This window comes from Gopherus evgoodei, chromosome 12 (assembly GCF_007399415.2).
Source record: "Gopherus evgoodei ecotype Sinaloan lineage chromosome 12, rGopEvg1_v1.p, whole genome shotgun sequence".
NCBI classification, from domain to species: domain Eukaryota; kingdom Metazoa; phylum Chordata; order Testudines; family Testudinidae; genus Gopherus; species Gopherus evgoodei.
The window spans coordinates 17,779,700-17,923,878 of NC_044333.1; the positions used below are offsets into that span (position 1 = coordinate 17,779,700).

Here is a 144,179-nt window from a genome sequence, read left to right on the forward strand (position 1 = left end):
AACCTGCTGAATCACCTGTCACAATGTGGCTGTGTGAGACTTGGTTCTATATTAAAGACTCTCAATGAACGCAGCATTAGTCAGTTTGTAAGGAACTGTAAATGTCCATATTCTCCTGACTCTACCAGCTGCCTCTAGGATGTAGGAAAAATAATATATACTTTCAGTGATGGAGCCAACTTTTCCAAATCAAGATGTGAGTCTGTGGCTGCCAAATAACTGCTCGCACTAACAGTTACCTATTAACTGTGCATTTGCACCTGCTAAGCCAGGGGGTTGTACACAGATGGGTGTTGAATTTGCAGTGCAACGTAGTTACAGATATTAGAAAATTTGACCCCCAAAGGCTATTTAGCGCAGTAGCTCTATCACTAGTACTTATAATGAAATTAAATATCCACTCTAATTCTCAGTTCCATCCACTGCCCTTCATCTCTGTGTGCAATTCTCACTGTGAACCGATGATGACTCTGCAAGATATTTTGAGCTTTAGGACTTTTTATTGTGTAGCAAGCGATGGCTTAATCCTGTTAAGTGCTGGGATCTGATGAAAATGCTGATCTCCAGATAGCTGGTTTGGATCAGTCACCCAGTTTGAGGTTGTTCCCATGACATTTAGGATGAGTGGCACACCTCCTTGCACCTGTTCCTTTAGCTGCTCAGTGGATAACTGTAAAACATCTACTCTCTGATGGGCTTTCGGATGTAAAGCAATGAGTTCAGCAAAGCTGGGTTTAGTATTGCAAAGTTTAAATGTTCAAAAATAATGAGTTGGGCCTCCAGAATCATGAGATTAATTTCCAACTAACTTTTGGGGGCATTTTCATTTCTCTTTTGGTGTTGTAGTTTTTCAGGGGCCGCATTTTCAAGTGTTCTCCTCAACCAAGAGGACTAGAAACTTACTTTAAAAATGGAAGCTTAGACTCTCCCTAATTACATGCCTCTGGAGCATTCAAAAAATACCATATCATGAAACTTGGGCTCAAACTGGGAAAATTGCCAACAGTGCGGGCTCTCCACTTTGCTGCCCCATGGCATTTCAGAGGCTGTTGCTTGTTAAGTTGTGCTTCACACTGAAAGCACCTTCCCTGGTGTTCTGTCATTTGTATTTGCTTCTGAATAGCTTCTGGTTGAGATTAAGGCATAAGGTTTGACCTACAAAGCCCTACCATGTTTAGGACCTACCTGCCAGAGAAAGAGGGTCTCTCCATTTAGTGTCACTGCCATGCAGAGGTGCTAGAGCAAACTGCCCCTATGTTAACAGGGACAGGACTGGTGGCAGGTTGTTGCCTGTGCATGGTCCTTGGCTCTGAGGCTCACTCCTTTGTTTGAGCAGAGCTTGGCTTTGTTATTGAGCAGTGCTCATCTGTTTCCCGGCCATTTGTTGAGGTGCTGGGTGGACTGATGGGGGTAGTCAGAGAGGTGTGGGGTTATTATTATTTTGGGTGAAGGTTAGTTTAGTCTGGGTTGCTCAGTTCTGGTGAGGTTCACGCAATCAAAAATGGGCCAAGGCAATGAGAGGTTTGTGTCACCTCACTGTGTATTTGTTTAATGCCTCCTCTACTTTACACTCCAGTCCATATGCTGATACAGCAGAGGTTTTATTTCCAGCTGCTTGTTGCCTAACACAGTTCCAGGATGCTGCTGAGATTTACCCTTAGATCATATGGGCAGTTTCCAGTCAGTGCACATCAGGACATAAAATGAAGGGAGAGCGCTTTCCCAGGCTCTATTTGATACAATTGACTGCTCTCAGTCAATGAACTGTGAATCATTTCTTATGAAGAATACTAATGACAATTTGCATTTCTGCACCACTTTTCAGGCAGATGGCCCAAAATATTTTCCTAAGCAGGCAAGGTGAGATGTGATCGTGGAGGTTGTACACATGGATTGGGTAGGGGGTGGCTTTTTGGGACTGAGTTACTATTTGTTGTGTTACTTGCTTTGCAGAATTGCAAGCTACCATGATAGTAAATACAGTAGGCATCCATTTGCCCAGCACGGAATATGCAAAGAAATCAAACTGATATTTTAATAGAGTAAAAATATGTTGCTAACAATCAGCTTTTAAAGGTCTTCCTTGGAATTTAGGATGAACACGACACATTTTGCCCAATTACTGTACATTAGTGTTCCCAGTTAAGCATCACGTTCACCATGCTGAATTCCTCCCAGCAATGTTATCAATCCATGGGACGTCATTATGACGTGGCTTGTACATAGATCCAGTTAAGTAAGACAGGGCTCTGTCTTACCTTTCAGATGATGCAGAGGGAAATAAAAGGGGTAGGCAGCCACAAAACCCTGTGTCAACAGCATTGTGTGAGTTTTTGGATGCCAGGCCAAATAATCTCATAATAATTGAGAGGCTGCTGGGAGAGACACCTGGTCAACACACCATATCTCCAGGGGATTACACCTAGCCATGCAAGCTGATGTCCTCACAGAGCGCTAGTCAGCAGACGGGGGCTGTACATGTTGCTTCTGCTCAGAGAAGCAGCAAATGATATTCCACAGTGCTCATCCCTAGCTTGCCCTTTGGAAGTCCACCCTGGACCATCAAGGTTCTTAACGCACAGGGCATGCCTGCCAGTATAGTCTCTGCTTTGCTGCGCTGTCCAAGATTGCTAATGGCATGGCAGGTTTTGGTGCTTGTTGTTGAAAGCACTTAGGTGAAGCTTTGTGCTCTGATTATGTGATATTGTTAACATGTTGGATCAGGCATTATGTATTTTGCCCACTCATTTAAAACAGTCCTTTGTGTTCTTTATTTCTATGCAGGATGAATGAGTGGAATCAAGAAGGTTGCACCCAGAAGCAGAGCATGAAAAACAGTACAAGGAAAGAGGTCTTTGGTGAGATAATTTCCCTGTTTTGGCAGATGATGAGAAAATTAAGGCACAGGTTCTCAGGCTCCTATGGAACTGCAGCAGAGTTTTATTGATGCTTTCTCTAATAAAAAGTAGAGATGTTCAAATAATCATCAAATAATTTATATCAGGAGCTTCATGATATTTTTCAAATACATTTGACAAATAATTTGTTTGTACCCTTTGCCCGGCATACAGACAGACATAGATACTATGAGTCTTATTTACTATTGTCCTGCACCTCTTGTAGTTGTTCCCAGCAGTGCAAAGTGGGTCTATAAGGCTACCATTCTGACCTGATAGCATTTTATACCCACTTTATGCTGGTGTAAATGACGTGCAATGTGCAGGGAAATGGAAAATCATACAACCCCTAGTGTTAATGTATATATACACACATACATCTAAGATAAATCCTATGTGTGGCCCCCAAAATGTATGGCTCCAGGACAGCAGTCTGTGAGTCTGCAAGCTTGGCCGCATGAGTCTAGTTGCTAGAGATGGCTGACTCAGTGCTGCTCTAGCAACAATCAGTTTTAATACCTGAAGTAGTTGTAATTCACTTGGCCTTGTGTCTGATCTGGATTTTGCAAACTGTAGAATGATTGAAACATTTTGTAATTGTATCGTTTGGTTTTGCCTTCACATTTCAGCAAGCACTTTGCTGTGACATCCAAGCAGCCAAGCAGCACTAAGGAAAAGTTCTCCCTAGCCTGCGAGCATGTGTATGTTTGGAGAGGGCATTATCAAGTTGGCATCAATGAGGGCTGGAAGGAAATGAATTCTAGATGTGTGGCTTGGTGACTGCAGCAATATGTTGGAGAGTAGCTGCGCTTGAAATCCAAAGCCAGCTTCAGGGTCTGATAAAGACCTGAGGCTGAAGGCTGGAGATCCTGGATTGAGGAGGCTCTAGATGTGAAATCAACGAGCTTTAATTAAATAAAAGTAGACAGTTCCAGTTACTGTTCCTGGTGATATACAAAATGCCACCACTCTAACTGCATCACTTGTCACAAAATGTTATTTTATATTATATGTATCTTTTCTGGGGGGATTCTCCCATGAAATTATATATAAAGTGACAAAGACAAACAGGTCAAATCATGTTCTCACATGTGTGGGGTTATAAGTCACCTAAAATGCTTTGAAGTCCTTAACATTAGTCAGCATTTTGGTAAATTGTCATCTCCTCCCCCGCGAAAATAAGGACCAAGGCCCCAACCCTTTGTGTGTGCAAACATGCATTTGCACAGCTAACAAATGCAGAGATACAGCATTGGGTCCTCCATGTGAAAATGTGTGTGCTTGATGCACCCCGATGTTGTGTGTATGGAAATAACGTCTCTGCTGTTAAGAAAAGTGGCTGTAAGTGGTAAGCTCTGAGTGCAGCGTTTGAAGGCATGGAGGGGAGTTACAGATGCACAACTCAAACCAAGACCAGTAATGTATATATTTGGTGCTTTAAAAAGGGCCAATTGTACAAGGCTGAAAACAATTAGGAGCCAAATCAGCTGGGAGCAAGAATTTAATCAGAAAAATGTGAATGACAATTGGAATTGCTTATGAACACTTAACTAGAAGCCCAAAAGAAGCCACAATCCTACAATTGAGGAAGAAGGTTGTACTGGGTAAAATACTGGCCTGGTTTAGAGGAAAAGTGAAAGCAGCTATAAAATATACATATAGCAAATGGAAGAGAGGGGAAGTTGATAGTAATTGGGTGTAACCAGTAGCTAGTGGAGTCCATGGAGATTGACCATTGCTGTGAGAAGAGTATCACCATTTGTAACCCTGGTCCTTGTTATGTAGGGAAGGTCAGGAAATAAGTGCTGGTAAGAGACTCGACCACATGTGTCATACTCTTCTTACACAGTGTCAGGAGACAGCTAAATCTTGGCAAAAATGGAGTGAATTAAACCGTCCGCGTCCCTCAGTGTGGGGCTCAAATTGTGAAAGTTGGCAATAGTGGAGGCTTCTCACTTTGCTGCCCCATGGCATTTCAAGGCTGTTCATTTGTTAAGTTGTGCTTTGCACACAAAGCACCTTTCCCGGTGTTCTGTCATCTTTATTTGCTTCTGAATAGCTTCTGGTTGAGTTTAAGGCATATGTTTTGACCAACAAAGCCCTCAGTCTGGAGGCAAAGAACTGGAGATGATGGCTACAGTTGTTCCAAATTTTCCTGCAAGCAGGATGAGTGAAAAGAAATCAGAGACGTTGAAATCCGCTACCATGCCACACGGAGCAGACCCAGAGTCAATTGAGAGCTACAAAACATTCCAATGAGAGTATGAAGTAGACTGCAAACTGCTAGTCAAAGCCATTTACAAACTTCAAGAATACAGTGATCCGACCAAGAATGTCCCGTAAGAAAGGTGCTCTGGTTTTTTTTAACAAGAAACCAGCTACCAAGTAAGACCCTGGAGCATTTATGTTATAAATCTGAATAATAAAGTGAAGTCATTTGAATTTAAACAGTTAACAGATGGATTAATGAAAGACTGAATTATTTGTGGTATAATTGATTGGTAACAATGTCAAAGCAAGGTTATTGCAAAAAATACTAACTTTTGTTTTTCGGTTAGAAAGCAGCTTTATATTTTAATTCATTCTATTGTGATGTGAATTATATGAGCCCTATCTTTGCTTTTCTTCCATATCAGCACTGTGTTGACTTCATAGGCTCACAGTTTTTCGTATAACCTATCTATCAAGCATTATAGTGCGTTAAAGCAATCAGGTCTGTCTCTAACACATCAGATGTTGTCATCAGGTTTTACAAGTGAAGGTGATATTTTTCTCAAAACCTCCTGAAACAATTCATCTTAATTAGCACCAGGGTAAGCTTCTGCATGAGATTAGAATACATTTAATTATTGAGAAATGTCATGGTAAGTGCATTCTCCTAGTATTTTTACGCAGAGTGGCAAAAACAGTTCTCTCTGTTGGTTTGAAAGCTTTGTGTGTTCAACTCATTTTGAAACTGTTATAACATGATGAAAGATTAATATCTCTTTCTGGGATTTTCCACAAATGAACGCAGGGCCAGAGGGTAGAATCTGACCCATAATACATAGGTTGACAATTTTAATTGCTATGGAGTCAAATACACACATTCTAACTTGAATCATGTAACCCCTAATGCCTTCACAGGGTTCCAGAGAGATTATTATGAGTTATTCTGTTTCTTCTCCTTCGCTGTAATGCGCCATGTTTTCCTGGGGTCTCCTTGGGCAGATCGAGCTGTCTGTGGTCCCTTAGAACCTGATCCAAAAAGCCAACTGAAATCAAAGGAAAAACTCCTGTCCTTAAAGAATGCAAATTCTTGTTACTAAATCACTTCCAAAACTGCAGTCTCAAAACAAACATATAAACAGATCGCTGGCTAAAGTTTAGTGTGGCATCAGCTCTTGTGGTGATCAGAGTAGACAAATCAGTGCTTTCAAATCTTTCAAGGAAAAAGGAAATATTGGCGAAATACATCCCTGATGTACCTTCATTGAAATCATTAGAACGAGGTGGAGTTGCTCCTGTGATGATTTGGCCCAATATGTCCAATAGTGTTGTGTTACTGACTGTCCATCCTGCTGGCCCTTCCCCAGGAGTGGCAGCAGAACTGACCAGGAGTGCCCTGCAGGAAGGATTATACCTCCAGGACGCAGAACCCCTCCTAGCGGCCATCCTGGGATGCTGCGGCTCCGCCCTTCCTTAATTCAAGGCTCCATCTTTCTGGGCCCTAGTGCCTCCTCCAACTCCAAAAGAGCAGGTTCTGATCCTGGGAATGTTGCTCCCTGTTGATTTATTCCTAAACCCACCTTTCCTCTCCTGGTGGGAAAGGAATTGATGAATAGAAGACCCTGAATAAAATGACTTGGCATTTGTTTTCTGACGTGGTAAACAACAGACAGTCCTAACCATGCTCAAGGCCCTCTTATTCATCAATAGCCTTAAACTAGCTGTGCCCTGTCATTATGAAACACTGCGGATATTTTATTTCATCACTTGCAAAGTTGAATGTGACAAGAGAAATGCTTGGAGAGTGACTAGCAATAACATGTGTCTTGTCCATTTGAATAGGGCATTTATAGATTATTTGTTGTCATCAGTTTTTCTCCCTGGCAGCTCACTCTATAAAAATCTCAGCACCACTTCAGACAACAACATCATGCTCAATGGACGTCATCATGAGATTTGCTCGTGGACCAGCTTAATCCCTTCACCCCTGAATTGTTTGCTACCACATGCTGTGCGGTATGTGGCTTTCCACATTGGAAAGGCTAAAGAAGCCCCACAGTGCTGATTGTCTGAAGACCAGGGTCCAGTTCAGCACTGCAGTGTATTTGAATATTCTCCTCTGCACCCTGGCTGTGCCCAGAAGGGAGTCAGTAAATACTTACAATGCACTTATCTTTTCATGTGATTCCTGAATTGGGCGATGCTGCGGCTAGTTCAAATGCAGCATGTCTGATTATGCAGAGCAGCTTTTCATTGGTGTTGCTGAAAGCATTGTACTTGAAGTTCCTGCTAAAGTGAAAACCCCCACTAGATTTTTCCATGTGTATCATAGCATAAGGCTATGACTACCCTGCAAATGGGGGTGTTTGCAACTCACAGAGACATGCTAGCTGTAATCTAGTTAGCTTGCTAAAAACAGCAGTGTGAGCCTCAGCACAGGCTAGCAACGTGAATACACACAAGGGAGGGTGGTGCGGTGGGCTGTGCCACATTCTCACTTCTATATTTAGTGAGCTCGCTGGATTAAAGTTAGCACGGGTAAATCTCTACAAGCTGCAAACCAGAGCTCCAGTGTAAATATAGGCGCAGGGTGAAATAGAATTAAAATCCTTTAGGGAGAATGAAGACAGAGTCACTTCCCCATTTTAAGTTACTGTTTCTCTGCAATGCTTTGAAAATGTGGTTGGGGTGTCGTCAGATCAAGGTGTGGAGCATCTCAAACAAGGAGAAGTGGGAATGTTAAGCTACAAGTTGTCTATAGTTGATAAAAATGTAACATTTATATTGCATTTTACAATATATCTTCAAAGCGCTGGACAACACCTCTGCAGGGGATATAAGTAAATATTATTATCCCCATTTTCAAGGTGGGGAAACTGAGGCAGTGAAGTGATTTGCCCACTTGAGCTGTGAATCAGTGGTAGGGCCACAATTAGACCTGAGGATCCTGTACTTCTAAATTCAACCTACTTTACGGGTGCCATTAAAAACGTGGGAAGCAAAGCACTATACTTATTGTCAGTGCAGCAGAAATGAAATCAGTTGTGAATTCTTTTTTCTATATTTACAACATCCCAGAGATAGTGTTCTGGGATCAGCAGCAGGAGCATCATCCAGCTAAGGAGGTTAATTTGTGAAAACAGTAATTTTAGGAGGCAAATTCTACATAGCAAGAAGGTGGTGTAGAAGAAAGCAGGTACAGGCTGAACCTCTGTTTCTACGAGGTGTAAACCTCCATATGTTTGGAATAAAGAAACCAAGACATACGATGTGAAAACGTACGGCTTACTTTCAGACAAAAGACAGTTGGTTTCACTGCACTGGCTTCTAATGGCAGTGTCTTCACAGAATACCTCAGAAGTGATGGATGGAGGCATACATATAATGACCTGTCCAAGTCAGAAATTGAGACAGTCTCAAAGGAAGGTGCCGATCTATCGAGTGAGACATGTGAGCATGTTCAGGAGCTGTGCCAGTTCAGTTTTACATATATATCTTCCTGACAACCAGGGGGAGAGACTAGATTGCACATTTTCTGAGGATTAATAGTTTCGGGTATTTCTTTAATTTATTACTTTCAGGAATAATGTAGACTTTGTTTCCTTTTTAGCAGGGCACCCGCACAACCTTTAAAGTGCACAAATAAAATTAAGTCCACATAGCTTCTGTGTTCGTGCAGCAGCTGTTTACATGACAACATATTTTTTCTACATACATTTAATCAGTTTCTCCTGTGAAACTGTCTCAATCCATCAACATATTTGTAAATTGGTTCAGTTTCCAGTGCTGGAATTCGCCTCTGCTGGCACAACAAAGAGACAGGAAAGACTTATACCTGGGGGATGGGGGGCAACAAAAACCTGTTTTCCATTCCAGGTTGAACAGCTCCAAGTTCTAAGGCATTTGCCAGAATGATTGTGTGGAGCTGGTGATCTCACTTAGCAGATGTCATAGCGAGGTTTCATTTCAACAGATAGATTTCTCCATGGAAGCACATGTATTCAAAACTGTAGGCAAAATAAGGAGGCAGTGTATTCCAGTGAATAGGGCATTTGACTGGGGACTTGGGAGAGCTGGTTCAATTTCTGGCTCTGCCACTGACTTGGTGTGTGGCCTCAGACAAGTCACTTTGCCTTTCTGTGCCTTAGTTTCCTCCTCTGTAAAATGGGGATAATGACACTTCCGTCTGCTGTAAAACCCTTTGAAATCTAAGGATGAAAAGTGATAAAACTGAATGATCAAGAGCCAGTTCTTTGGGAACATATCAGTGCCTGAAACATTAGTGCTTCACTGCACCCGGCCCCTTGTGGGTGTGCAAGTGTGGGAGGGAGATGGCTCAGGGTATCTATTCCACTCCAGCCTTAGACTATGTAAGTAGTCCCAATGCCTGCACTATGCTCTGTTGAAGGGATGGGAGGAACACAAATTGCTGGGGCGATGGCTAACAGCACTAGAAGAAATTCACACCAGGTCCTCCTAGAGGGCAACTTGTGGCCTCCCCCTTGGCTCCCCTGGAGCCACTGTGCTTGCTTGAAATTGGGTTGTGTTTGTACAGTGCCTAGCACAATGTGGCCCTCTAGGCACTGCTGCAACACAAATATTTAATGATACACAGTTAATAGTGCCCTGGATAGCATTATTTCTTCTGAGGTCACTGTACTGTCTCATTTGTTGATACAATATTCATGGTTCTCCAATATATTAAGGATAGTTTCTCTCTGCAGATAATCATAATATAGAACTGCATCGGGTCTTGATAGTATTTATATATTTGAGGGAAAACATGCATGAATGGGAGAGTAAACCTCTTGGCGTACGCTGTGAAGCCAAAAGATGTGGTGGAGAATGTGGAAAAAGAGACCGTGGTGGCCCAGGCAAGCAAGTTGCATGAATATTTTCAAGCAAAATTGGACCGTTCGTGAAAATGCCCTATGTTATTGGTACTCCTGTGTTGTTCCAGCTCCACATGTTTGCTAGCACATACAATGGAGGTCACCCAGAAATGTAATTGTGCTGTGGCAAATTCATTGCAGGATTTGCCCCCTTTCACAGAGCCAGGCGCACTAGAGCCTAGCCGTCACAGGCAATGATACTGCTCTTACGTTGTTTTCCTGAATGTCTCACGTTTCTCTTTCCAAAACAAGGTATCTGTGGCCAGTGTAAGAGAAATCCTGCTTGTTTATCTCTGAATTTCCTTGTGTCCATGAGGTTATAATACAGGACCCCAATTCTGGGTTTTGAATGTCCCTGGCTCTGGGGCAACACAACAACTAGTGGACCAACTAGTGTTGCTGTGTGACTTCTATGCTAGTAATTCTATTGTTTGTGCCCTGACATCCATTTCCCTCATCTTGGCCGCTGAAGGCTTGGATTGTGCCAGTTGTTTCATTACCTGGGAATGGCACAATCAAGATGTTGTGAGTGCCCTAGCGTTAAGAGGTCTAGAAGTGACAATGTCAGCTTGAACAGACTAGTTTGAGGCAGTTCTCCTGAAACCTAACCAGTTTCTTTGTTGCCAAATAGAGTAGACTTCACAGATCATTACACCTTGAGCAGTTTTCTGGTTTGGTCAAGAAAAGGGACGGAATCCCTTTGCTGTCCTCTGACAGTTGAGCTTGGCTGTGTACTGAGCAAACCTTGCAAATGTACCCAGGCAACGTGGGCTGGTAGCTTAAAATGTTCTTTGTACTGAATATGGCTGTCAGGGCAGCGGTTTTCCCCTTAGATAAAGACTGATAGGCAAGCATGAGTACATGGTTGCCAGCACTTGTAGAATGCTGTCATGACTGGCAATTTTTCAAGATGGTGATATGCCCAGCCTGGTGATAGCTCACTTTTCTCTTTCCAAACCAGCCAGTGTAAGAAAAATCCTGCTTGTTGTGTGGCAGAAGACTGCTGGTCTGTTTCTCTTATCTGCTGTGGTTAAGAGAGGCCACGAGGCCCACTCTTGTTTCTAGCCCGTTCAGGAAGGAAGTTGGCATGAATGTCTACGTGGGGCATCTCCCTGTCCTGTAGATGTCCCCGATCTCCTCTCTCCACCTATTGTTTGTCTTCCCTGAGTTCCTCTCTTACTGCCCCTAGGCAATTTTCCCTCTTCCCTTGACGTAGCCTCCCCTGGGGTTTGTCTCTTCCCTGTCTCCATTGGTGAATTCCCTTGGTGTCTACTCTTTTACCTTCCCCTCACTTCTGTGGACAAGGAGCTTGCTAAGGCTGGTGCTGTTACCTCTTCCTATCTCCTGTCAGAAATCAAGGGTGGGCAAAATACAGCCCGCAGGCCGGATTCAGCCCTTCTAACATTTCTGTCCAGCCCGCCAGGCTCTTTGGCTGCTTCCTCATGATCTCTGTGCTGCTCAAAGTCCCGCGGCGCAGCAGGGCGCTCAGGCAGGCTGCCTGTCTGTTGTGGGCTGACGCTGCTCCCAGAAGCAGCCGGCTGCTGCTGGCATGTCTCTGTGCACCCCTGGCGGGGGGGAGGCGACTCCACGCGCTGCCCCCACCACTGTCCTCACAGCTCCTATTGGCTGGAAACCGGCCAATGGGAGCTGCGGGGGTGGTGCTTGCGGGTGCAGAGAGCACAGGGAGACCTGCTGCTCCCTCCCCCCAAGGGGCGCACAGAGACGTGCCATGGTGCCAGCAGCTGGCCACTTCTGGTAGTGGCGGGGGGGCTATTGCAGGCAGGCAGCCTGCCTGAACCCCGCTGTGCCGCTGGCCAGGAGCCGCCTGTGGTAGTGCACCAAACTCCCTCCGAGACCCTGCACCCCAATCTGCTGCCCAAGCCTTGAGCCCCCTCCTGCACCAAACTCCTTCCCAGACCCCACACCCCTCCATTAATATAATAGAAATGTGTGGTCCATGATGACTTACCAAAATTCGTGGAGTGGCCACCCTGCGAAAATTATTGCCCACCCCTCTGTCAGATGCTACAGCTGCTTCCCTTTTTTTGTCTCTGCTCCTGGTGAGAGGCAATTGGCACTAGTGGCTCTAATCAGGTAGGAGGAAGAAAATCAATGAAACTTCTGGCCACTCCCAGAACAGAGGGAAGAAAATCAGGACTGTCATGGCCCAAATGAGGCTGTTGGCAAGTATGTCAGAGACAGGGGCGACTCTAGCTACTCTGCTGCCCCAAGCATGGCAGGCAGGCTGCCTTCGGCGGCTTGCCTGCGGGAGGTCCCTGGTCCTGTTGATTCGGCGGCACACCTGCAGGAGGTCCGTCGAAGCCGCAGGACCAGCAGATCCTCCGCAGGCATGCCACCGAAGGCAACCTGCCTGCCGCCCTCGTGGCAACCAGCAGAGCGCCCTCTGTGGCTTGCCGCCCCAGGCATGCGCTTGGCGTGCTGGTGCCTGGAACTGCCCCTGGTCAGAGAACAAAAAGTAAGAGCATCAGCAGTCTTTTGTCTGTCTCTAACAAAATAAGTGGAAGACCTGTGGATACTGAGTATATACATTATTATTTTCAGAAGTGAAGGCATGCAAAGGTACCTGTGTTCATGCATTGAAATTCTCTGTGCAGATGTCTAGTCTAACAGGTTATTTATACATACAATTGCTATGATTGTTGTGGTATTCTAGTAACTGCACGTGCAATTTAGTTGTGCAAGTGTGTGCACATTTGCCACCTAAACTTCTAAAAATCAACAGGCCTATATTCTATACTGAATGAAATATGCCATGCACTATTTGTTAGTTATGAAATGTTACATCTGCTGTATAAATAAAAAGATCAGACTTCCAGGCTGCTGTTTTAGGGCACAGGCCAGCTGAGTAAAAAATAGACTTTTATGTGGGTGCTGGGGCGGGCGGCTCACTGCCTACGCAGCATTGTTTAGCTTTGCAGAAGTGTTTGCATTGCAAAAGAATCAGCAATGTTTAGGTGTGTAACAGGGTACGATGTTCACGTTTGTCAGAGCTGCTTGCAGAATATTTTGAAAGATTATTAGAAGTCCAACCCCCCAACAGCAATGAACATCAGAGCTTTATGTAAAGTCAAACCTGTGCGGTGACTAATACCTGCAAATTTCATGGGGACTGGTTCTTATTTACACTATGGCCCCTTCACGTGGTGCGACAGTGTCAAGGAGCCTTAAAGTGTCATGCAGTTCAGACCCCCTGCGCGGCCTCTTTACACTACCAGACTGGGATATGGGGCCCATAGTGTAAGTGAGAATTGGGCCACTGTCTTCAGTTTCACTGAGGGTCCCTCCTTAATTCAATGCTGAACTTGATCCTACTCAGTTCAATGGACAGATCTCATGATCCTGTGGTCAGATAAAGTCAGATTACAAATTTCATCTCCACACTCAGACAGTGCTTCAGGTCTTACAGGCGTCACTCAGACAAAGCTCACATTGCCATCCACTGGTGTTTTGCTTGTGCAAGTTCTGCAGAACTGGGCCCCACACACACGCACATCCCAGCACTAGACATTAATCCACTGTAGAAAGCCAGGGTTAATTCCAGAACTCAGAACATGTAGCCGTTTAGTGGGTACAGAGGAATAATTATTTTCCATATTAATATGTTTATAGCTGTCAGTTCATTGCTAACAGCTGACAATCTACACTTTTTGTTGACAATCTTAGAGTTTTGATAAAGTACATCACCTAAAATAATTACACCTTATTTGACACACATACCACATCAGCAAGTCAAAGCTTTTGCTGTCTGTGTGTAGGATATGATTTTATGGACATATTTATGGAGTTTGATTTATATACATAAAAGCACCTATCACCGACTCCAGGCTCTTTCCCAGCTATTAAAACTACAAGCTAGACAAAAAATTAACAATGTCAGTAGCACATAACAACCCAAGTCAGATGACTCAACCAGCTGACAAAAGATATATTCCGCCTCCCCTGCCCATCTTCAGAGATTCCAACACCATTGTCCCCAGAATTTCAGTTCCTTCCAAAAGTTCCACATCTAGATGGACTTGGCAGGGAGGCTTTGGAGCTCAACACATCTGATCTATATCATGGCCAGGGGTGGGATGCATTCCAACAGCACAGTGCTCTAGGAGAAACAACCTGCCAGTATCACCCCACCCTTTACACAGAGGAGTCTGCAGTTCCTCTGCTGATCAGAATTACAGGGGAAGAGGGGTCAGGCTCTCAAGATAGCAACTCTCAAGTCACTTTAGCTCACATGTGATGGGGTTAATATGGATATGAGAGGCCAATTAGCCCAGTTGGCTGCACCTGGAGAGTGGGCCATCCCTAATTAAAGATGAGGCCCAGCTGGAAGAGGATCTGGGTGGTTGCTACAAATGCAGATAGTCTGGAGAAGAAGGGGGTTGCTGGGAGAAATTCTGTAGTCACTCAATAGGATGAGAGAGAGCGTACATGCACATGCAGATTAGGAGGGATCAGGGAGGAAGCCCTGGGGCTGGGCTCTTCTCCTGAGTTAGGGGATTTCAGGAGGGTGCCCTGGCCCTGCAAGAAGGGTGAACTTGGAGATGCAATGGGAGAGGTCTGTCAGCAAGCTTGGTAGAGAGAAGTCTGGGGGATGTCATCAAGGAGTCAGGTAGAGTATACCTTGACTGCATGTCCAACAGTCCCTGGACTGGAGCCCAGAGGAGAGGGTGGGCCAGGGTTTGCCTACTAGCAACTGGTGGTGTGAAGCCCCAGGAAGGGGATTTGGACTACTGGAAACCCTGAGAAAATGGGGTAGGACCACTGAGCTCGGAATTGAGAGCAGCAGGACTGGAAATTTGTTTTCGTTAGACTTTCTGTTATCCTGGGAAATGTGGGACTGTTTGTAGCTTTGCAGAAGTGTTTGCATTGCAAAAGAATCAGTAGCGTTTAGGTGTGTAACTGGTAACCTGCCCTTGCCTGAGGGCTGAGTCATGAGAAGAGGTGGACCACAGCTGCAGTCAATCAACCTCGGCATGGGTGCTAGATGTGGACAGCTGGCTATATCATTCTCAGCCACTGAGAGGGGGTACTCCAACAGTAAGTCCATCCTTCACCATAATTTTATCTAATCGTTGTGTGATGTCTATCACTGTGTGTTAATATTAAAGACTAAAATTATAGGTAACCAAATCAGTTATTGCTGCTTCTGGCCTGTATGCTCTTTTTTTGCAGTGCAGAGGGAGGCTAACTCTTGGAACAATTTTGATGCTGGAAAACTCCATGTAAATGTTATTTCTACTTGAAATCAGTGGGAATACTGCCAGATAAGACTCTTTGACCAGACTTCAGACTGCAGGAAAAAACTGGCATCAGAGGTCCTGGATAAGTTATTGAAAGCCCTCCTGCACAAAGCTACAAGCAACTATTGTTTGCACAAAAAACTTTCTTCTTATGGCTGCTATACCATAGTTAGACAGTAGATGGTGATAGTACTACGAGAACTACTGAGTCTTTTCCCACGGCACCCAGAAACACACAGTCATTTCCTAGACAGCCAGCTGACTTATTAAATTTGGTGCAATCCCTTCAGTTATTTTACTGAGCAAATACTAAAATAGCGAGTCTGTTAAATACTGTAAAGATTGAAAATAATATTGATTAGCAAAGGGAGAGAGGCAAAAATACTTCAAAAGCAATGGCATCTCACTTAAATGCAAAGAATGACCACACTAGCAGGAGAAACAGTGCTCTGGTTACTGCAAATTAATAAGCAGTTTGGAAAAAAGGACAAAACACTGAGATCTATCAATATCACACAATGTCATTTTATACAAACAAGTGCACTCTCTAACTAAAAAGTATTACTGAGATTCACTTTAAGGCTTAGGATCAGATAGTAGTAATTAAAAGTATTCTAACTCCCCTTTACCTGTTTAATATTCATTTGGATTAAAGAAGTAGTTTCCACAGCATTTAGTGGAGAAGTTCCTCTGTTCAGTTGTCTAACATGTAGGTGATTCTAATAGTTTTACACAATGTCCTAGAGAACCTGGCATTTATTTCAGTGCCATAAACATGTCGCAGGCAGGGCAGGAGGTATTTTGTATGATGGTGTTGCTGCAGATCTTGGGAGAGGGGTGATGCATGAGCTTTAAGGGCAACACTTCATTTCCAACAAAGTTCCTTATTTAGTATTGGAAGAAGACAACTTCCAGTGATTCTTTGTCAATCTCTTTGGATGCCTAGATACACAATGGGCACAGATGCCAAGGGGTGCAGATAATGAGCTTTTTCTAGACCATCAACACACATGGCCAAATTCTTCTAACAGTTTCAACGGAATTACATGGTGAATGATTCAGGTCCAAATTCTTATACGTGACAATATCTATTTTGGATAGAAACAGGCTAGATTCTGTTCTCTGGTAACACTCTAGATAAGTCCATTGCAGCTCATTATCTATACCGAAGGTGGCCAATCTGTGGCTCCGGAGCTGCATGCGGCTCTTCAGAAGTTAATACGTGGCTCCTTGTATAGACACCAATTCCGGGGCTGGAGCTACAGGTGCCAACTTTCCACTGCTCAACCCCAGGCCCTGCCCCAACTCCACCCCTTACCCCAAGGCCCCTGCCCCCTCCCCTGAGCATGCTGCACCCTTGATCCTCCATCCAAGAGCCTCCTGTACACTGCGAAACAGCTGATTGTGGCAGGTAGGAGGCCCAGGGAGGTGCCAGCCGGCAGGAGGTGCTGGGAGTGGCAGGGTGATAGGGGTGGGGCTGATGGGGTCTGCCAGCTTATTACTGTGGCTCTTTGGCAATGTACACTTGTAAATTCTGTTTCCTTCTCAGGCTCAGGTTGGCCACCCCAATCTATCCCAAAACAGTTACTATGTGTTTACACCAGTGTCCCTGAGAGCAGAACGTAGTCCTATAGCATTACTCTTTTTGGTATCTTTTTGCTTTACATTTTTTCTTAGGGTTCACCTCTGATGCCCTTTATTTAATATCAACATTTTAACACATTCTTTTGGATGACTTTGGTCTTTGTGACTGTAAAATACGCATGTTAGCATGTGTTACAGTAACTGGGTAAGCCAGGCCTTAGACCCCTTTTGTCTCGGGTGCACTCCTCCCTCATCTGATAGGTCTGGCTTCCTGCACCTCACTTTGGGTGGAGCTACATGGTCCAACCACACCTAGACTGGATGTATGAGCTGTATCATCCTGTTTATCAACCTTGATAACCTGATGGGCCTAACTGAGTTTGGCAACTGTAAGCCTTCTCCTCTGGGACCTTGTGATAGAGGCTGATTAGTGACCTCAAACTGTTTCTTCCAAACAAAGCACTACAGGCGAGTCTCATTTTACGTGGGGGTTCCGTTCCGCAGTTAGCGTGTAAAGCGAAAACCGTGTATAGTCAAAATTACATTGAGTTGAATGGTGGGTGGAATCATCTGCACTACATGCACATTATTAAAATTGTTGGTTTTTGTTGTGTTTTTTTTTGCCAACCGCATAAAGCTGAAATCATGCATGTTAAATGCGCGTTAAGATGTGACAGACCTGTATTTATTCTTTCACCCAAAGGCACAAAGCACATAGAGCAAAGGGTTAAAACAGAGTTCTACATGCCTAACCTCACCCTAATCTTTCCTTGCAAGCTTTGGTATGTTTCATCTAGCCCAGTTACCTCCCTTTGACTGAGGGATGCATACTGTCCTGCTTGCAGCATGCACGCTCTCTCTCTCTCTCTCTCTCTCTCTGTCTCCTTGTATGCTTGTCAGCTCTCATTGACCTTCCCTGGGCAGCCCCCTTAGTTCACCAACCCTTTTTCTAGGCCCAGGTCCTATAATGGTTTAGCATCCTCCTTGAACCTAGGCTTGGCCTTAGTCAGAGCAAACCATTCATAGCCTGACTGCAGCCAGATATGGAGTATTCTCTAATAAATAGTTTCCTCGTTTTCTCAAAGCCTCTTATCTGTACCATTGTTCTGCCTTTCCTGTGGTTCCTTTAACAACCCTTTTGAGCAGGAAAATACTGCGCAGATAATTTGGAGGACATATATTTATAAAATACACTACACATAACTCCTCATTCTCCACATCATGTTACTGAAATATTTATTCCAGAAATAAAGGATTTTAACTGGCCATCTCGTAATTTAACTTTCTGACCCGGGCAACTATTTCGCCAGTAGCCACAAACTACTCATATATCAAAAGTAGTTCACAAATTAGAATGTGTAATGCATGTACATGTATGTTTGTAGAGCCAGGGTGCAAGATTTTCAAAAGAACGTATCAACCTCTCATGGATCAGTAACTGGTTAAACTATAGGAAATAAAGTTTAGGAATAAATATTCAGCTCTCACAATGGAGAGAGAGAAACAGTATGGTCCCCCAAGGATCTTTAGTGGGACCACTGCTGTTCAACATATTCATTAATGATCTGGAAAAGGGGGTGAACAGTGAAGTAACAAATTTTCAGATGATACAAATTTACACAAGATAGTTATGTCCAAAGCTGATTGGAAAGAGTTTCAAAGGGATCTCGCTAAACTGCGTGACTGGGCAACAAAATGGCAGATGAAATTGAGGGTTGATAAATGCAAAGTAATGCACATTGGAAAAAATAATCCCCACTGTACATTCAATATGATGGGGTGTAAATTAGCTGTTCCCACTCAAGAAAGAAATCGTGGAGTCATTGTGGATAGTTCTCTGAAAACATCTGCTCAATGTGCAGCACCAGACAAAAGAGTTAACAATGTTAGAAACCACTAGGAAAGGGATAGATAATAAAACAGAAAATATGCTGCCACTACATAAATCCATGGTATGCCTATATCTTAAATATTGCATGCTGTTCTGGTCACCTGATCTCAAAAAAAGATATATTAGAATTGGGAAAGATGCAGAGAAGAACAACAAAAATGATTAGGGGTATGAAATAGCTTCCACGTAAGGAGAGATGAAAAAGACTGGGACTGTTCATCTTAGAAATGAGATTACTAAGGGGATCGAGGAAATAAAGAAGGATTTTAACTGGTCTATAAAACTGTGAATGGTGTGGAGAAAGTGAATAGGGAACTGTTATTTATCCCTTCACATAATACAAGAACTAGGCATCAGATTTAAAACAAATAAAAGGGTCAACTTGTGGAACTCATTGCCAGTGGATGTTGTGAAGGCCAAAAGTATAAGTGGGTTCAAAAAAGAATTGGATAAATTCATGGAATATAGGTCCATTAATAGCTATTAGCCAAGATGGTCAAGGACAACAACCCCATGTCCAGAGTATCCCTAAACCTCAAAGTGCAAGAAGCTGGGACTGGATAATGGGATGGGTCACTTGAAATTGTCCTATTCTGTTCGTTCCCTCTAAAGTATATGGGACTGGCCCGTCAGAAGACAGGATACTGGGCTAAATTGATCATTGGTCTGACTCAGTACGGATGTTATGTGCTTAAAGGCCCCAATTCAGGAAAGTGCTTATCAGCAACATATTTCACCCAGAGGGGCTATACTGAAAACTGTGAGGGAATATTTATCTTTTATAAGATTTGCTGTCCTCTACAGATTTGATGAATATTTATTTTTTGGACATCTTGATAGCAAAAGTGACCTTTCATTTGTACTTTCTCCATCTGTGTCTGTGTTTACTTTTAGTGTTAAGGTTTTCTCCTGTCCATCTTAGACTAACATGTAATATTTAAATATATGCAAATTGCCCAATTTTGCTGATGTCTAAGGAACATTTTTAAGGTCACCTTTTTTGATCTATTTTACAGATATAATAAATTTATGCACCATTTTTTGATCATTGCTTGTTTTTATCTATATCTGTCTTCACTGATTGTATTTGAATGGGTTTATTTTCTATTTTAAATAAAAGATTTATGCCTTAGCTGTCAGAGTTTGCCTTTATGTGAAAATTTAATCTTGTTTCTAGAAGTCTAGATTAATTTATTAGATTAAACTGTCCCTTGTGGTTCTCAGATGGCAGAAGTATACTTTTCTCTGTGGGTACAATCCATAAACACAATACACTCTATTTTAAAATAAAGGACTTTATTAGTCTGCACAATAAAACACAGGATGGACGATGAAAATACACTGGTGTTTTTAATCTATGACAGTGAGTAATGGAAATTCCCTGACAAGTAAACATGACATGAAAAGTCAGGCAGCAGTAGCCTGGAAAATGTTTCATGACGAATTCTGTGTTTTCATAGCACATCCCTCATATTTAGATTTAATAAATATGGTTCTGTACCAGTAGGCCACATTCTGATATTTGATAAACTTGAATTTGCAGGGATGTAATACAAACCAAAATCTGGCCCAATGTTTCCAATAAGTCAGAATTTTGTTTATTGGGTTTTTTTTGTTTTTTATTTTTGGGGGGCGGGAGGGTCTGGTATTTCATGTGCTCCAGGGTGATATTTCTCCAATATCACCTAACATCAATTTTACCCAGTACTGAAATATCAAGGTTTCTCTTCTGATTTAAATAAGGAAGAAAAAAAATGCCCATCCACAGGTCTAGTTGCCCTGACAATTATTCACAGTCCACACAGGAATAGCAGGTTTGTGTCGTGAAATTCTCCAAGCTAAACTTTACTTAGTCTCAAGCATTTTCACACGTCCGCAACAAGTTAGTAAAACACCCCCAACCCTTGATAATTACCAAAGCTGAGTGTGGTTTTCGAGTGATACAGCGGCAGCCCGTCTGCCACTGGGGAACACAAGATGCATCCAGAGGGAGAGGTCAGTCCTGAAATGAGTCCCACCTATCTCAAGCTTTCCCCTCTTATTTATACATTAGTAATTAAAGAAACCTTGTTAAGTAAGCAGTTTTAATGCTCAAGCAAGAGGTTCCTTCTGATTATTGATTAACCAGGTGTGGGTCTTTCCAGAACTTGCAGCCTTGAGACCTCAATAGACATTCCTGGGGCATATCCTACTCTTTGAAAACGCATGTATCAGCAATTTCAACCCAATTCTTATCAGGAAGAACGTGGAGTCAAGCGACCCTTTTGGTGGCGCCCCAAATCCCTCTCCCCTCCTGCCTTGGTCAAGCTGAGATTTGCTTTTAACAGCTTGCTGACTAGGCTGTCTTTAACAGTAAGCCATAGTGGTTTCAGGCACTTTACTGGTTTGCCAAAGTCTTCCTGTACAGTTGTCACGAAATTCTCCAAGCTCCTGTATCTCAGTAAACAGAGGTTGGGACACTGAAAGCCTAGTATTTGCCACACCGTCTCCAGAATCTCTCTCGTCCATCACAGATTCAGACACTTCACTCCATACCTAATTGTTTTTATCCCATTAGGTCCCAACTGGTGTGGGAACAACTCTAGGATAGAGTCCTACATGAAGGAGTGGACTATGTCAAGCCACAATGGAGCCTCTGCATTATACTGTGTTGCATCTGTACTTTTACAAAAAGCCTCATCTTAAGAATCATGCCTGACCATTCAGGCCTCATTTGCTAATACATCAGTTTCAACCAGCCTGACATTCTGCAAATGCTTCCACCTTTCTTAATTGCTTAAAGACATCATAGCCTCTTATGAGGAGCCATATCTTTTTATCACACTTTTTTGAATGTTGACGTGAGTGCCTTCCTAATCTGAGTCTTAGTGCAGGTGCAAGTGCTGTCTTGAACAGGGATGCTTTTCCAAATGGGGCCAAACTATCACCTTGATCTGCTACCCCCAGGGGTTTGCATTTTAGGTTCATAAAAACTGCCACTCTGATTAAAAGCAATGAACCATCTTGTCCAGTACCCTGTTTCTGATACTTTCCATTTCCATATGTGTCACAGGAAGGTACCAGAAACCCCACTGGGGAATCTAGTCTTTAAAGCGCCTTTTTTCCTGTGTTCCGGGGCTTCAGCAGTACCCATGCTCAACAGCTGAGTTGGCAGGAAATATGATGCCAAATTCCACCTTTTAAAAACACGCTTGAGGTGAACGAGTTATTTGTTCCAGCAGCCACACAGAACTCTAAAGAGCTACCTGAAGGCCGCCTCATGTACACACACCCCCACTTCTGAATCTGTTTGACATTCATCGATACTCATGAACACTAAATTTAATTCCTGAGATCCCACAGACCTCACTGAAGCTGAGTATTACAGTCCCGTTGATTATTTAATTGCTGAACAGCAACAAAGTCTTAACTCATAGCAAGCTGCATTGGTGTCTTATTTGTGTAGCCCAGTTCTTTGCAATCATGTGCTAAAGTTAGTTCTGTTTCTTCATGCATTATAACTTTAAAAAAGAAGAGGAAGGACAGAGCTCTTGATAGAACGTTTCTCTGATAGATTTTATATGATGGCTACATTACAATTAAGGGTATAATTTGCAGCAAAAACATGCCTGCGCTATACAAGAAAACCAACATTAAATTGAATGAGTTGCTAACAGTCAAGGTTGCACCCATTCATGCTAATGACCTTCAATTAGTGAAGCACACATCTAGAGATACAGCTATTCTATGAGATACACACTATTGTGTTAGGAAACATTTGTATCCTAGTAACAAATATTACTTTGAGATGACCCTCTACTCAGTCAGGCTCATTAGGCAAAACAAAAAAAAGTGATGCTGCTTCCTTGTGTATGTTTTAAGGGCTTCTGGAATTTATTTTAATCCACAGATTCAGGACTAGTGTTAAATACCTTCTTATCACTGCTTCATGTACATATGCTACTGCATCTCTACAGAGGTACCAGCGAGCAATACTTTCTAAGCAAAATCACTTGAGGCTACATTTCCAGAAATGCTCAGGTCTGACAGCTAGGATCAAATTTTCAGAAAAGCTCAGCTCTCATTTAGGAACTTAAATGATACAGGGAAATGCTCAAAGAGGTCTTCAGCACCGAGCAGCTCCCCATTTTCAAGCCCTGTGTTTCCAACGGGAACTTCTGGTTGCCAAAATGTAGTTGTCTTTTAGGAGCCTAAATGGGACCAGAACTTTTCTGAAAATCTGGCCCACAGTTGTAGATGTTTAAAATGGGTAGTAAGAACATAAGATTGACTGTCTAGCTAGCCCAGTATCCGGTCTTCTTACAGTGTCCAGTGCCAGATGCTTCAGAGGGAATGAACAGAACAAAGTGATTTTTTTTAAGTGCTCCATCCCCCATTGTCCCGTCCCAGCTTTTGGTAGTTTGAGGTTTTGGGACACCCAGAGCATGGGGTTGCATCCCTGACCATCTTGCCTAATAGTCCTTCATGGACTTATCCTCCAAGCAATTATCTAAGGCTTTTTGGAACCCTTCATACTTTTGGCCTTCACAACATCCTATGACATCGAGATCTTGCGTGACCTACAAAATAAAAAGGCGTCATATAAAAAATGGAAACTAGGTCAGATTACAAAGGATGAATATAGGCAAATAACACAGGAATGCAGAGGCAAGATTAGAAAGACAAAGGCACAAAATGAGCTCAAACTAGCTATGGGAATAAAGGGAAACAAGAAGACTTTTTATCAATACATTAGAAGCAAGAGGAAGACCAAGGACAGGGTAGGCCCACTGCTCAGTGAGGAGGGGGAAACAATAATGGGAGACTTGGAAATGGCAGAGATGCTTAATGACTTTGTTTCGGTCTTCACTGAGAAGTCTGAAGGAATGTCCAATATAGTGAATGCTTACGGGAAGAGGGTAGGTTTAGAAGATAAAATAAAAAAAGAGCAAGTAAAAAATCACTTAGAAAAGTTAGATGCCTGCAAGTCACCAGGGCCTGATGAAATGCATCCTAGAATACTCAAGGAGTTAATAGAGGAGGTATCTGAGCCTCTAGCTATTATCTTTGGGAAATCATGGGAGACGGGGGAGATTCCAGAAGACTGGAAAAGGGCAAATATAGTGCCCATCTATAAAAAGGGAAATAAAAACAACCCAGGAAACTACAGACCAGTTAGTTTAACTTCTGTGCCAGGGAAGATAATGGAGCAAGTAATTAAAGAAATCATCTGCAAACACTTGGCAGGTGGTAAGGTGATAGGGAATAGCCAGCATGGATTTGTAAGGAACAAATCGTGTCAAACTAATCTGATAGCATTCTTTGATAGGATAACGAGCCTTGTGGATAAAGGAGAAGCGGTGGATGTGATATACCTAGACTTTAGTAAGGCATTTGATATGGTCTCGCATGATATTCTTATAGATAAACTAGGAAAGTACAATTTAGATGGGGCTACTATAAGGTGGGTGCATAACTGGCTGGATAACGGTACTCAGTTATTAATGGCTCCCAATCCTGCTGGAAAGGTATAACAAGTGGGGTTCCACAGGGGTCTGTTTTGGGACCGGCTCTGTTCAATATCTTCATCAACGATTTAGATGTTGGCATAGAAAGTACGCTTATTAAGTTTGCGGACGATACCAAACTGGGAGGGATTGCAACTGCTTTGGAGGACAGGGTCAAAATTCAAAATGATGAACAAATTGGAGAAATGGTCTGAGGTAAACAGGATGAAGTTCAATAAAGATAAATGCAAAGTGCTCTACTTAGGAAGGAACAATCAGTTTCACACATACAGAATGGGAAGAGACTGTCTAGGAAGGAGTATGGCAGAAAGAGATCTAGGGGTCATAGTGGACCACAAGCTTTATATGAGTCAACAGTGTGATACTGTTGCAAAAAAAGCAAACGTGATTCTGGGATGCATTAATAGGTGTGTTGTAAACAAGCCACGAGAAGTCATTCTTCCGCTTTACTCTGCGCTGGTTAGGCCTCAACTAGAGTATTGTGTCCAGTTCTGGGCACCGCATTTCAAGAAAGATGTGGAGAAATTGGAGAGGGTCCAGAGAAGAGCAACAAGAACGATTAAAGGTCTTGAGAACATGACCTATGAAGGAAGGCTGAAGGAATTGGGTTTGTTTAGTTTGGAAAAGAGAAGACTGAGAGGGGACATGATAGCAGTTTTCAGGTATCTAAAAGGGTGTCATCAGGAGGAGGGAGAAAACTTGTTCACCTTAGCCTCCAATGATAGAACAAGAAGCAATGGGCTTAAACTACAGCAAGGGAGATTTAGGTTGGACATTAGGAAAAAGTTCCTAACTGTCAGGGTAGTTAAACACTGGAATAGATTGCCTAGGGAAGTTGTGGAATCTCCATCTCTGGAGATATTTAAGAGTAGGTTAGATAAATGTCTATTAGGGATGGTCTAGACAGTATTTGGTCCTGCCATGAGGGCAGGGGACTGGACTCAATGACCTCTCGAGGTTCCTTCCAGTCCTAGAGTCTATGAGTCTATGACAGTGAGCTAGACAGGTTAACTATGCATTGTGTGAAGAAGTACTGCCTAATGTTTGTTTTAAACCTGATACCTATTAATTTCATCGGATGCCCCCTAGTTTTTGTTATGTGGTAGGGTAAATAACACTTTCCCATTCACTTTCACTATACCATTAATGATTTTATAATCCTTTTCTCATATCATCCCTTCGTCGTCGTCTTTTCTATGAACAGTCCCAGCCTTTTAATCTCTCCTCATACAGAAGCTGTTCCATACCCCAGTCATTTGTGTTATCTTTCTCTGTACCTTTTCCAATTCTAAGATCTTTTATGAGATGGGGTGACCAGAACTGCATGCACTATTCAAGATCTAGGTACACCATGGATTTATATAGTGGCAATAATATACATATATTATCTATCCTTTCCCCAGTAGTTCCTAACATTGATAGCTTTTTTGACTGCCACTGTATATTGCACAGATGTTTTTAGAAAACTATCCATGATGCCTCCATGATCTTTCTTGAATGGTAACAGCTAACTTAGATCCTATCATTTTGTATATAGAGTTGGGATTACATTTTACAATCTCCTTTATGTTGCACTTAACATTGAATTTCACCTGCCATTTTGCTGCAGAATCTCCCAATTTAGTGAGAGCCCTTTGTAACTCTTTTTTCAGTCAGCTTCGGACTTAACTATTTTGAGTAATTTTGTATTGTCTGCAAATGTTGTCACTTAGCTGTTCACCTTTTTCCAGATCTTTAATGAATATGTTGAACAGCACCGGTCCCAGTACAGATCCCTGGGATACTACACTATTTGCTTTGCTCCATTGTGAAAATTGAACATTTATTCCTACCCTTTATTTCCTGTCTTTTAACCAGTTACTGATTTATGAGAGGACCTTCTCTATTATCCCATGACTGCTTACTTTGCTTAAGAGCCTTTGGTGCGGGATCTTGTCAAAGTCCAAGAATACTTTATTAACAGAATCACCTGTCCTTGTTAACATCCTCAAAGAATTCTAATAGATTGATGAGGCATGATTTCCATTTAGAAAGGCTATGTTGACTCTTTACCCAACATACTGTGTTTATCTATGTGTATGATGATTCTGTTATTTACTATAGTTTCAACCACTGTGACTGGTATTGAAGTTAGTCTTTCCAGCCTGTTATTGCCGGGATCCCCCCGTTGCCTTTTTAAACAGCATTATGTTATATACCCGTCAGTCACCTGGTATAGAGGCTGATTTAAGTCGTAGGTTACATAATAAAGGTAATAGTTCTACAATTTCATATTTTAGTTCCTTCAGAACACTTGGGTGAATACCATCTTAGTCTGGTGTGACTTACTACTGTTTAGTTTATCAGTTTGTTCCAAAACCTCCTCTAATGGCACTTCAATTTCAGACAGTTCCTCTGATTTGTCACCTCAAGAGAATGGTTCAGGTGTGGGGATCTCCCTCATGTCTGCAGTAAAGACCAATGCAAATAATCCATTTAGCCTCTCTGCAATGGCCTCATCTTTTTTGAGTGGTCCTTGATTGTCCAGTGGCCTCACTGACTATTTGGCAGGCTTCCTGCTTACAATTTTTGTTGCTGTTAGTTTTCATATCTTTCGCTAATTACTCTTCAAATTCTTTTTTGGCCTGCCTGCATTACACTTTGACACTTGACGTTGCCAGAGCTTATGTTCCTTTCTATTTTCCTCACTAGGATTTGACTTCCAATTTTTAAAGGATAACTTTTTGCCTCTAACTGCCTCTTTTACTCTATTTAGCCATGGTGGCATTTTTTGGTGGTCTTACTGTTTTTTTATTAAATATTATTTAGGGTATATATTTAGTTTGAGCCTCTATTATGGTGTTTTTAAATATCTCCATGCAGTTTGCAGACATTTCACCCATTTGACTGTTCCTTTTAATATGCATTTTATTAGCTTCCTCATTTTTGTGTAGTTCCCCTTTTTGATATTAAATGCTACTGTGGTTGGTTTCTTTGCATTTCCCCCCCCTACAAGGGTGTTAAACTTATTTACATTATGATTGCTATTGCCAAACGGTTCAGTTATATTCACCTCTTGGATTAGATCCTGTGCTCCACTTAGGACTAAATCAAGAATTGTCACTCCTTTTCCAGGTTTCAAGACAAATTGCTCCAAGAAGCAGTCATTTATGGTGTCTAGAAATTTTCTCTCTGCATCCTTTGCTGAGGTGACATTTACCCAGTCAACATGGGGATAGTTGAAATTCCCCATTATTATTATTGTATTTTCGGCCCTTATAGCCTCTCTAATCTTCCTGAGCATTTCATAATCACTCTCACCATCTTAATCAAGTGGTCAGCAGTAGGAATATTCTCTTGTTCAAGCATGGAATTTCTGCCCATAGACATTCTATGCTACTGTTGGAGTCATTTAATAATTTTATTTTGAGTCTGCTTTCTTTCACATACAGTGCCACTCCCCTGACCAGTGCAACCTATTCTGTCATTCTTACATATTTACATCCTGGTGTTCCACTGATTATCCTCATTCCACCAAGTTTACATGATGCCTACTATATCTAACTTCATTTAATGCCTGGCACCCTAGTTCACCCGTCTTTGTATTTAGACTTCTACAATTTGTATATAATCACTTGTCCATTTTGTCAATGTTCAGTTGCTTGCCTTCATGTGTTATATTTAAATAGGAGGTTCCTGCATTTGACTGTTCCTCACTAGCTCCTATTGTACTTTATCAGCTTCTTTCCTATCCTCTTCACTAGGATATAGTGATGTCATTCCATATCTTTATGAAAATATGCTTATATGAATGACATAACTGAGATACTTTATGCCAGATGGCTCATGTGAGATATCATTGGAAAGGTTATGATTTACTGAATGTGATTATCCAATTTTTATGTCTGTATCATTTCTGTATCTGAAGTTAGGAATATTGACTATGTATCTGTATTTCAACTATGCTACTTTGGATGATGCCCACTGCTAACACTTCAGGTCCAACAATGGAGAAGGCAGACAGGACGGATGGCCCATCAGGAGGACAACAGACTGTGAAAAGTTTGGCCTCAATACTGTCATTGACTCGTGGATGCTGTGATCCTACAGAGTCAGGTGGTCTTGTCACCTGATACAAAAACATTACCTGGGATGACTTGTAACTTTTCCACTGTGAGGGAAAGGGGGTCAAGTTTGGGAAACAAAGCATTCCCGCCTTATGTAAATCCTATTTAAGGATGGGGAGGAAGGCAAATAGGACTTCCTCTCTATGGCCTGTCTGCCCAAGAAGAAAGACTGAAGCCAAGGGAGGAGTCCAGGCTGAGATGGGGGTCCAGTCTGAAAAGGAATATAATGGGAACTCTGAACCACAGAAGCTTTGCAACCTGCCTGCAACAATGTCCAGGATGAGAAATATTAATTGTAACCAATTTCTTTAGTGTATTAAGCTTAGTTTGCATGCTCTGTTTTATTTTCTTAGTAATCTGCCTTGTTCTGTCTGCTACCTCTTTAACTACTTAAAATATACCTGTTACAGTTAATACATTTATTTCTGGTTTACAATATAATCAGTTTGTGATTTCTAACTGGGAGGTGGGGGCGAGATGTTGTGCATACCCTCCTCCATGTTGAGGGAAGAGGCAAATTCCATATAATGTTTGGTTTGTACTCCAAGCGGGGGGTGGACATCTGGGTGCTGTGGCAAGCCCATTAAGCTGAGCCTTCCCAGAGTGGATCTCTGTCTCTCTGTGCAGCTGGGTGTGGCCCTGCCTGTGTGCTTGGTTGGAAAAGGCTAGGAGCCCAGCAAGACCAGCTAAAAGGAGGCCCAAGGTGGCAGAACAGGTAGAATCAGTGATCCAAGGGGTCCGACCTGTCACACAGAGTTTCCCCCTTAAATTAATTCATCCCAGAGGGATGTCTCTGCCTGAATTGTATGCCCATCTGTTCCTGTTGGCTTTCCCCCAGACTTTAGTTTAAAATGCTTTACTTCAAACACATGCTTAATTCCCATTAATTTGAATGGGATTGTTCATGTGCTCAACTTAGTGTTTGTTTATTATTAGTAGTATTATCATAGCACTTAGGGACTTCAGTGGTGGACCAGGTCCCCATGGTGCTAGGCACTATACAAACATGGAACAAAAAGATGGTCCCTGCCTCAAGGAGCTTAAAAACAGCTATAGACTAGGGAGGAATACAAGGAAACAATCAGACAATATTGGTCAGTACGATGGGCTGTGATATCAGCACACCAGCAGCCTAGTAATTGTGAATTTTTTTTGTTGGCCTTTGCTGAAGCAAAGTTACATAGCTCAGCTTTGCCTTTTAAGTTTTTGAGATAACGTATCTGGATAGGGATCGAAAGGTTCCATCAATTTCCACTTGTTCACTAATTGATGGGAAAACTGTGTATTTTGACATAATCTGCTGCTAAACTGTGAAGGGCCACCAACTTAGTTGTAGCTGGAAATACTACTCTCTGTTGTAGTAATTGGGCCTACAAATTTACCTTAATTGTGAGCTCAAACTGTGAAAAGTGAGTGAAAGTTCATAAAAATGTCACAATAACCTAAAACCGTAACTATTGATAGGAAAAGATGCTAAAGGGTAACAGACTGAATTACTCCAAACAAAAAAGCCCACTAATGTAACTCCAGGATCATGTCTGGTAAACAAGAAAAGTGCTAATGGACTGGAAATTAATGAACCAAACTTGATGTGTCAGAAATTAGGCCTAACTGTTGAACAAAATAATGAGTGGATGGGCTATTCCAACCATCACTATCTTCTGGGGCTTCCTATGGAAAATATGGATGGACAGAGGCAAAGCAAAGGGGAAACCTGGCTGACCGAAAGACAAGAGAAAGGGAAGGAGCAAGCTTCACTATCATGGCTGCCTAGGACCCTGACCTTTATTCATCCTAATCCTGAGGGATGTCATGACCAAACTGCGGCAGAGAGAGAGACCTAGACGACACCACCAGCTCCAGCTAAACCCTGAATGCCACCTGGGATGTTAGACTTTTGTCTACCCTCTGACTCCTCAGTGTGTCCTTTTCCTTCCCTATCTAATTTCTTTTTTTTCCTCTCTCCCTTTTCCTTCTCTCTAATATAAGTCTGGCTCAGATTGCATATTTTGTAAAACTGCTGTAAACCTGTGACCAGAAAGATGATTTAAAAGGGGTTCAGCTATGGCCGCTGCCATCGGCAGCGCAGTGGAGCTAAGGCAGCTTCCTGCCCACCCTCGCTCTATGCCACTCCTGGAAGCGAATGGCACGTATGTACGTACATACGTGTGTGTGCGTGCACATTGCCCCCACCCCAAACGCTGACTCCGCAACTCCCATTGGCCAGGAACTGTGGCCAATGGGAGCTGCAGGGGCGGTGCCTGTGGGCAGTGCCATGCGGAGGCACCCCCCCCCCGGCCCTTCTGCCTAGCAGTTGCTGCCAAAGGGGTGTTCAGGTAGATTTTGGGAGCTGTCCGAGGTAAGCACCACACCCCTCACCCTCTCCTGCTCCCCAACCCCCTGCCCCAGCCCAGAGCCTGCATCCCACACCCCTCAGCCCCTCCTACACCTCATCCCAAAGACCACACCCAACCCCCATCCCAGAACCTTAGGCAGGTGTGGGGAGGTCGGGACTTGGACCCATTCTGAGCACCACCAAAAATTATACAAACCTGCCACCCCTGAAAGGCAGCTAAATGCAATGCCCTAAACAGCCCAATACTGGTACAAATTTGCAAGGTGACTGATAAAATCATATGTTGTGCTTCTGTTTTTTCCAACTTAGTTGCAAATGAGAGTCAACACTGAAGCAAGAAACCCTTTGCCTTTCTTTGTGTGTGTGTGTGTGTGTGTGTGTGTGTGTTTGCGTTTGTGTTTGCGTTTGCGTTTGTTTTTCTATGAAACAGGATGAGACTTTAACAGTCACAACACCCCCGTCCATCTCAACCAGCTTCTTTTTTTCTCTAAAGGACAATTACTACCCTCTTTAACACCATCTAACAAACTGTCAAAGTCCCTGCCCCCTCCCCTACAAGTCTCTCTTCAACTGAAGGGAAAAGGAACAAGACATTAAAATGAAAGCCTTACTTAAAGCATTTGAAAAGTAAAATTTTAACCTTTTATTAAAGATACAGAAGAAGAAGGAAAAGTGGTTAATAGTGTTTAATGGTGTTTGCCACGGTAATAAGCAAGCTGAGATCTCTGTATCCTAAATCTTGTTTAAGGCTGTTTAATGTAGGACAGTGACAGGATCATGTTAACACCTCTGACTCTTTGGGCCTCTTATTACATTCTAAATTAATACAACACCTCCAGGCTGGTTATGTGGGTGACACTGAAGGACATTCATGGGTCCCAATTATCCCTAAATTTAGCTCATAGATTAATGGCCTTTCCAGAAGTAAAACAGATTTAGGTCCTTTATCATTGTAGAATAAAGGGCCTCTCTGTATCAGAGCAAGTCTAAAAGGAGAGAAAGATCAGGTCTGCACAATCGATCCATCGCACTTCACTGATGCTAGAAGACAAGATGCGTTGCACGATAGCAAAGTTGTTCAGCACCTTCCAGCAGCAGAGCTTGACATAGGGAGAACTTCTCACTGAAATCATACTGTCAGTAATCGTCAGTTAAATAAGCTTCCAGGTAACACCATGGGCTTTGTACGAAAAAAAAAACATATTCTTAGGCTAAAACAATATCAGTCTTTCCAGCACATTATAGAAGTCTGTCGTATTTACCTGCTTTTGAATTGACTGGTCTGCTGCCAACCCAGCTCTCCTTTCTATCAATCGGAGAGAGTTTTTTTTGTTGTGTTTTGAAATGGAATTCTCTGCTTTAAATCCTTCCTGAAAGCCAAATCCTGAGTGTGTTGTCAGTAAATGGGAGATGAAGATGCTCAGAACCTCTTGGGATTTGGCTACCGGTCCTCATTCAGGAACTCTGACTCCTGATAATCCCACTCATTTCCATTCATTCAGGTGTGACAATTGGGAGTGTGCTACAAAGAATGAACTTCCTATCTACCAGTGCCACAGTAGGGCTCCTTTTTATGTGTATCAAGCATTTACATATCATCAGTGACCTAGAGCACAAAGAGCAAATCAGCATCTCTAAAGTAAAATAATCAATCGTATGGTAAGGAACTGAATGGACGCAGTCAGGAAACACTGCTATTAAAATTTAACTTTTATCTATCTATCTATCTATCGTGTGTGTGTGTTTGTGTGTGTAGGAGGCAAATTGGCTGTATGTATTGTATTGAGATTTCATGTGGCACCACAATGAAAATGAATTGTAATGTAGAAACTAATCAATGAGCCTTCTTGGGTTGTTTTTTTAAAATGGAATTAAAAATAAGGTTCTAACTGATGCATTTGGTGTCCTCCCATTTACAAAATAACTGATTAGTGAGACCTGCCCAATCAACTAGGGATTCTATATTCAGAATCAGTTGTACCTCTTAAGAATGCAATGCTCTGCCTGCCTTCTTGATTGGCCCACCACAGTCGTGAGCAGACAAATTGCCCACTAGTGATTCCGCTCACACAATGCTGGGCAAATGACCAATTGCTCTTATCATTTTGCAACTAACAGGTACTATTGATTCTTTTTCTCTTTTTATTTACGTTACCTCATTTTTCTTCTGTTCTTTGCTCTCCTGTTACTTTGTTAGCTACAGATTTGCCTTTCCTTGTCCTTTACGAGGGCAATGAACTTTAACAGAAAATTGTAACTGAGTTTAGTGCTTATAAGGCCTTATTAAGTGGAGGACAACAATAGCACTGTCTTGAACCAAGTATAATATAGGTTTGCATTGTTCAAGCTTCCTGACATCTCTGCCAGTGTCACTTCAGTATTGCTTGGCAAAATTCCTGTTGTTCTAGTCAATAGGCTCTTTTTATAGACTGCCAATAGTACCAAAATAATAATACATAGCATTCAGCATGGATGAAGCATATTTACAGAGCTTTACAGATGTAATTATACCACCCTAAAACATAATTCAAACGTGAAGTATTTTTGCAAGTATCACCTGTGATCCAAGCTATAATTTGAACCCACACATGACAGTGTCAGATATTATGGCAATGGTGGTTAATATCTTGGCTATAAAAGCAGCAAAGAATCCTGTGGCACCTTATGGACTAACAGACGTTTTGGAGCATGAGTGTTCGTGGGTGAAAACCCACTTCATCAGATGACATGCATCTGACGAAGTGGGTTTTCACCCACGAAAGCTCATGCTCCAAAACGTCTGTTAGTCTATAAGGTGCCACAGGATTCTTCGCTGCTTTTACAGATCCAGACTAACACGGCTACCCCTCTGATATCTTGGCTATAGCAATTCCTAATATCACTTTTCCACATAACGAATTGCTGCTGTTGGCCAAGGTATGTCACTAGACCGCAAATAGGAGAAACAGCGGTCTTCACAGTCAGAGTATGTCTGCACTGCCGTTGAAGGTGTGACTTCAGCTAAAAACAGTATGTATTTAAATAATCATCTTTAGCATGTCGGTAAAGATAGCAGTGAAGACATAGCAGGGTGAGCTATTCAAGCCCACTCAGACTCCTGGATATATCTTTGCCTTCCTAGCTCACGCGGGGGTCTCTGTCACTGCATCTTCACTGCTATTTTCAGCTATGCTAGCTACATCAAAGCTAGCATGGGTATGCCTGTGAGCTGCAGTCACAGCTCTGATTGCAGTGCAGACATACCAACAGATAGGAAGGACAGACACCGTAGCTTATGCAATCAGGGATGTGCAGGTAGGTGTTCATAAGCCAATCTCTCTTAAGATGTGGCCCATGCTACAGAAGATTTGAGAACCCCTTGACTAATAGAATATTTGAAAATCAAGAATGGTCATTCCCAAATCCTGCAAGCGGCTTTTAATCACTACAGATCTCAAACAATTAAAAACATTAAAATCTTAAAATTGTAGGTACAGGTAAACAGAAGTCTCTGCATATTCAAGTGCTGCATAAATATTTAACATATCAGTGTAAAACCTTCCTTTAATAATAAATTTTCCCAGGGGTGAGTTGTTACTATGCAGAGGATCAGAGCTCAAACATTGAGTTGGCTTTTCCTTACTCCATGGGCCGGTAGCAGCTGGGTGGGGGAGGAGGAAAAATTTGTGTCTCAACCTTTGGCTTGGTTTGCAGAAAGACACACAATTCCAGAGGGATCTTGGTAGCTTTCCTTTGGATGATGGAGTGTGCTAGGAGATTTGAATGACATCTGGAAGACCTATAGTCTTAGTACTGTCAGGCTTCCTGGTGAGGATAAAGGAAAATGTCTTTTCGAGAAAGCATGATGTTAAATTGTTGGAAGCTCTTTTGAACAAACCTTTTCTCCAGCAAAGGTATGGGACTAAAACTTGCATGAGTTTTTGGCTCCCCTCTCTGTAATTCTTCTTGACCCCATACCCACACCAGTGTTTAGATATTGCTGCTCCTGGCTGCTCTCCTTGACCTTGCTTAGACCTTGTTATCTCTGAGTGGAGTCTCCTTTCACATGGCTACAAAGGGGCTGAGATCTATTTACTCTTTCTTTGGATTCTGTACAGTGATCTCTTTTCCAGCTCCACAGGCAACTGTGTATAGGTAGCATTGGCATTATTTCTGGTTCTATCAACTGGCTCAGATCCAGATGCACTTTAAGAGTTTTTGAGACTGGTATTGGTTTTCCTGGAAAAGTATATTATAAGAAGACTTCTTGATTGCTAATACAGCTGTGTTTTCTATAGATTTACATTGTAATTGGAACCGCTTGTTATTAATATAGCGCAGATTTCTCATAGAATTCTGTTGAGATTAACCAACTCCGAAACAACCAACCCATTCACAGCACAAGATGTTTGTGAGTTTGCAGAAAGAAAAAGCATGCAATGTTAAAAACATACTGACACAAGAAAGGAAATACATTTCTTCATTAACTGTATATCTTCCAACATGTAGGCATAGGAGGTGAGTGAAAATACGGCTTTCTTATATTCCTCAAGTAGACCTGGGTTTTGGTGGGCATATATTTTTCCCTCTCTCTAATTTCCTTCATTCTTGGTGTGGGTGAATGGGTATGTGCACACATACATTAGTCCATTTATGCTTTTTTTTCTGGTAATTTTGGTGTGTGATTTACTTCTAGAGTGGAGTAATTCTGAAAAGTCTTCTTTGTATTTGTTTCTGGGAGGAGTATAATTTGTCATTGATTATTGATAAACCACCTATTTAGAAGTTCTCTTAATTTTTAGTATGTCTGTTCTGAAGGTCACTTCGGGGTTTTTTTTTTGTTTTGTTTTTTTTGAAGACTTGCAATTGTACATGTTTCATTAATTTTCAGTATTGTTTCTGGCTTTGTAATGTTTCTCTATTAAAAAGTCAAATAACAATGAAGAATAAAGTAATCTATATTATATGATGCCTGCATTCTCCAGAAAGCTACATCCTGGTTTAATATATTGTCATAGATCATGTCAGGTTATTACTTATGCATCTTTTCACATAGCAAAAAACAGTACAGAATTTGATGTATGATATGGGGCAATAAATGAACAAAATGTCTTTTTTAAGCATTGATTCCTTGCTACCTATGATAATTTGCATTGTATGTTCAGCCTTTATATAACACCTTTAAAATATAGGTTAATAACACATACACCAGTGGAATTATAAAAGGGCCAACAACAGTTACAATCAGTTTGTCTAAAGACTGAGCATTAGTCTTTGCACCAAAATTAACATGCTGTGGGTCAAAAGTGGTTCCTGCGTCTGCTGTATTTCCCAGGAAGGTGGTTCTCTGTATAGCACACTGGCTGGGGTACATAGAAGATATGAGACTATTCATATAATACTATTCAAGTGATAGATGCCTGTGCTTTTGGTGATGAAAGTCCCAGATTCAGTCCTCATTGACAGATGAGCCATATTTAGGGTTGTTACATCTGTACTATCTTGCTTGAATGTTGGATTGGCTGCTGAAATTGAAGTGAGGTTCCTTGACTCTGTAGTATTAGAACCAGGCCATCTCCAAAGGATTTGGTCTAAGGTAAAGACTTTTCTATTGTGTTATTACAAAATCTCATGCTTTGCTATTATCATTTAAAAATTCTCTCTCTATATATCTATATATAGATGTATATAAATAATATTTAAAATTCCTATCTAATTTTTAATATAGGGCAATTTTTAAGCCCCTAACTTTCAGGATTGTTGAACAGCCTCCTGTGGAATATTTTAGCTACATTGTCAATTAAGCCAGCTAGTTTAGGGGACTTGAATTCATCAGCTCACAAAGGGCAGGGCAGACTCAGAAAATGGTGTGCTGCAGAGTTATGGTCCTTCCTTTGGTTTAGTCATTAATCTAGCGCACACATAGGATCAGACCAAATTACATGCAGAAAAGTAGCTACTATACTAGGGACTAGTTTTGTTAACATTCCCTTGATTTGACAGCTGGAGTACATGAATGTCATTCCTGACCTTTTCAATGTTACAGCTTCTTCACTCTCCTATTCAGACTCCTGCAGCTGTGGTATGGAAGTGAACTTTAATAATCTTTCCCAACACATTACAAACAGTTATTGTTTAAAGTAGTATAAAATTTAAGAACCTTTCATTTCACTGCTGTTTAAACTATTAAGTAAATGTTAGCAATTAAAAATGGTGAGTATTTTCTGACTGCTTTGGTAGAATAACCTGATATTAGGTCTCCAGATTTCATTGTGATTTTATGACAATGGAAGAGAGCATACTGGCCAGACACCATAATTACTGCTGGAAGTTACTTTCCAAGTTCTCCTGTTAGTAACTTTTATTTAATATTATGGGGTCAAATCCTGTGGTGATGTGAGGACTTCTACGGAAATTAATATAAGTAAGTCTATAAAAGCTGAATTCCGAATACATATATTTGAAAATGATTGGACCAGATCTTTAGCTGCTGTAAATTGGTATTGCTTCGTTGAAGTCAATGGAATGGTGTCAATTTACACCATCTGAGGATCTGGCCCTCTTCTAAAAGTAAATATGGTAAAGGAACTCACCCCTGTATGGGGATACATGATTTAGGGTCTGTTCAAGGTGACTGCACTGTCCTTGTGCGATGGAGAGGAAGTGGCCCCTCCTCTCAGATGGAGGGGAAGTGACAGCTGGAAGAGAAGAGGAGGACAGTTGAGGGATAGATGCAGGCAGGGGGGAGTTTAAGAGAGACACAGATAATCTGGGATTAAATGGAGAGAAATGTGGCAAGGGGAGGGGTGCAGCCAGAGGGATTGAGTGGAGAGGCTGATATTGGGCAGGACAGACTGACATGCAGCAGAGGGGCCCGTCAACTTAAAGCTGACTGGTCAAGTCAGTCCGTGTCTGATGGATGTTACTAAGCATCTGCACCTAGATGTTCATGCGCATTGGGTTCAATCATCTCCTGTCATTGATACGTGTTGTCCTGGAGACCCAGAACATGAGTCCAAGATCCCATGGGTCTGATCTAATGTGCAAACCTGCAAACAAGCATCACTGGAATCAAGTCCATCTCTACAGAAAGTTGAGAGGTGCTTTGAGGTTCAAAGACTGACTTGGGCACTAGACAGAACCCAGTGAGAGATCTGGGAAAAGGGGAACCTAGAACTAAAAATAAATAAAAAATCATGATAATACATACAGAGATTCAGATTTTTTTTTAATTTAGAGGGTTATATTTAGTGAAATACACTTAGTGATAACTTATAGTCAGTGTGTGTATTCAAAACTTTATTATATATTCATATATTTAATATTATTGTAGGTAGGTGGAATCCAGTTTCATTTGTTCCAGTTTAAATAACATCCCAGTTCTTTTGGGTGGGTTTTTGTTTTTTTGTTTTTTTTTGGACAACCAGTTGTATTATCTATTATTAAACAACCTTTTATCACAGTGTAACACCCCTTCCCCTCTGCTTTTGCCTACCAAGTACACTACACCACCACTGTGAAATACCATTGCTAAATCTTGGTCAGTGGTTTTGGGACAGGGTGACCCTCAGATGTTTTTCAAATTATAAAACAATAACCCTACTCTGAAGTCAGTTTACAATAAATTTAATAAATCAGACATTTAGAATAGCATTTAGCATAATATGCTCAAAAACATCGGTTCTGATCTGAGTTCAGAAAACACCTAATTTTATTAGAGGAAAATATAATGTATCCACTGTACTATCATGGCAAATTATTAGAATTTAAAATAATTACTCTGTATTATTTGTCATGTGTATCATTTAAATAGTGAAAATAAAGAGCTGTCTAAAGGGAGGTACTGGAGCCTTTCCAAGGAAGTTTCAGTATGGTATAGTTGTTTTGAGCCTTCTGGACTGGAGATAAAAGTGCAGTGAAGATGACTCACCCTAGCAAATGGTTTGTAAGAAAACTATGTAACTGACTTCCTTAGCTTCAGAGCATGCACAGAAACTGTAAATCCAAAAGGTGTCAATTTACAGTTCAAATGCAGCTTCTCACTGCTTTGCTGGAACCAGTGACACCTGTGACAGGTAGGGCTGTTTCTGGAAATGCAGATTGCCTCCTAATACAAGCTTGGAAAAAGGGGGAAATCATTTATAATTATTTGCATTGCAACAGCAGGTAGGAGCTGCGGTCATGGACAGGGACCCCATTGTGCTAGGTGCTGTACAATTGCGGAGCAAAGAGACCTTGCCCCAAACTGTTTCAGTCCAGCTGGGTTTGTCCTCAAACTATGAATGGGCTACTTTTATGCAACCAGTGTCTAGTTAACAGAGTATAGAAGAATCTTAGTGCTAATTTTGACTGATAACTGGAAGATTGGTTGTGAATGCTGAATTTGGGGAACTAGAGACTAGGTAGAGCTGGTGAAAATTTCTGAATGTTTCCCTTTGTAGATGAAAATCTTCAATGAAATTTGATTGAAAAAAGTGGATGACATTTTTGTGAAAATGTTCAGATATGATGATCTCTTGTTTACTGACCAGCTCAAAGAATGGCTGAACAAATATGAATATGAAACCAATGATGATGATCACAAAATACACTCTACTTGTGTAACCAATTGCTGATTAGTTGTACTTACTTTCTAATGTGCTAGTAAATGTACTATATATTTTCTAAAAACAACTCACTCAGCCTCTGCTGGTAAATCAGCTGCTGAGATTGTCAGTTTTGATGTGAACTGAATATTAGGAAAGAGCAGGTTAGAAAAGATCTAAAGATGGATGAGAGGCAATGTATTTTAGAAGAGAGGATAAATAATTTAGAGCATTTTTGCTCCTGGAATACTATTCACTAAAAGCATTATCTACAATGAGGGCTATAATCTGTTTTATACCAGGTCCATCACCATAGCATAAAGGCCGTTCTGACGGGACAACAGTGGAAATGTCAAGTATTTCTCTCCTACAGTGTTCTTCAGTGTGAAGTCTTCAGGTGAAGTTTTTTCTGTGTGGACTTTGTCCAGTCTGCTCTTCTTGTAAATATGGCCATTGTTGTATGTTTATATGTAAGAAAAGAAAATACATAGGCCAGGTTGTGGCTTTTAAGTAACAGCACTGAACAGGCAGGTGTTGTGGAGCCATGCTGCTCAAGGAGGAGGACAAGAGATTGTGTCCCTGCAAGATCACACCCTGGCCACAAGTGAGGGTCATAAGCCAACAAGAAGGTGGAAAGGTGAGAGGAAGGACAAAGATGACAATGATTGGAATGGGTTACCTAGGGAGGTGGTGGAAACTCCTTTCTTAGAAGTTTTTAAGGTCAGGTTTGATGAAGCCCCGGCTGGGACAATTTCGTTGGGGATTGGTCCTGCTTTGAGCAGGGGGTTGGACTAGATGACCTCCTGAGGTCCCTTCCAACCCTGGTATTCTATGATTGGATCGTGTGATTACTCAGCAAGGCATGGGTATATTAAAATTAGTTTAATTTTCTCTCACTTGTGGGAGATATGGCAGAAGTTTTAAGGAGGTATTTTAATATAGAGAAGTAAGTGGCCAGGAGAACTTGTTTGGGGAGGGCATATCATGAGCTGGGGAATGCACAGAAGAATGTAGGTGGAAACAGGAGATGGCTGCTAATGGGCAGTATGGATAGCATCACTGGTGCAGAGGAGGGAATAGTGGGGTGAACATGAAAGGAGACAGAAATGGAGATACCACATGCTAGTATTTTTGTTACTTGAGTGAATGACTTACAAAACTAACCAACAAAGCAGGGGACCTAGATTGTGAATTGCATCTATTACAATCAGCATTATCATTCAAAATTTGCATTCAATTAACATTTAAGCATTTGGGCTCAATATTTGCTTTTCACAAAACTAGCGCACTTGAATGTTTGTCAGAAAGGTTGAGAACATGATCAAATGGAAATGTGACTAGATAGTCAGGGGAAACTTTTTTGCCACTGTTTATTGGCCCTGCATTATCTGTTTAGGAAATATGTGAGTGAGCTAATGTGCAGCTAGATTTAAATCACTGCAGCCAATAACTCTCTTTTGAATTGCTGTGTGGAAAGAACAGTAAGACCAAGCTTGTGAAATGGAGATCCAAATTATCACTGATGTATCTCCACTGATACCAGGAATAATTTATGTAGCCCAGTGGCTATCTCAGACTTGACTGTAGTAATTACAGAAGAGCTCAACAATAACAACCCCCCTGCCCCTCCTCTCATTACTCACCAACCTGATCCAGATGGGAATTCTGGTAAAGTTCAGTTTAAATTAGCTGCTTTTTAATATATTCTTATCATTTGGAAGGCTCATTTCAAAGATATCACATAGCTAACAGGGTGGGAGCCCTTCTGAGAGTTAAGTATCAGAGGGGTAGCCGTGTTAATCTGGATCTGTAAAAGCAGCAAAGAATCCTGTGGCACCTTATAGACTAACAGACGTTTTGGAGCATGAGCTTTCGTGGGTGAATACCCACTTCTTCAGATGCATGTATTCACCCATGAAAGCTCATGCTCCAAAATGTCTGTTAGTCTATAAGGTGCCACAGGATTCTTCTGAGAGTTCAAATAGCTCAGAGAGATTAACTCATTAAATAACTGCACATCACTCACCAGCTGACTTTCTTGAAGAATGCTTATGGCATCGGGGAAGAATCTTCCCTTTGAAAATGCTCCTGTTCTTTTTTTCATTTGCAGCTGAATATTTTATATACTGGTATCCTTTTTTTTAATTGTTGAATATCCTTATTGTTGCAATTCCCTTCTGAGAGGATTTTAAGGTCCTTTTGTTATCAAATGAATTGGAGTAATAAGAAAAATTCTTTTCTGTCCACATACAGGATATTCAGATACCTGAGGCCAGAGCTGGTGGGTGGTGGTTGATTTTTTTGGGGGGGATGGGAGAGTTGGTGTGACCTACACCATTGCCTAACTATCATAAGGTGGGGTGGCCTTTTCAGGGAGCTGGGCTTAACTCCACTCATGACTAATTAGCTACCTCCTACATGATGGATTTATTTTTTTGATACTTTCATAACCATTATATCATAAAGGCACTGACAACATACACAAGGTTCCCTACAGCTGAACTTGAGAGAAATTAATTGCAGCACAGATGCTTACAGACCAGCTGCCAAACCAAAACATTCTGAAATACAGACAACCCTAGCAGATAACTTAGAATCAGCACAGCTACCACTAATGCTAAACCTGCATCACGATGTAAAAGGGCAAGATGGGGGGCAGGATTTGATGCCACAAATAGCCTGCAGGTCACCTGGACTTCAGAGAAAAGACCAGCAAGGAACTCGGGTTGGGGAGAGACGCCTATTGGGAACATGCAGGAGGCTGGCTCGGGAAAAAGACCTGGGAAATAGCCACGCAGCACGATCTATTTTATCTGTTTGATTTATGTTGAATTGTTTTGGTTTTGAGAAATCCCTGAAGAAAGGGACTGCAATTCTGCCACTGTTCGGAACTTTATTTGATACACCGGCCAGCGAGTTGGCTCTCTGGCTTATGTTACCTGTAATGAGCCTTCTTTTTTCCTCAAATACATTCCCCAAAAGGTAGGGTGACCAGATGCCCTGACTTTATAGGGACAGTCCCGATTTTTGGGTCTTTTTTGTATACAGGCTCCTATTACCCCCTACCCCCATCCCAATTTTTCACATTTGCTGTCTGGTCACCCTACCAAAAGGTCTTTTTAAAAGAGGTACCTCCTGCAGTTCCTGAGAAGGATGAATAGCTGCTGCTGTAATGCCATATGCAGGCACAAGCACTGCCTTACGGAAGCAGTCTGAAAATAACATCAGGGTGCCCCATTTTCAAACAAAGGTGTCTAAAAGCCAGCACTGAGACACTCAAAATAGGCACATTCCTTCAGTGTGATGCGCCTGAACAATGAAATGAAGGATCTGTCTGTCCATTTGTACATCTATTTACTGAAGGCACAGAACAGTGGTTATTAGATACTATGCTCTAAAATAGCTTCACCAGGGAGGATGTCCAATTGAAAATGTTTTTCTTTATAATTAATGCTTTACACACATTTTTCTCATACAAAGTTTTCGTAAAGGTCTTGCCCTCTATAGGACTGTGTTTAAAGAATTCTCTAATGGTTGGTAGTCAATCCTCCAAAAGACTGCTCTGATTTAAAGGATGCCCTGTGAAAAAATTCTTCAGATACCACAGGCCTCTCATGCTTCTCATTTTTTGTGCTGAGCAGAGCTGGTCAAATTTTTTCAAGTTTCACAATGTTGATTGAAAAGAATAATCCATTTTTAATTTTGATTGAAAAAAGTGGGGAGAAAATAGACACATTTTCATCCTTAAGGAAAACATCTGAAGCTCTTTGCTCAATTACAATAAGTCATTTCTAGATTATTTTTTAACTATTTTAACTAAACTATCTGAAAACAAGTTTGTTATATATAAAATTAGCACCGTCATATGGCTTGTTTAGTCAAATTGTTAGACATACTCAGCCTTCTATGCAGTAGGTCACTAACTACACTCCCAAATTCAGCACAACGATTACATGAGGCCCTGAACATCTGGCTTTTTAAATATTGGCTTTCAGTTTGTTGTTCTACTTTTTTGATGTTACAGCAAATCCCCGCAGTCTTGGGAGACAATAACGGCTATGCAATGGCAGAAGTCCCTAGTGGATAATGAACAATACATCCTTGAGATCTGGGCCCATTCAAAGGAGGTCCAACCTTTGGTCAATCAAACTAGAAAGCAGGGGTGCAGTAAAGGTGTGCTTCAGTGCTGACTGTTTCTGGCTGTAGGTTTGCTTTTACAACACCACAGTGAAATGGGGCCAGAAACCATCCCCATCCACAACTGTGTCTAATATCACCTATGCCAGATCATACTATACCCCAAGAGAAAAATAACATGAGCAGAACCTCATGGTTACTTGCTGCCCGTTAGCTGCTTACTGCTGCAAAGAAAATCAGGAGGAGCCAGAAAGAGGAAAGGTCCCATGCACGCCAGATACCTTCCAATTTCTGACACTCCCAGGTAACATCCATGTTTCAGGATAGCGCAGAGTGGATAACAGGTTAGGGTAACTGGATGACACTCATATGTCAGTGATTCAGTCACATGACTGAATCATACAGAACATGCGGCCTTCAGGGAGATAGAGGGAAGTGTGGGCTGTGTGAGCCTGTGGGGCAGAGGGGAGGAAGCAGGGGGTGTATCACAACACTTACTCCAAAGAGTGAGTTATAAAAAGTGGTATGATGCTGGCTAGTGAGAGAGAGGAAGACAGTCCTGGCAGGGTCCCAGGAACAGAGTAAAGAGTCACTATGTCCAGATGGGATGCATAGGAAGAAAATCAGCCTGTCTGGTGTCAGAGGTGGATGACTACATCTAATATGGGAAAGGAGAAAGGAAAAATCCACTTGGGAGGGGGGCAAAGGTAATAGGGAGGCCAGAGTGTCATATCAGATATTGGCTTCTGTTGAGATCAGTGACAAGATTTATTGATCCTGATTAATATTTACTTTGAGGGACTCTGTCTTGTGTTGAACTAAAACAGAACTCAGTGTGTGCTGGTAGCTGCAGTCTATTACAGAAATTAATAATGACAGATTTAACAATATTCTTCTGATACTGGTAGAAAGTAAAGTATGCCATACAGTAGGTAGTGGATCTTAATCTACCAATTTGAGCACTTTCATACTGAGGCATATTGCATTATATGTGCTCTAGAGATGAAGAGAGTAACATAGCTTAGGTTAGTGGCATAACCAATTGATTAAATAGTGCTTTGATGTGAAGAATTGCACCAGTTATTGATCTTTGAGGTCATATTATAGTTGAAGTCTAGGACTGATTAATCAAATGGTCATTTTTAGCCAACCAACTTTTGAATCCTGGGTCTTACAATTGCTTCAGACTCCTGTTATTGATCTCCCATGTCAACATAATTGAACTTTATGGCTGACCACTGATACTTCTTAAGACCACATAATTACTCCCAATCAACCATGAACCAATAGAAGCTGAGTATGTGCAAGTCCTTGGAATATCCTGCATATAAATATTCTTCCAAATGAGCACAAGTCCTACAATGTGGCAGCCTATTCTGTAGTACACATGCACAGTCCAAAGTTTAAAGATAACTACATCACACACTATTTAATTCTAGATAGATACATTTTTATTTTAGCTCCTTCTATAAAACATGCTTGGTTATCCTCTTAGTCACCAATCCTGCAACTTTTTCCACACAACTTGTTCATTCTGTGCCTTCACTTCCACTTAAGGGCAGCAGTATGTAAAAGTTGCAGGACTGTGGGCCTTGTTTTGTAACATACATTTGTTCGACCCAAGAAGACTAATGATGATGTTTCATAATGCTGAGACTGCCCAGGAGAATGGATTGATTATATGTGCTTTAATACCCAACTACTGCCAAAATTCTTCTCTCCTGTTCTTGCAGGAGAGAAAAACATTGCTCTATGCCATCATCCCCTCCTTTATTATCATGACTAATATGTTTGTCTTGTTTACATGAATAAAACAATGTAATCTCCATGGACATGCTCATACTTGTTCTCTCCATCTGAGTGGTCCCTGAGAGAAGATACCCTAGTACCAAAATGCATGGCCAATCTCTTCATCAAAAAGCTCATGCTCTCTGGCCTCACAAAAAATCCCAAGCCTTTGTACTGGAAAATAAACAATTCAAATTCTTGTCCCAAAGAATGTTTCTGCTACTTCTCTTTTTTTATAAACTCCCCGGCAATCTGAAACATAAACAAGTGGTGTTTTGTAGAACGAGTTCAACAAGTCAAGAATCTTCACATCCTTTCCCCATTGTTGATAGAAAATAAGATCTCTATATATAGATGGCAGGGTACTTATGTGATAAATGTCCTAAATGTAGGTAATGAAAACTTCATGATGCCTTGTTGATAGCTTTTGTTGTCAAATTCATATATCAACTCTACTTGAAAAAGTGCATTGGCTTTACTGGATCATGTTTGCCAGACAGTCACGGTGCTGCTACTAGTGCTTTTATTCACTGCATTTTTTACTAATATACTATTTTAGTAATTGTTCTTTCCTTCAGGAGGAGGGAGACTTTAAACAGCTGGTGTAATTGGTACTTGATTTTAATAGCTACATTAATATCCAGGCAATGTAGGGACTGTAAATCCATTATGCCTTTTGCAGCTTTTTCACTCTTTTTTTTTGAATATCTCCCAAACACATTTCTGCATGACTCTTTATAAGAGACCTCCACAAAAGGAAGCTTCCTTTGAGACCTGGATATCAGCCAAGCTCTTTCTAATCTGAAGAGGGCAGTGGCAGAGGAAACCCCCTATAATTACTAATGCTCAGCTGTCTTTATGGCCAAACCATATTTCCCAAATGTCATATGAGACAGATCAGCCCCTCTTTCCAGACTTTTTTGTTTTTCCTTATCACCATGGTTCTCTCTTTCAAGTTTGTGATTGTCAGCCATGGATTTTTCTATACCAATCTCTTTTCTCAGTTTCAACCCTACAACCACCGTCTCCAGCACAGACCGAGGCTAAGATTCTGTATGTGACACTGCATAGTAAGAACACCCAACCACTGCTTTTCCTAAAGGATAACTACAGAGGTTATAATGTAGCTAAAGTAATACTTACTAATTAAGAATTTTATACATTAAAAAAAATCCAAACAGTTTTTTAAAAATACTGACCTCTTCCAAAATGTCCAACACTGATTTGGGCACCACAGTGAGGGCTGCCATTTACCTGATATTTCCTAAGAAGAGGAATGGTCAATGGATTTATCCTGTCTCCTTAAACAGGGGCTGCTGTGAACAATGTCTTCTCCGAAGTTATATGGAGCTTGATCAGCAAAGGATGGGGGACTGGCTGTATTTTTGTGCTGTTTTCTCCATTTTTGTCTCTCAGGAAGCTTCTCTAACCTCCCTCTTCTCCCATTTTCCAGAGGTCTGGCCAATATCAGAGCCCACCTGCCAATGGATCTCTGTTTTTAATCCCCATTTTTAGAGGGAAGAGATGAGTATGCCACCCAATATGTGGACAGGCAGTGGGTTGTAGTTTGGCCTCAGGCCTCTGTGCATGTGTAAGTCTTCCAGCTCTGGTGCCCCTCCCTCATGACTGTCATGGTGACCCTGTCGCTCCATGGAGGAGAGGGGTCCTCAGAATGTATCCCATTCTTCTGGCTTTGCTTCCTACCTCTGCTCCTCAGTGTGGAGGCATTAGGACCAAATCAGTGGAAGGACGGCTTATTGCAGGCTCACAGCAAACTGCTGAGCAGAGACCTATTCAAGCACATCTTATTCTTCAACCAAGCTTCCCTGTGGTTTTGCAGGCTACTCAGTGACACATTCTAGCAGCCCCTTAGTCAGCAGCATCCTATCTGATCTGGTGATATGAATAGCTCCTGTTTTGAGAATTTCTGCAGCAGGCATAGATACTTACCCTTTATGAGAATATTTTCAGTCTTCCAATGATTTACCTGGGTTCTAACTCCACTGCTGCTGTGGAGTGCTACTTTGCTGTGGGTGTTCATGGCCTCTTAAAATACACCCTTTACATTTTTAAATTCTACTATTTAACTTAAAATTTGGCCAACCCCTTGCCACATGCCCCCCTAGAAACTAAATGAAGTTATACTGACTTTGATTAACTAATTGATAGCTATTGGTGTGGATAGAATGCACATCTGCACAGGCTTAATTTTGTGCAGCTTGAAATGGTTGACACATTGCAACTTGGAAATCCAGACAAATATATAAGGTGCTTATGTTACTTAAAATGCTTGTAAAAATAGCTGGTAGACATGTTCAGTACATATTTTTGTTATATGAAGATACTGTGACTGCTCCAAAACTGTGTTTTTTCCTAGATAGTAAAAGGCACCAGATTTTTTTCTTCCTTCCTTTTTCTTTTGCAGCCTCTTACAATTTTTTTTACTTTTAATTAATACTTATATTTAGCTGTGTTTCAGAAGAACATGCCAATGAAATTGCTAAAACTTTATCCTTTTGATAGTCCCTTGATTAAAAAGTTTAAATAATTTGTTCTCCCTTTTTTTCTATACAGAAAAAGACATCTGAGCCACTAATTTGTTTGCCTTCTTTGAGGCTATTCAAGTGTAAAAGAGAGGAATTAGCGGCCTCTGGCAAATGGGGGCTGTAATAGAGATACTGACTGACTATTTATAGTTTGGCTATCAGGCACTGCAAATAACACATTTTACTCAAAGTTACATTGACTTCTTTAAGTAATAGCTGTAGCTAAAAAGCTTTTTAAAGCTTATATTAACACAGTTCATGTGTAGATGGGTTTATGTTAGTCCTAGCCAGGATACCATGCCAGTGATTGCCCAGATATTATTCTGCTTTACTTCAAAGACAAAGCTGTTTTATCTGATCGTCTGCCTTAATCACTTTAAACATACTGACAAGCACAGTTGACCAATTAATAACGCTTATGCTCTTCTTGTATCATTTGTTATCCATGATGCTCTTCCTTCTTATAATTGCCTTTCCATTTTTCATGACTCAAAAATGGAGGCTATACATAATGAATACAAATAGCAAATTGATTAAATGTAATGTACATTGTAACGCTAGCTAGATTTTTGTCTGTTGTTAATTATAGAGATCTGGTAAATTCTCATGAAAACACTCATGTCATAGAGCAATTTAGATCTAACAGCTATAGCAGTACAGCTGACCTTCCTTTACATATGTGCTTTGCAACAGAAAATAGGAAGGCCAACATTGTCAAAAGTGGCCACAGATTTGCGGTTTCTTGGGGTTTGTGTGCTAATCGGAGACACCATCGGTCTGATTTTCAGAACATGGTGAGCACTCACTAATGAACTCACTCCTCAGCTGCTCTGAAAATCAGGCTCAAGACTGAAAACTTGCCTGTAATTTCCCACAGGTCCTGCTTGAGCCAGGAAATCCAAATGAGTTGACAGACCTTTTCAGTGAGATGGTGTGGGTGCAAAGGGGTGTCTGCTCATTTGGAATCCACAGCTCTTTGCTGGAAGGGGCCTTTGTAGGTACTAGGAACATTAACTGAGGAGCTGGCCCTGTAAATATGTAGGGATTTTTATTTGGGTACATTGAGACAGAAGTAACTTACTTCAGATCATGCAGTGAATCAATGGTAGAACATGGATAGCCCCCAGCCATTCCTTCCAGCAGTCCTCAGGTGGAGTAAATTTTCATAGCTGTCTTGACTTCAGTGCCAATTTTCATCAACTCAGAGTCCGTTCACCCACTGGAACACAACTGCCCAATACAAAATAGTTTATTTTCTTTCCATTTAAATGTTATAGTATAGACAATAAGCATCAGTATTACTAGCCTCAATTTAGAAAGTTAATTGACAACGAAGCCCCATTAATTCCATATTTCTGCTTTCAAAAATAAAAATAAGACTACTATGGGCATTATTTAAAACAAGATTTTGATTAAAAACCTTTGAAGAACTAGACGAAAATGTGCTGCTGTTGTTACACATCTCAAGATGAGAACCTTTGAAGTAATTGTTAGCCTAAAATGATGGACTTTAATCTGTATGAACTTGCATATTGAGAAGTCATGAAAAAGACAACAGTTAAAACCTACCTCTTAGCAACAAGTAAGGAAACAAAGGTTAGACTCAGGTAGAAAAACGGTGTTATGCATGTTATTTCCTACATATTTTCCAAGGACCTATTTATACCGGGTACTGAGGAAATAAAGGAAAATTGACAAAGCAATTATCATTTCTAAGTAATGGTTCTTTTTTGTTTTAATTATCTGTTATGTCTGGCCATGGATTCAGATTTCAGAACATTTCTTGTTGCCAAAAAAACAACAAAAACAAACAAACAAACAAACAACAACTTTCCGACCGATAGATAACTTTGAGACCAAGAAGGCAGGACCTTGGCTTCTATAATGTGCGATTATGGACTCTTGTACTGGAGATCCAAACATAGGTGTTAAATAGCCAGCTTAATATGTTAATTGGCAAGGGATGATCTTGGAAGGTTCCGAGGCTTGGTCTGGATAAATATGTAAAAACAGGGGCACTTATCCTAATTTGTTCCCCCTTCAGTCACCTTCTCTTTCTGTTTCTTAACATTTGCAGGAGGTAGGGGCTTCTATTCTATTCTCTGGCAACCCCTTAGCTCATCAGCTTTCCCTCTTTCCCCACAATCTGAAGAAATAATCTTGAACAGCTTTTCAGGCTTTAAAATCAGTCTGATTGCTTATTGGGAAGAGGTTGGTCGGTCTGTCTGTCTGTCTCTCTCACACCTGTAGCAGTCTTCAAGGGGAAAATGCAGAGCTTTTTGTGCCACTTCAAAATTTCTATTGACTCATTTCAGATGATTTTGTGGTCCCTTCTCACCTTAAACGCTATGACTCTATTCTAAATTGTTTGGGGTAGGGGCTGTCATTTACTATATATCTGTAGACCACCTAACACAATGGAAACCTGACTTGATTGGTCTCTAGGGACTACCCCACTATAAATGTTAAATAACAACATATGGGTTTGGATGTGTAATTTCAAGGTACTAACAAGTGGGAGTTAAATGTAATTACAATGGAAGACTAGTCCTCTTTTATCACCGGTAATGTATTTACCTGCTGGGCTGGATGGGCTAAGGCCCAGATAAACAATAAACAAAGGACTATCTCCTTTGGTCAAAACAGAGAATATCTTCAGTGACTTCCGATTATACACAGATTTTTCCATAAAATCTCATTTGTTAAAACTTTTTTACTTGTAAACATAATGTGTTTCTTTGAACTGTAATTTTTCTGCATGTTTTCATATGTTCATCAGACTAACACTGCCTTGGCATTCATTGTGTACTCTAAAAAGAATTGGTTAGAGGCATTTTTCCTTACTCCTTGCTATTAGATGGGTCAATTTGGTGAAGCAACATATTTAACCTCAACCCAGAACAAAGAAAAGGGTCAGCTGGACACTTGTCATCACTGTAAGAAGTTGATTTAGGTTGTTACTGGTTTTTTCCTATTGGAATCTGCTCTTTCAGTTACTGAGTGTTAGTGTGACATGGTATGTAAAATCTATAAGGGTCACCATTACTGTGCTGGACTTCTGACCTCCAGTAAAGTTATTTCAAGTCTAAACAATGATTCCACAGAGAGAGAGAGAGAGAGAGAGAGAGAGAGAGAGAGAGAGAGAGAAAATGGATAACTTGCAATGTTACCAACCCAAGAACAGAAGGGAATATAATAAAAATAGATTACCCTGGGAATAGGCAGGCAGCTTCAGAAATGTTAAGAACCCTCAAACCCAGCTCATGTTCCCCAAGATTTCCCCATTCCTAGGACCCAAACATTCAGTTACGAGCCCTGTACCATCCTAGAGGGAGATGAATTGAACTAATCATTCCTCAACCTTCCACCTACTCTTAGTGGATATGGCAGGTTTTCTTGATGGAAGGAAGGCCCAGAAGTCTGGTTCCCTCCTCTGAGGCCTTCACAGGAATTTGGGAGGTCTGTTTTCTGAATTTTCAGTTGGATCCTCTCCTCTTGCTTTCTGAGGTGGGATGATCAGGAGGTTTGTTCCTTCTCCCCAATTCCCTTGAAGAAAGCCAACCCCACCTTAGAAAGGGAGATTATATTGTAGATTCAGCAGGGAGTGCAAACCACCTGATTGCCTTTGGAATATCATGGAGTGAGATTCCCAGATAACCCTGATGTCAAAGGGGTAGCAAGCACTGGGATCCTTCCCACTACAAGCAATAGAATATGGTTCTGGAGGAGCATAGGCTGAGTAGCTTGGTTTGGGTGTGTATGGGGAATTTCCACAGTTTTGATTATTTATCTAACCGTGCAGTCCTTTGAAGGTTCATTGTTACTAGCAAAAACCAGGGCAAAGGAGGAAAATACAGTAAAGGGAAAAAGTGCTGCCTCCTTTGGCATGTATTTACTTTCTATGAACAAATGTGAGATACAAAAATGAAGCAAGCTGAACAGAACGTTGCATCTTTGAGCACATTAGCTTCTCAAACTACTGCATACATATCTTTGTTTACGTTCAATTCTGTAGATACAGATCTACATATAAGCAGGGTGCTATGTACTCTGTGAAAAAGGGACCAAAATTTGATGTGTACACCACTCAGAAACTGAAATGCATCCAATGTTTGGTACAGATACATTATAAACTGATCATTGATTAATTTCTGTAATTACATTAGATTCTAATTCTCTATTAAACATTCTCTGAGTGACTTTGGACTAGATTCTTAAACCCTTACTCACAGTATGCAGCACCTTACTCCACAAATTGTTCCATTAACTACTGTGAGATGACTCATTGACATAACCCAGGGGATCAGAATCTGACTTTTTTTTAATTTATCTTTTAAACATGGCTTGAAGAAAACTGTGGATTTTTATCCATCTTTTTTCTTTTGTTTGCTTATGTATAAAGAAGGTCTGAAAGGTGGGTTTTTAAATTAAAGTTTTAGGAATATAAATCTGGGTTTTCCTGCACATTTTCTTGTAGGTAAAGAGCTAGAATTAGCTTTTTCTCAATTTATAATTGAGAGTGTAAAGTGATTTGTTTTAACAATTTTTTTCCTCCCACCAGTTTGACATTTAAATGAATAAGAGTTAACAAAAAAAAAGCCAAGCATTTTAAAACAGTCTGTCAAACTATCTTCACTTCTCAACTGCTCGTATTTTCACTTTTCTTGGTACAGTACTTGTGAGGTCATAATGTTATTAGTTCTGTTTTGGTAGAGTTTTTCAGGGTGAAGTAGGGTAAACAAGGCGACTGCTAATGTAAGAAATACGCAGAAATGAATGCTCTCACACAAACATGTTCAGGTCTCCTTTATGCATCACAATGAAGCAAAAACTACAAAACAAATTCCCCCCCTTTGCCTCTCTTTACCATATACTTACAATACAATAGAATAGAATTATTCTGATGTTAAGACATATTACTTGTCTATCCAGCCATTCATCCAGGTACTTCTGTCGCCCCCCATCACCATATTCTCTGAGCACTGCCCACATATTAAACAGAAATAATCTTGTGCTCTTTTATCTCTGCCCAGCCTGTAAAAGAAATAGCTTAATTAGTTATAGAGGTTTTGAGGGCAGGCATTGCTTTGTTTGTTTTTATTGTTGTGTTTGGTGGTTATTTGCTGCAAGGGAGAGAGATTTGTTCAGTTTTTGAGAAAGTGAGAGATTTATCTTTGGAGAACCATGTCATATCAGAATGAAAACTATTTTTAATACACATCCTTTGAAAGGCAGAGTCCCTTTTTAAATGCTTTGGAATTCATTCTATTTTTTTTTAATGGCCTGGAATTCATGACAGCTGCATGGCAAAGCCATACACTTCTACAATTATAAAAACACATTTAGACACCCCAAGCAAAATGGATGCCACATTATTTTAGTTTATTATTCCTAGTGGAGTTCAGATTGGTCTTCCTACTTTGATATTTATTTATACCAAAGAACTATAAGAACATAAATGCCACTCTTGGGATAATCCTAATGCTGGGGATCAGATAGAAAACACATTGCATCTGCCTTCATTAGCAATAAAATGAAGGAGTGTTTAGGTATAATCCTCCTAATAAAGGACATAGTTGAAGGTCAAGTGTAGTCTTCAGAACGAACGTGTCAGGGAAAAGCTAAAAGAGTTGTAGTTTTACATAAAGGTTTTCTTGAAATAACTAATAAGGGAGAAAATAAAACAATTCCTTGGTTCTGTTGTTCCTTTCTCTTCAGGACCACTTACAGGTGTATTCAAAAAGATTCTGTGCTCTTCAAGACTTTGGTGCTCACATGAAAAATTAATTATTGTTTTGTTGCTAGACAGAAAGCCTTCTTATTTTGCACTCAGTGAAGTAGTGAGATAGATGGCAGGGGATGGTTCTCTGAGGCCAGCACACAGCTTCGCACCAGAACATTTATTGATATGGGAAAATACTCACTTTTATCTAAAGACTGTTAAATAGGTAGGATATGTGCAGGGCAGTACATACTGAACAACAGGAAACAGAATCTTGACAAAGGAAAATGTCAACCAAAATAAATGCCTAGCTGTAGGCTGACCCTGCACCATGCCCACAGGCTGCTGTGAGATTTCCACAGAGCCCAGTGTAATGTTAACTTTTCTGCTAGTTATTGTCTGGAAGTAGATCATCACTTGAAGGGCCAGAGGGTGACTTCAGACTGTCTGTATATAGCAGAAGGCAGACATACAGAGAGGATATTACACCTGTGCTCTGAGATCTACACTGGCTACCAGTTCATTTCTGATTGCAAATTTAAGTTGTTGGTTTTCATCTCTAGAAGGCCCTCAGTGATTTGGAAGCTGGCCACCTGAGAGATCACTGCTCTCCTCCTGTGGTAAACTCTGGTTTAATCACATGGCAGTTGAGAAAAGTATTTTCAATGTAAGATCCTTGAATTTGGAACTCTCTCTTGTCTTAGTTGCCTGGGTCTAAAAGCACCCAAATCTGGGTCATTGTGGAATTCTATAAGGGCTATCTGCTACTCCAGCCTTTCAAGAGGGGGTGTAATTCAAATAAGGTAGGACGGTATTTACTAATCCTGACAGTGAAGAGTGAGGCTAGTCTGTTACTGACTTATTTCTATGATTCACCATGCATACTAACCAAGACCATTTCAGGGGCTCCTATGAAAATCCTTAAATGCACTACTGAAACACAACAAAGTGAGCCTAGTAAGTGGTAACAAGCCTATAGTCAAACCTTACAGTCCAGTTCAGTTCTGAATGCAATGCTTTATTTAATTAACAATATGAAACCGAGCAAGTCAGTCTCAGAGACAAACTGGATAGAAATGATTCTTTTGAACAGTTTTCAGATTACTGGAATGGAAAAAGAATGATCCCCAAAACACTAGGCCACTGTCAACTGTAACCACTATCATGAGGTTTTAAAAAAGGCTGCATTCCAAGGTATAACACACAGAGATGTATGGAAGATGTATAGTTTGGTCTCAAATGCAAAGGCAATTCACTGTACTTTGATTTCTTTATGCATCACTCCCAGGGAAGAGCAGTGTTATCTGGGGGCTCTTGCTTTTGTCAGAAGTTAAATATAGTGAAAGTTGAAGTCAATGGGAATTGAACCCCTGCAGCAGAGGGCCGGAATAGGCTTCACATTATTTGATTTGGTACGTTTTGGCTTACAAGTTCTCTTCTGAGATAGGCCCTGAATATAGCTGATTGATTATACCAGGTTTCAAGAGGCCTGAATCCATATGCAGATCTGGTAATACCTCTTTTTGCGAATTTCTCAATCTCTTTTTATATACTTTTGGGTTTGATTTGACTTTAGTTGGTTTGCACAAACACTTCTTTCTACAGTTCTTTTGAAGCTCTCCCATCTGAAACTGTGGCACCAAAATACCTTGACTCTTGTACCTTTATCAAAACCAGGGATCATGAGTGATTGAACTGGCTAACTGCCATTCTTGTAGCAATTATATTTTTTCCTTGTGGATTCTTAACTCATATGCCTCTAGGAAGAGTATGTGCTTTTTTAATATTGTTGTTATGAATGTTTTGATATTGCAGTAATGATTTTTTCATATTGATAATAAAACTTTGATATGATAGCAGTGGAAGCCTTGAAGTAGCTTTAATAATCTATTGATTTCTGGGGGTGGTGAGAGGTGAAGTTCTGAACTCTGCAACCATCAGATTTTTATTTTGTGGGGGTTTCTCCCAATGCCTTTGACCACTGCTGTGTGCTGAATATGTATTTGCCTCTTTAAAAAGTATACAAGGAAAAATGTTTAAACGATCCTGTCCAGGTAGCACAAAGGGACTTCAAACAGCACCTCCTAGGTCTAATTCTGCACCATTAAAGTCAATATGTGGTTTGCCATTGATTTCAATGCTCATAGGATCAGTCCCTTCTAGGGGATAGCGAGGATGTTTCTAATGCATGGAAGCTATATTCTAATCTAGAAAGTAAAATTTGAAATGAACAGTTAGGTTCAGAAATTAGTATAATTTATGTCATCCAGACTAATTTCTTTGGGGCAGGGACTGCGGGTTTTTTGTTGTTGTTTTTGGCAAAGTGTCTTGAGCTTTTGGGCACTGGTTTTAAAAAACAAAACAAACCAAAAACCAATCTGAATCAATTTGTGGAAGTCCAGTTGATGATCGGCTCTCAGGGAAGGAGGTAGAATCCATTCCACTACCTTCATCATAGCAATATTCCGTAAGAGATTCATAACTTCCATAGAGGAAGATTACACAACAAGGTTAGAAAACTAGACTGCATTCAGAGCTTTGGAAGACAGGACAGAGGGACAAGATTATGGAAACTAAATAAGGAAATGATCTGCAGTATTAAATTGATCACCAATAAAATGTTAACATTTACCCAGAACTATCACATAGTAACATCTATAATTCTGCAGTAGGACCTGATCCACAGGAGTAATTCCATTGATTTAACAGGCATAGTGTACTTATTCCCTATACGTAGACTTGGCAAATGTTCCATTTTTAAATGGTGTCCCTGGTGATTTATGTCATCTCTCTGACAGAGAGGATTGTTCCTGAAGTATTTCTCTTCTGCCTTGTCTGGCCTGCCTTTGCTCACACCCTTTTGATTTGGGATATTAGATTTTAACAGGTAATTATCAGGTATTGTGGTTAAGACATATGACTGATGTCAAGGTCTAGATTATATTCCTGACTGACAATCAATTAAACATGCTAATGACAAGTACTGCTTCTCAGCTTTGTGTTTGGAAGTCTTGGGACAAGACACTCTGTAGCAACAATATATTCAGCGAGGATTAGGGCCCCAATTCAGCAAAATACTTGTTTTAGGCACATGCCTAAGTTCCATTGAAGTCTTAAAGATGAGCTTAACTGCGTTTCTGAATCAGGGGATGCACTAACCCCTTCCACACATCTGAGAAAATCAAAGAGCACAATCTGGTAACATGCTGAGATCCGGAGAAGAGTTCAATTTATGCTTTCTTTTTTTTTTTTAATCTTTGAAAGGGCAGCAGTGTTTGGCTCTTAGAGCACATTCTTTTTTTAGCTTCTTTCAGTATTTAATTCTATAGATACAAATACAAATATTTCTAAGGGAGAAGCCTCTTCAGTTGCCCAACCTATTTTAGATCCAGAGCACTGTTGGCACTGCCCATATTTCATTGTGATAGAGGCAGATTGCCTTTCAATAAAAAGGTTCTCTCCTTAGAAAGAAAGAAGAACCATAATCAAGCCCAGAAAACACATCTGAGGAAGCTACTCCTTCTAACCTTGTGAGACTATGTGAAGGGAGTTTAGAAAAAAGAGCTCACTGTGCGTCATCAAGTTTGGTGTCCTTTTTCTGTATTTCACACACCAGATCCTGGGACACAGCTAAACCAGGGGGTTTGTGCACACGACAAAGGTGGCTTGCAGCTCATCACTGCACTCCCCTGATCCTGGTGCTGCTCTTTGCTCTGAGCTGTCAGAACAGACAAAGCTGGGCTGCTTTAATTTAGTCTTCCAGGCTGCATACACTAGAGAGATGGAAAAAAAGCAACCAAAAAACAGATTAGCACAGGCATTCTGGCCATGCCATTTTCTTCCAGCCACACTCCCTTTACCCAAGTATGTTATGCTGGCAACAGGGAGGGCAAACAGGATGCGTTTTCACTTTTGTATAACATTTGTAGAGCCAGCTTGTGAAAGCGATGCTTATATAAATACAATACATTCTGCTGGGCCAGCCCCACCTACAAACTATAGCCACTTGTGGACAATTTGTAAACATTTAAGGGGTTGTTCTATTTCTGCATGACTTGACTAAAAGCTTTACAGAGCTCTTCGGTCAAGTCACTGGTGACCTTGAAAGGTTCTACCACATGTGCCAGTGATTATGCAGCATATGCATTACCATGCCAGGCACTAAAAACCTGACATATTGAAAAAGTCATTTACCCTGTTAAAACTCACAGGGAGCAATACAAACATTTTGATATGCAAAAACAAGGAAGAATATTTTCAGCCTATTGAGTCTACATTCTGGGCTGCTGAAAATCTAAGTAAACTTCCCTATTGGTTAGGCTTGGCAAAATGGACATTACAGTGAGAGACTTTGCTGATTTATTGATTGAATACACGAACTTTGAACAAGCTAGGGCAATGAAAAGATTGATTTTTTTTAAACTGTTGTTGTTTGCTATTTGTATTAAAAGGTATCACTTCAATAGGGGGAAGCCAAATCACAGGTTGTGCCTATCCCAGGGCTATTCTCTTCATTTGCGATCACATTGTAACCCTTCGGGTATCTGACTTTCTGCCAATCTGCCCTCGAAATATTACCAGTGGGTTATGGAATACATACAGCACAACGTATGGACACTGGCGATGAAATGTTAGTCTCCAACAGACTACAGAATTTTTTTTTCTGGGAAATAGCTGATAAATTTTTTCTTTTAGAACGTAGCTAATAGCAAACCGTCCACCCCTTACCTTACAGCTTGGTCAGTGAGTGTTTGAAATGGCTAATTTTTTTTTTGTTTTTCTTGTAAATGTTTAGACTTTCTCCTTCCTGAAGTGCCAATATTGCACACCCAAACATTCAAACAGCATTAGTCAGGCCCCTAAAAATCACGAATAGGATTAAAATCATGAGGTTATTTAAAATTTTGGGGGAGGGTTCTTTTCATTTACCTTTGGATTTTTGAACCATTAGAGTGACATTTTCAAGATTTTCCTCTACCTATGAGGGCTAGTAACTTACTACTTTTTACAATGAAATGTGAGACTTCACATGACTCCACGAGGGTGGGGCTTTAAGAAAAACACCAGATATCACCACAAAAGACCAAGGGTAGGCAACATTGAGTACGTTGTAAATGTTGCCACAGGATTTGGTAATAAAATGTACATATAACAGTGGAGAGATTCCCTGAAATAGCTTCTTAGTATGTTCATCCTGCTTTGTAACTGTGTATAGCCAGAAATCAAAACAAATTAATATAGGCCAAAGAACAGAATACGTGAACCAGGGATAAGAACTGCCTGATATGTGCTGTCCTTTGCAATATAAAGCCCACTGTAACAGAGAAATTGTCTTTGGGCATGTGGGCTCAGCCCACTGTGTTATGGGGCCTGCTAAAACTAGGAATTGTAGTCTCAGGTCACGTGTTTGGGAGAAGCATGTAACCTATAGAAAAATAGTTATAACTTAGGCTTCCTGCCTCTAAGGCATAGAAGAGAGCCAGAATCAGGGAATGAACTGGGAGGAGGAAGAGCCCTCTGTGTAGGTCAGGTGACTAGTCTAGGAATTGGTGAAGTCTTAGTGTGGATCTTTCCATTCTAATCCATCAGCCCTCTGCCTGGTTATGGAGCCTGCAGGTGGCTCTACTGAAAACTCTAGGAGAAGGGCTTCAGAGAACCCTGCATCAAGGGATAAGAGACTATTTGAGCCAAGCAGAAGGCTGATTGTAGACCTCAGAGGGGGCTGAGACACCCTTCCAGGGGAAAAAGGACTCCACTCAAAAGGGCAGATGTCAACCCCCACTCCTTCCCAACGAGGGGAACTGCTTATATTTGTGTGTGTTTAATAAACAAATGTCCAAGAAGGGCCAGTTATTTGAACTACATGGGATTGCGTGCATTCATAAGGGAACCAAATGGGGGGAGGAGGGGATGATATGTAGCAGCAGATATATGAGATAACAGGGTAGGATGATACCCACAAAAAGAGTAGAAGTATGATTTCAAAATAAAGCCTTTTAGTAATAAATGAAGGGAATCAATGATGAATTTTGTTTCATGCCTTGAGAACACATTAAACTAAATGTTTTAGTTCCATGTGGTTATATTTCATAGCACAAAGTGTCAGAGAGGAATAACTCTTTCCTTTATATAATTAAAATGTAACATGAAATCCATACTAAATCCTTGCATTCAAAATGAATTGCAGCATCATAGATAATGGCCACCAGCAGTGTGCAAAGTAAAGTTGTGTTAACTCTGAACATCAGCTGAAGCCACTGCAATCACCATCTCCCACTCACAAATTCAGGACTTCCCTGGAAAGATGGGCAGCCTCCCAAAGAAAAAATGGAATATGTTGGGTTTCAATATGTCCTAAAGTCAGCACTGATGATAAGGAAAGTAGCTACAGCAGAGCTCACAAAGAAATGGCAGAGCGAATATAAATGTTTTCAATTGGAGTAGAAAGACTCAAAAATAAGCTAAGGGAGGTTTTATGGGAATAGGCACAGATGGGTGGCACAATCCACCAGAGGTGAATAATACAGCTGGAAACTGAGGTTCTGCTCATGGAGTTTATTCCACATCATCTCTCTGCTCCAGTGGGAGTAGTTTACTACCATGTAAGCCTGCAAACCTCATAGATCCATAGGAAAACGATAGATTCCTGAGTTCATGCATTTGACCCCATCCTTATTGCAGGGTCCTCTCTTTTCCCGCAGAAGCCTGACTCCTTTAGGAACCAGACTGATGGTAGAATCCTCCATGGCTGTACAATACCTGATGAGAGAGAGTGGAAGACATGGGTGCTTATGGGAAGAAGTTTGCAAGCATTTTCTAGTGAAAAATCCATCAGATCGGCTGGCGGGCGGGGGAAGAGGGAGGAGTTATGGAGAGTGGTTCCTTTCTCTATAACAGCATCCAAATCTGTAGATCCCCATTTACCTGGAGTTGCTGTAGAAGTGCTCTATGGAGTCTAAGTGTGCAGGGGAATAGGGAGCCAAAGAGGAAACAGCATGAATGGCTGTTCTGCTCTGCTCTAGTTTGCCTGCTTTTATAGCCCTCTGCTAGTAGACTGGAGGGGGAGCAATGGGCTGAATGTTTTTAACACAATAGCTCCAAAGTCACAACCACCACACGAAAAACCAAAGTCAACATTTTATGGATATAAACTAGAGAGTAACAATGACCTGTGTCTAATGCCTTAGGGCCTGATTCAGCTGCCATTAATGTCAGTGATGAAATTCCCATACTCTAGGTCCTGATCCTGCAATCCAATCCACGTGGGCAGACACCTGCATCCTTGCAGAGTCCCACTGAAGTCCATGGGGCTCCTCACAGGCATAAGAATCTGCCTATATGGATCTTATCACAAGATTGGGCCCTTAATATTTGCACTTCAATATCATAAATAATTGTCTCCTGTTGATATAACCTATACAGATAATTTCAAGTTTCAATGCACTCGCTCATATAAACCTTAAAAACAGACCTGACATCAGCACTAGTTTATGGAGCTCTACTTGATTAATAGATTATAAGGACAGAAGGGAATATGGTATCATCTAGTCTGACCAGCTGCATAAACACAGCTCATACAACTTCCCCAAAATAATATAGAGACAGAAATGAGGTGCATTATAGTGATGTGTCAATGACATTTGCCCTGCTACTAAGTGTCACAAGGCATTATCATTAGTTTACACACCTACATAGCCTACATTTTTAAAGCTATTAAAAATCTTTAAACAAAAGTCAAAATTATTTTAAAAAATTTAGTGCCTACTTGGTAAAACAGTCACAAAAGTTTCAAAAGCATCTGCTCTAACAACACAAAAAAACCCTCTAGTTTTAGTTCATCTAAGAACTTGACACATGGTATTTCCATCACATTGTGGAGTATAGACTTGATTTTTTTTTTGCATTTTGTGTCAAATTAACAGCTCCAAAGAGTAATTAGAAGGATCCAGAAGTAGATATTGAAGTATAACAGACATTAGTATATCATTTACAAGGTGTTAGAGCTGTAGATTATGATCCAGTAAGAGACCTGATTTACATGCAATTATCACTAATTAAGTGAAACACATGCAAGTTGCTCTGACGGACATCATGTAAAAGCAGCAGAGTTGTTATCTCTACATTTTGTACTGTACACCAAAGCATGCTGGCAACAACAAATTCAGAATAAACATAGTAAGACACTTCAGAGTGCAAATTACATAGTTATTTAAGAGCAATTTGCATTTCTTTGGTTAGGTGCAAATCAGAATGAGCCAGATTTTCCTCTCCTTTCTCGGGCAAAATGCCCTCTCATTTAAGGGATGAAACCTGCAGGATAGGGCCAGATTTTTAAAGGGATTTAGGTGTTGCTTGGTTGAGAAGAGCTGCTTAGCCCCCCACCTAGTAGAATTTTCAGCCCGGAGTTAAGTGGCTCCATGCTGCAGAGTGCAGAGGACAGTTAAGCACCTAAGAAAGATTTTCAGAAGCTGGCCAGCTGAGTGGGGAAACTGCCCAAGCTAGTCAGGAGTGAAAGCCAAGGAGAAGTGGGGACACTAGAGGAGCTTAGGTGATTAACCAGTGCACCTGGCTGATGGGACCAAGACAGGTGCCCACCTCTGCTTGTGATCCTCAGCTGCAGACCCTCCCCTGGAGTTGGGCACTTAAGCCAGGTCAGTCGCCTAGCTAGTTCATACCCCAGCAGAGAAAACGGTCAGTCTCTTGCTCATGCTTAATACCTCTCTCAAGTTCATCCTATATTTCCCTGTGCCCCTGATCTTGTGGGTGGGTGCTCTGCTGCTCCTACTGGCAGCCTGTCTCTAGCTACCAGCTGCAGAGTCTGACAGGTAATGCGGTTTTAGGCATGCTCAGAAAGGCTGAGATCAATCTACAGCAGGGATCAGCAACCTTTGGCACATGGCTCACCAGGGTAAGCCCCCTGGTGGACCACGCCAGTTTGTTTACCTGTCACGTCCACAGGTTTGGCCGATGGCGGCTCCCTGCTCCAGGCCAATGGGGTGTTGGGAAGGGTAGCCGGCACATCCCTCAGCCTGCGCCGCTTTCCGCAGCCCCCCAGAGGGCTTACCCTGGCATGCCGTGTGCCAAAGGTTGCCGATCCCTGAGCTACAGGATTGGGCTTAAGTAGAGAGAGAGGTGTTCCCCTGTCTAACTTAAAAATCCCTTGTCAGAGCTTGGGCTTTGGCTAAGGCTCTGAGCAGCTCTTTAGCAGTACCACTTAGGCTGTGCTAGAAATGCCGAACAATGGAGACTTAGAAGGATGGAGGCACCTAGAGAGGGTTAGGCAATGCTTGAGCTGTGCTTTAACAATGTCAGTGGTGCTTACATGGTGGATATAGGTGCTTATATACCTGTTGAGGTGCCTAAATCCTTTTAACAATCTTGCACTTAGTGCCCTCAACTCCCATTACCTGAGGGCACTTGGCTGCCTGCACCTCTGATTCAGCAAGGTATTTGAAGCATGAGAAGTTCCATTCAGTACCTTACAGAATTGGGGTCTGAAAGAGATTGGGCCCTTAATGTAATTTTGCCTGAGTAGGAAGTGCAAGACCAGATCAACTTTGCATCTAATGAATTGCAAACTATCCAGAGAGTGGACATATTGAGGATGCAGAGCACTGCACTGATTTACATGCTTGATGATCTTGACATTAAATTTTACAAGCTTGATGAGCATTGGATTCCAAACCTCAAGGCAAATTTAAATGTAACCACCAAAATGTGTTATTTTAGTTTTTTATAAAAGTATTGTATCAGCAGGATTTCAAGTCATTGCAAATGGCTTATTTCTACAATGCTTGGGTAACTCTCAAAACTACCAGAAGCTGCATGTAATTACAGTTATGGGTATGCAAAGCCATAAATAGAGCCCCATCATGATTTTGTAACAATGAGTGTGGTTTATGACTAAGATGGCTTTCCTGTTGTGACTAAGAACACTGCGATCACAAACAGGCAGCCCTGAGCCTGCCAGAAAATAAAGAATACCTTTTTTTTTTCAGAAACAGAACACTTTGATTCAATTACAGTAATATGTGGATAATTTTCATTTTCCAGGAGTCACATATAATTCAAAACAGTAAGGTGGGGGGAGGGAGAAGAAAGAATTGGAGCAGGGAAGCGCTAAATGTGAACACAGTGGTATGCGTTATTTATTAGGACATTTAAATACTTTATATATTAAGAATTTCTATTTGTGATTTGGGGCCACGACTCCTGCCACTGTTTATGCAATGTGCCAGCGTAATGAGAGAGGAGCTTCTAAGGGCTCTTGGATTTGTTTAGAACGTATCTTTAGCAGGTTATCTGATCTAAAGGAAGTCTCCCCATAAGTAACATTTCAACATATTAATGAACATCAAAGGTAGTTATTTGTTCATGATAGGCTTTACTATTTTAATAAAGACTTATTTGACCGACTCACTCTAAAGCAATGCTTGCTTGGAACAATTTATTAAAGTAAAACAACAACAACAGTGAACAGAACTTACGAATTCATCCACAGAACTCAAAATGATTTATACAGGTGAGTAAGTGAAATGTAACCCCACTATGAAATTGGGAAACAAAGGCACAGAGCAGCTCAGTGACTTGCCCAAGTTCATCTAACCTGTAAATGGAAGAATTAGAGAGACACAAGACCACATTGCCTCCTAACCTGTAGGTCTACAAATTCAGCACAATGATTAGGTCATATCTTCGAACATGTGAAAAACATATATAGTATCCAAGACCACCAATTGGCTTGCATTTTAAGATTTCCATCCTTTAATAAAGGTACATATTGAGCCCTAAACAGACTGGCAGTGTCCATTTAATTGCACAACAAACGACTGCAACACTGTTCTCCAATTGAAAATAAAAGCTAGTATGTATGTATGGTGTTTTCTGTAATGGGGATGAGTTTGGGTAGCGATGTAGATTTCCAGGGAAGAAATGTGCACTTCTGAACTACTAGAACAATAATTTTCATAGTCTAGCATTTCAGGTTTGCGAAGGCCATCTCATAGCAAGAAAGAATATCATATTATAGGAACAAAAGTAGGATTCTGTAGTGTCATGGAACATTGCTACAATTCTCTATTGGCAAATATTCCCTGCAATCTGAACAACAAAGAAATCCCTGATCACTTGAACAACAAAGGAACAATCACTCATTCAAAAGCAAGTACAAAAACTATTTCTTTAAAACCCCAAAATTTAAATAAATGTTTGTATTCCCTAAACCTGCGCTGAATGCTGCCAGCAAAGAGTGGGTTATCTGAAATGTAAGTGAGATTGCTGCGTGCCTCACAACAGGGCAATATTTCCCTAACCTCCTCTTTTGACCCTCAAATGATCTTTGCTATAAATACCCAGCCCAAATCTCCTCACAAGTGCTGCATAATCCACAGTTATCATTTTTAAAAGACCCTGTTAGCAGTGCGAAGACTTAGCCCATCCCACTCCACAGAACCAGCATCTATTTTATATAATTTCTTGGGCTGCTGACATATCACGTAGCATCCCTGTTACTTCCAGACACATTGAACACATGTATAATTAGATCATGAGATGTCATATCAACAGAACCTGAGACTGAGAAGTATAATGCACAAGGTATAGATCAGCGGGTCTCAAACTGTGGGTCAAGACCCCAAAGTGGGTCACGACCCTATTTTAATGGGGTTGCCAGGGCTGGCGTTAGACTTGCTGGGGCCTGGGACTGGGGCTGAAGCTGAAACTGAAGCCCAAGCCCCACCACCTAAGGCTGAATCCAAATCCCAAGGGCTTCAGCCCTGGGTCGTGGAGCTCAGGTTACAGGCCCCACCACCTGGGGCTGAAACCCTTGGCCTTATCTCTGCCTGGGGTGATGGGGACTCAGGCTTTGGCTTGTGCCCCCTTCCCTCTCAGGAGCGGCTAAGCTCAAGCAGGCTCAAGCTTTGGTCCCCCACCTAGTGTCGTGTGTAATTTTTATTGTCAGAAGGGGGTCGTGGTGCAATGAAGTTTGAGAACCCCTGCTATAGATAATTATAGCTTTATAGATATCAATACATAATTTACAGATTTTTTGTTGGTTTGGGTTGGATACTGTATTTAGTAAAGTTTGGTATAAATGACAATATGCAGAAGGTGAGCCCTTTGACCTATGGGTAGAAGCAGAATCAAACATAATTCTAATTCCTTATTATGAATTTGTGGCCTATGGAGTTAAGTGGAAACTAGTGACAGAAAGCAGTATTCTCTAGTGGTTATAATGGAGAGGGAGTCAGGAAATGACTGATCTGTTTCTAGTGCTGCATCTGACTCACTGGGCAAGTCATTGATCTACTGAGGCCTCGTCCAGACTAGGGGAGGAAAATCGATCTTAGATACGCAACTTCAGCTACATGAATAACGTAGCTGAAGTCGAATATCTAAGATCGAATTACTCACCCGTCCAGACGGCTCGGGATCGATGTCCGCAGCTCTCCGTGTTGATTCCGGAACTCCGTTCGGGTTGATGGAGTTCCGGAATCGATGTAAGCACGCTCGGGGATCGATATATCGCGTCTAGACTAGACGCGATATATCGATCCCCGAGCAATCGATTTTAACCCGCCGATACGGCGGGTTAGTCTGGACGTGGGCTCAGTCTCAGCCCTCATCTGTAAAACAGGAATGACAGTACCCACCTTGCTATCTTAGAGACCCTCAGATGAACAGTGTTATAGAAGTATTACATTCCTTGAGTAAGTATTTGAAACAGCATTCTGCCGGAAACTGCTGGAGGCAATAATGGCACAATCCAGTTTTGAATATATTTATAGGAACTTCTAAATAATTGTGATGTTTGTGAAGGCCCCAGCTTTCCATTTCCCACACCCCCTTTAGAGCACGGGATTTGCAAATCCATAGGTACTGCACATGTAGGGTTCAACTCCTATATACACAAAGGCCCCTTTACGCTGCTCTTGTAGAAGTGTAACTTATACCCACTTCAAGACCCTTTGACACTGACTAGTGCAAAGATGCCTTCATGTAAGAACCAGGCCATACAATCATGCAATACAGTATCTTCAAGTTCACATGCAGCCACAATTTTTAAAACAATTAGCCCCATTGGGGCAATTGCAGACTGCCAGCTTCTCTCAGCTACCCTGTAGCATAGATTTGTCCCCCTATTTTTCTTTTCAATTTTGGAGTATTAAATGTAATATCTGAGAAGTTTATAATACACCGCTACTTCAATATAACGCTGTTCTTGGGAGTCAAAAAAATCTTACTGTGTTATAGATGAAACCGTGTTATACTGAACTTGCTTTGATCCACTGGAGTGCGCAGCCCCGCCGCCTCCCGGAGCACTGCTTTACCGCGCTATATCCAAATTTGTGTTATATCGGGTGGTGTTATATCGAGATAGCAGTGTATTGTTATAAATAGTCTCTCCCCCATCCCCCAATATGAGGGTTAGTGTTCTTATTGCTACATATAGGGGTTTTCCTATACACAGTGAGCCTTAAGAAACACAAAGCTACAAGTTCAGGTTCCAAAGGTGGCAACACCAGTTCTTTTTCAAAATAATCTCAAGATGAGCCTGCAGTAGTTTGACAAATGACAGAAAGGGCCCAATTTGGCAGACTACAAGTTAGATTCAAAGCCTGCAGAAGTTGATAGAAAAAAAAATGCCATTGACTTTGATGAACTTTGGCTCTGATAATATTTGCAACCAAAACTCAAAGTATATGAGTGAAAGTTTTGCCTTGTGCCCATCTGGCTATTGTAAGATCTGAATTTTGTGTGGAGGAAAAGGAAATGTGTTGCTTGTCCCTAGTCGAAAGCAATAATCACATATTAATGCAATTAAGTTTCATATTTTAATATAAAGTGATATTTAAACAATATTTCTCTTGTAAGCTTAAAATATTTTGGTCTTTCTGGCACATCAACAAGATTAGGATATTTTACTTGCATTTAATCTTTCTGAGCAGTTTATTATAATGCTGAATACTCATACAATTCCATTCGAAAGGCTCTTTAGTTTGTAGCAAGAATCTTTACTATTACACTATTACTACAGTGAGCTGGCTTGCAGCTTTAAGCTATTGCCAGCATTAGGGGTCAGTGCAGAATCACCGCATCCTGGTGGCATCTCTTAGAGGCGTTGTGAGGAAGCACTCTGCATAATGCCAACAGGAGTGCTGGAGGCGTGTCAATGTGAATGGCCCCTTCTTCCCCCTCTGGAATCGGAGTGTTTTGCCTGAGTAAGGACTGAAGGACCAGGCTCTATTTTAGGGCTGCATATAATTTTGTAAAATACTAAATGTGCTTAACCTTTAGAAGTTTGTCACGTTCAAATCAAGCCCAAACATCATTAGCAGGAGAAGCCTTTGTTTCAAATGTGAGAAATACGATGTTAAAAGAAAAGAAAAATAACCCAAGTTGTGTCACTTTGGTAACAGCTAGTGCAATGCTGGTAAAGCTAAACACAAAGTGAATGACATGATCTGGGTTCTTCAACCTAAGTTTTCATCCTTATTAGTGTTATTTTACTATACTGTGAGGAGAGCAGGATATCACAATATATAAGAATGGAGCACAAGTAAATAGAATAGAACAGATTCAAATAGAAGTTTATTTTATGCAATGTATTAGTGCACAATTTATCTTAAGATGGCTTACAATTATAATGACTTAGCCTAGTCGTTCCCTAGCAGCTTAACTCCTCAGGCTTTTAGGACTAGTACACCAGGCTCCCACTATCTTAGGGTATGTCTGCATTTTGACTTGGGGGTGCAATTCCCAGTTCGAGGGGAGACATAGAAGTTTTCATCAAGCGAGGATGCTAAATACAGAGGGTAGGTACAACAGCACGTGGGTTTTAGCGATGCCAGGCCTGTACTTGGAGCAGCCTGCAGCAGTAGCTACACTCTATTTTTAGTGCACTAACTCGATCAGAGCTAGCCCAAACATGCCTCCTTGAGCTGGGAATCGTACCCAGTTCAAAGTGTACATGTAACCTTAGGGCTTGTTCCTCTACCACTAAACGCAATGGGAGTTTTGCCATTGTTTTCAGTAGGAACAGGATCAGGCCCTTAATATTATCTCTACTGCTGTTACTGGGGAGGGTGACATTTCCTGAGGCTTCTGTTCACTAGCCAGCGCTGGCACTGTAATGTGACTTGACAGTTTGCACGGCCCCAGCATGGTGAGGCACAGTCGCATACTGAGCAATATTAACACTATCTGAATGGATTAAATAACCCACTTCAAATATATACAATAGATAATGCTGCCATATCATGGGGGGAGCAAGGGTGGGGAGGAAGAGGGTATCGGTAGTTGCCTCTCCTTTTATTTAGAGATACCTTTTTTTTTTTCCCTCTAGACAATGCCCAAATCAATTACAGCTGCCCCTTCAAACACGCTCTGCATCACACTCCACATGTCCACTCGCTTCACAGATGCTGATCCTCATGGAAGACTTCCACAAAGTTAGCAGGCAAAAGAAGCATGCCACAGAGTCAGAGCCTTCTCTTCCCAATCCGAGGTCTGCTGCCCTGTGCTCCTCTCTACAGTAGAATCTCTGTGTTATGAACACCTCAGAAATGGAAGTTGTTTGTAACTTTGAACAAAACCATATGGTTGTTTTTTCATAAGTTTACAACTGAACATTGACTTAATACAGCTTTGAAACTTTACTGGGAAGAAGAAAAATGTTGCTTTTAACCATCTTAATTTAAATGAAACAAGCACAGAAAATTTCCTTACCTTGTCAAAAAAAAAATTAAAAAAAATTTTCCCTTTTTTTAGTAGTATATGTTTAACAGTACTGTACTGGATTTTTTTGTTTGTCTGTTTTTTGTCTCTGATGCCATTTTAGATTGGGTTTTGGTGAGTAGTGAAGACCTCATAGAAGAAATAGCTGCAGGGGGCAACCTTGGTTCGAGCGATCACAAGCTAATTCAGTTGAAACCAACTGGAAGGATAAACAAAAATAGATCTGTGAATAGGCTTTTTGATTTCAAATGGGCTAACTTTAAAAAATTAAGGAAATTAGCTAGTGAAGTGGATTGGACTGAAGAACTTGTGGATCTAAAGACGGAGGAGGCCTGAAATTACTTCAAGTCAGAGTTACAGAAACTATAAGAAGCCTGCATCCCAAGAAAGGGGAAAAATTCATAAGCAGAAATTGTAGACCAAGATGGATGAGCAAGCATCTCAGAAAGGTGATTAAGAAAAAGTAGAAAGCCTACACGGAGTGGAAGATAAGAGGGATCAGCAAGGAAAGCTACCTTATTGAGGTCAGAACATGTAGAGACAAAGTGAGAAAGGCCAAAAGTCACGTAGAGTTAGACCCTGCAAAGGGAATTAAAACCAATAGTAAAAGGTTCTATAGCCATATAAATAAGAAAACAAAGAAAGAAGAAGTGGGACTGCTAAACACTGAGGATGGAGTGGATGTTAAGGATAATCTAGGCATGGCCCAATATCTAAACAAATACAGGTCTGTTGCCTCTTAGGCGCATTTAACATGCGTGATTTCAGCTTTACGTGGTCAGCAAAAACGAGAAAAACAACTCTGCCCGCCACCACACTCAATGTAATTTTGACTATACGCGATTTTTGCTTTACGTGCTGACTATGGAACATAACCCCAGAGTAAAATGAGACAGACCTGTACTTTGCCTCAGTCTTTAATGAGGCTAACGAGGAGATTAGGGATAATGGGAGGATGACAAATGGGAATGAGGATATGGAGGTAGATATTACCACATCCAAGGTGGAAGCCAAACTCAAACAGCTTAATGGGGGGCCCAGATAATCTTCATCCAAGAATATTAAAGGAACTGGCACATGAAATTGCAAGCCCATTAGCAAGACTTTCTAATGAATCTGTAAACTCAGGGGTTGTACCGTATGACTGGAGAATTGCTAACATAGTTCCTATTTTTAAGAAAGGGAAAAAAAGTGATCCAGGTAACTACAGGCCTGTCAGTTTGACATCTGTAGTATGCAAGGTCTTGGAAAACAATTTTAAGGAGAAAGTAGTTAAGGACATTGAGGTCAATGATAATTGGAACAAAATACAACATGGTTTTATAAAAGGTAGATCATGCCAAACCAACCTGATCTCCTTCTTTGAGAAAGGAACAGATTTTTTAGATAAAGGAAACGCAGTGGATCTAATTTATCTCAATTTCAGTAAGGCATCTGATACAATTCCACATGAGGAATTATTTATTAAATTGGACAAGATAGGGATCAATATGAAAATTGAAAGGTGGATAAGGAACTGGTGAACTGTCAGGCTGGAGGGAGGTTACTACTGGAGTTCCTCAGGGATCGGTTTTGGGACAATCTTATTTAATTTTTTTATTACTGACCTTGGTACAAAAAGTGGGAGTGTGCTAATAAAGTTTGCAGATGACACAAAGCTGGGAGGTATTACCAACACAGAGAAGGACAGCGATATACAGGAAGATCTGGATGATCTTGTAAATTGGAGTAATAGTAATAGGATGAAATTTAATAGTGAGAAGTGCAAGGTCATGCATTTAGGGATTAATAACAAGAATTTTTGTTATAAGCTGGAGACTCATCAGTTAGAAGTAACAGAGGAAGAGAAGGACCTCGGAGTATTGGTTGATCACAGGATGACTATGAGCCGCCAATGTGATATGGCCGCAAAAAACGCTAATGCAGTCTTGGGATGCATTAGGCAAGGTATTTCCAGTAAAGATAAGGACATGTTAGTACCGTTATACAGGGCACTGGTGAGACCTCGTCTAGAATACTGTGTGCAGTTCTCATCTCCCATGTTTAAGAAGGATGAATTCAAACTGGAACAGGTTCAGAGAAGGGCTGCTAGGATGATCCGAGGAATGGAAAACCTGTCTTATGAAAGGAGACTCAGAGCTCAGCTTGTTTAGCCTAACCAAAAGAAGGCTGAGGGGAGATAGGATTGTCCTCTATAAATATATGAAAGGGATAAATATCAGGGAGAGAGAGGAATTATTTAAGATCAGTAGCAATGTGGACACAAGAACAAATGGATATAAGCTGGCCATCAGGAAGTTTAGACTTGAAATTAGATGAAGGTTTTAACCATTTGAGGAATGAAGTTCTGTAACAGCCTTCCAAGGGGAGTAGTGGGGGCAAAATACATATCTGGCTTCAAGACTAAGCTTGATAAGTTTATGGAGGGGATGGTATGATGGGATAGCCTAATTCTGGCAATTAATTGATCTTTGACTATTAGTGGTAAATATGCCCAATGGCCTGTGATGGGATGTTAGATGGGGTGGGGTGGGATCTGAGTTACTACAGAGAATTCTTTCCTGGGTATCTGGCTGGTGAGTCTTGCCCACATGCTCAGGGTTTAGCTGATTGCTATATTTGAGGTCAGGAAGGAATTTTCCTCCAGGGCAGATTCGCAAAGGCCCTGGGGTTTTTTTGCCTTCCTCTGCAGTGTGGGGCACGGGTCACTTGCTGGAGGATTCTCTGCACCTTGAAGTCTTTAAACCATGATTTGAGGACTTCAGAGGATCAGACATAGGTTAGGGGTTTGTTGCGGGAGTGGGTGGGTGAGATTCTGTGGCCTGCGGTGTGCAGGAGGTCAGACTAGATGATCATATTGGTCCCTTCTGACCTTTGTCTATGACTCTATGCTGCCTGATTGTGTACTTCCGGTTCTAAATGAGGTGTGTGGTTGACTGGTCAGTTTGTAACTCTGAGGTTCTACTGTATTTGCAGTCTCCAGTCTCAGATATCATTTGCTCTTTTCCAGTCCCATATTGCCACCATCCAGCTGGACCCAGCAACCTCACGTACATCTGCAGTAGCAGAGGGGAGCATTTTCACTACTCTGTGGAATGAATTCCTCCATTGTTGTTATAGAGAGAGAGAAAATCTGCTTGGTATGTTAGAAAAATATGCTGACTTGGAATCTGAGGTGAGATTTCCATCATTTATGTTAATAAGCTCACTGGTGGGGATTATGTAGAATGTTTCCTTAAAAAAGCTGCTCCAGTCAGTGTTTGATGGAACTTAACTTGTTTTTTTTTTTCATGAAAATATACAAGATTACCAATAATTTTTCCATTCAAATATAGAGAGGAATAAATATAGCGAGACCTGTCCTAAACAGGAGCCCAAAGGACTATCAAAAAAAATTGCCTAGAAGAATTGCACTTTAACTACAGTTTCATTTCAACTCTGCTTAAAAGGTTGGGGATACTTTTAACTGTTGAATAACCAATAGGATGCTTATTGGAATGGCTCTGTAGTGAATGTTTACTGGTAATATTTTAATTGCTGACGAGTTGCTCTACAGTTAAAAAAATTAAAGTTGAACTTTCAGAAATTGTAGGGATCAGTATATCAGCTGAAGACTGAATTACAGTGGCATTGTTTTTATTTTAGCCTTGATAAGCACCTGATTCTCTTCTCATATCCATGTAATACAGAAATAATTCCATTAAGATCAGATTGTCAGGTCTGTTCTGTATATAGCTGTGCTGGCCTAAAGCACCCATATAATGAGAAGATCCAGCCCAACCACTCATGATTTCCCCATTGTGGGGGAAGTCACCATGTGAGCAGGTATTGAGAGTGGCACATGCATACAGTTCCACCATTTTCCCCCATTGCTTCTCCCCCCACCCCAAAATTCACTCCTTGGGTGTGAAATGTTCAGATTCCCTGGAGCAATGGTTTCAAAAACCAGAAAGGCTGACTTTGGTAGATAAATTGAGATCCATACAGTTTCCTATATGCAGGCCCTCACTGCTCCATGTGGAAAAGAGAAAAGCTCCCATAAGAATAGAATCTCCCTCCTTTCACAGATAGTGTTGTGTGTTCAGGTTGTATGTCTACTTACTGCTTTACACCCTCAGGTGGCTGCATTTCTGTGGTGCTGTGTATGTACCTTAATCATCCCCAGTGTTGCTAACGGTGGTGGTGGACTGGCACATCACCTTGGGAGTAGTATTGTGTTAACAGTCACCAGGCTCATTGAGGGAATAATAAACACATGGAAATTGGGATCTGGGACTGTCACTGCTGAGGGGAGACGTTGGGTGCGGAGGCAGAAATGAAGGATTAGGAGGAGATTTCCAAGGTTGAGCTGGGCTGTGGACCCACTACTGCGGATGGATGTGAGGTTGCTGGGTCCAGCTGGACAATGGCAATATGGGACTGGAAAAGAGAGCAGATGGTATCTGAGACTGAAGTATAGCTCAGGTCAGAGGAGCCAGCTCCGCATCCGAATATTCACAGTTACTATCACACTTCCTCCAGAAAGAAGCAACAATCAGATACTTTTTTGCTGGTTTGGTTGTTTTGTTTCTGTACCATGCTCTTGTGAATGCATCCATTTAGGTACTTATATGGCCCACACACCAAAGTAGTATTTGAATGCTCAATGCAAAAAGCATAGTACATGACATGTCTCCTTCCCACCTAGCCTTACTCAGTCCTGCTCCCACCTCTCTGCACTGAGTGAAGCAGAAGAAAAGTAAAGTGGCAACACTCCTCAGCAAGAACAGCAGCCTCTGGGGAGGGAGGATGCACAGGGAAATGTCACTCACCACCTTTGGCACAGCGTGACAGGCTTCCTCAGCACGGAGGGTGACTATAAGGTTTAACCCATCATTTGTAAACCAATTTGGGATCCTTCAAGACAAAACACACTAAGTTACTATATTATTATTGCATCTACTATGTGTGGGATGCATCGTGAAACACATCCAAAACTAAGGGGGAAGAACCCAGTCTGTCTAAGCTACATGAAAAAAAAAATCAGCATATATGTGATAGTAAATCTGTTAAAATAAAGCCATCATTTTAGCATATAAACACAACCCTTAAATATTGTGAGTGGGGAAAAAAACCAGCAACAGCTAACACCTTCTCTCTTCTGTCACTAGACATTTCAATGTAATTTGTGCAGTAAATTTTTTTAAATGTTTATTTTTTGAGTGAAACCATGTCCTGGATAGCTGTAGCTATATGAATTACAAAACACACTGCTCTTAGCTCACAATTTGTTGGCAACTTGTTTCTTTATATCATTAACATTTAATTACAAGTTTGATTTATTACTAATTTTCTGTTTATTGAGTTAGTTTTTGTAACAGTGCACTTCTGTTTTCACGAGGCACTATGACAATGGAAATGTGTTTAAACCACCGGGTTCAATGGCATCGTTGACTTATGAAGTTGTTTGTATTTAAAGGGTGACATGCTAACATCGCAGCAGTTATGCATGAAATCTCAAGTCATCAGTAAACCCAGCAGAGACCCAGTCACGAGACAGACCAGCTGATAAGGTGAGCTTTCATCCCAATATTGGAAAAATATTTTAAGAGCTAGACACCTAGTTGTTACAGGTAGCAAATTCAGTCCATGTAACTAGCTATGCTTGGTGGTTTATTTGTTAAGGGAAGGATTTTCAAAGCATTCAGAGATGACCTACTTTGTTCCCACTGAAGTAAACGAAAGTGTGTTTAACATCCACCCAGAAATGTGGTAAGTAAGGAATTAGAAGTGAAACATGGTATATTTTAAACAGCCAATAAAAAGTAGCAACAGCCATTACTTCCAATTCTTTTTGAATAGCATTACTTTTACAAACAAAAAACAGCCAACATTGAGCCCAGTGTCACTTAGATTTGGATCGTTTTATACTGAAATATCTCCTGTAGTATTATAATAGTGGCCACCATTTTACTCAAGACTGCATCAGAAGTTTTCCTTCTAACCTCCTGTTTCCAATTGCTCATAACTTTCTGCAACTTTCACCTTTAAGAATGAAATTTTCCATGCAGGAATTTTGCATAAAGGTGAATTTTTCTTCCAAAGTCTTACCAAAAAATTGTTCAGACATTTCTGAACATGAAGAGAATGATTTTTTTTAAAGCGTTAACTTAATTTGAAGTGTTTTTCAACCAAACTGGCTGAGGTTTGAAAAACAAGTGTGGAAATGTCCCTCAACATGAAGCAGCACAAGCCTTTTCTGGAGGAAACGGGTTTTGATTTGACCAAATCACATGTTGAAACTCAGGTTTTGAACATACCTATATGATAACTTTGGCCATGCTCTTTAGGTGCATACCTAAGATAGGATGTGTGATGCATGAGCTATGCATATTGCTGGCCAGATGCTAAGCCCAGTTATTGCACCTTTGTGCCAAATTATCAGCCTGGCCTAAGGCAACCCCCTTTTGGCATCTGTGCCAGTCTCTATGCACCAGCCTGGTTAGGCTGACCTGATACACAGTGAGCATCTGTGGCCTTACATATTCTACAAGGCATGGAATGTTGAAGATAATTTCTGCTTGATAGGGCCCTAACAGTTCATCTGCCCCTGCTGTCTACTCTCCTGCCGAAGTCAATCTGTTCTCTGAGAGATCATAATTGCTCACTGTGGAAGCGAACATGACATCAGAATTATCATACCTTCATGCAAACATCTCTGATAACAAAAAATGAGGGAACCTGATAGACAGCAGTGTGGATCAGCAAGAGAATTTTGCTCTAAATTGAATTCTTACATTTCTAAAATTTTGTACAAAAACCCCCAACAGATGCTCTGGGTGAAAAAACTGTTTATATGGATAGTTACGGATCCCAAATCATAGACTGAGATTTATCAAACCTTACAGAAGAATTGCTTTTTGTTATTTATCCTTTGTAACACAGCAGCAAACAAACTGAATTTCATACAAATTATCCAGTTCTGGGCAAAAATCTTGTGGTCCTTACTCAAGAAAGACCAAATTGGGAAGTAAATATTCTTTGAAAAGAATATCACTCATAGCTAAACTGTTGATAAACTCAGTTTGAAGGCAAAAATAAGGTTCATCATGGACGTCTGTGTTTGTTTGGGGGGGAAAAACCCCACAAATTTGGCCTCTTGTGGGCCATCTCTGTAGCAAAGCTAAAGTTGAATATCTATGGAGAGTGAACTACCTTCTCAGCCACTAAAGTTGATCCTTCTAGATCAGGATTTAGGCTCTGTGAGGAAGAGAAGCTTGCATTGCTGCTGTTCATGATTAACCTGCCTTGCAGGTAGACCAAATTTTTGTTTCTAGAGATATCAGTCTAGTACCTTTGATGAGCATTAAACTCGCTACTAAAGAGTCAAACATGGTATTTTTTGGCCTTTTGTATTCTTACTGAATAAAATAAACAAGCCACTCGGTGTAAGTGGTACAGTGATTGCTCCTGAAGTGGTTCTTCAGAAACTCAAGAGGATCATTCAGTTTCAAAATATATTTTTCCAAATGATTTTCAAAGTGTTTTAAAACTGAGGGATGGGAAGGGCGGGGGAATTGTAGATGTTCTATAGACTTGAAACCAGCAGCAGCTCCTCCAAAACCTGCTCCTGGGTAGATACCATACACACAACATGCTTTTACCTTGTTCTCGAAAGCATGATTTTTAAAAGACATGACTTCCCTGGAGGATACCGCAGCTTCAGTCAGTAATGGTTTGCCAATACCTTGACACCATTCCCTCCAGATACAGCTTTTGGTGCTGTAGATCTTCAAATGACATATGAGGGCAATGGCCATTGGAGTTTTGCAGGCAGATGAATTAATCTGTTTCCTGAATCTCTGTAAACTTCTGTATTTGCAAGTATTCACAGTTTCGATATCTTACTCAACACTAATTAATATGTATCTTTAACATCTCATTGCTTACATTCTTCCTGCTGATCCTTCTTCTTTCATACTCAGAGCCAGAGTCCTCTGTCCATACACAGATTTTCAATATAGCTACCAAGTTTTGGGCAACGCCACTTAACATTTTATGCAAATTATGTAATGAACTAATTTGCATATAACCAAAGCTGCTTCTTAAGAAATTGTGTGGCTATAGTGCTCGTGGAAGGTATCAGACCAACAGACCTGTACATGATGCAGCTGCAAGGCAAATTTCCCACACACACTTGCCTCAACCATGAATTTGGAGGAAAGGACTTAGCTAAGAGTAACAGGGGTCATTTACTTTCCATGCCCTGTGCAGTTCTTGGCCATCTGCTAATTAATTCAAAGCTTGATGGTGAATTTGTGATGTGGGACCAGGAATGGAGACCCACCAAACTCATCTCATAAGGGCCACCAGACATCCTTTAGATGGAAACAACTTGTAATCCCTTCTGATCTGGGCTGGACTCAAATTGGTGAGCCACAAATGAATGGCTCTGTAGTTCACTGGTAATGACCTGAGGCATCCAGTCCCCCAAGAAGTGCTAAATTAAGAGGGAGACCTATAGATAGATGTTACATTAAAAGAAGAAAAGTTGAGAAACATTAACATTACAAAGTTAGAACGTTAAGGTTATCCATCAAATCTTAATTTGCACCTTTGACATTTCACCAGCAATCTAGGAAGGTGAGACAAGGCATTAGTGTCCTATGAAATGCAAGATGCTTGGCTCTGTTTCAGTTGATGCCAATAGGTGAGTTACAATTCCTTTGCTTCAAGCATGCTGCTATCTTAAAGAAAAAAAATTGGCTTCTCAACTTCCAATCCCAGTCAAAAGGGTCAACAATACTGGCAATATATTTAAATTAAAAAAAAAAAACAAAAAACCAACAACCTATAAATCACTTCCTTGACGGCTTCCCCAAAAGCATAGGCTGGCATGTAAAACTTAACATTGTTCTGGCTCCTTTATTCTATTTTCTGTCTTCAAGGTGGTATGCTTGGGGTTTTGTGTTTTGTCTCCACTCCATTTGACTATTCTTTTTTTGACGCCTTTCCGTTTTATTCCCTTGAGCCAACATTTTGGAGGATGCCATACCGTTTCTCTTCCCACTTTCTGTAAAAGAGTTTGGGGTACTTTGGTGCGCCCTGCAGTATGATGCTATAGGTTGTCATCTGTGTCCCTTACCCTTAAACCAAGCCCTATTCCAACCTTAGGCCTCAATACTGTAAGTAAAGTTATACATATGTTAGTACTGACATTAGCACCAACAGAGCTAGTCGTGTGAGTAAAACTGTGTGTGTTTACAGGATCTGATCTTTATAAAATAAGACTTCACAATTATGGCCTCAAAAATGAAGTGATTTAAAATCAGTAGTTACAGAAACTCATAATGACCTGCATGGAGGCTTTTTGGGGGGGAGGCGGGGGCGGGAGACAATGGCATCAAATATTACAAGAGCACAGCTGAGTCTTGCTATGAAATTCCACTCAAGATTTTACCTGGAAATATCAAATCAGTTTTGAAAACAGATCTGATAGTATGGTCAGACGAGTAAACAATTTTCTTTGGTCTGATTGTTCACTTCAAATACTTCATCAGTGAATGCTTTTCTTTTGCAATTTCAGATTGCAATGTTATGCTATCCCATCCAAAATGGATAGTGGTAACATACCCAGCTAGAGCAAGCAACGTTTGATATTACTGAATAGTACTAAATGTATGCTCCACATTAGTGCTAGCCCAAGGCGTAGGGAATTGGAACATCCAAAAGCAACAACACGGATGCCACAACACAGATGCCACTGCAACTCTCCTTAAGATCCATTTCCTAAGCAGTACAATACATTGAAAATCCTGGAAGCCTAAATATATGCTTTTAAAGTTTCTTGTTTAGTAAGGCTCAACTGAGATACTACATCTGTAGATAATAAAATCCTATTCATTTCCCACAATTTTTACATGAGGGTTGACACTAAAAAAATGAAGTGAGCTAAGAACTGGGTCTCCTTGGATCTCTGCCCTTTGCTCTGATTGCTACAGAGAAGATCTTTAAAAAAGGCCAAATTTCAACCACAGTAAAGATGAAACTGAAGTTGATACTCTTTCCGTTCTGTTTTTTTTTTAATCACATTAACTTGTTTCATTTGGCAGCACTGATCATTGCACGGCCTTTCAGAGAATGTGAAGGGACCTGGGCCCTATTAAAACTTTTGACATCTGAACAGCTAACCTTTAGAATAGCATTAAAATGCCAACTCCTTAGAGCTGAGTTTGGAAAGATTTTATTTTAAACAAAACTAGGCTCCCAGCTCTTATAGTCGATGGGAGGCGTCTGAGCCTCCCCTACTACATTTACCTCCCCTAGCCCAATGTCATGGGCTAAATCCTGCTTTCCTTACTTACCCGTAGTAACATAGAAGTCAGTGGACCTACTGGTGTGTCACAAAAGCACATAATCTTAAGCCCCTTATAGCACCAGTGCAGAAGTCACTCAGCCAGGAGTCATCTGCACCGGGATATAGATGAAACCTCAAGTAGGAAGACACTTTTACCTGGTAAGTAGCTGCAACTTTTCCAGTGCCTCCGTGCTTCTAGCTCCTGCCCTCGGGGGCAGGACGTGCAGTAGCAAAGGGGGAACTTACGAGAGCAAAGAGCCAAACGATCCAACCCCATAAGGGACCCCAGAAACGCTCCCTCTCTCTCCCACCCCTATCTTTACAGGAAATAAAGAAGGGGCGTCTGTAAATGCCTGCACCACCAGGCTCGACCTGGATTGCACCTTGCCTTCACCCTATGCACACGCACCGCACCTTCCCCCTTGGCGGGCACAGCCCAATTCATCCCCGGGGCAATCCGCTGAAAACTCGGGAATTCCACTAAGGATGAACTTGGGCCACACAACCTGCAGCTGACCTGTACCTCCCCCTCCATGCACGCTGCCTCTGCACAATCCGGAGTAACGTCACCGATTTTAGTGGCTTAATCCGGATTTACACCGCTGTAAGTGAGAGCAGCATCAGGCCGCACTTGCTTCCCTCTTGCACAGACGGACTTCCGCTGACCTGCACACACACGGCCTCCCCCCGCCCACTCAACCCCTCTATCTACTCGCCGCAGCCGAGCTCCCCGGTCCTCTTTGCAAGGAGGCTCCCGCAGAGCCGCCCCTGCAGGCGCCACAGCGGCTCCCAACCCCCCCAGGCGGGGGCGCACGTGCCACTAGGCACAAGGGGGGGTGTATCTGGACGCGGGCAGCGGGGCACTGCAGGGAGCGAGCCTGGCGGCGGAGCCCGCCCCTACCTGCTTCGCCGCCCGCTGCACGAAGTCCTGCCCCAGCTCGGCCCACCCCTACCTGTCCCGCGCGGCCGAGGCAGGTCCGAGCTCCCCTTCCAGACTTCGGCGAGTCCCGGCTGCGGCTCCGCACCTGCCTCTCGCACCTAATAACAAAAGCCCGGGCGTCAGGTGGCAAGAGACGGACTGGCCGCCTATTGGCTGGCCGTGCGAGCGCCTGTCGCTGGTTGGCCAGGGGGCGGGCAGGGGAGCGCTGACGCCAGGCCGGGGCTGGCGGGGAGGCGGGGGGCGCGGCGCCTTTGTGTTCTCCGGCAGCGGCGGGGATATTGGCCACATCCGTCATTGCGGGCGGCGGGGCTGGCAGGAACTGCCGCGCTATGTCTCCGAGTGCTCCTGTGCCTGCTCAGGGGCCGCTGCCGACGCGCCGCGGGGCTTTCCACCCGGCTCTGGAATAGAGGGCGAGGGGAGCCGCCCGGGGCAGGGCTGGCCCGAGCGCGGGGGGGCGCCGAGAGCCGAGCGGGAGGGAGCCGGGTTTGCAAACCACCCAGGACGCTGGATTTGCTGCTGGCCCGGTAGAAGGGGGCGCGGGAAGCCGGGAGAGGTGCCTGGGCTGGAAGCGGAGGCTCCGTGGCTTTTTTGAGCGCGCGGCGCGGTGCAGCGCGGCGAGATGCTGCGGCTGGAGCTCTTCCTCGGCGTGGCGTGGCTGGCCGGGCTGGCGTGCGGGCAGAACGAGACGGAGCCCATCGTGCTGGAGGGCAAGTGCCTGGTGGTGTGCGACTCCAACCCCACCTCGGACCCCACGGGCACGGCGCTGGGCATCTCGGTGCGCTCGGGCAGCGCCAAGGTGGCGTTCTCCGCCATCCGCAGCACCAACCACGAGCCCTCGGAGATGAGCAACCGGACCATGCTCATTTACTTCGACCAGGTAGCGGGGGTGGGGCGCAGGGGCGTCTGGGCGGGGGCTGCCCGGGGATCCGAGGGGCGGGCTGTGGGGGGGTCCGCGGGGAGAGACGGGGGGGTCTGTGGGGCAGTTGTTGGCCTGGTTGAGGGAGGGGATAGACGGCAGAGTGGTGGCTTGAGGTCCTGCTGTAGCCGCGTCCCCTAGCCCTGCGCCAGAGACGGGCGGGCGGGCGAATGGCAGCGTCCCGCTGTTCCCCCGGGGGAAGCAGCTCTGCAGAAATGCCCGTTAACACCCAGACGCGGAAACTTTCCAGCAGCGCAGGGGGGGGGGGCAGGCAGCAGAAACGGGGGCTGCGACCCAGGGAGGCGCGGGCAGGGAGCCTGCGAGCCGAGCCCCGCCCCGGGGCAGCCTGTGCCCAGCTACGGGGGGTGCAGAGGGTGGGTGAGCAGGGCAGCTCCGGATGCTGAGCCGGGAAAGCCCAGCCCGGTGCCCTAGCACACGCCCCTGCGGGTCCCTCCGCTCCCCACTGTGATGCTGATGTCCCCGTTTCCATTGCAGGTGCTAGTGAATATCGGAAGCAACTTCGACTCGGAAAGAAGCACTTTTATCTCGCCCAGGAAAGGGATTTACAGTTTTAATTTTCACGTGGTGAAGGTGTACAACAGGCAAACCATCCAGGTCAGACTCCGCTCCTCTCTGCCTTTGCTCGCTGGGCGCGTTGATTGGGGTTAGGCGCGCCCGTGCCCGGCGCCAAAGGGCCCCAAACGTCTCTCCTCGTGCTTGAGCTAGAGCTGGTGAATTTATCCTGTGGCACTTGGCAGCGTCAGGTGTGGAGCGTTTCATGTCAGTAACCCAAGAAAATTCAGAGGGAAGGAGAAAGTCAGGAGACTAGATAGTGTTTCTTGTATCAGGGGTGGCTCTTTAGGAGCTCTCCTGTTGTGGGGTAATATACTGATCCTTTCTATCATGAGCTTGGGATGAGGCGTTTTAGACAGAAAGTGCTGAACTTTCCCTAGCAATATTTTCAAATAGGAGAGTATCGTGAAATCTGCTCTAACGCGTCTAGGGCCTTGCCGCGGGCCCCTCTGACGCATTGCTTGTCCTGGGATGGCCGAGTATTTACTGGTGACAGATGAACCGCCCAAAATGAGCGCTTAGTAGTACAAGCAATTCATGCTTTTCCCATTCCCGTTGCCCGTGTAACGCAAGGCCGTGAACACTGATCCCAGCACTCATCTCCAGGAAAACCTAAACATTGTTCGACTAAATGCAATTTATCTTTAACCCAAATTATGAAACTCTTTTAAAAAAAGATGGAAAAATTATATCATGATTATTAGGTTAAAATCAGCGTGTCTCTCTCTCTCCTTTGGCAAGGTGTATGGAACGGATTTTTTAACATTTGGTAGTTGTACAGGGTTTAACCGGTGATGTAGAAGGCTGGGGACTGAAGCATCTAATCTTGATACCGCAGATCTGTTGCTGAACCTGTGTGTATTGTATATGGTATATATACCATATGCATTTATACTGTTATACGTTACCTGCCGAGTAGCAGGTCATATAATCTAAATAGCAAATTACAGTTTATATAGGTACAGAGCAAATTATTGTGTGTATGTATTTTTTAGGCATGACCAGATTAGGCATGTAGTATATTATTAATATGATGTGTACAGTGCTGGTATTATTAGTGTGAGATATACAGTGCTTATTGACTCTGTAGTGGTACATTGTTTTTGCTGCCTAACAAAGGAAAACTACCTCCTGAATACACTTCAAAGCCATTGACTGTAGCTGCAGTGGCACTTCTCTTCATCCTTTTTGAGGTTTCACATAAAGCCATCTTTCAATAAGTAGGGACAGACCTCTTCATACCCTTAAAGCAAAGGCATCCTATTGAAATTGTTCAAAACAGGATCAGTGTCCTATTTTATATGTGTGGTGTGTTTTGACGTAGGCAGTCAATCCAAAGCAGAAATAAAAGATCCCCTTTCTTTAGAATTTGTACCCTAGCTGACATTAGACTTACATTTCAGTTTTAGAAATATCTAGAGTTTCATGTGGCAGAAATAATAGAGTGACTATTTTGCCTGCTAGGTGATACTGGCAGCAGTTATGAAGCCCTGGCTGTTATCCCTGTCTGATTTTAATTTACAGAGGGCTTTGTTTTATCTTGCTCTTTAGGTGAGTTTGATGCTAAATGGGTGGCCAGTGATTTCCGCCTTTGCAGGGGACCAAGATGTGACCCGAGAAGCTGCCAGCAATGGAGTCCTGATTCAAATGGAGAAAGGAGACAGAGTTTATCTAAAACTGGAGAGAGGAAACTTGATGGGAGGCTGGAAGTATTCAACATTCTCTGGATTTCTAGTGTTCCCTCTTTAAATAACTTATCATCTGAACAGAGAGAAAGCAGCAAGTCAGAGAATTTCTTACAAATTCACAAATTGTAGCTGGTTATGAAAAGCCTTGGACAGCAAACTTTTTACATTCAAATATTAAAGAAGCTAAATCCTGCTTAGGTTTGTGTACATCTGCTTTGAACAATTATTTTTGTTGTTGCAGCCAACCGATAGGAGACACTGTAATTGATCATATCTCCATTTATATTCCCCTCTTTCCACCCCAAATTAGTTAAAATCTGTGTATCACTGGTGTAATTTGCCATCATTTCCCCAGTGGTTCAGTATTTACACTGTTCTTCATATTTTGTAGTTTTGTTTTTAAAACATGTTATTCTTGACTCTTTATCTGAGTTTAACATTAAAAAAGCAAAGTATTTTTGAGTATATAGATGCCACAAAAGATAAAATGCAAATCTTGCTGTATACTGGCTGACAAAAATTAAAAAAAAAAGAGAAATTTATACATGAAGAACTATTCACAGCCAAGGCTGACCAGAGTATTTCAATATTTATATGTAATTCTGAGTGATTGTGGAATTTAAGGCTGCTAAATGTTTTGATGCTTGTTTAGCTCTTGTAAAATGTGGCCCAACTAAACTCCAGGAAGTATATTGAACTTTTACTATTATTCTGTAATATATGTGTGAATATCAAAAATTAATTTTTGCTTTAATTCAATAAAGTTTAAATGGGCTTTTATTATTCTTGCACAGAAAATACAATCTCTCAGTGGAATTATTAGCCCCTTATCAGGCTTAGAAAAAGTTTAATAAGCTGCAGGCACAAACACTTGTAATAGTGATGATCTGGACAATAAGTGAAGCAAAATGTAATTTTGAAGGTATCTTGGCTTGTTAAAATTTTCCCCTTTTGCAAGGGTTAGTCCTGCCTTTTTCCCCATCTCTAGCGCTGTATCCTCCATGTGTTACGCGCTATTTTAAATTGTATTAAAAGAGTTAATTTCAGCAGATCATCATCAACCAAACGCAATTTAAACTCTGTGGTTCAGATCGCCCTAGTGATTAAGTACCTCAAAGATGAGAAAAATGAAAACCAAACTCAGATATCGCTGAGAAGTCGCCCACAGAATCTTAGATCTGTATTGTTTATACCATTATCTGTATTATATTCTATAAATCAAATCTCATTTTATACAGCCGTCTAAAAATCTAACAATGTATACTTCAATGCTAGTATTATTTATTTGCTAGTATTATTTTGTTTACAGTCTTTGAAAGATGTAAATGCTATAATTTTGCAGTACTCAAAGAGAATACTACTTTTATTAAAAAGGTACGTAAAGAATTTTGATTGTATCTAAACCTAATGTGAAATAAACCAGTGTAATAAACAAATGGACCTCTTTTTGACTGGAGGACTATCCAAGTCAGGTTGATTCTGTGATGAGAGGGTGCACATCTTGGATATAATAATAATATTAACGTAGGCTATGTTAAAAATATATTTCTCAAGGCCAAACTGATATGGGCTTGGCTGCTACACAGTTCAAATCGTAGGCTTTTGTTGTTGTTGTTCAACCCTGGGTTTCAGGAAGGAATTTCATTAGCTCCTGGGGGGCGATGAAATTAATACTAGCATAATAAGCAACAATTTATTCATATTTTTGTCTTGGTAATAGTTTCATAGAGCGGGTGGCGACTCTGTAAAACCTTCCTAAAGTCCAGGTGACTCGCTTATTTTGAATTTGATTGTTTTTATGGAGGTCTTTAAACAACTGACAAATGTACCTTCTCCTGGTAAGGAGAGCACGTTCGTTTATACTAGAGATTCTGCCAAGTAAAACTGAAGGGGCGGATAGATAGATTAGGCAGACAGTCAATTTTCTTTCTGAATTTGAGTGAGATATCTGTAAGTCTTTTATTTTCAAATAAAACAAATCATCAACTACCTGACATCACCAGGATTTATTTTCTCTAGAGGTGCAAAGAGCTAAAAGTGTCTTTCTACCCCCTGAAGCCGGGGTTCTGGTGCCGGTGTTTATAAATTGTGCACAGGCTATCGCTTCTGTACAGGTGTTACATAACAGAAAGGAAGGCCCAAGACACAGCGGTCTAGACCGATCGATTGGACGTTAGAAATTGCATGGATACGATTTGGCTGGAATAGGTGCAGAAATCTGTTCGATTGTCTGGGATGTTGCACCGTTCTGATGCGATTATCCACTTTACAGACTAGTTCTGAGCGACCACTGAGGACACTCTGGCCCTTCCTCTCCGCTCCCTCCCCCTTCTCACCACGTGTTATAGAAATGATGAACATCCCTAGCCTGAGAGAGACAAAGAAACTGGCTGGTTTTCATCCTGTGGTATAGGGGAAAGCTGCCACAAGCACTTCATTATAAACCCATCCAGATTCCTGGCATCAGCAGCCGCTGGCGAGGAGCCACAGAACGGAACAATTGAAATTTATGAAGAAGGGTTCGTGATTGGAAGGCAATTGGGTTGTTTTCACTTTGAGTTATAATTTGCACCAAACCGGTCTGTCTCTCGGTGGTGGGGGACTCCACACTCCTGTCTTTATGAAACACACTGTATTGCTTTCCCCGGAAGCTTTAACTGTTTCCCTGCCAACTTTCTCTCCCCTTTCCATTCCACGCCTTACACTGGGGGTTGGTATCAGTTTTTAATACAGGAGGACCCTAGAAGCCTACCCTCCCCACTTTAAATCCCTGCATCTTGCTTATGATTTCCCTACGCTTCTGATCACCTCATCAGCCTGCTTTTCACTTGACTTGGGCTACAGATAAATAATGGTTTTATATCAGCGCGTAAATCCATTGACGTCAGTAGCTGCTCCTTCACCCCTAGTAAGAGGAGAAGGGATTCTCTTTGGAGTCTTCCAGCAGCGACCTTTGCAGTGTAGGCTAGATGATCCAAAGGGAAAACAAGGCAAAAGTCGTAGACATTCCGGATAAAATTAGAGGCCTGATCCTGCAGCCTACACTCAGGCAAACCTCCCTTTATGCCTTATGGGTTTGGGGTGTGTAAAGACTGAAGGAGCCGGTCCTGTGGCTCATATGTGCCTCTCCTTTGTATGCGTCATAAAAGGAGCCTGCCCACACAATACAGAATTGTTCCACAGGAAACGCTACACATGCAAAGGCTGATGCGGCTGTTTTACTCTAAGAAAATAAATCACCATCTTCCCATGAAAGTTTTCCCCCTGGTTATGAGAGCCGCGTTAATATTGTACAGTTGGAAATTCTATTTCCCTCATTGCAGCAAATCACCGAGCTTCTGTCATTAAAAACTCCACAGTTGCTGCACGGAAAAGTCTTGCTCAGTCAGTTTCCGTGTTATGAGCCCCTCAGCTCCCCTTCACCGCGAGCCCCCTCCTGGCAATTGCACTGACATTCATTAGGCGGCCTCGGAATGATTATACCTTTATTAGTCCAGGTTAAGCAATTCACAAGCTCAGCAAATCTCATTTATCCAGGGGTGCTATGCTACAAGGAATGCTTAATGGGACAGTGCAGCTGAAGGATTCCCTTGAAGCAGCTGATGAGAATGGACTCACTGGAAGGGAGCGGGAGGAGGCAGGAATCTGTTCTAGTCTGGATTCTGGACATTTTTATAAGCCAAGGAGTGGCAGTTGTTCAGTGAGCTGAGCAAACTAACACGCACTGTAGTGGGACTCAGCAACCCACCTGAGCCCCAGGCTGGCGCCGCCAAGCAGGAGGTCTCCGAGCTGGTTGGCAGCCTCACGTTGTAAAGTGGAATGCTGATGTTTATGTGAACTCGGACCGCATATTCCTCGCAGAATAATATTGACTTTCTAGTTCCCTGGCATGACTATGGGACAACGTTTCTGGCTTCTGGATCAGCAATTTGTAAAATAGTCTGGGCTTTTTTCTTTCCTTCCCTTCGAATGGATTTTTGTAGTATTTTAGCTTGGCAATAATGGAAGGCGAGTAGCAGACCCTACTTTCAAAAGGTTGATGTGGGATTTTCCAAAACGCCCTTTTGTAGGGCTTGTGAGTTGGATGGACCAGCAGAGTTTCTGGGAAAAGATTAAACTATAGAAATCTCAGATCATTCCAGCATGCTGACTTTCTCCCTGATCTCCATATTGCATCATATTTTACTCTCATTACATTTCTGGGGATCGAATGTATGGTATTTGATTGCGACCATGTGTACTGGTGTGATATGGATGTAACTTATTAAAGAGCGGGGTGGGTAGAGACATATTATTTGCTCTGATTAGCTTTTAATTGATGTAGTGGAGACTACTAGAAGCTTAGAACCACTCTGAGACATACTCAATGGATCAGCTAAAGGGACATTGAATTGAGAAGCGAAAAAGGCACCCTGCAACCTCAGAAAAGTGCATCTGCCCAAAGCATGTAGTAAGATCAAGGCTGAGGTGCTATTTGAAGGCCAGCATGGGATCCATATCTCTACTATTTTCCTTTTGTAAAATGTTGGGTCGTTTTACTAATTTCTCATGCCAGGTTTCCTAAACCCGGATATTCTGAATCTAAGGGAATGCATTTCAGAGTAATGCAATGATAATACTTTCCAAAAGCTTTACCTTACAGCCTAGGCTGTAAAAAAAAAATCCTTTCAATGATCCAACGGAATGCAACAGGAGCTGGATCAGCCCTAAAAAACCCTCCAGCCTAGACCACTGAAGTCATTGGGGATTTTGACATTCATTTCAATGGAGACAGGCTGCCGCCCTAAACCCACCCACCTGTTCTTTTTCACATACATTAGGCTGTGGAATATTCCTCCAAGGCTAGGGATGGTAGGCACGGAGTCTAAGAGCTACAAATCACAGTTCAGTCTGGACATATTTTTAGTTCCTATGGCTGAAAGTAACACGAAGAAGAGCAGAGCTGAAAGAGAACAGCGATTAGTTTGTCCCTAATGTTGCTTTTTGTACTTGTGCATTTGACAACACTTTTTGTATAGACAGCTCAGACTTTGCCCTACACAGTCTGGCAACTTTTCCCTTCTGTTTGTGTGTGCGTGGGGAGGGGCTATCACACTGCAGCAAGGGAGAGAGGAACATAAAATCAACTGTAGTAACCGAAACTACTTGGAATTCTCTCTCTCTCTCTTTTAATTGACTAGATGTCAAGAGGAAAATGGCCCTTGAAAACAGGAGACCATATATTATAGGTACACTCTCTCATTGGCAGGATTGACGAAATGTATCTTGCGTTTAATCACTAAGTCAAGGGGAGTTAGGCGCTTAAATACCTTTGTGAATCCCACCGACTGGTTAGTAGGACTAGAAACCAGATTCTAAGTCATAGTCCTCAGGACATACTATCTACTCTCCAAACGCCTATCACTATACATGCATCAGCACGTATTATAATTGTCCATCTGCTCAAGCTATAGCAATTGCATTTTGAATTATAAAGAAAAGGCATGTGGGTCCAGAGCCATAACGGTATTTAGGCTCCTAACTTCCATTGACATCGATAGAAGTTAGGACACTAAATGCCTCTGCGGATCTGGGCCCTGGTATCTCGTGCTAAATCCTGCTAATTTTCCTGACACCAGTTGTCCCATTAAGTTGTAATGCTGTCGTGTCGATCAGCCAGCTTGTGATGAAGAGTGTATTGTCTGGCCGCTATATATCTTAAAGTGCTGCAAGTCCTCTGAGAGCCATTAGATGATAAATGGTACTAGCATGCAAAATCACACTAATAATATGCATTACCATCATGTCCGTCATTCATTATACAGTATCGCTTTAGATGTATGCCACCAAAGAATGAAGTAAGTGGCAAATTAATTTGTCTGGTTTGAGAAATATCTTTTTTTTTTTTTTTTTTTTGCTTCTGAAGATGAGATTTGAGGTTAGTCTGAGGAGGGCTCAGTCTGAACCAGTTCATCAGGGCGTGGAGAGGCTGGCACGACCTGGAAAGCAGTATTTCGGTTCCCACTGTTCAGCGCTCAGCTAGTATATGGGGAGGGGCGACAGGGAACAATATAAACTGAGGACAAGTATTGATCAGATCAATCTATTTTCTGTAACATTATTTCTTAGTTCAGCATTTCACCTCTGAATAACATACAACCGTCTAAAGTGAGAGAACCCCAGTTCTGTGCTGGACAGGACTGGCTCTAAAGCTGAGGGAAGGAACTATACCCAGTGACAGCTGAGCAATAAGGGTTGATTGAGTGAGCATGGAGTCTCAGGCTGTTCTCCTTGTGGTGATCCATGATGTGCTGGTTTCCTGCGATAATTGTTTCATTTGCTCGTCCTACCCAATCAGTTGTATTTATTGAGAACTGTCAAAGTTCATTTCACAGCTAAGGCAAGTAGACACCGCGCGATTAGGTGACTTGGCTAAAGCCTCGAGCCGGGGTAGAGCTAAATACATTTCCTGAGCTGTGCTGGAATCTAACCACTAGACAGAGCTCTCTTCCTAGGAGAACAAACTGCGTATGTGAGACAGAAGCTTTTGTTTAAACACAATTATATCTAATGAGCAGGAGGAAACGGTGTGTAAGCAATATTAAGGTCATGGCACTGACAGACAGTAATATCTTTGGAAAGGACAGCTCGCCATCGCTGATTGCGTCAAGCCGTGCACACGTGAAACAACATGCTATGACCCCTGTACATTTTGGTCACAACTAGGTAAGGACGTGTGCCAGCCTTCACGATGATTTTCCTTTCTATTAGCTTGTTGTTATAGCTGTCAAGGGGCAGTGGTCGGCATATGGTGTATGGATCTGTCACCACGTTTAAGATCACATTCATGTTAGAAAAGCAGTTGCATGGCTCGAAGAACTTTTTCTCCCCAACAATTGAATTAAATTATAAGAAGTTTGTATCTTTCAGATTTATGGCCCAGTCATTAAAAAGTTGGGAGAATTAGGCATGAATACTTTACTTTTTCGTGAGCATCGTACAGTTTTATTGTGGGTTTCCCATTGGTATTTCAATGAGGAAACAATGTTTGCAACATCATTTCCCTTGGTTGGGTGGTTCTTCGGTCCTTTAACAAACTATATTGAAGAACTATAAGTTTTAAATACAACCCAATGGGAAGAGAACATTTTCCAGGTTCAGTACCGGAGCTCTCCCAGTGTTGGGTATAACTGCGGAATTATTTCACACTGGAATAATATTTTGGATTTGATCTAACGGACATGTTTTTTTTGTTTGTTTTTTTTGCAGCAGATATATGAAGATGCTTTGAGAACCAGTCTCAGCGCGGGTCAGCAGCAAAGGAATAATAACAATAATAAACCCCTACAGCTAAACTTTTATTTACAAGTTATACACGAGAAGTATTTTAAATGAAGAAAGTGGTCCGCTATATCCAGACCCTGAAGAAACTTCTTTATGAGAGTTCATTTGACTGTTCTCTGTATTGAATTCCGCGCCCCAGTACGATGAACGTGTGTGTGTGTAGAGCTCACAGTGCACCCGATTTGTGAGCGTATCGTGCTGCCATCAGCGCCACCACCGCACCGCAGAGCGAGGGCCGGATCTTGCTCCAGCCCTAAGGAACAGCTCGTCTGAGCTCGTTTGCTGTCTTTATGAAGGGGATACGAACCCCCTTTAAACTGTCACCCTGATTTCAAATCCCGTGTTAAATCAAGAGAGCGGTTTCCTGGAAGCTTAGTTTACCCAGAAACGTGACTCCCTGTGTGTGTTACAGGTAATGTAAGCAATGGAATGTCTTCAATGCAATCTGCATCTGGGCTGGACATACAGAAGGAAAGGTGCCTTCACTTTGCAGTACACAAAGTACTCCCCGTACAGACATCTCCCACCCCATACACCTCCCTCTCCCTGCTACTTAAGCTCCTACCGACGATACATTCTGTTAAAGTCGGAGGAAAATCCCCGGTAAGAATTCAACCAATATTTACCCCCAACCAGAAAATATTCACGTGAATTCTATGTGCAAACATTATGGCATAAATACCAAGCACAAGCGTTTAAGTGTTGCATTCGTCTGCAGATCACACAGAGCAAAGGGAAGCCTTTTTAAAAAAAATTTATTAGTCTTGGTGAATCTTTTTTCCTATCAGTTATGGCGTCCTAAAATATTTCTTCCTTGTGCTTTGGGTCCCACAAACCGCTGATCACCCCCTTTAACTCTTTGGCGGACATCAATCATTTTCTTGCAAAGGGCTCAGCGAGTTGCACTGAAACACCCCTTCAGATCGTTTGATTTCACTTGATCCTCGTTAACGCAGGCAAAGGCGAATTCTTTCGCAGTGGATTTTGCCAAGAGCGTTACATTAGAAACTCTGATCCTGTTAACATTCGCCTCAGGGTAAATGGCCATCTTCAGCTGGTCTGATGTGTAAAAGTTCTGTGCACCTTACCCATTAATTTTCTAGAACGTGCAGGTAGCTTCCCTCACAGAAACCGAAGAGTCCCTTAAAGCGAGACAGCGTGGTATGCAAGAATACCCCGGGCGGAACTGTATCAGAAGCCTGAGTCAGCGTTTGAACAAGGAGCTCAACTTTTGTGAACCCTTCTCCCTTCTGAATTACTCATTCAGTTCCATCTCGCGGCAGCGCTGCCGTTAGGGCTAATTACTACTCTTTATTAGACAGCTAGAGACTGGATTTAATTTACTGAAGACGCACGCGACTAGGTTAAACTCCCCAACATTAGACACCAAGCCACAGTTAACAATGGGATGGAGCCCTGCGCTCCCGCCCGGCGTGCAGAAAGGAGGTCATCTTTGGCTACTTCATTGTGCAGAAGTGGTAGGCGGCTGATTGCCCCCACGCAATCCTGCTAAAAAGTGCAAGAATAAATTTGGTTCAGCACATGTCTAGGAGTGTGAAACAGGTCACTGCCCCTGCCGCGGCTCTTTAGCTGCAGGGCTTTGATAATTTAGGATCATTAAGAACAAAAAAAAGCAATCTCTAAAACCCCAGCTCGGGATTTAAACCTGCGCTTCTTACACAGGCCCGAGAATATGTGGTTGACCGAAGAGCTTAACCTCCTAGGATTTAATTAGACTTCAGTTGTCTGCCTTTTCCTTTAACATCAGAGCACCACCCCGCATACTTAGCGTTGAAATTGTGTAACTAGCTACACCGGTAGAAACTGGGGACAGTGTATCAGGTACACCCCCAGTTCAGCCCACAGCTTTCTGCTTGCTCCTGTTTTAACAGGCCGTGTGTAGGGACAGGAGGACAGAGCTTTGTCCCGAGCAAGACTCCAGCACTCTCTAGCTGAATAGCTGGTTAGGGTGAGAGGCCTTTTGTCATCAGACTGCGAGCAGCATTTGGCTGGACCTGGGAAGCAATGCAAAGGGGCTAGCTAGGCGCAGGAGGGTCCAGGAATCCCCTTGGTGGGGCAGCGTCTTCTCTCTACCGTTCCTAACAACGCTATTGCTAATAACTAACTAGTAGTGCCACAGCATCACCTGCCCTTCTGCTCGCTGGTCTCTGCTGCCCACCTGCAGGCAGACCACAAATTGGCATGAAGAGAGGCAACATCCATAGTTATAGCGGAAAATCGAACCGATTTCAGAGCGAGGAGATCGTGACACTCACGCCTGCGCGTGGTCCGAGGCCGCCAAGGGCCCTGACGTTCAGGCTCGACGAGCAAACCCTCAGAAAATAGGGGGCGCGTTAATTTCGGGTTTCTCCCAATTCTGCCCACCCTCAGCACGTGCTGGGGGTGGAGAGTGGTTTCTGCAGGCGCGTCTCGAGGGGACCTTGGTGTGTGAGACGCGAACTGAAGCCGTGAGCCCCGCGGGGAGACGCTTCCAACAGGGCAGTGGCTGCCTGGCTCCCAGCAACTGGAGTCTTGGGCTTTCCGGCAGCAGGCCTCCTCCCGCAGCCCCGACTCAGGCAAAACCCCAGTTCTGTCATGCCTAAGGGCTGCCCGGGGAGAGCGTCAGGCCAAGTCTCCACCGTAGAAGATCAAAGCAGCCTAGCGGATGAAATCACGGGACATGTTCAGGTTCCCCTTTCACGAGACCATCTCCAGAGCTGCGATCCCAAGTAGGGTACCCTGGACACTCCTGGCATTTTAATATGGGTGACTGGATCCTGGGGGAGGCGGCGGAGGTGATTTTTAAAAAAATCCGGTGCTATATTTTACATTATCTTAGACGGAAGAGAGGCCCTGAACTAGAAGACACTGATCACGTTTGAGAGAGCTCATCCTTTCCGTTCACACGGTGATGTCTTTTCTTTCCTAATTCACAGACTCCCCTGAATTGGTTGGGAAGAGCCTACAAAGCGAAACTGCTGATTTCCCCTCCCCTCACAGAGATTATACCTTTCTGTTTACACAAGCCCCCACACCTACTTCATTACGGATCCGGTTTGCCTGTGGTTGGCACTTAGAACGCTCAAATGGAACAGCAGCAAAGAATCCTGTGGCACCTTATAGACTAACAGACGTTTTGGAGCTTTCCTGGGTGAATACATCTGAGGAAGTGGGTATTCACCCACGAAAGCTCATGCTCCAAAATGTCTGTTAGTCTATAAGGTCCCACAGGATTCTTTGCTGCTTTTACAGATCCAGACTAGCACGGCTACCCCTCTGATACTCAAATGGAACAGTTCACACTTTCTAAGAGCCTTTAATATATTTTCAATTGCTGTAAGTAATGTCTTGATTGAATTTAGCGCTGATTAGAGTTTAGCATCAGTTTACACAACAAGAACTTATGTTTCATTCAGCTAATTAGCATGACGTGTTCGGTTTATGAGCCATATAGCTAATGGTAATGACCAGAGCTGATTGATTTCTAATGTGATTATAATTACACAGATGTAAGGGAATTGAAAAAAAAATCCACACATGGTTAATTAGTTTTTTTTTTGGGGGGGGAGGAGAAGGGGAGAAACAAACCAACTCCGCTTGTATGAACAATACATGTGATATATGAACTAATAGCTCTGGTAAGAGAGCAGATTTTGTTTAAATGAAAAAGTCCAATGCAATTAACTCCCTGAACGGTTAATCTATATATCCTGTATTGCACCATATCACTTCCTCTCTGCTACCCCTCAAGGCACTTCCTAGATCCCAGTAAGTTTGCTCAGAAGCCTCACAAACTTGATTCTCGAAGAATATGCACGCAAAGTATTTCACGGTTTGGGGACCGATTTCCAAGGCAACTCCTTCCTAGCCCAGGTGCGCTGTCTATGTAGTTTGCCAGCCCGCTACAACGGAGGTCTCCCAATTCCACTCTCAGTAGGACTCTGACAGCCACCGGGAACTAGGGCTGCCTGCTCCGGGATCAAAGGAAGGGCGGGGCTGTGTGAACGCTCGCGCCGCAGCTGCCCGTGCTCTCTGGGTGTGGAAGGGCACCTCGGCGAGCAGCTTCCCCCGAGCAGAGGCCTGGGAGGGGAACCTCGGCCAGCGTCAGTTTTTTGGGTCGCGGAGCGTCTGTATTTACAGTCAGCAAGGCTGCGCCTCGCCCGCCCGCGCGCTCTCTCCGTGGGAAGCACCAAGATAACCCCCAGCGAGCTCTGGCTTGGAGACAGACCCCGCACCAGCCTCCGCGTTCACGGCCGGCAGAGACTGAGGGGGATACTGGATTCGCAACAGGTAAACTGGCGGGGCGGGTCTGCAGGCTCCTGGAGTTGGAAGCGGGGTGTGGGGGGTGTTGCTGAGGCTGGGTAGCTGCAGGGCGTTTCTCCTGCTTGCAAACAGAAGAGCCGCCGCTAACGGGCGCGGTTGTTCCCGTGTCAATGGTGCGGGGGCAGCTTTGGGGCTACGTGCATCAAACCCCTGGTTTTAGCGGCTCCCCCGCGTCCCGCAAACTTCTCCTCGGGCCCGCGTCCTCGTGGGGGGCGAGGCGAGAGCAGGCCCTGGGGGCCTCTCCCGGGAAAGCTGGGGCTGGGGAGTCGCCTGGATCCGCGGCAGCTCCTGCCGGCCCTTCGGGGATAGCTTTGCACGGGCAGTGTGTTCTCGGCTCCGGTCGGTGCTTTGGGGGGCGCAGTGGGCGCATCCCCAGATGCCACAGCCTGTCCGGTGTTTGGCAGGAGCCCAGCGGGGTGTGGGCCTCGTGCACACCTGGTCAGTGTGTAAAACACTCAGACCGACTGACTGCTACAATAGTGGGTGCCTGAGTTACTCCGCTACGGCGCAGCGTCTTGTATCTTTTACCACGACAGCTCACAGTTTCTAGGGGAACAGCAAGTAACGCAGCGGGGCAAAATTTGCCAGTTTCCCGAAGTTCCGCTAGAACGGGCCCTGGGGCAGGAAAGATAATGGCACCGGGCAGGGACAATACCAAGCTGGGAGGGGTTGCAAGTGCTTTGGAGGATAGGATTAAAATTCAAAATGATCTGGACAAACTGGAGAAATGCTCTAAAGTAAATAAGCTGAAATTCAGTAAGGACACATGCAAAGTACTTCCCCTAGGAAGGAACAGATCACTTGCACACAGACAACATGGGAAATGACTGCCTAGGAAGGAGCACTACAGAAAGGGATCTGGGCAGGGGTGAAAATGACTGAAATGACTTGCTGGAAGTCCTGAGTGGGGGCATGGCCTCAACTGGAAGAGGTGGGGCCTTTAAAGATATAAAGGCCCTGGGGCTCCCACTATGGCTGGGAGCCCCTGAGCCTTTAAATCATCCTGGAGCTACCAGCTGCAGAGGTGGCTGGGAGCCCTGGGGTTAGGGCCCTTTAAAGTGCCGACCGAGCCCTGCTGCCGGAGCTCTGGTGGTGATTTAAATGGCCCGGGGCTCCAGCCGCTGTTGGGAGCCCCAGCCCTTTAAAGCACTGCCCAGGCCCTGCTGCTGGAGCTCTGGCAGTGGTGCTTTAAAGGGCCCGGGGTTTCCCGCAGTGGCCGGAGCCCTGCCCTTTAAACCTCCACCTGAGCCCGGCTGCTGGAGCTCCGGCAGTGATTTAAAAGGCCCAGGGGTCCCCACAGTGGCTGGAGCCCTGGGCCCTTTAAATCACCACCGGGGAAGACTATCCAGTCTGGTACGGCATACCAGCTCTTGCTGGACCATACAGGCTTACTTTCACTTCTGGATCTGGGGGTCATAGTGGATCACAACCTAAATATGAGTCAACAGTGTAACGATGTTGCCAAAAAAAAAAAAGCAAACATCATTCTGGGATGTATTAGCAGGAGCATTGTAAGCAAGACAAGAGAAGTAATTCTTCCACGCTGATTAGGCCTCAGCTGGAGTATTGTGTCCAGTTCTGGGCACCACATTTCAGGGAAGATGTGGACAAATTGGAGAAAGTCCAGAGAAGAGCAACAAAAATGATTGAAAGGTCTAGAAAACATGACCTATGAGGGAAGATTGGAAAAATTGGGTTTGTTTAATCTGGAAAACAGAAGACTGAGAGGGGACATAGGTTTTCAATTACATAAAAGGTTGTTATGAGGAGGAGGGAGAAGAATAATTATTCTTAACCTCTGAGGATAGGACAAGAAGCAATGGGCTTAAATTGAAGCAAGGCCAGCTTAGGTTGGACATTAGGAAAAACTTCCTGTCAGGGTGGCTAAGCACTGGAATAAATTGCCTAGGGAGGTTGTGGAATCCCCATCATTGGGGATTTTTAAGAGCAGGTTGGACTAACACCTGTCAGGGATGGTCTAGAATGATGATACTTGAGTGCAGGGAACTGGACTAGATGACCTGTCAAGGTCCCTTCCAGTTATATGATTCTATAAGAGACCCATTTCTCATCCTGTGAATTAGTGCTCTCCCCTATCCACCGCGCTTGCAGATTTAGGCTGGTGTTTCCTCCTTTCATCCCCTGCAGGGATTCCAGCAGCCAGGGCCAAAACTGTAGATGCTTAACCCTGCAGATGATCACAGGAAAGTTGTAGCCCCTGTAGGTTCTCTGCCCTTTCCTGGCTCAGGGCAGCGTGCAAAATCTGGCTTATGCAAAGGAGACATTGTCTTTGTCATGAAGCCTCCCTGCAGAGCTGGTTTAATGTATTATCACTCACCTGCAGTGAAAGAGGCACCGTTGTTTTAAGGAAAATGAAACAAAGTTCCTTTGCCCTGACCTGGGTATGTGGGATGGCTGATTGTAGGAAAATACTTTTATTTCTAAGCAACACCTGGTACTCAGCACAGAAGGAAAAAGAACAGACCCCCTCCACACACACTCAATGTGTTTAGAGAGGTCTCCAACTTGTACCATAACCAATAAAGGCTACAATCTTTTAAATGTCCAAATAGTGGTACCTGTTTCAGGTGCATTTCACCTGCAATGAGACTATCAGGCCTTCCTGTGAATGGAGTAGGCATGCCCCAAAATAAACACAAACAGATGCCAGCTGGCTAGTTTTCTCTTTGAGCTTAAAGCCCTTAAACTCCTCCTCCACTGTTCCCCCAAGACTCATCATGGCTGGGGTTGGTAGCAGTGTTTATCCCACTTAGAGAGCTGTGCAGATCTGTGTTACGTCTCTCTTCGTGCCCAAGATGAGTTTATTGCAGGAGTGGCCAACCTGAGCCTGAGGAGGAGCCAGAATTAACAATGTACATTGCCAAAGAGCCACAGTAATATGTCGGCAGCCCCCCCATCAGCTCCCCCACTGTTCCCAGTGCCTCCGACCCACTGGCAGCCCCGGTGAGCTACACCTCCCGATCAGCTGTTTTGTGGCATACAGGAGGCTTGGGGTGGGGAGGGGGAGGAGCGAGGGCACTACAGGCTGAGGGGAGGGGTTGGAAAAGGGTGGAGTGGGGGCAGGGCCTGTGGCAGAGCTGGGGTTGAGCAGTCAGCACCCCCCAGCACAGTGGAAAATTGGCGCCTTTAGCTCCAGGCCCAGAGTCGGTGCCCATACAAGGAGCCGCATATTAACTTCTGAAGAGCCACAGGTTGGCAACCCCTGGTTTATTGTATCTGCTGCTGGAGTCTCTGCAGATGAGTTAATTGGGCTGCTTTGCTGTCACCATATCCAAGAGGTGCTGGAACAACTTGTATAGTGGGGGTGCTGAGAGCAATTGAACCAAATTGTAAACCCTATATGTGATGGAAACCACTTCAAGTCTGGGGGTGTGGCAGCACCCCGAGCATTCTCGATCACATCCTTCCACTGCTTTAGAACTGCATCCCAGAGAGGGAGTGGATACTTTTTAATTAGTTACATTTAGCTGAGTTCAAAACATCAAATATATAAACCCTCCATCATCAAACATTTCTCTTCTCCAGAAAGGCTGAGGTCACAGATGCTGAGAGTCATTGTTTGTGTCATTTTCCTCTGGGAGTGGGCTTTCTTATCTCAAACGCTCACTAGACGTTGATGTCTTTGAATAAGAATGGCTCTAGCATCAGACAGACATTTAGAGCTGGGAAGGAAATTTACAGACAGCACTCGGTAGTTATCCTGAGAAACTCTTCAGGGCAGGGAGTGTCTCTGATTCTATAATTGTACAATGAGGTCTTGATCTTCGTTGGGGTCTTCAGATGCTACTATAATACAGAAAGGAACAATGGAATTACCATATTGGAACAGTCGACCGAGTCCTGCGAGAGGGCACGCCCCGCCCACCCTCCACCCCAGACCCCGTGGACATTTTTATCGGGCCCTTGCCCCGTGGACCCAATCGGCCCCCTCACCCTTTCACTGCCAGCCAGCTGCATGATCTGCAGCTGGTTCTGTTCCAGACTGCGCCACGGAAACATTTATACACGCTCGTGCTCCACATCCTTCACTACCTCACCCTCACGTCCCGCCCCGATACCAAATGGCAGGACCTCCTGCCACCTCTCGAGGGTGAGAAGCCCCGGTGGGCCAGCTTGTACTCTGCCCTGGTCCCGAGGCCCGCCGGGGATGTCAGTTGGTGGCTCCTTCACGAGGCCGTGAGCACGGGCGTGTACTTGGCGCGGTTCACCCCTGTCCCTAGCACCTGCCTTTTCTGTGGCGAGAAGGAGACCTTGGCGCACATTTATTGGGAGTGCACCAGGTTGCAGCCCCTGTTCCGGCTCCTCTTAAATATTTTCTTGCATTTTTGGTTGCACTTTTCCCCTCACCTTTTTATCTACATGCTCCCCATCCGTGGCCCCATGAAGTCACGGGATCTCCTTCTCAACCTCCTCCTGGCCCTGGCGAAACTGGCCATCTACAACACCAGGGAGAGGAAGTTGGCCGACGGGATATCCTGCGACTGTAGGGCCTATTTCCGTTCCTCCGTCTGTTCACGCATCTGGGCAGTGTTCCTCTGAGCGGCGTCCACTGGCTACCTTGACGCCTTTCAGGAGCAGTGGGCGTTGTCCGGGGTTCTCTGCTCGGTGTCCCCATCAGGTTCCCTTCATTTAGCCCTATGACCTCACTCCTGATCCAGTTTTTTCCTTAGTTGTCCCACGTAATTACTTGGGGTCCCAGACCTGTGGGTCCTCCCCTTAGGCTGGGGGGAGGTCCTTTAGGAGTGGGCAGGCTTTGCCCGCCCACCCCCGCTGGATGCCAATAGGACCATATTGGAACAGACCTGAGGTCCATCCACTATAGTCCAGTATTCTGCTTGACAGTAGTACCTTTCTAGGAAGGTGTAAGAACTCGGCAATAGGCAGACATGGCCAACCACGGATATTAGCTTTCATCCTGGTCTCTAATAGTTAAGTCAGTTTCTAACTCCTGACAGATGAGTTTAATATCCCTTCCAGTATATGAATAATTCTGATAACTTTGAATATTCCTTTTATAAATGTCCATTCTCTTTTTGTTAACTTTTTTTTTTGCCACAGAAAACCACTGAGGCCAGGAGTTCCACAGTCTAATTACATGTTGTGTGGAAAAAGTATTTCCTCTTATTGATTTTGATTTTTCTACCTTTCATTTGGTTGATTTTTTTTTTTTTGGTTCTTGTATTATGAGACACGGAGAATAGATTGGTAAAGTGGCCATGTAGTATAGTGACATAGCATTTGCTTATGGTGCCAGAAGTCCTGAGATCAAATCCCAGGGGAAGCCTGCCTAGGGGAGTGATATTTTATTCTTAATAGAGCCCTGTAGCTTTTGCGAATATGAAATAACACAAAAGAAAATGAAATAGATCATACAGAACAAAAAACTCTCCTTGCTGCTAGCAATGGCACCTGTGGCTTCAGTCACATGGGGTTGCATCTACTTCCTGATTTGCACATTGCAACATGGCATGTGGAGTCACAGCATTGTTCAAATTTGGCCTGGCTTCCCCTCCATCATCTTTTAAAAAGGTATGCTCTAATTCAAAAGGAATTATGTTTGGGAAGTTTTATGGCCTGTGTTGTACAGGAGGTCAGACTAGATGATTACAATGGTCCCTTTTGGCTTGGGAATATTTGAAGTCTCCTGAGCTACCTTCTCTATCCTATTCATTATTTTATAAACATTTATCTTATCCCCCATTCTCATTCATCTCCTTTCAAAAGTGAACAATCCCAGTCTTTTCAGCCTTTCTACATGGGAGTTTTTCCAGGGCCTTGATCATACTCGGAACCTCTCTACTTCTGGAATATCATTTTTGAGATGGAGTGACCTGTTCTGCTCCAGTATTCCGGATGAGGCTGCGCTGATTGTATAAAGCATTATAATATATTCCCTATTTGCCATCTCATTTGCTATACATCTGAACATCTTAAGTTTTTTTGACCTCAGCTGCACATAGAGAGCAGAGGTGTTAACTGAGCTGCCTGCAGTGATGCCCATGTCCCTCCTGGGCTAATACAGTTAATTTATTTCCCAGTAAGGTGAATGAGAAGTTTAAATTTTCTCCTCCAAAGTGCATATCACTGCACTTACCAATGGTGAACTTCATTTACCACTGAATTTATAACACACAATAGGTTTTGGTAAAATATTAATGTAACCCTTCTGCCCCTCTGAGTTGGCAGCAACAAGGGCCGGGTTCAGTATCCAGGGGTTCTGTTTCAATAACCCAATGCCAAACCAGCTCAAGCCCCCACCCAGTGACCTGGGAAAATCTTACACACACCCCTAGGCGCCTCAAAGAGGCAATGCTTCCCCTCTCGCAAGCACAGAGTCTCGGTGTAGCAGAAAAGGTTTAATACATGAGATAAACAACAAACACTAAATTGGGAAAAACACCTCAACTAGAGTTCATAGACCCAACCGTGAGCAAAGACCCACCCCAGGAAATTGGGCTGTCTTTTCTTTCCTGGGCTCTTGAGTCCAGCAACCCCCCAAATCACCCACAATCCCAAAAGTCCCACAATCCCCAAAGTCTCTGTCCTGGGTCAGTGCAGCCCCCAAAGTTCGAGAGTCTATCTGAAGAGGTCCCCCCCCCGCCTGGGTAGAAAGGGGCACCTTACGTGGTCCGGGGCCAACTGCCCTGCCTCTCCGTGGGTTCTGCTCCCACCTTCTCCACGAACTGCTCCGCTTTACCGGCCGCTCCACTCTGCTCCTCCAGCCGTCCTTACAAACTGCTCCGCTCCACCAGCTGCTCTGCTCCACCAGCTGTACTGTGGGCTGCTCCAGTTGTCCCTGCAAACTGCTCGGCTCAGTGCGCTCTGTGGGCTGCTCCACCCGTCTCACAGCTACTCCGCTCTGCCAGCCGCTCTGCTCCACCAGCTGTCCCGTGATCCGCTCCAGCCATCCACACAAACTGCTCCACTCCACCAGCAGCTCTGTTCCACAGTATAGCTTTGGGCTCCCCACTAGTTAGCACAGTACTCAGTGCTCTCAGCTCAATAATTTCAGCTCTTTAGTGATTCCAGCTCATAGTAGGGGAGCCCCAGTGCTAGTGCACCATTAGCCAAAGTGATTTCAGCTCAGTAACCTGTATCTAGATTCTTGAGGGAATAAAAAAAAATCAACTCTGATATTCCACAGTGGAGAGAGGAGGGGGTGCAACTGGTGCCTCTGGCTCCACAAGGAGACTGCACCACCAGGCACAGATACCTGTCCCCAGCCTCTCTCAATTCTCTGGGTTTTGGAACCCATGTCCCTTGTCTAGCAAGTACCACCCAACTGAGGGTGAGTCATTTGTCACCAAGCAGTCCCACCGCTCAGCAGTCTGGGATAGGGTAGGCGTGCCTATGCAAATACACTCTCTGAAATTCTTTCCACCAGATGTCAGTGTAGAGCTTATCCTGACACTGCTTACATCAACTGGGTTCTAGCTGTGACAACTGCCAGTGATGAAAGGTTCTGAAGCGCACCGGACATCCATGTTACCTGTAAAAGACTCATTTGCTGTCCAAAAGTACATATAAGGCCTGCTCCAAAGCCCACTCCAAAGCCCACTGAAGTCACCAGGAGTCTTTCTGTTGACTTCAGTGGACTTTAGATGAGGCCCATGAATTGAAATATAGCTTCTGTCTTTAAGTGTGTATATAGAAGGGTGGTTCTTTGCTACTAAAGGCAAAGAAGCCAGGGCTCAGGATTCAGGATAAATGGTCACTTTCAGGCCATATCTTACCTCTTGTAGGGTATTAGGACAAATTCTCAGTTATATGAAATTTTGCCAGTTGTTTTTCATAGAGAAAAGCAGAACAGGAAGTCATGATGTAGATTTCTTAAAGTATTTCCTAGAATGGTGTTGCAGATGTATAGGCCAGTCCTGCTGCCCTTAAACACACAGACAGTTTCATCGAGTTCAGTAAGTCTGCTTGCATGGGTCAGGGATTACTCGGATGCATAAGGATTTGCAGGATCAAATTCATATTGACCTTTTGGTCTGTTTGCCCCCTCCCCCTGTTTGACCATTGGCCTACATATCTGTTATGTGAATGACCAGAGTTTTCCAGATGATACAAACCCCATAACCACTTCATACAGCCATGTAATATATTGACAATGAATATCCGTGAGGTGGTATATGAATATGTAATAGGAAAATATTTCCAATGTAGTTTCAAAACTGTTGAGTCCACAAACTAGGTCAACAACATACTTATTTTGTCTTGTGCAATTGGATAATCTGGAGTCAAGGCCAGTTGCTCTTTTTCTGCAACAGCAGATTATGGTGGGGTTTTATGTTTTAAAAAATATGTTGTTCATAATATCTCACAAGCGCAGTAGTAGTAGTAGAGCAACTATCTTTTGTAACCAGCAGTATAAACACTAGCTATTAAGGGCTGAGAGTGGTTCTGTAGGTGGTAACAATTCAGAAGATATTTAGTCTGTCTTGTGTTCCTCCTCCCTGCCAGAATTACTTCCTTGGGCAATGTCTGCATATTCATTTGTATTTCTTCAGTTTATCTCTGCTGAAAATTGCCTTTCAGGTATTGTAGAATTTCAGGATCTATCAGGAGCTTGTATATAATTATCTATTGATACTTCTGTGGAACCAAACACAATGAATATCTCTGTGTCTATTTTTTGGGTTGGTATAGAAAGTGCTGCAGTACAGGTGGAAAGGAATTGGCAGATTTTGGAGATGAAGAAATAGTAGGATGTAGCAAAAGCATTGTTCGGGAGTGAAGAGAGCAGAGCTGAAAATAACACTGTTTGCAAACCTGATGATGGCTGAATTGGCCGTGGTGATCAAAATGTGGGTGGGGGAGGAAGGCTAGGGAGAAAAGATAAGGAGTTCACTTTGCCTCATGTTTAGCTTGATGTGATGGTGAACCTTCCAGGCAGAGAGAGCAGTCAGAGATGTGCGTCTGACTGGAGGGGGAGGGTATCACTAGGAGTTCTCCATCATCACCAGTGCATCTTTGTACTATGACTCTGCTCGTTCATTAGTCCTATCGGGGCAGTGTGACTATATCTGGGTACCCCAGAAGAGCCTTTCAGTTCGGGAGCCCACAGCTTCAATTTACCCAAGATTCAATTTCTTCTGTCTGGTCCAAACTACTGTGTTACTCTAGATGGTGCATCTATGGCCTGGTTTACACTGGGGGGCGGGAGTTGGGTGGGAATCGATCTAAATTATGCAATTCAGCTACGTGAATAACGTAGCGGAAGTCAACGTACTTAGACCTACTCACCATGGTGTCTTCACTGCGGTGAGATGACTGCTGCCACTCTCCTGTTGACTCTGCCTGCGCATCTTGTGGGAATTTATCTGAGCTATATACGTGTTGGAACTGGGAATGGTTAGAGAACTAGTGGATGGGATTTCCTGTGCACAGGAATGTGAATGTATGCTGTGACACTCCTGTCTCTGAAAGACAGATGGGAAGACATCTTGCTGCTTCTGAATTTCAAGCTCTTATCAGTACTCTTAAGAATTTTCCTGTTGCTTCAGAAATTATTCTTGCTCCAGAAGAGGCAGCAATGTTGTTGCTGGAAATGGAAAAACAAGCCACACCCAATATTGGGCCATACAGAGTTATATGTAGCATCTGATGTCTACTAATCAGTAGAATCCCACAAGTGTTCCACTGCTAGCACCATGTATACTTTTATTTTTGAATTTATGGTGTACATGCACAGAGGTGCACACAAGTATATGGAGGATGTGCTATGATAGCTGTTCCACAGCCCTAACATTGCCCATTTTGTCAATACTTTGATAAATCTATCCATATTTCAACATGTGCAAGAGATATTTGATACCATGTATTCCATAAAGCAAGAGAAGGGGGAAAAACCCTAAAGTAATGACAAATATATATGGCTTTATCTTGGATAGAAAAAGTGCAGTAACTTTTGTGTGTATGCAATATATAATATGTAAATTGCTCATGTCAAAGATAGAATAAATACTGTACGTAGTATAAAAGTACCTCTTCAAACTGCTAGCACTAACCTTTTAAAGAATAAAGGCTTATGAAAATAATGTTGGCAGATCTCTGCACGCTAACTTCCACTAAAGTTAAGAGTTTCAAAATTTTTCCTTTGTGTGTTAGTGCATGGGGAAGTTTACAGAAATGCACTTACAGTAAACCTATATTAATTTCAGTAGAGTGGCACCAGTATAAAACTGGTGGAACAGAGAAGAAAATCAGGCTCCAAGTATTTTTAAAATGTGAGTAAGATGTACATGGTCAGATTCCCTGGGCCTAAAAATTTTGAAAAGTGGGGTAGACCCCTTTGGAAATCTTACACATAGTCTGTGGACCCTCAGGGCTCTGTGGACCACACGTTGGAAATCACTGCCCGAGGACAGCTACCGAATACATGGGCTTTTGACACACGACTTCTTTATGCTAATAGCAGTTGTGATGCAGCCAGCTAAAGCCCATTGGTTACAGCCTAGCAGCTGGAAAGATAAATGAGTACTATAGAACTGTAGGTCAAGCACAGAATTATAATTGTATGACTTTAACCATTTAAGAATGTTTAATGCTTGCTTTATTTAATGGATTCCAAGTAAGCTCGAAGATGCTACAAGTATAATCTTGGGGATAAGGTGGGATGTGGATGGTGAAGTGGACTAGTTTATTATTCCATAATGAAATTCTGTCTTGGAAAGGATGGTGTTTCTAAATTAAAATAGGTAGGAGCTGGTTTGATTAGTGTCAGCATATTCCAAAGAGAGGAAGAAGATTCTCTGCTCAGGCTGGCTTCACATGTATTCCCTTAATTTTGAAGTTGTGACTATATTTTCTGAATGCATCCTTCACATTCTATCTTAATGGCGACAGCACATCACACCACACTGTGTTTCTGTCACATTGTACCTACGGCACTGTCTTACGAATACCAGTGCACAAAGGCTTTTGTACATCTTGCACCTGAGCGAGCTCCTGTCAGACTCATAGATAATTTTAATTCAACCCTTTATCTTTGCAGTTTTAGTTTACTTTCTGTTGCATTATGGACAAGGCTGTGGCTAGCCCCATGTGAATGTGGTATGTCAGGGGAAGATACCAGGAGCTCTCTTCATCATTTGTGCAGGGGAAGCCATGATCTCTGCTTTTCACTGCCTGTGCACAAAGACAAAGGGAGTATCCTGCTACCAGTGGTACTAACACTTGAAAGGGAACAGGCTATGGTCTTGATTCCATAGCAGGTAGCACACAGTAAGATAGGGAAGGGGACTGAGAGGTGGCAGTGCATGCTGCAGCTCTAAAGAAGCCCTGTTCCTTAGCACTTTCCACAAGTGCTACCAGTATAGTTGCTTACGTGTGTTGCAGATAGAATCCCTCAGATGCTGAAGTGTCTCTCCACATTCGTCCTCTCTGCAGCTTTGGCTCTTGGTGCCAGGATGAGCCCTATACGTTTCTCAGAAGCTACACAGTGTAACTTTCCAGTTTACCCTAGTTCACTATTTTTCACTTTCTAAGCTAGCCCATGTTCTTCTTTTCCCCGGTCCAGATTAGACCATCTTTTCTGTCCAAAAGTAAGCCCACTTTGGGGTTCACTTTCTCCTCCCCATTATCTGTCGCTTTAATTTAAACATTCCCTTCCTACTCTTCTCCAGTTTCCTCCTATGCCCTTTTCCAATTTGTTGACACTACTTCAGAGTTCAATCCATTCAGCACTTTTCTCTTCCCAATTCAGCCAATTTTTTGTTTTGTTCCTATTCCAGGTGAGCCCAGTTTGTATCCACACTGGAAATGGACTGTTACTGTTCACTGAGATACTGAGCACATGCTCATTCCATTGGTGTCAAAGGAGGTTATGGGTATGCAGCCCTCCCATTGGGGGTCAGGCTACATGGTCCCAATTCAGCAAGGCATTTAAGTATGTGCTAGACGTGAAAAATGTGACTATTCCATTGACATCAGTGAGGTTACTTGCATGCTTAAAGAAAGTGCTTTGCTGGATTTGGGGCTAACTTAAATACGTTTTCAGTGGTGGTCACCAGAATGGTAGCTGTTATTTATTAAGACAGAGGAACAAAAATCCAAGACCTAGATTGAATTAAAAACATCCTTTGAGAGTCGCAATCTAGTACTCGCTTTCCCTTTGCTCCAGTGAGGAAGAAAATTGGGTCAGCCCTTTTGATGGCACAATTTACTTCATCCTCCCTGCTGGCTGCTAAAGGGTGGAGCTTTGGCTCCACCTACTCCCTACTGCTGCCAGCCCACTTCCTCTCACCTCCGCAGAAGGGAGACATGATGAGAGCCCATAGGCATGTGCCCATGTGGGTAACCATGTAGGGAGGAAGGAAGCTGCTATGTCAATCACTCTCCTGCATGGATATGCAGCCTGGCTCATTGTTCAGCCCAAAAAGATTCCCTCAGCTCCCATAGTTTTAAATAAACAAGGAAATAAAATGGCTCCCACTGAGCAATATTAAATGTGCTAGGAGATATTTCTTTCAGGGGATTTAGAAAATCATATTTTTGCCTAGAAAGCAGTGCACTTAAAATGGGGAGTCTTTTTACTTTCTATTAAATCTATACTATTTCTTCACAAATACTTCTGTTTCTGCTCCTGGAGATAAAATATATAATTTATAGCCAATATCTGTCTTTGGCCAATGGAAGTTATTTTTTTTTTACAGAAGAATAGGATAACTTCCTTCAGACACTGAAAGATTAAATTGTTTTGTTGGCAAATCTTGTGGCAATGGTTCACTGAAGAAATGGAGGAGTACTTACATTGAAATTATGTATTCCTCTTCCATTTCACCATATCTCCTTTTTATGGTCTCCTGAGTGTTAGGATGGCAATTACTGACATATCAACCATGTCATGAATTTGTCATAGTTTGGGATGTCAACCTTCATTCAACTGATAGCATATTTATCAGTTACCTACCAGAAATGCTTTATTTTTTATAATTATGGAGTGGTCCTTCAGAAATGGATTCTTTTTATCGCTTGGATGCCAACAAGGCTAATGTGGCGAGAACTCTCGAGACATATCTTTTAAAGATGAATCTCTAATTAACAGCTTCTCAGTGACTTTTTGCAAGGAAATAGTTATACAAAACAGCTGACCTTCAGTTTGTTTCAGTTCAAACTGCTTTGTTTCACTGATTTCACCCCCCCCACCCTCCATTCTGTTGTCTCAAATTGAAGAGCGCTAGAATGCCAATTCCCAGTAACTGGGATTGCACAGTATACTGCATTATTGTAGGCTCTGTCTGTTTGATATTCTAGTGTCCCCTCCTTGTGAATGCAGAGTGCACTTCCCCTGACTCAGCTGGTTCTCCTGCAGATGTTGGGTTTTCCCAGCAGCATGAAGAAGATTGAAGAGTCAGCTAGTGAGGAAAACCTCTTGCTTGCCTTACTCACATAAATGGTCCCATGGAAGCCAATGAGACTGCACATGTGAGTGAGACAGGCAGGATATGGTTTATTATCTGAAACAGTCATCAGTCATTGATGGCTGTATTTAGAATATGGCAGGACGCCTAGCTTTAAGCTGTGTTAATTTTTTACATTCATATGAATCAAATTCGTGTGTGTGTGTGTGTGTGTGTGTGTGTGTAAAAACACTCCTAAAAACAAGCCAGATTGTGCCTTCTATGCCTTGTCTGTGTGAAAAGCAGGGGGAGAGGGCATTAATCAGCTGCCTTTGTGATGCTGTAACCTCTGTTCCTTGGAGACAGCTCTCCATGGGCCTGGAGATGCACAAATGGGGAAGGACCAGCAGGAGGTGCAGGTTCATTATCCTTCCCACAACTCTAGAGGCAAGATAATACTGTCCCCTGAGGTGGTATTAGCTTCTGAGCAGAGCCTCTCAACCCTTTGAGTGGGGCTTGAATATTCGTTTCTGCTAGGTGAAGTCCTGTCAACAGGGATACAGTAACTCCACAAGGCAAAATGGCTGGAGCCAAGTAGTGCACAGTATGTCCAGCACTTTCAAACACAGGTGCCTGAAATTTCAAATGCTGGCTTATCTTTATGTACTTCATGCATGCGTTTCTCTAAAATGTGCCTCATGTTCTCGAATCATGTGCCAACTTGGGAGTGTGCAGCTTAGGACATTTGCTTCCCATGAGTCTTCTCATGATAGGCTTGGCTTGAAATAGGGCAGAGATAAATATGGACAGGGAAGAAAAGGAAAACAGCTGTACTAAACTGAAGAACTAGGAAAAAAAGGGATAAACCAAGCTGAACTGAAAATGGAAAGTGGTTATATGGAGACTAGAACTAGGCAGAGATAAAGAGGTGAAAATTGAGTAAGTATGGATAATGGGCCAAGCTGAAAAGTGACCAGGCACATATTCTAAATTCTTCTAGTTCAATTGTTTGTTTCAATTTGTTTCTCTCATTCAGTCTTTCTTGGTCTACTTAATTATCTCATATAGCCCATTCCTTGCTGGCCTTTCAATTACAGCTCCATTTCATCCCCTTCTTTCTTGCAATTTAGTGCAGGTTTAGCCTCTCTCCCTATTCTATTTCAGCTTCATTGCTTCTCCTTTTTAGCATGACTTGGTATTTTTTTCTCTTGTTCTGGCTGGCAGCACAGTGTCCTCCTTTGTTGAAAAGAAACATCAGTCCAGCAAGACGATGAAAAGAAATGTTGAAATAAATCCTACGGAGTATCAATCCGTAGCAAAAGGAAAAAAAAAAGGAGGGGGAGAGAGTGAATTCCAATCACAGAGAACTTCATTTTTGTACAGTATAACATACTTTTGATATTGTTATGAATTATCTTGCAAGGCCCAATAAAAAGGCAACATCAGGAGTCATGAAAAACACAATAAAATCAAAAGCTGTGTGACTGTATATAAGAAACGCAAATTTATACTTCAAAATACTGCAAAAGAAAAAGGGACAACTAGGGCCAAAAGCACAGTCCACTCTGGAAAAAGCAACTTGATAAAGATGCAAAAGAAAAGCCAAAAGCACTAAAAAAATGATGGAATCTGTTAAAAGCAGCTCAAAGTGAATGCAAAAGGTACGCAATGAAAACTGATTGTAAAAAAAGGGTCAAGTGCAAAAAATTTTTTTTTGTAAATGGAAAGAGAAAATAATCCCAAGTGGTGTCCTCTTGGGTAATAAGAATCCATGTTTAAAGAAAACAACAAAACATAAAAATATAGTCCAATCAATACTTATGCCAAATAATGTATTGGCAAACAAAGACTGTCCTTCATAGCTTTTAAAAGCACTAAAGCCCAGATCATGAAGTACTCAGTCTTTATTCAGACAAAACTCACTAGTCTATAGGAGTTTGCCTGAGTGAGGATTTGGGCATGACAGACGAATAAAGGAAAACCCACCTGCCACCCAATACAGAACTCTAACGAGGAAATGCCAAATGCAGCTGTCAGCATGGAGTCCCTCTACTATCAACATCAGGAACTATTTCTCCTAGTAAGGCTTTTGACACAGTCCTTTGTGACATTCTCAAAGCAAACTAGGGAAATGTGGCCTAGATTAAATTACTGTAAGGTAGATGTACAATTGGTTGAAATACAGTAATCCAAGTATTTATGAATGATACACTCTCCCAGTTTGACAGAGAATCTAGTGGGGCCCCAGAGGGGTCAGTCCTGGGTCCGCTACTATTCAATATCATTGAGTTGGATTACAGAGTGGATAATATGCTTATAAAATCTGCAGATGACTTCAAGCTGGGAAGGGTTGTGAGTACTTTGGAGGACAGCTTAGAATTCTAAATGACCTTGACAAATTGTTTTGAATTCAGCAAGATGAAATTCAATAAACACAAGTGCAAAGTCAAAGTACTTCAGTTAGTAAGGAAAAATCAAATGCACAGCTACAAACTAGGGAATAACTGGCTAGATGGTGGTGGGGCTGAATAGGATCTGGAGGTTATAGTGAATCACAAACTGAATAGGAATAAATGAGATGCAGCTGCAAAAAAAGGCCAATACCATTCTGGAATGTATTAACAGAAGTGTCCTATACAAGATGTGGAAGGTAATTGTCTCATTCTGCTTGGTACTGGTGATGCCTCAGCTGGAGTACTCTGTGCAATTCTGGACACCACCCTTGAGGAAAAATGTGGACAAACTGGAGAGAGTTCAAAGGAGCAACAAAAATGATGATAGGTTTAGAAAACATGACCTAATGAGCAAAGGTTAAAAACACCTGTGTATGTTTTGTCTTGAGAAAAGAAGAGTGAGGGAAGACTTGAGCTACGTTAAGGTTTATTATAAAGAAGACCGTGATCTATTGTTCTCCATGTTCCCTGAAGGTAGGACCAGAAGTAATGGACTTAATCTGTAAAACAGGAGATTTAAGTTAGATAGTAAGGCCTGGTCTACACTAAGCGTTTATACCGATTTTAGCAGAGTTAAACCGATATAACACTGCACCTGTCCACACAACGAGGCCCTTTATATCGATATAAAGGGCTCTTTAAACCAGTTTCTGTACTCCTCCCCGATGAGAGGAGTAACGCTGAAATTGGTATTGCCATATTGCATTAGGGTTAGTGTGGCCGCAAATCGATGGTATTGGCCTCCGGGTGGTATCTCACAGTGGTATCCCACTGTGACCGCTCTGGACAGCAATCTGAACTCGGACGCACTGGCCAGGTAGACAGGAAAAGCCCCGCAAACTTCTGAATTTCATTTCCTGTGTGGCCAGTGTGGAGAGCTCACCAACACAGGTGACCACGCAGAGCTCATCAGCACAGATAATAATGCAGTCTCTTGAGAATCGAAAAAGAGCACCAGCATGGACCGCAGGGGGAGGTACTGGATCTGATCGCTGTATGGGGAGAGGATTCTGTGCTAACAGAACTCTGTTCCAAAAGACGAAATGAAAAAACATTTGAAAAAATTTCCAAGGCCATGATGGAGAGAGGCCACACCAGGGACTTGGAGCAGTGCAGAGTGAAAGTTAAGGAGCTCAGACAAGCCTACCAGAAAACCAAAGAAGCAAACGGAAGGTCCGGGGCAGGGCCAAAAACATGCCACTTCTACACTGAGTTGCATACAATTCTAGGGGGGTCCGCCACCACTACCCCACCCCTGTCCGTTGATTCCGAGGTGGGGGTGGTAATCTCGGCCATGGCTGAGGATTCTGCGGATGGGGAAGATGAGGAGGAGGAAGAGAAAGATGAGCTTGCAGAGAGCACACAGCACTCCTTTCTCCCCAACAGCCAGGAGCTTTTTCTCACCCAGACAGAATTACCCTCCCAGCCCTCCCAAGCCACTAGCCCAGACAATGAAGCCATGGAAGCGACCTCTGGTGAGTGTACTTTTGTAAATATAAATCATGGTTTAAAAGCAATCATTTTTTAATGATTGATTTTCCCTAAGGACTCGGGATGCATTCGCGGCCAGTACAGTTATTGGAAAAGTCTGTTAACATGTCTGGGGATGGAGCGGAAATCTTCCAGGGACATCTCCATGAAGCTCTCCTGGAGGTACTCCAAAAGCCTTTGCAGAAGGTTTCTGGGCAACGCAGCCTTATTCCGTCCACCATGGTAGGACACTTGACCACGCCATGCATGTTACAAGTAGTCTGGTATTGCATGACAAAGCCTAGCTGTGTATTGTCCCGGTGATTGCTGGCATTCAAGCAACATCTGTTCTTTATCTCGCTCTGTGTTATCCTCAGGAGAATGATATCGTTCATGGTAACCTGGTTGAAATTCAGGAATTTAATTAAGGGGACAGAGATGGCCATTCCTACTGGGCTGTTTGCCTGTTGCTTAAAAGAAATCCTTCCTTGCAGGTAGCCAGGCAGGGGGAGGGCAGGAGGGGTATGGCGCTGAGCTTTTTTGCATTTGGCTAGCAGGGATCTTCCCTGCTACCAGCCACGTAGTGGGGGGAGGGGTAAAGCGATCATCCCAGAGAATTGGATGGGGGGGTAGTTGCTGCTGCTGCATGTTAACAGGAAAGAAGCAGTACTGAACGGGATTTGCTTAGTATTTGGGAAAGGAGGGCACTGTGTATATGAAGGCTGCAGAAGCCGAAAGACAATGGCTTACCATGGCTGCATGCAAGCTGAATTCTGCTGCCCGGACCTGCGTCTGTGAGATCTCTTACACCAGAGCCGCAGGCACTCAATATTTAGATGCAAAATGCGACCTTGTAGTGAAATCACATGTGCTATGTAAGGTGAATAGTGTTGTTCACTGTGAAAGAGTATAACCATTGTTCTGTAAAATGTATCTTTTTAATACTTCTCTTCCTTTTTTACCTCCCTCATGCAGCTGCAAATTTTTCAAACCTCCCTACTCCATCCCGAAGGTTATCTCAGATAAGGCGGAGTTAAAAAAAGACATGAGACGAAATGTTCTCAGAAATCATGGAAGTAACCCGCAATGAAAGAGCTCCTCTGAATGAGTGGAAGGACGTAGTATCAAATTACAGGAAAGGTGCCAGTGAACGTGAGGACAGGCAGGACCAATGTGAGGAGAGAAGAGACGCTCGAGATGAGAGATGGCGCCAAGAAGATCAGAGGTGTAGGCAGGAAGATCAGCGGTGGCGGGATGCAACGCTGGGGCTGCTGCGTGATCAAACTGACATCCTCCGACGTCTGGTGGAGGTTCAGGAACAGCAGCAGGGTCACAGAGTGCCGCTGCAACCCCTGTGTAACCACCCTCACCACTCACCATGTTCCATATCTTCCTCACCCAGACGTGTAAGAACGCGTGGGGGAAGGCTTTGTGCACCCGCCCACTCCACCCCTGTGGGCAGCCCAACCAAAAGGCTGTCATTACTTTGAAATATTTTTAGTGGCCTTTTCCTTCCCTCCTATCCTCCTCCCAAACCACACCCGGGATACCTTGTCAGTTCTCTCCCTCTTTTTATAATGACTTTTTAATAAAGAATACATGATTTTTAAACGATAGTGACTTTATTTCCTTAAGCAAGCTGTAACACTGCTCTACGGGCAAAATGCTTCTGAAATAAATGTAGTCCAACTTTACTAATTCTGGGTCACTGAGAACGAAAATGATGCTTAAAATTGTTGATTGGCGCTAGTTTTCAAGAAAAGCTATTGGGTCAGTATATATGACCCTTGATTTGGGAATGGCAGAGGATAAGTGAGTTATAAAGGGAAGGGATCTCAATTTAAACCAGAAATGTCTAAAATACATCTTTGACTGGATCTATGAATAAATCTATGACTGGGTTTGGACAGTAGTTGCTTTTGAGGCAAAACAATGAATGATGCAATCTGAAGCTGGTATTGCATCATACATGATATGAATTGCATCATGTTATTCCTAGAAGTCATGGATGATGCAATCATAACGAAGCTTCCATCACTCTGCTGAACAAATTGCCCTATATCAGCTCTAGAAATCATACAGTGTCGTGCTCTCTTATTTGTCAGTGTTTGATTTTGCAAAGGGACACATTTCTGTTTAGCCAAAGTGAGGAGAGATGCCTCGTACTTGTGTGAACAGTGCAGATAACTTCTGCTATGTTTGTGGTGAAGTGACTTTTGCATCACAAAAGCGCAGTATAACCACTATGGTTAAGAAAGCCTATCACCTTTATTTTGGCTGCAAAATTGGAGATCAGGACAAGAGGTGGGCCCCACACATATGCTGCAACACTTGTGCAAAAAATCTTCGCCGGTGGTTGAACAGGAAAAGGAAATCTATGCCTTTTGCAGTGCCAATGATTTGGAGAGAGCCAACAGATCGTACCAACAATTGTTACTTCTGCATGGTGCCTCCAGCTGGGAAAGGTGTGTCAAAGAAGAAAAAGTGGACTGTGCATTATTCATACATTCCATCAGCTATACGCCCACTACCTCACGGAGAATGACTGCCGGTTCCTGATGCACCAGAATCATTGTCACTTGAGTCAAGACGAGGAAGAGGATGAAACTTCTGGTCCTGAACCATCAATGTCACAGGACCCACATTTTCTCCCATTCTCCTCCTCTGAACCACACCTCATAACACAAGGTGAACTGAATGACCTTGTCAGGGATTTGGAACTACCCAAGAGTAAGGCAGAGCTGTTGGGCTCCAGACTACAGCAGTGGAATCTCCTGGCAGGCTGTCAGGGCAAATGGAGCCCATCAATGCTTGCAAACTAATGCTGGATAGTGATAAGAGATGCTCCATTTAATGAATACAAGAGACAAGCCAAGAAGCACCAAGTAGACACTGAATAGGACTAAACTATGTACATAATAGTTTTTTTGCCTTTTTGTTTCATAATACATTTTATTTATATAACCGTTTTGCTGATTTTTAAAGTGTTACATAAACAGGACAGGTGAAATATCATGTAAAGCAACCATAAACACATGAAAAGACCTAGGTTTACAATTTATGATTAAAACTCTATCTACACAATATACATAGACATAAAATGTAAAAACTTGAATATCTTAGAAACAGTAGCCAATCAGTTGTTTTAATTGTCATATTTGAATTCAGCACATCAAAATACATAATAAATATCACATTTTATCTCTGAAGCAGACGACTTCTCAAAAATTGTAGACCAGTGTAATCAAAGGGGGAGGGTAGGTTGCTTACAGAGAATGAGTCAATCACTGGTGGGTGTTCATCAAGGGGAAACAAACACAACAGTCACACCGTACCCTGGCCTGTGATGAAACTCATTTTCAAAGCTTCTCCGATGCGCACCGCTTCGTGGTATGCTCTTCTAATTGCCCTGGTGTCTGGCTGCGCGTAATCAGCGGCCAGGTGATTTGCCTCAGCTTCGCACCCCGCCATAAAGGTCTACGCCTTACTCTCACAGAGATTGTGGAGCACACAGAAAGCAGCAATAACAGTGGGGACATTGGTTTGGCTGAGGTCAGAGCGAGTCAGTAATGTGCGCCAGCATGACTTTAAATGGCCAAATGCACATTCTACCACCATTCTGCATTTGCTCAGCCTGTAGTTGAACAGCTCCTGACTACTGTCCAGGCTGTCTGTGTATGATTTCATGAGCCATGGCATCAAGGGGTAGACTGAGTCACCCAAGATAACTACAGGCATTTCAACATCCCTAACTGTTATTTTCTGGTCTGGGAAGTGATTCCCTTGCTGCAGCCGTTTAAACAGAGTAGTGTTGCTGAAGACACGAGCGTCATGAACCTTTCCTGGCCATCCCACGTGGATGTTGGTGAAACGTCCCTTGTGATCCACCAGTGCTTGCAGCACCATGGAAAAGTACCCCTTGCGGTTTACGTACTGGGTGCCCTGGTGCTGCGGTGTCAAGATAGGGATATGGGTTCCATCTATCGCCCCCCCACAGTTAGGGAATCCCACTGCAGCAAAGCCATCCACTGTGACCTGCACGTTTCCCAGAGTCACAACCTTTCATAGCAGCAGCTTAATGATTGCTTTGGCTACTTGCATCACAGCAGCCCCCACAGTAGATTTTCCCACTCCAAATTGATTCCCGACTGACCGGTAGCTGTCTGGCATTGCAAGCTTCCAGAGGGCTATTGCCACTCGCTTCTCAACTGTGAGGGCTGCTCTCATCTTGGTATTGTGGCGTTTCAGGGCAGAAGAAAGCAAGTCACAAAGTTCCATGAAAGTGCCCTTGCGCATGCGAAAATTTTGCAGCCACTGCGAATCGTACCAAACCCGCAAAATTATGCGGTCCCACCAGACTGTGTTTGTTTCCCAGGCCCAAAATTGGCGTTCAAGGGCTAGAACCTGCCCCATTACCAGCAGGATCTCCAAAGTGCAGGGGCCTGTGGTTTGAGAGAATTCTGTGTCCATGTCCTCATCACTCTCGTCGCCGCTCTGCCGTTGCCACCTCCTCCTTGCCTGGCTTTGCAGGTCCTGGTTCAGCATAGACTGCACGAGAATGCGCGAGTTGTTTACAACGTTCACGATTGCGCTCTTGATCTGAGCAGGGTCCATGCTTGCTGTTCTATGGTGTTTGCACAGTTCACCCAGGAAAAAAGGTGTGAAATGGTTGTCTGCTGCTTTCACGGAGGGAGGGGTGAGGCTCTACCCAGAACCACCTATGACAATGTTTTTTTCCCCATCAGGCACTGGGATCTCAACCCAGAATTCCAAGGGGCGGAAGAGACTGCGGGAACTATAGGATAGCTACAGAATAGCTACCCACAGTGCAACGCTCCAGAAATCGATGCTAGCCTCGGTACATGAACGCACACTGCTGAATTAATGTGCTTTGTGTGGCCGCGTGCACTCGCCTTTATACAATCTGTTTTACAAAACCGGTTTATGTAAAATCAGAATAATCCGGTAGTGTAGACACCCTAAGAAAACCTTTCTTCCTATAAGAGTAGTTAAACTCTGGAAGGCGCTTCCAAAGGAAGCTGTGGAATGTCCTTCTCTGAAAGCTCTTTTTACTCTTGAGGGAAGTCTGTACCAAAAAATTAAAAATTCTACGCACAATATCTTAAAACTCTGCACATCTTATTTGTCAAAATAATGCAATATAATCAAGCCAGTTTCAATTATTTTGGTAATTTAACTACAATAAAATGGATGGAGAAATGGGAATGGGGAACATTGGAGGAAATCCCCAAATCCCCTATGTCTAATAGTAGTGTAGCTAGGTTTGACCCTTTATTTCTAGTTATTAATCAACAAATATATGCAGCCATATGCATCACAGGCAACTGAAGAGCAAGTGAGGGCTGGGGAATGAAACTCACAATTTATATTGGATGTTGACCATCTTCAGAAAGGTAAGTACCAAAGAGTTCACAGAGCACATTTTGATAAGAATTTTTTTTTTGTCCAAAAATTTAAACCAGATCTAAACACTAAAGCACCGTAAGCATGTATAATGCCATACCACTCTGGCAATATAAAAGAGCCTTAACACTTTCATACCTGTTTTATGTTCCTAGGGGAATTCACAAAGACAATGGGAACAATTCACTAAGCAGGTAGGCTGCTACATTCTGCTCTGCCCCATGCCTACCTCAAAAACAATCCAAAGCCTTGCCTCTCCATACCAAGCATGCCACAATAGCGAGCAAGAGGGACAGTGTCTCTCTCCCTCTCACGTGCATAACTGCCCAGCTCCCCTCTCCCTCCCGGCCCAGTGGTGATTTACAGTTCTCTTGGCTACTCTGGGCACCCGAACCAACCTGCTTGCACTGCCAGGAAGGGGCACATTACCAGTGTTATGGGTTTCCCTTTGCTTCCCCATCAGAAGTAATTTTTCTGCGAGGAAGCAAAAAAATCTGTGGGGAACATGAATTCTGCACATGTGCAGTGATGCGGAATTCCCCAAGGAGTATTCTTTTAAAACATGTTGGATAAATACCTGCCAGGGTGATCTAGGTTTACTTGGCCCTGCCTCAGCACAGGGGGTTGGACTTGGTGACTTCTCAAGGTGTTTTTTAGCTAGGGTGACCAGATGTCCTGATAAAATCAGGACCGTCCTGATATTTAGTTGTTTGTCCCATGTCCCGACCAATCTTTGGTCAGGATGCAATTTGTCCCGATATTTTGCTCCACTGGCAGCACTCGGCTTTTTTGTTGTTGTTGTTGCTCTGCTGGTGGACCCCCTCCCCCTCTCCCCATGTATTCTGATATTTTCTCCCACTCATCTGGTCACCCTATGTTTCTGTGAGTCTATGACTAACACAAAGCATAACTATTATAAATAATGTGGAGCACTCTCTGCCAGCAGTCAATCACTGATGCTGCCCAGGTCAAGCGCCAGTGATTACCACCAGTGTGGAGTGCTGGACTGGTTCCACCACCATGATGGAAATGTTTCTACCACCAGTGGGTACTGCCACTATAAACGTGGAGCACTGATCACATTCACAAGATAGTGCCTTCCACAGGTGAAGCCCTTTGTGTAGGATCAGTAGTGAGACTGCAGAAGACCTGCTGAGGGAGGCATCAATGATATAGTAACATGATGGGGGGAAGACATATTCCTTTTTTTGTCCTGTCCCAGATATTACATCACTGGTATGTGTGAAGGTGAACAATGAGGGTGTGTAACCTGCTGCCACCAATGGCATGCACTGTCATCACTGTTTTAACTTTGAAAATGGACATTGCAGTTAATGTTGAATAAATTCCTTTTTGATCTGACATTATCTGGTCTGATTGTTTAGGTCATGTTCTGTGTGTGTGTGCGCAGACACTGGTATGTTGTGTAACAAATCATTTCCTCAAAGGTTGAGACTAGCATTTCAGCAGCTTTACCAATATATTTGAAATAAGGAGCCTTTCTTTCCAATTAAAAAATAAACAGGGACACATTGGATCTGTGATTCTTTCCTATTATCCAAGAATCAGCTAATGCATAGGGGAATCACCAACCTTTACCTGTTCCCAGTGATCTCCTTTTATGTAGAGTACCAAGTTCTTTCAGTGACTGACCAGGAAAACTCAGCTACCACAATATGTTTTCTTTGAGATGGTTAGTCTCTCTTCTTTTTCTGGAAAGAAGTTATCTCCATCTCTATTTTCCACATGTGACACAAGAATGTCTTTTTTTTTTTTGTCAGATTTATTTTTTCTATTGAGAGCCACAGGAAGGTTGGCACTTTAGAATAATATACAAAGGAAGTAAAAAGTTATCTGTACTTAAATATTGTAGACTTGCACTGGCCAGCATCAATAATATCCTTTAAGCTTCCAAAAAATTAGCTCTTTAATTTTAACAAAGGCTTCTTAGTGAAACTTTCTCCTTTGTGTTCCAGTTTCTACAGAAGAATATTTAACAGAAAAAGTGGGGAAATTATGTATCAGGAGAAACTTCATTATTTGAATAATAGGCTAGTAAAGAAAAGGTGACGAAGATTATGAATGGACATACTTACAGGCCTGTCGTTAATGCTTGTATGTGTCCAATTTAGTGTTTTCAGCAATTCCCAGTATTTGCATGTTAGCACTTACTAATAGGAATTGTATTTGCAATATCCCACAAAGCCATAATAAATGTACAATGCAGAAGTATAAAATTAAGCTCAGCTTTAATAGTTGGCTTGTATGATGCAAAATGAAAAGATTGTGTTCCTTCCTGAACAGCAGTGTTTTAATATAGTCTCATGCTAGAGTTGCACTGGTAGGACTGAAGCTTTATCTGAGCATCCCAAGAGTAATAAAATTCTAAGTTTAACTCAAACCCTCATATTGGGGCACTGGTACCCAGTGCCATGAGAGGAGAGAGATGTTCAGACTTTGTTTATGGCATAGCTGCTTAGCTAAAGATGGTTACACAAGTTAACTAGGCCCTCTGGTGTTGATAGGGCGATTTAACTTTTGGCTCAAGTAAAGACCTCTTCATCAGAAAGAGAAAATATAACAGTTTCACTATGGTTCAGTGCCATCTCTAATCTAGCTGTCCTCTTGCTGATTTAGTATTGTTGGGGACCCCGGTGCCCCAATAATGGAAAGGTTCGTTGTCTGACCTCGAGAGTGACAGGCAATACCAGCAAAGTCTGAACAAAAGCTCTTTATTGAAGAGTGCACACGACAACAAAGAGCAAGCTTGTCTTCCAAAAGGAACCAGCTTGCTTCTTTACAACTAGCATATAATTTTTATAGACAGTTCTGTCGCGTCACAAATTATTCATTTAGCAGTCCAATCCCCTTTTACTAATTACTAAACCCCAAACATTTATTATGTTTAAAACTAATTGATTAAGATAAATAATACTGCCAAACAGTTACTACAAACAAGAATGAACAATCGCAGGTAAGTAAGCGAAAAGAAACAAGAGAACAGAAGCAGGGAGTTTTGCCATTGTTCTTAACACAGTACATCTGGTATCATGCCAGGAATGCCGTTCCTTTTATCTTATGGATGCCTAACTCTGTGAGACAGGCAACTCCTGGGCGTTTTCCACTTATGAATTACCCAGAAGCCTCTGTTAGCCTGACTTTATTCAGGTTGGCATAACTGGCTTTGTGATACATTTCCAGTTAGGCCTAACAATCTCCCCTTTGTCCCTAGAGGACCGTGATGGGACTCTTGGGACACATATCCATGTAATAATTGTACGGGAGAGGCTAGTAAACCATGACCCAAGGTCTGGGAGGAGGTCCTCAAAACTAGAAGTGTGATCAAGAGATACAGAATGGAAAACAACAGCAATATTTTTAATAGCTTTAAATCCTTGTTAATTAAGCCAGAGTGATTAACAGAAAAGCAACATTTTTCCCCAATGCAAGCACAAGCCTCTCCCTAATTCAGCATTCATGGCATTTAGCACATGTCTATTTTACAAAGTCACTTCTACTACTTCATCAGTCTCTCGTTGCAACTTTTGGAAAGTGTCTATTAATGCATTAGCTGTTTTTTTCAAGCTCTGCAGAAATATTTACAACTGCTGTCTTGAGCTTAGCCACCCACAATCCAGGAATGAGTGCACGGACAAAAGAGTGGAATCCTGTTTGTCTGACAACTAAGGGATTGGGGCACTGACTATAAATCAGTTAGGTATACCAAGTGGTCTAATTTCCCAGATGTTTCGGTGAATAATCCAGTCCCATGTGCATCCTCCCCATGGACCCGTTAGGATTCGGTATGTGGAAGCCCACACCCCCCTGTCCAAATGCTTGGAAGGAGCACTGTAAATGTTCACACTTCCACCCAGAAAGTCTTTAGAATATTTCCATGACCACAGATCAGATGGTACTCCTGATGTGTCTGTAAGGGCAGTGGGCCAAGTCTGGTACTCAAGATCACTCCGAATGGCCATCAGCTGGTCATTCAGGAAATCCTGAATCTCCAAACATACTAGATCCCACTGCAATGCCTTCCTAGCCTCAGTGATATTAAATACCATCTTTTCTTAGTGTAGTACAATAGTACATCTATTATTTAACTATTTTCAGGTACTTTTAAAAGGCATTGACATTAATAGCATAGGAGGGGGTTACAGTATTAGTCACTGGAATGGTTTCGATACAGGTAAACTTTCCAGCGGCAGAACAAACTCTTTGGGAACTTGTTATTTAAAATCCAATTAGAGAGAGCAATACATGCTGAAGGATTTATCCAGAACACAGGGCACAGCCTGTAGAATAAACCCCAAAATCCAATCAATACCACATTCCCAAGCATGGGTCCCACAATTTTTTTTCTGTCAGTGTATAATTCTTTGTTTTTTTTTCACCAGGGTCAGTTCTCAATGTCCTTTCTAGTCAGGAATTCCTGGACTTTGACAATTTCAGTGGAGTGAGTGTTCCTTCTTCTTTCCCAAAACAGTCGTGGTGCAACATCCTTGTACTTTTTTCCTACTGTCCAGAAGGCACAGTGGAGCTAGAAGGAGAAACAGGCTAATCATTAGTAGGAGAATGAGAATCTTGGGTCCAAGCAGTCAATTTTTGGCACTTTACAGTGGTGTTGGTAGTCAGCAGGGCGTAATAACAGCCTTTCCAGCATGGAGCCAAAGCAGTCTTTCGCTGGTAGACCTCTACATCATTCCGGTTTCCTGGTTCCAAGTAGTGGCAGGGCTGCTAGGGTCCTTGGGTAGCGTTTCTTTACCTGTGAGAAAAGAAACCTAACACATTTCATTAGTGCCTGGCAGTGTTTTGCAGATCTCATAGCTGTTTGAGCATATTCAAGCCCTCCTTTTCCTGGTTCTCAGCCAAGTCTTGACTGTGAATGGAGTCAGTGTCCTATCTATAGCCTGAACTTGCCAAGTTTTTTTTTCAGTTAACTTATTCTGTTCTTTGTTCTTTTTTCCTTCTTGGCTTCTTTAACCCTACAAAGGAAACTTCCACTTTTTACTTATACGCCTTTTTCCCAGCCATGAACACATAAACATTGCCATTATACAGTACATTAGTCTTATTATTTAATGTATGCCACATATACCCTTCCACTAAAATAACTTTATTACAGAACTTTGGAGCAACAGGCCAGGACAAGCACATCCACTTTGAGGAGTTCACTTAATACAACTTCTAGTCCAATAGCTTCCCACCATCCCCAGCCCTCTGGCTAGAAATCTGAGGTAGCCAGAAGGATCCCATGTACAATATGGAGAGTGGGTTAACTTTTCATGTCTTTGCTTTCAAAGACTGTTGGTATGCAAATTTTAACAACACTTTTTGCAATTAACAATTAACAATTTGGCCAATGAAGTTTCTTTTTCTTACTTAAGGAAATGTATTAGACTTTAGTATATTACATTTTCCTGGTTTATTTAAACACTCTGTATTCCAAGTTGAACAAAACAAGTATCTGCATTTTAATTTAACCTTTTTGCCTGATTCCAAACCAGACCATCCCATGAAAACACTAAACACAACAATTCCAGCCACAAGACAAACACCACAAGACAGAACATAGAACACAAAACATAATTCCTATTGTGCCAGTAAATGCATGATATGTTGAATGCTGTTCAGCTAGCATCAGTTTTCTCTGATTATCTGAAAGACAAAAAACAGAGGTCTACCCCTTCTGGGCGGTCAATCATTGCTTAAAATAGACAAATACCCTTGTTGATTTCAGGAGAAACAGAGGAATTACCCCATATTTTATGTGTTTTATAGGCAGCCTAGGTTTCAGTGGCTCCTACCTTATCAGTTAAATAATTTGCATTAATACAGATGCTTTCTGGCTTGCTCTTGGATCCAAAGCTATCCACAGCTTGAAGATTTTTACGTTAAAAGGGACATGATTAACTTGACCAGAATTTTGATGGCTTTTAACTCCTGCTTTCAAACACTGAAAGAAAACATCACTACTTATATTGCCCTTAGAGAATTTCAATTACATAGCACTGTCTACATTCTTCAGCTATTCAAAAATTCTAAATGATTGCAATCCAATAATTTCTTTGCCTCAGTTTATTTACAAACATTTCAAAGACACCAAGAACTTTCCTCTTTAGCATTTTTACAAAGTTCAACTGCTGTTTCCTCCAGCAACTACAGAGTTAACTTCTCACTCTCCCTTAAATCACTTGCTTGTCTCTCAACAGCCACTTTTATCAACTCAAATCACCATTCCAAGTAAGTCCTGGGTATTTGAAATCTCCATGCTTACACTTACTGATTCCTTTCTTCCACTACACCCTTAAAGTTTTCCAACCTGTTTTCCAATCTGTCTATCTGTTGCTTGCCCGCCTGGGCCCGATCCTGCTTTTCTCACTGAACCGTCCCTTCCATAGGCACCGGCTTGTTCCACTACCAGTTTAACTAGGAGGGTGGGCTTCTTAACTGGCCCCCACCCTTCCTTATGTCCTTTTTTTTTTTTCTTTTCCTCTCTCCAATTAAACATTCTAGTAGCAATGCTAACTACTTCAGACAAACTTTTCCCTTGCGTACCATCTGGATGCTCTCTAAATCTCTTTGCAGTATCCTTTGCACATTGTGACATGAAAACCATTTTAACCACCTCCTTTCCATGATCAGTTTCAGGATTTAAATTCCCATGCTTTTTTAACTTCACAAATCAGTCGAGCACAAAAGTCAGAGGGGTGCTTGTCTGGACGCTGAACACAAACAGTCACCTTGCTCCAATTTGGAGTAGCCTCCCCTGCATCTCTAATACCATTCAAAACAGCTTTTAAAAATCCATCCAATTTTGTCTTTTGAGCTGGATTATTGGGATTCCAATTAGGGTCAGTAATTAGCCAAGGAGCATTCAAATGAGCTGTAGATTTTTCTTTTACTTTTTGTCTTTCATCTTCTGTCATGAGAGTATCTAATTGATTTACATTTGCCCAAGTGGGCACATGAGTGAAAAGGATTGTGCAGAAGGATTGTCTCATAAGTGAGGCATAGTGCGCTGCCAGTTAAACAAATCTGAAGCTGCAAACAGGGTATGGGTAAAACCATCTCATGTTCCCCAGCAACCAGTAGAACCAGATACGTTCTCAACGAGGCTTGTAATATCAGGGGTGTCTCAGAAACATTCTCCCTCATGGAGTTAAGTAACCTAGTGGGGGTCCACAAGGGCAAGGACGAGGGCTGCTGTAATATTGGGGGTGTTTGAAAAGCAGTCCCTGACCAAGTTTGCAAAAGGCTGGCTGGAGGCTGCACAGAGGGGGTGAGGCTGCCTGATTCCTCTGAAGATGAGGGAACATCACTCTGAGCTCCCCCTTGATTCTCCTCTGTCCCTGAACTGTCCCTGACCTGCTTTTGAATCCTTGCACTCCACCAGACGGGGAAGAACAGGAACAAAATTGTCCTCCTCCCGGTGCGGCTCTGGGGCATATGGTGGGGGATTTTTTTTTACAAGACCTCTCCATACAAACAGCTTCAAAAGCTACCCGTTCCTCCGTGGGTTTATAATTATACCATACAAACAAGTAATCCATTTGTCTCGGCCTAAGATCAACCAAAATATCCCTTAAGGAGTTCATCCTATCTGTGGAAAAGGTTTCACCCTCCGGCCAGTCTCTAGTCGGGGACAAATGAAAGGTAAATGGCCATTGGATCCAATGCAGATTTCTCATCTTAAATTTAACTAGACCAGCGGCCTCAGAAATCTCTTTCCAATCTCTAAGTATCAGAGACAATGGGGCGTCCCCCGGGCATTTGCTGCCAAATTGTCCCATTTTTCTCACGTCGAGAAAGAAAAAGGACTCTAACCCCTCTTTCCCACGCTGAGCGCTTGCTTACCTCTCCAGGGACTTGAACACCTGGACTGGGCCTCTAACCCAGACGATCCGGATCCTGTGCAAACCTGCACTGGGACTCTAACCTGAACTCTAACCTGAACTCCAAACCTGAACCCTACTCAACGGGTAGGTAGACGTTGCTGGATTTCTGTATGAGCTGAAGCTGGTTCACAGAACTTGCCTTATCGCCAGTGCAGAGATCAGATCACCAGGCAAAGCTCCTCAAACCCAGAGGATGCGTGCTGCGTTGCCTCAGTGTCCGATATCCCACACCGGAGAGTCAGACGAGTCCCGGCGGAGTTGCCAAAACTGTTGGGGATCCCGGTGCCCCAATAATGGCAAGGTTCATTGTCTGACCGTGAGAGTGACAGGCAACACCAGCAAAGTCTGAACAAAAGCTCTTTATTGAAGAGTGCACACGACAACAAAGAGCAAGCTCGTCTTCCAAAAGGAACCAGCTTGCTTCTTGACAACTAGCATATAATTTTTATAGACAGTTCCGTCGCGTCACAAATTATTCATTTAGCAGTCCAATCCCCTTTTACTAATTACTAAAACCCAAACCTTTATTATGTTTAAAACTAATTGATTAAGATAAATAATACTGCCTAAACAGTTACTACAAACAAGAATGAACAATCGCAGGTAAGTAAGCGGAAAGAAACAAGAGAACAGAAACAGGGAGTTTTGCCATTGTTCTTAACACAGTACATCTGGTATCATGCCAGGAATGCTGTTCCTTTTATCTTATGGATGCCTAACTCTGTGAGAGACAGGCAACTCCCGGGCGTTTTCCACTTATGAATTACCCAGAAGCCTCTGTTAGCCTGACTTTATTCAGGTTGGCATAACTGGCTTTGTGATACATTTCCAGTTAGGCCTAACAGTATATAGTCTCATAGTTCTTTGAAGAAATTACTGTTTATCATTCCTTTGTTTTGCAGATGCCTTCTAATCTATTTTAATTTAACTCAGTGTAATCTAATTAGGCATTTGTACCACACTTTTTATTGTGGAATCTGAGCCTATCCTGCATGCATGCAGTTTCGTTCATAACGTTTTCCTCACCCTATCAGCAACTACCAGCATATAATAAGAATGATTCTTGCCTAGTTAAAATTAGCTACTACTCACTGTGGTGCGGTGTGTGATGTAATATACTTTGGTTAGTCATGTCTAGACCAGTCTCTTGTTTGGGTGAGATGACGCAACTGCTGATGATGCATGGGAAGGAAAGAACCCATGTTGACAGAGCCCAGATTGCATTTGCAGACTTTCAATCAGAATCTCTCTCCTCCGTAAGATATATCTCTTATGGGTGTATAGCAGGGCCGGCTCTAGCCATTTTGCCTCCCCAAGCACGGCGGCATGCCGCGGGGGGTGCTCTGCCGGTCCCGCGGGACCAGCGGACTCTCCGCAGGCATGCCTGCGGGAGGTCCACCGGAGCCGCCTGCCGCTCTCCCGGCAACTGGCAGAGCGCCCCCCGCAGCATGGCGCCCAAGCACGTGCTTGGCGCGCTGGAGCCGGCCCTGGTGTATAGAATATATTTGGCATAAAAATCGGTAAGAGGAGCCCTGCAATGCCACTTTGACAGACAGGACTAATTTAACCATCTTGCTAATCTGTAAACCTCCAGTCTCCAAAGGCTTTGGAGAGACACTGATAGAAATACTTTCTGGTGGGGTGACGAGGTTCACAAGATCTAACATTTCAAGAGACACCTCTCTGCAGGGCCGACTCCAGCTTTTTCCACTCCAAGCGGTAGGAAAAAAAGAAAAATCCAATTGGACTGCCACTGAAGTGCTACTGAAGAGGAAGACAGGGAGTGAAGGGCCTGCCATCAAATTGCTGCCAAAGACTGAAGTGGACCGATTGAGCTGCCGCCGAAGTGCTGCCACTGCCAACCTGGACCTGCCGCCCCTTTCTATTGGCTGCCCCAGGCACCTGCTGCTTTCGCTGGTACCTGGAGCTGGCCCTGCCTCTCTCATGCAATAGCTCCAAACCTTCTGTCCAAACATTCTACCTTCGGTTTCTCACAGGTCAGCACTGTATGCCCACACGCCTACAGAGCCATATTCTGCACTCTACATGTGGCCTGAAAGTAGATATAAATAGCACAAGAAATGCTCCCTCCCACCCTATCAGGAGAGTTGGAAATGAAACAAATTATACAGATACTAAAGAGAACAAGCGGAAATAAGAAATCTGTCACAAGACAAAAGGAGATCATCATCATGGTCCACCCCCAAGAAATCTTGAGGTAAAAATCCTGGCCCCATTGAACTCAATGGCAGATCTCCCCTAGACTTCAATGGGGCTGGAATTTCACCCTTGGACTCTGTCCTGTTCCAAAATGAACATATGGAAATCTATACCCAAACAAAAGGCCAGGAGCAGAGAATTAATGAGGCATTACAACCTCTACATGCCTACTGCCAGGCATACACTACAAAGTTTTGCTAGTACAGCTACATTGGTATTGGAGGTGGGTGGGAGAAACGCACCCCAAAGTAACATAGGATATTGTTGGGCTAGCTTTGCATAGAGTCCTTTTGCTCATATAGTTTGGGGAGGTGGTTTAATTATAACAAAATAATATCTTTTCCCTGTATATACCACATCTTCACTAGGGGAGACACTGCATATTGTACCCTTAGACAAGCCCAGAGACTCTAGTGCCAAAGCACCCTCTCCCACCCTGGGCCTGCAGAGGCCTGTTATTGTTCAGGGGTGAGCCACACCTGAGATTGCTCTTCCAGGCTTTCTGTGGGCACCCCTTCCAGGCCTTTATCTGCAATTCTCAAACAGAACCTTCTAGTTAGGGTGACCAGACATCCCGATAAAATCGTAACTGTCCCAATTTTTAGGCGTTTGTCCCACGTCCCGCTCAATGTTTGGTCAGGATGCAATTTGTCTCGATATTTCACACTCCTGTGTTTGTTTTTTTTTGTTCGTTTGTTTTGTTCTTACCTACCCAATTTGTGTCTCTAAGCCTTAGGTAATATCTTTTATTGGACCAACTTCTGTTGGTGAAAGAGACAAGTTTTTGAGCTTACACAGAGCTTGTAAAAATCCTTTTAGCCTTTTATTAAAGATTCAGAAAAGAAGGAAAATCAATTAAAACATTTGAAATAAAGTATCAAATAACACTTTCAGTTTAGGAATATTCCTTTTTTTAAAATTGAGAGTTTTTAGAGGAAAAAGCACCTTTGTTGAGTATTTTAGATGGTATTAAAGACTATAATTGTCCCTTTTGGAGGGAAAGACAAAAAGTTAGTTGAGATGGGCTGGAGCTGTCACTGTTGTTAATCTGGTCCTGTTTCCTAGAAAACAAAACAAGACAAACACAAGAGAAAAGAACCACCAAGGTAGAAAACGCAGCTTCTGTCTCTGGTGTTGAGTCTCGCAGCTGGAAAAACACAGACCCAGCACACACTCTTATCAGCCACTTTGAGACCTGGCAAACGTGTGCCAGGAGCAGACTGATTAGGGCATTTCTTTTAGGTCCCTCTTTTTTTGTCACAGGCTTACAGCAGTGTTTTAAAATATACAGTCCCGGTTGGCTGAGCCAGACTTTATTAGACAGAAGGAGAAAGAGTAATAGGAAAGAAAAGAAATAAGATAGAGAAGAAAAAGAACACAGGGGGAGGAGAGAAAGTTTAACATCCCAGGTGGTGGTTGGGATGCAGCTGGAGCTAGCTGAGATGATGGTGTCATCTTAGTCCCTCTCCCACAAGATTAGGACCTGTCATTTCCCCCCAAGGTGTAGTGGAGTGTTATTTTATTTTTAGAACCTCTAAAGGGAATGATGGAACAGCCCAGCTTCTCATCATTTTGTCCCCCAGTAGGCCTAATTTCTGAACCACCAATTTTGATTTACGGAGTTTTGGTTCCATGCTTTTTTTGTTTGTTTACCAAGCCTGATTTAAACCATTTGAGTCATGTGTTTTTTGCTTTTTTTGTTTTTTGTTTTTGTTTGGACTAATTTGTCTTTGCTTCAGTTTTACACCATTTTCCATCAACACTTTTTGTTGCGTGTTAATGTGACATTTTATGACCTTTCACTCACCTTTTTACAGTTGTGCTCTCGATTAGGGTAGGCTCTACTATTAAAGCAGTCTTTTGCTTCCAATACGTGCGTCGTGGTTTTAACAAGAGTATGTAGTGGGATAATCAGCTTCTTGTTATCAATCAAGCCAACAAAGCTGAAGACTTAGGGGAAGCAGTTGAGCTATGTCCTAAGAACGATCAAACATTAAACTGGACTTAGTATCAGTGACAAGGATGCAGAGTGTACAAGGGCCAGTCTGATTTAGTAGAACAGCTGTATGAGTATCAGCTATGTTTCAACACAAAGTAATTCCAGGTAAATGGGCCAGATTCTTACCTGGTGTAAATTAGCATAGCCCCAGATGTCTAACAACCCTAAGGATGATTACATGCTTCAAACCCACACAGGGCCTGAGGAAAGCTTGGTACTGTTTAAAAGCTAATGTTTTAGAACTAATGGGTCTAGAAATTCTGAAATAATGTTGGAGGCTCAATATGTTCATTTGCATGCCAATACCCGGAATGCTTTTCTAAATCAACTACTATTTCATAGCAGCATTGGAGCGAAAACTCTGGGAACAAGTCAAAAGATTTGGATATGCTTCTGTGTGCACTAAGTAATGTCCTCTGAGCTTTGTGAGATTGCAAGAGAAACAGTCTTTTGGCCAGTTACAGCTTTTAAAATGCTGAGACCCTTTTAAGGATGCTTCAGCCAAAATGTTAGCACTTTAACAGCTATCGGAGGGCTTGGCAAAAAAGACCCAAACACCTCAGTTTAATATTAGTCTAACTCTTTTTGGAATAGTTGTGCTTTTTAAAGCATACGCCATCTTTAAGGTGAATTATATAAAATGGACTAGATTATCAATTATAGTGGATCAGAGTAGGGCTATATTTCATAAACACATCCTTTATTATTCATAAGCAGAGCACTTGGGGGAAGTGTTTTTGAATAAAGGTCAAAGAAAATGTTCCAGAAATGGTGGAAAACAAATTCAACTTGTATTTACAAAAACTAACAACCTCTAAGACTTTGGGTAAACATACAAAGAATGGTAGTTGAATAGGGTCCCTGAATGACTAGAAACGTCAAGACATATTTACAAATCATCTTTGTGAAGATCTCCTGATAGACGCTCCAATTCTCCTCTGCTATCCACACTGCTCCTCTCTTTCCATCACTACAGCTGTCATCTTAGTCATTATTTCAACATCTACTTTTATATCTCACCACTTGCTATTTAGTTCACCGTGAGTATTGCATCCTTCTCAGTTCTTACACACAAGTGATTAGCCGCCACCACCACCAGTCATAATTTTTTGGGGTCTTTTATTAATGTGTCCCTAAAACCATTCCCTCAACATTATAGTATTGGGCCAGTCCTGCATTTTTCACATGCTCAAAACTCTCAGTGAAATCAGAAGGAGATTTTGGTGGGCAAGTATCAGCCCCAGTATTTGACTGCTGTCTTCCATTCTGACCATCTGAACCACAGCTATCATGCCGTCTTTGACAACTGACTCCACCACTTCTTCCTTCTCCTTTGAATACAACTACCCTCCAGCCATTCTATTGTTCTGTTTTCTCTTATAAGATTAATTGACTTTAGCTTCTCATTCGCCTCGATTATCTGTCTTCACCACCTTTGTCCCGCGAGTTCAGCTTTCTAGTGATTTCATAAGGAGTGGTGAGAGAACTTCCAACTGTTCATCTGTTATATCGATCCATCTAAGATATTCTTGTACAGCACCTATCACTGTGGTACCTGGGTATACAGAAATAAATAAAATGTTTATTACTCTTATGGGTCTGGAACTCATAAGCTTCAGCATTGCAAGTTGGGGACTGTAGCATAGAACCATGTAGCAAAACTGGATTGGGCTGTTCAGACTAGACACTCTTCCAAATATCTGGATGATTTTCTAAAGCTTTACTAAGTTAATTTGAATCCATTCTGTTATTTATGACCACAGCAATTATCATTGTCTCTCTTATCCATGCTATGTTCGCAACTTAATTGCTTCAATGATTTCTGCTGCTGGATTGAGTGACCTGGAGACTGAAGTCTCTCCAAAAGCAAGTTCAACATAGGCAGCAGCAGTGTGAGCTTCTCTGGTATGACCTGCCTTCCTTCAATGCTGATTGGTGGGGCGACCTATGAGAGGGACAGAGTTTAATGCATGCTCCATGCCCATTCAGTCCTTGGCCTCTTTACTGAGATGACCCACAAACAAGGGGGCCAACTGACGCTAGTAATGGCGGTAGTTTTTGTGATAGGAACAATGGTGTCTAATTGCTGCTGTAATATAAATAATACAAATAATTTGTCAAAAGGAGCTAAACGGGATCACCCACTCATTTCAGATAGGCCTCTGATCTGTGCTGTAGTAATATCTTTATAACCACCAGCATCAATATCATGTATTTTTTAAAATTACCCATTCTTATTTCTATGGATAGCACCTACATGCTCGTATTCTTCATGGTTGCTACATATTCTTTAGCACTTTTTGGTGTGCACAGTTCTACAAATCTGACCTAAAATAGCTTAATAAGTACATTTCTTACTACCCATTTTCATTAGTGTTACTGTAAGGGGGAAAATCACTGCAGTATCCTTTCTCTGTTCTTAAATAACACGTTAGAATAATTAAAAAAATATGTAAGTTCACTGTTGGTCAATTAGTGATATCAGTCTGCAAATATGTGCCTGCCGCACAACACAACTTGCATCATAATCTCATCATGCAACATTCTACCTGGCAGTTTTATTTGAACCTAATTTCTTTTTTGTCTAATGCTGTTACTCAAAGAATTATGAGACAGACATCAGCTGACAGAACCAGGGGAAGGATAGGTATTGACAATGACATAAAAGCAGAAAGGGAAGTAAAAGAACAGCCATTGTAGCATTTATCAGTATTTCACGAACAGTCTGAACAGACACAACTTTGGAATAAAATATGCATTTACGTTGCAGTTTCTTTTAAGATTGGGGCTATTCATCTCCAGGATTACAAAACAAGAGTTTTGTAAGATATTGCAACACATTATAGATCTTTTCCCATATTGTTATAAGCAGAACAAACATTTAAAAAGGCATTTTCCTTTCCTATACCCATGAGTATATGGATCCACTGGTCATACCTTCCTGCATATGGGAGTACAGCAGCCACGGAGGTAACTGTAACCTGGAAGCTGTGGTGGCAGCAGTGAAGCAGCTTTGTTGCCACTTGGTAACCTGTAGGGAAGATCATCTCCTCAGATTGCTGTAGAAGCCTCTTGCACAAAGGCCGTTCACTCAGGCTGTAGCAGTGGAGAGGATTTACCTCTGGCAGCATAAAGAGGAATTACTTTACGTATTTGTAAAAGCCAGTCTATTCCAAATAAACTTGATTCATGTTTTTAAGACAAAAACACTTGGCTAGAGTACTCAGATAGTATATTTTCTATGGGGCAGTGGCTAGGACACAAGACCTTGCTTTTATTCCTCATTCTGCCAGTGACTCACTGTGGGAACTCATAGACTCTGGGACTGGAAGGGACCTCGAGAGGTCATCGAGTCCAGTCCCCTGCCCTCATGGCAGGACCAAATACTGTCTAGACCATCCCTAATAGACATCTATCTAACCTACTCTTAAATATCTCCAGAGATGGAGATTCCACAACTTCCCTAGGCAATCTATTCCAGTGTTTAACTACCCTGACAGTTAGGAACTTTTTCCTAATGTCCAACCTAAATCTCCCTTGCTGTAGTTTAAGCCCATTGCTTCTTGTTCTATCATTGGAGGCTAAAGTGAACAAGTTTTCTCCCTCCTCCTGATGACACCCTTTTAGATACCTGAAAACTGCTATCATGTCCCCTCTCAGTCTTCTCTTTTCCAAACTAAACAAACCCAATTCCTTCAGCCTTCCTTCAGAGGTCATGTTCTCAAGACCTTTAATCATTCTTGTTGCTCTTCTCTGGACCCTCTCCAATTTCTCCAATCTTTCTTGAAATGCGGTGCCCAGAACTGGACACAATACTCCAGTTGAGGCCTAACCATCGCAGAGTAAAGCGGAAAAATGACTTCTCGTGTCTTGTTTACAACACACCTGTTAATGCATCCCAGAATCACGTTTGCTTTTTTTGCAACAGTATTGCACTGTTGACTCATATAAAGCTTGTGGTCCACTATGACCCCTAGATCTCTTTCTGCCATACTCCTTCCTAGACAGTCTCTTCCCATTCTGTATGTGTGAAACTGATTGTTCCTTCCTAAGTGGAGCACTTTGCATTTATCTTTATTGAACTTCATCCTGTTTACCTCAGACCATTTCTCCAATTTGTCCAGATCATTTTGAATTTTGACCCTGTCCTCCAAAGCAGTTGCAATCCCTCCCAGTTTGGTATCGTCCGCAAACTTAACAAGCGTACTTTCTATGCCAACATCTAAATCGTTGATGAAGATATTGAACAGAGCCGGTCCCAAAACAGACCCCTGCGGAACCCCACTTGTTATACCTTTCCAGCAGGATTGGGAGCCATTAATAACTACTCTCTGAGTACGGTTATCCAGTACAACTCGAAGAAGGCCAAAATTTTCCAGTAGCTTCAGATGCCTCAGTTTTTGGCACTGCATGTGAGACACCCAGGGGCTGGTTTTCAGAGGTGTGGAACACCATAGCCCCTGTTGGGAAGCTTTAACGTACATAGCTGGCACTAAACAACTTTGTTGGTGAAAACTGATCATTTAGTGAGGTGGATGTAACTGAAGAAAAATAGTGTCAAGACACTTGGATGATCCACAATTTTAATCCCTTGGCTTTGTTCTCTTGGAAGGTCTGGTTTTCCTAAAACTGTACCTGAGTGAACATTGATTTGAATATTTTATTGGAAAAAACGGCAAAGAGGTTAGTACCATTAACGGGGAGGATAATAAAAATAGGCCAGATTGGTTTTATCCCAAATATTATAGGTTGGAAGGCCATTATTATGATTAAAAGCAATATTCTAAATATTATTATAAAAACATGAGGGAAAGAACAAAATATTTTATTATAAATGATGTTTTAAATTCAGAAAATTGCTTCATCATTATTTAGGATTCTGCATGTTTTAAATTATCAGTTTAAATGTGTTCAGTTCCATAGAGACATGAAATTAAATGTATGTACATAAGCCCAAATAAAAACCTGTTCAACAGAAAGCTGCATTTTCAGACAAAGTAAAGTTCCATGCTAAAAAGGTAATAGAGTTAGAGTATGCTGACAGAGTTGACAGTAAAGAGATTTTAAAGGCAAAGAGTATATGGGACATTAAAGAAAAAGAAACAGAGCAAGAGATATCACAATTAGCAAACATCTAGATATACAGAAAGGGACATTCATCCAGAGGCATGTCCAGGATGTGGAAAGAAAGAAAGATAACTCTCAAACTGAAGGCTGAACAATTTTTCCTCCTATAATTTTGTAATAATGTGATACATTTTGTGAGCTTACCTCAAATCTTGACTGGTTTTCATGAAAGTGAAATGCATTTCCCATAGGTAAACATACCTTTTTAATACACACATGCAAATTTTGTCATAAAAAAATGAAACCTTTGTAGTGGTTCGAAGTCCAGGAAAATTCAGCTTTGTTCTTTGTGAAATATTGGCATGTTTGCAAAAGGAAAGAAAAAGCTGTATTTACTGGCAGAAATGGTAAAATTTCTTTATGGGCACATTCTTACAAATAATAATTTCTTACTCTGTGATGTTTGTGAAGTGACGTTTGGCAGTTTCATACAGTCTTGTTACCTAGGACTACAAAGTTGTTGAAAGATGAATGATCAATTTGGGCAATTGATCTTGGATTACCACAAGATAGGTCTGCTCAATGGTCTGCGGGGAGATGTTGGATGGGATGGGAACTGAGTTACTGCAGAGAATTCCTTCTTGGGTGCTGGCTGGTGAGTCTTGCCCACATGCTCAGGGTTTAGCTGATCGCCATATTTGGGGTCGGGAAGGAATTTTCCTCCAGGGCGGATTGGCAGGCGCCCTGGAGGTTTTTCGCCTTCCCCTGCAGCGTGGGGCACGGGTCGCTTGCTGGTGGATTCTCTGCAGCTTGAGGTCTTCAAACCAATTTTGAGGATTTCAATAACTCGGTCCTGGGTTAGGGGTTGTTATAAAATTGGGTGGAGTTCTGTGGCCTGCCTTGTGCAGGAGGTCAGACTAGATGATCATATTGGTCCCTTCTGACCTATGAGTATATGAGACTCTATGAGTTTAGCAGTTTCAGTGTAGCAGCCTGAGCCCTAATCCCAGTTCAACACCAAGGTGACTTCAAACAAATATGGGGCGCCATCAAGTCATTTAATTAGAATCCTCTCAGAGGCAAGTTCCAAGAGTCCATATGAACCTTTTCTCCCTAGCAGGCCCCATCTACCCAGACTCCTGTATCATAGAACCGAGGTAAGTACACAGTTGCATTGGAGCTTGTTGAAATCTTTTTGAGAAAATTGTCTTTTTGACAAAGAGAGAATTTTAGGTTTTTCTCAATTTTGGGGGAGGGGGAGATTGACTAGAAATCCCAAAAACTCTACAAATGTTTTGATGAAAATGAAAACTTTTTTGTTTTCACTAAACTTTTTGTGAGAAATGAAACATGTTTTCCGATCGGCTTTAGGTTGGCAATAGGCATTATGCCCAGATCTGGAGCCAAATACTGCATTTTTTACACCAGTATAAATCTGGAATAATTACACTGATGTCATCTGCCAGTTTGGCCCTGTAATCACCAGATAGAACCTTAGAGTGGGAAAGATTTTTGTGGGTCAGTGTCTGTTGTCTTGTAGTCATTTGCACCAATGCAAAGGGAATGTTAAATATGATCAGATCAGAATGGTAACCATCTATCTGCCATTTATGACCACCGATTTGCACGGGGGAAACTGACTGCCCAAGCTGCAGGGTAGCAGAGAACATTGCCTCCAGTCTTTATTAGAAGTTTTCCCCATGCTAACACCAGTAAAATGTTGTTCCATGTAGGATTCTACAATTCTGGGAGAGTCACTGAAAAGTCATCTTTCACTGCAATTTTCTGACTGGTCAAAGTCACAGACCGGACCCCTGTTTATCTCTAGGGGACTGAGGGAAAACCTGTTGTAGCCATATGTGAGAGAGAGTTCCCAGGTACCTCCTGCTTCTGATCATGCTGGCAGCACTGGAAATCCCATCAAGTCTCAAAGTCCTAAGAGAACAATTTTTTGAAAATTAAAATAAATAGTAGTGCCCTTGTTATGCATTTGAATGAGAATTCTGGAATTTGACATTAAAAACAATTCATTTACATGAGAAAAAGCAGCCTCATATTGTCAACCTTGTTGCAGACTTGTACTGTCAAACACTGGCTCACAGCAATATTTTATAATTAAAATGCCCATTTAATAGTTTTTAACTAAAAGAAGTTAATTTCCTTTTTCTTTTTGACATGTTTTACTTTTGCAGAATTACTGGGCTTTTGACAGGTGCATTAAGACATGTGACACTTACATGCTATTAATACTGTGGAGCTTGGGAAATGTCTATGCATTGGCATATGTGACAATTTAGCGAGACTGTCTGTAAATAGAATTTTAGCCATAACTGCTGACTTGAGCATTCAGTCAACATTTGCAATCAGGAGCTGAACTATATACAGCAAATAATGCAATAGGGATACAAATTGGCATTGTACAGTACGTATTGGTTCAGCCTGAGTGCAGTGGTAATTGCAATATATTGAAGTTTTGTATTGTAATAAAAATAGAGACCATTAGTGGATACCATTTATGTCATTAGTATTTAGTGGTTGTGCGTTGCAGCTTTTTTAGTGCTCATAAAACTGTCTCTGCTTGCAGATATGTCACAGTACTGAGATAAATTTAAAGGTTTAGAAATCCATAAGTCATAAACTACAAATAGTAAATAGGCACACAACATTATAGACAAAAACTTACATTAGGCATGCAGATGTTTATCTATTTGCATGTCTAGTGCAGAGATTAGCATAATGATCACATTTATATTACAGATGGACTTGATTAAACAGACGATTGTAAATAAGGTAAAAAAGAAGCACATTAAGTATGAGTAGCAGCAGGTTTTTATCCCCCCAGAAAGGACTTTGTAAGATGTCTAAAGGTATTACCTTTGGCAGTTTTGGATGTATTTATCTATTTCTAGGCTCTTTTAGTAGAGATGTGACCATTGTTCTACTTACTGATATGTCAACTACCTCCAAACAAGTAACGACTAGGCCCAAGATCAAAGCACAGAGGTTTTAGGGGTGGCTTTTTGGAGATGCAGATGTAGACTAGGTGAGCGAGCAGTAACAGCGCAGGGAGCTGGGAGGTTAGTGAAACTCTGAGGTTGAGGTTAGCTGGGGTTTGTTTAGCAGTTGTCACTATGCCAGCCAGCCTATAAGAGTTTGTTTGATGACTAAGACAGCATGCCAGGGAGTGGGCAGTGGCATGGTGGCATCGAAGAGAGGTGGGCTTGGGAGGAGGAATTTTCCTCAGCCAGCTATCTCTATGGAAAGATAGAAAAATATATCAGGAAGGGCCAACCAGAATGGTACGGTCTTTGGATGCTTTTTGATATGGACATGGCTGTGGGCTTGGGCTACACAGCCCAAGAAATACTTGCAAAAAATTCAAGATGTTTGGATGTCCTGTAAGATCCTCTCCAGCACAGCCACAACCAAACCATCCCATTGCTTTGGCTTCAGGAACATTACATTGCAATCCGGATGACAATTATTTAGGGGGCTCCAAGAAGCATTCAGCACAAGTAATCTCCCTTCCAGGATCTTCCAGGGAGCAGCCTTTTGTGCCCATTGCTCCCAGTTGTCCTCTGCTTTTGTCCAACAGCAATTGATTTGTCTCTCTGCACCTCTGGAGGCAAGAGAATCTGAAACTTGTCTCCTGGGTCCCCTTCTCCCCCCTCTCTGACCTTTTAAAGACTGGAAGCACCCTGGAGCTTGTGTCAGAGTGTGCATCAGGAGAGTTGGAAATGAAACAAATTATACAGATACTAAAGAGAACAGAGGAACCTATAAAAACACTTCAGTCATTGTGAGTGAAGTGACAAGAAACAGCAGATAGGGACTGCATTTCTTCAATTAATTTAAATCTTTATAAAAATTTTGGTAACCTTGGCTTCATCTTTCAGTAGAACAGCTCTTGATGTTCACCTCCAACTCTAATTAAACAACTAATAAAGTTCAGGGTTACTTGGGTACTGATTGTTAGCTGTGTGGAAGAACTGATTGCTGCAAGGATAGTTAAAATGGTGCAATGGTGTATCAGGCATTAGCTCCTGTTAAAACAACCAGCCAAAAGCAATTTGCAAGAGTTTCAATTGAGACCGTTTCAGCAGCTCTAGTAAGAGCACAGAAGTGAGACATAGGCCTTCAGGAAAAGGGTGAATTTTACCCTCACTGATAACACTTCCGATGGCTAAAGTATTTCTCAGATATCGACAGTGGAAAGTGCTAAGCTGGAAAACTGTTCCCTTACAAAGCCTATTTTTGTGTCTGTTTATACACACTACACAGACAGAAAATGTTTTAGAGATTTCCATTGCAAACTTCAAAGCATTCGATGCAGCTAGTTATATCAATCTAAATTCTAAGATCTTTTTGAAACTTTTGTCTTCCTTTCTGATTGCAGGATTCAGTATCACTTTAGTATATGAATATTGCCTGCTTTGAACATACAGTTTGGCTCAAAGTGATAATTTAGCACAGAGAGCTACCCTGCTGAGAAAAAATTCTAAAGAAAAATTGTTAGCACCAGAGGTTCGTTGATTTTAGAAATAAAGAAATAATTAAAGAGCATAACATTCTCCTCCCAAGTTCTTTGGATGCCACTAAACTGCTTATTGCTTTATTTGTCTAATTAACAGATATCTAAAATCCTGTGCCAGATTCTGCAGTTGTTCTGTGCATGGACCTCCTGTTTGAGGCACTGGGATCAGGATACCTGGGAAACAGGTGAAGTACAAAATAAAGAATATTGTTATATTTGGTGACTACATCAGGGTGCACCTATTAGAATAGTGAATCTATGGGAGAGGCAGACATATTGGCAGCTGTACTATTTTAAAGTGGGTTCTTTTAAAACTATTCCACTGGATGCCTTTTTGGAGACTCCAGGGTTCCCTTTTGGATGGGATTTCTGCCAATGGGGAAGGAAAGGAAGGCTTCATCTGAGTGTCTGCTGGTGGAATCTGGCAGAATCCAGGAGTGAAGCTGGCTATAAAACTGCAATATATTTACATTGCTATTGTTGTACCAAGGTTTATGGTAAATAAATGTATCACTATATATAAGTACAGTGTACTCTATCATGCAGGACATGTACCAAATAATGCTTGAGTCTGAATTTTGAAACCACAATGCTTGAGAATATCCAAAATTAAGTAAACCAAGTTTACTTCATCTTAATGAAGATGTCTCTTCCGTGCTATCAGTTGTATAAGAAATACTAGAGAGAACTAAAAAAAATGCTTATAAAACATACTATACAATACACACATATATGTATTAAGGATATGTCTACACTACAGGATTATTCCGATTTTACATAAACCGGTTTTGTAAAACAGATTGTATAAAGTTGAGTGCACGCGGCCACACAAAGCACATTAATTCAGCGGTGTGCGTTCACGTACCGAGGCTAGTGTCGATTTCTGGAGTGTTGCACTGTGGGTAGCTATCCCGTAGCTATCCCATAGTTCCCACAGTCTCTCCTGCCCCTTGGAATTCTGGGTTGAGATCCCAGTGCCTGATGGGGCAAAAAACATTGTCGCAGGTGGTTCTGGGTAGAGCCTCACCCCTCCCTCCATGAAAGCAGCAGACAACCGTTTCGCACCTTTTTTCCTGGGTGAACTGTGCAAACGCCATAGCACAGCAAGCATGGACCCTGCTCAGATCAAGACCACAATCGTGGATGTTGTAAACACGTCGCGCATTCTCGTGCAGTCTATGCTGAACCAGGACCTGCAAAGCCAGGTGAGGAGGAGGCGGCTATGGCAAGAGTGGCGACGAGAGTGATGAGGACATGGACACAGAATTCTCTCAAACTGCGGGCCCTGGCGCTTTGGAGATCCTGCTGGTAATGGGGCAGGTTCTAGCCATTGAATGCCGATTTTGGGCTCAGGAAACAAGCACAGACTGATGGGACCGCATAGTTTTGCAGATTTGGGATGATTCGCAGTGGCTGCAAAACTTTCGCATGCGTAAGGGCACTTTCATGGAACTTTGTGACTTGCTTTCCCCTGCCCTGAAACGCCATAATACCAAGATGAGAGCAGCCCTCACAGTTGAGAAGCGAGTGGCAATAGCCCTCTGGAAGCTTGCAATGCCAGACAGCTACCGGTCAGTCGGGAATCAATTTGGAGTGGGAAAATCTACTGTGGGGGCTGCTGTGATGCAAGTAGCCAAAGCAATCATTAAGCTGCTGCTACGAAAGGTGGTGACTCTGGGAAACGTGCAGGTCATTGTGGATGGCTTTGCTGCAATGGGATTCCCTAACTGTGGGGGGGCGATAGATGGAACCCATATCCCTAGCTTGGCACCGGAGCACCAGGACACCTAGTACGTAAACAGCAAGGGTGCTGCAAACACTGGTGGATCACAAGGGACGTTTCACCAACAAACATGGGATGGCCAGGCAGGGTTCATGACGCTCACGTCTTCAGGAACACTACTCTGTTTAAACGGCTGCAGCAAGGGAATTACTTCCCAGACCAGAAAATAACAGTTGGGGTTGTTGAAATGCCTGTAGTTGTCCTGGGGGACCCAGCCTACCCCTTGATGCCATGGCTCATAAAGCCATACACAGGCAGCCTGGACAGTAGTCAGGAGCAGTTCAGCTACAGGCTGAGCAAGTGCAGAATGGTGGTAGAATGTGCATTTGGCTGTTTAAAGGCACACTGGCACACATTACTGACTCGCTCAGACTTCAGCCAAACCAATGTTCCCATTGTTATTGCTGCTTGCTGTGTGCTCCACAGTCTCTGTGAGAGTAAGGGGGAGACCTTTATGGCGGGGTGGGAGGCTGAGGCAAATCACCTGGCTGCTGATTACGCGCAGCCAAACACCAGGGCAATTAGAAGAGCACACCAGAAAGCGGTGCGCATCAGAGAAGCTTTGAAAATGCGTTTCATCATGGGCTAGGGTACGGTGTGACTGTTGTGTTTGTTTCCCCTTGATGAAACCCCCCCCTTGATCGACTCATTCCCTGTAAGCAACCCACCCTCCCCCTTTGATTACAGCTTGCTTAAGGAAATAGTCACTATTGTTTAAAAATCATGTATTCTTTATTAAAAAGTCATTATAAAAAGAGGGAGAGAACTGACAAGGTATCCTGGGTGTGGTTTGGGAGGAGGATAGGAGGGAAGGAAAAGGCCACTAAAAATATTTCAAAGTAATGACAGCCTTTTGGTTGGGCTGTCCACGGAGGCGGAGTGGACGGGTGCACAAAGCCTTCCCCCACGCGTTCTTACACGTCTGGGTGAGGAAGATATGGAACATGGTGAGGGGTGAAGGTGGTTACACAGGCTGCAGCGGCACTCTGTGACCCTGCTGCTGTTCCTGAAGCTTCACCAGACGTCGGAGGATATCAGTTTGATCACGCACCAGCCCCAGCGTTGCATCTCGCCACCGCTGATTTTCCTGCCTGCACCTCTGATCTTCCTGCCGCCACCTCTCATCTCGAGCGTCCCTCCTCTCCTCACGTTGTTCCCTCCTGTCCTCACGTTCACTGGCATCTTTCCTGTAATTTGATACCACGTCCTTCCACTCATTCAGATGAGCTCTTTCATTGCGGGTTACTTCCATGATTTCCGAGAACATTTCGTGTCTCATCTTTTTTTAACTCTGCCTTATCTGAGATAGCCTTCGGGATGGAGCAGGGAGGCTTGAAAAATTTGCAGCTGCATGAGGGAGTGTAGACATGTGGACTCACCCCTGCGGCGCCTCCTGCTGGTCGTCCTTGGGAATTAGCTCTTCGACCCAGGAGCGCCCTCTGCAGGCCGGTGATTCGCGTGTCCTCTGCTGGCCCCTGTTTCCCTCCTAGAACCCCGGTGCCCTTATCCCAAGGTCCTACCTCCTGCAGTACCCCACAGTCTTACTGGGTTTCCTCACCCCCAGGGAATCCCCACTCCCTATCCCCACATCGCCTCAGTCGTGGCTACTGCCAGTCTCTGTTTAGCCCCCACACCCTGGGGAGGACTGCAGTGTATTAGCCAATCATCACAGGCAACAAGGGCTTTGGACTGGCTGCTTCTACCCATCTTCCGGCTGCCCCTCTGCAAGCCCAATACCTGGGAGGCCTAGAGCTAGGCCCTGCAGCCTGGGGAGTTGCTAGCCTAGGGCTTCCCAGCTCCTAAGGCCTTTCACCAGCTCTGCCTTCCCCTAGATCCCCTGGGTGAGTTCCCCAGCAGCCAGGCCTGTCTCCCTCTCCAGTCAGAGAGAGACTCCGTTTTGCTTCTATCAGAGGGGTAGCCGTGTTAGTCTGGATCTGTAAAAGCTTGCTTCTGGCTCCCCTGGCCTCCTTATACCACCTTGTGGCTTAGTTTGGGGCATGGCCCCCAGTTGCAGCCACTCCTGCCATTAGCCCAGGCTTCTGGCTCCAGCTACCGCCCCTTCCCAGGGCTGCTTTTAACTCCTTCAGGGCAGGAGCAGGGATCCACCCTGCTACAGGGAGGTAAAAAAGGGGGAGAAGTATTTAAAAAGATACATTTTACAGAACAATGGTTATACTCTTTCACAGTGAACAACACTATTCACCTTACATAGCACATGTGATTTCACTACAAGGTTGCATTTTGCATCTTAATATTGAGTGCCTGCGGCTCTGGTGTTAGAGATCTCACAGATGCAGGTCCGGCCAGCAGAATTCAGCTTGCATGCAGCCATAGTAAGCCATTGTCTTTCGGCTTCTGCAGCCTTCATATACACAGTGCCCTCCTTTCCCAAATACCAAGCAAATCCCGTTCAGTGCTGCTGCTTTCCTGTTAACATGCACCAGCATTCTCTGGGATGATCCCTTTACCCCTCCCCCCACCACGTGGCTGGTATCATGGAAGATCACTGCTAATCACCCCTCTTTCCCCCCTACCACGTGGCTGGTAGCAGGGAAGATCCCTGCTAGCCAAACGCGAAAAAGCTCAGCACCATTCCCCCTCCTGCCCTCCCCCTGCTTGGCTACCTGCAAAGGATTTCTTTTAAGCAACAGGCAAACAGCCCAGTAGAAATGGC

The 144,179-nt window shown here is 42.6% G+C and overlaps 1 protein-coding gene and 1 long non-coding RNA gene across 5 annotated transcripts; one reads left to right on the forward strand and one right to left on the reverse strand.

Annotated features, from left to right (window-relative positions):
- Window positions 1–31,379: 31,379 nt before the first annotated feature.
- Window positions 31,380–80,538, reverse strand: LOC115660420. Of its 4 annotated transcripts, XR_004002814.1 has the most exons (5): window positions 80,481–80,538; window positions 52,655–52,768; window positions 48,816–48,964; window positions 37,272–37,376; window positions 35,517–35,596 (listed from the first exon to the last, which is right to left on the reverse strand). It is a non-coding gene; the product is annotated as an uncharacterized LOC115660420 (long non-coding RNA). The 4 variants fall into 4 exon arrangements; XR_004002815.1 differs by lacking the exons at window positions 35,517–35,596; window positions 37,272–37,376 and adding an exon at window positions 31,380–31,879; XR_004002816.1 differs by lacking the exon at window positions 37,272–37,376.
- Window positions 80,539–80,772: 234 nt separating this feature from the next.
- CBLN1 (cerebellin 1 precursor) lies at window positions 80,773–84,188 on the forward strand. The gene is made up of 3 exons (XM_030581846.1): window positions 80,773–81,344; window positions 81,879–81,998; window positions 83,508–84,188. Exons 1-3 carry the CDS (start codon window positions 81,087–81,089, stop codon window positions 83,703–83,705), a joined length of 576 nt encoding a protein of 191 aa, XP_030437706.1. The 5' UTR covers window positions 80,773–81,086; the 3' UTR covers window positions 83,706–84,188.
- The last annotated feature ends 59,991 nt before the right edge of the window (window positions 84,189–144,179 follow it).

Excerpts from the sequence above, each read along its gene's own strand:
- CBLN1 (XM_030581846.1), top strand. The coding sequence starts at position 81,087 with ATGCTGCGGCTGGAGCTCTTCCTCGGCGTGGCGTGGCTGGCCGGGCTG. Across the intron at positions 81,345-81,878 it reads TGCTCATTTACTTCGACCAG|GTGCTAGTGAATATCGGAAG; the intron begins GTAGCGGGGGTG and ends TTTCCATTGCAG. Across the intron at positions 81,999-83,507 it reads ACAACAGGCAAACCATCCAG|GTGAGTTTGATGCTAAATGG; the intron begins GTCAGACTCCGC and ends CTTGCTCTTTAG.